General features: G+C 45.5%; 1 protein-coding gene across 3 annotated transcripts; it reads left to right on the top strand.

The window, feature by feature from the left end:
• The first annotated feature begins 44840 nt into the window (after nt 1–44840).
• Nucleotides 44841–128970, top strand: LOC146344506 (transmembrane protease serine 11A-like). Of its 3 annotated transcripts, XM_084860383.1 has the most exons (12): nt 44841–44948; nt 45119–45182; nt 81348–81567; nt 93932–94053; nt 95999–96117; nt 102071–102138; nt 107230–107393; nt 111489–111527; nt 117491–117659; nt 118493–118758; nt 120228–120370; nt 127568–128970. In XM_084860383.1, exons 4-12 carry the CDS (start codon nt 93933–93935, stop codon nt 127727–127729), a joined length of 1251 nt encoding a protein of 416 aa, XP_084716509.1. In that variant the 5' UTR covers nt 44841–44948; nt 45119–45182; nt 81348–81567; nt 93932; the 3' UTR covers nt 127730–128970. The 3 variants fall into 3 exon arrangements, with proteins under 3 accessions (XP_084716509.1, XP_084716510.1, XP_084716512.1); XM_084860384.1 differs by lacking the exons at nt 44841–44948; nt 45119–45182 and adding an exon at nt 63608–63710; XM_084860386.1 differs by lacking the exons at nt 44841–44948; nt 45119–45182; nt 127568–128970 and adding exons at nt 63608–63710; nt 122779–122938.
• Nucleotides 128971–142925: the final 13955 nt, after the last annotated feature.

Raw genomic sequence — 142925 nt, 5'->3', positions numbered from 1 at the left:
AACTTCCAAGCATGCCAAGTCAACCAAATTCACACATGACTGTATGGCAGGGATTCAGTGAACCACAAAACCCATGTTCTAATTAATACCCATTACAGGCTATAGTCCATATTCCAGAAAACAGCTCAGAACAGCAACTTCCAAGTGAGCCAAATCAACCAAATTTACCAGTCATGCATAACTGCATGTGAGTGATCCAATAGGCCACAAACATTTCTACAGAAATCACATTCCAATACCTGTTCTGGGCAATAGTCTGTATTCCAGAAAATGGCCTGGAATGGAAACTTCCAAGTAAGCCAAATCAACCAAATTCCCCAGTTGCATGTAACTGGTGGTGCAGTAAGCCACAAAACCTCCACAGAAACCATGTCTAAGTACCCCATTCCAGGCAATAATCCATATTCTGGAAAAATGGTCCAGAACAGCAACTTCCAAGTGATCCAAAACAACGAAGTTCTTCACTCACACATAACTGGTTGGAAGCAATGCAAAAAGCCCCCAAATTTCCACAAAACCCACATTCCAATACCTCTTCCAGGCAATAGTCCATATTCCAGAAAACAGCCCAGAATTTCAACTTCAAAGTAAGCCAAATCAACCAAATTCCCCAGCCACACATAACTGCATGGGAGTAATGCAATAAGCCACAAAACCTCCACAAAACCCATGTTCCAATACATGTTCTGGGCAATAGTCCATGTTCTGGAAAACTGCCTGTAATATAACTTTGAGGTGAGACAAATCAACTACATAAGACTAGCCACACATAACTAGAGGTGTTTTTGCTTCTAACTGAGTGCTACTGGGGAAAGGGCAGGTTCAGATATAACTAAGTTCAACTTAGCTGGAATCTGAGGTGTGTTTCATATATGTTGTCTTTCGCTCTGTTATGTTTTCAACAAGATGATTTGGGCTGATCTAGACTAGCTTTCCGCCATTTGGTGTCCTCCAGATGTGTTGCACTACAACTCCTTTCATCTGGCTGGGGGATGATGGGAGTTATAGTCCAAACACATCTGGTGGGCATCAGCCTGGGAAAGGCTGATCTAGGCACACAGGCGACACTACTGAAATGAACTTACCTGAAATATCTGTATATCCTATTATATGATTCTTGCATATTGTCTGTCTGCATCTTGGTAACATATAGCAATAGGGTACATTAGTATCAAGTCTTCCCCAATGCTGGGATAGTCATAGTCCAACACTTCTGTAGGGCACCAAATCAGAGAAGGTTGAAATAAAAGATCACTGTATCCTTTCTCTCCACCTAGGCCAGGCCTTCTCTAGTCTCCAAGGACTTATATGATTTGTAAAGGAAGGAAATGGCAGGAATGCCCTTTCTCTCTTTTCCTCGCTCCTCCCCACAGAATAGCTGCAGAACAGACCACAGAACAACGGACTGGTTTAAGATTGGGAAAGGAGTACGGCAGGGTTGTATACTCTCACCCTACCTATTCAACCTATATGCAGAACACATCATGTGATGTGCTGGGCTTGATGAATCCAAGGCTGGAGTTAAAATCACTGGAAGAAACATTAACAGTCTCAGATATGCAGATGATACCACTTTGATGGCTGAAAGCGAGGAGGAACCTTATGACGAAGGTGAAAGAAGAAAGTGCAAAAGCTGGGTTGCAATTAAATCTCAAAAAAACCAAGATTATGGCAACCAGCTTGATTGATAACTGGCAAATAGAGGGAGGAAACGTGGAGGCAGTGACAGACTTTGTCTTTCTAGGCGCAAAGATTCCTGCAGACGCTGACTGCAGCCAGGAAATCAGAAGACGTTTACTTCTTGGGAGGACAGCAATGACAAATCTTGATAAAATAGTGAAGAGCAGAGACATCACATTGACAACAAAGGTCCGCATAGTTCAAGCAATGGTATTCCCCGTAGTAACCTATGGATGCGAGAGCTGGACCGTAAGGAAGACTGAGCGAAGAAAGATAGATGCTTTTGAACTGTGGTGCTGGAGGAAAATTCTGAGAGTGCCTTGGACTGCAAGAAGATCAAACCAGTCCATACTCCAGGAAATAAAGCCATACTGCTCACTTGAGGGAATGATATTAAAGGCAAAACTGAAGTACTTTGGCCCCATAGTGAGAAGACAGGCTACCCTGGAGAGATGCTGATGCTAGGGAAAGTGGAAGGCAAAAGGAAGAGGGGCCGACCAAGGGCAGAATGGATGGATGATATTCTGGAGGTGACGGACTTGACCTTGGGGGAGTTGGGGGTGGCGACGGCCGACAGGAAGCTCTGGCGTGGGCTGGTCCATGAAGTCACGAAGAGTCGGAAGCGACTGAATGAATAAACAACAACAACTTGTTTCTGTATTTTTCTTGTTGAGCCACACAGATTGCAACCACTTTCCTGTTTGATTTGGAACATGTTTTATACCTTGATTTCCATTTCCAACCTGTGGTTGCAAATTTCATTTTCTATTATTTGTCACAGGTTTCTATATTTCTCTGTAGTAAGGTAATCTCTTCTGCAATGCTGCTAGATAGAGGTTGATGCGACATTATTCAAAACCACAATAATAGAAGCTCAGAGCATCTCTACACCAGCTTAAATTCCTGCATTTAAAATGTGGCTTTCTGCTTCCATTTTAAATGCAGGATCATGACGGACTCCCTTTACAAAAACTTCCTTCCCCCCTCCTTTTTCCCCTTATCTGAGTCTTCCATATGTTTCATTATACAGCTGCTAGATGGCGCTGTGGTCTAGCCCCTCTTATTGCATCTTTTCCTCTTTTCACAGAGGGAACTCAAGTGGAACTCAAGCGCTGTAAATTGATAGCTCATTATCTCCTGTTTTGTTAAAAAAAAAAAAAAATGGAATAAAGATTATTTAGTCCAGGAGACCTCCTGGAGGTTGACGACATCATTTAAAGGACCCGCAAACTTCCATGATTAACCAATCTCAATAGCAGGATAAATGCTCCATGTGAAGGAGCCCTCAGCTAGAATGTATACCACAGTTCAGGAAAGGTGCCACCTAGTCCTTAAGGTCACCAGCATGGTTAACAAGAAGTGTCAAGGAAGCTATTAGACAAAAAAAGGCTTCCTTCAAAAAATGACAGTTTTGACCAAATTAGAACAAAAAGGACACAAACATTCCACAAAATAAATGCAAGCAGACAATAAGGCATTCAAAGAAGGATTTTGAGGTGCATATCAATAATATGAGGACCAACAATGTAAAAATATTTAGATACATAGAAGCAGTAAACCAGCTAGAGAGGCAGTTGGATGACAACAGAGTTAAAGAAGCACTAAAGATGGATAAGGAGATTGTTCTTTACATCTGTCTTCACTGCAGAGGATGAAGGGCACATACCCATACCTGAACTGTCAATTTCAGGAAAGCAGTCTGAGTAATTGAGACAAATAGTAGTGACAAGACATGAAGTTCTAGACCTTACTGACAAGCTGAAAAACAAATCACAGAGTCCAGATGGTATCCATGTGAGAGTTCTTTAAGAACTCAAATGTGAAAATGCTGGTTTTCTAACAACAACAAAAAGTAAGATGTCCCTGGGATAATCCTCTGTGCCAGAGGACTGGAATTTGGACAATGTAATGCTAATTTTTAAAAAGTGATCCAGGAAATTACAGGTATTTTGCCTTCATGTTTGTTCCAGGTAAATTAGTGGAAAACATGAATACTCAACAAAAAGACACCAGGTGCAAGGGACATTACAGAACTGCACTTGATCAATATATTATATGAAATAAATTTATAGAAGTTTATAAACATGTATATAACAAATAAGGCACAGTTCATAGTGCTCACCAAATTACAGAGGAAGTGACTATTTCCAGTGCATATATACCATATCACATATATCAATCAATTCCAATGCATATACATCATAACAAACGTATCAGTCCAATGGAACCCTGGTGTATTACCATTTCAACTGAGAATAGTCTTCCTCAGGAGCTTCTATAGACCACTTTTTAAAACACAAAACTATGAAAAGTGATATCATAAGAACATTTTTCACTTCCTGAATTTATGAATTTTCAGTAGTATACTGGTCAATAAGGCAAAATACCCAAACATATTATAAATTGTGAGTGAGATAATTCCTCTGGAGAAAACATCAATACTGAAAGAAGAAATTCTGAATAGAGAAATATATTTTCAATATTAAATATTCCCCCAAATTTTACTAGCACAAAATTGTCATAAGCTACAATTAATTTTCACCTGGTTTTCTCCAACTCTTTCCCCAGAATGCATTTGCACTCCGAAAGCCAGTCACCAAACAAATGCCAGTAAGCACATCAGTAAATGGGCAAAAAAGCCCGTCTAGGAAAAAACCCAGGAGGACAGGGAAGCGAAGATCACCTCCGCCACTTTTCCTGCCCTGATGTGCCCAGCAGGGCATTAGATCATGGAATCATAGAATAGGGTTGGAAGGGGCCTATAAGACCATCAAGTCCAGCCCCTGCTCAATGCAGCAACCTAAGTCAAAGCATCCCTGACAGATGGCTGTCCAGCTTCATCTTGAATGCCTCCAGTGTGGGAGAGCCCACCACCTCCCTAGGTAATTGGTTCCATTGTCGTATTGCTCTAACAGTTTTTCCTGATGTTCAGCCAGAATCTGGCTTCCTGTAACTTGAGCCCATTCTTCCGTATCCTGCACTCTGGGAGGATCGAGAAGAGATCCTGGCCTTCCTCTCTGTGACAACCTTTCAAGTACTTGAAGAGCGCTATCATATCTCCACTCAGTCTTCTCAAGGCTAAACATGCCCAGTTCTTTCAGTCTCTCTTCACAGGGCTTTCTTTCCAGTCCCCTGATCATCTTTGTTGCCCTCCTCTGAACCCTCTCCAGTTTGTCTGCATCCTTCTTAAAGTGTGGCACCCAGAACTGGACACAGTACTCAAGATGAGGCCTAACCAGTGCTGAGTAGAGGGGAACTAGTACTTCCCAGGATTTGGAAGCTATACTTCTATTAATGCAGCCCAAAATAGCATTTGCCTTTTTTGCAGCCACATCACATTGTTGGCTCATGTTCAGTTTGTGATCAACAACAATTCCAAGATCCTTCTCACTTGTATTATTGAGCCAACTATCCCCCAAGGTGCAGAACTTGGCATTTATCCCTATTAAATTTCATTCTGTTGTTTTCTGCCCAGCGCTCCAGCCTATCAAGATTGCTTTGAATTCTCTTTCTGTCTTCTAAGGTATTTGCTATCCCACCCAATTTTGTGTCATCTGCAAATTTGATCAGCATTCCCTGCACCTCCTCCTCCAAGTCATTAATAAAAATGTTGAAGAGCACTGGGCCCAGGACTGAGCCCTGCGGTACCCTGCTCATTACCTCTTCCCAGTTTGAGAAGATCCCATTGATAAGCACTCCTTGAGTCTGATTCTGTAGCCAACTGTGGATCCACCAGATCGTTGTTTCATCTAGCCCACTTTGAGCTAGTTTGCTAATCAGGATATCATGGGGCAGTTTGTTGAAAGCTTTGCTGTAGACGAGGTATATTATGTCCACAGCATTCCCACAGTCCACAAAAAATGAGATCAGGTTAGTCTGGCAGGACTTATTCTTGACAAATCCATCTTGGCTTCGAGTAACCACTGCATTGTTTTCAAGGTGCTTATAGATGGATTGCTTTATAATCTGCTCCAGAATGTTCCCAGGGATTGATGTCAGACTGACTGGTCTGTAGTTCCCAGGTTCCTCCTTTTTGCCCCTTTTGAAGACAGGGACAACATTAGCTCTCCTCCAATCATCTGGCACTTCACAGATACACAGAAGCCTTCACGTTCAGGGGCTTCTGTCTTAATAATGGAGGATAATGTAAGCCACCTTGGGTTCCTTGCAAGAGGAAAAAAGGCGGGGTATAAATGCAATAAATAAATAAATAAATAAATAAATGTGCGCTAATGAGGTCTGAGCCGGCAATGACTGACCAGCAGGGGGACTGTGCTGTTGTAGTGGAACACTTGATAAAAGCATTGACGCAGGGTATGGTGGCTGTGAAAAAGGCAACCCCATTTTGGGATAACTAGGGAAAGTCTGGAGTTTTCCTCTTGGATATTGCTGCTGTTTAAGGTTTCAGGCCTAGGGCTTTGAAATGGAGGGTGCTGGCATGGGCCCTTGCCTCATAAGCCTTAAGGGTATCCTGTAAGGTCTGAGAGTCCCCTGGCTTAGGCTGAGTTGGATGTAAGGGGTGGTGGCAGCCTACCTTGCTGGGTTGGTGCTCGATCCAAGCAACCTTTTGTTCCTGCCTATACTGCTGGGAGTTAGGGTACCCCCCTCCTTTCTTCCCTTCACAGTGGCTTTGAAAGGGGATTAGACAAATTCATGTTGGATAAAGCTATCATTGGCTGCTAATCATGTTGGGTATTTATTACCTCCAGGATCACAGGGAGTATGCCTCAGAATACTGGCTGCTGAGAAACTCAAGCAGGAGGTTGCTGTAGCACTCCTGTTCTGCTTCTGGGGGGTCTCCGCAGGTACCTGGCTGGCCACTGTGGGAAGAGAATGCTGGGCTATATAGGCCTTTTGTCTGTTCCAGCTTGGCTGTTACATTCTTAGCTCAGTCTCTGAACTGCCACACCAGGTCTCATGATCCATGAAGCTGCCTCCACACAATCTATATGCCGCATATTATGGCCTGCCTGATGCTCAATTCTATGCCTGCCCTCAGAGCCAAGATGTATGCAAAAACTAGGAGGTTGGGCTTGGCGGGCCACAAATTGTGTAGGCCTGCTTGCTTACTTGAAAGTCCTGCTTTGTTGTGCCCTACTGCTACATAACCATGCATAGGACTACCACCTCAGTTAGGTGTATAAATGGTTGGTTGTTTTTAGTTGAACAGCGCATGGAAATGCCTAAGTTTCACACTGCACCAGAAATCAACTGAATTAGAGGGCAGAATCCAATGGGGCACTTTTGCCTCTGCCGATTCTCTTGCACGTGGCTGATTCTGTTGCATAAGTGGACAGTCGCGTAGATTCCGTTACACAAGCAGGACCTGCTGCTTGTGCAAAGGCTATTTAGCACTTCATAGAAGAGGCCCTGACACGAGTGGAAACGCTCATTTCTCGACTGGGGCAGGTCGGCGGAGCTCTCTTATGCAAGCTCCAGCAACATGCCCCATCCCAGAAACCCTAATCTTCCTAAAGAAAGATTTAAAAGCAGTGGGCCCCACTTGCCAACAGGAATTGGCGGGGCATAAGGGAATCAGCAGAGGTGTGAGTGCCCTGTTGGATCCTGCCCAGAGCCTTCAAATTAATATTTCTATGAAGAGTGGCAAGGTTTGTTTGTTGTTTTTTACTAGTTTTGCTCTTTTACCTTTAAGAACAACCTGACACAGAAATTTAGCAGGTGGTCAGTTGGATCATATAAATAGATGTCTTCCAGAGGGTGGCCTTGTTAATCTATTGCAGCCCAAACAATAAGTGGCACTGGCACCTGAGAGACATAGGCCCCATCCACACAGAGATGCTTTCTGAGATGATTCTATGAAAAACCAGATGTTCACTTCGGATTTGCTCCTTGTATGGCACATGTTTCCAGCTAATGCAGTGTATACTGGGGGAAAGCCGCTGTCTTGAGGCAAATGTCAGCAGTAGAAACTGCACTATTTTGTGCATATGAAGGTAGAGTCCTGTGACTGAATGACATGTCAACACATTTCCTCCCTTTGGGTTTTTTTTAATGTTCATTAAGCTTGGTGAGAAAGAGTGGTGATTTTTTTCATCCCAAAAGCAACCTGCTGACTTTCTCAGGAGTTGCCTCATTAAACAGAATGTGATTTATTTCTGGGCAGACATGGTCATTGCTGCTGTTTCAGCAGTTGTTCCTTGAGGCAAAGAAAGGAGAGAATGGGAAAGGCAGGGAGAAGGGGGAAGGGAAGAGCATTGCAGGGATGAGTGAAAAACTACTCTGTGCATGGGGGGTGGGGAGCATCAATGTTTCCTTCATTTTTTTATTTTTATGTTTTGCTGTTCAGTAAGCCTTTAGAGGTGCAATAGTACGATGCTGCGTGGAGATTTTTGTAGTTACAAAGGGAACCCAAAAGCAACCTGCTCACTTTCTCAGGAGTAAGCCTCATTGAACAGAATGTTGTTTATTTCTGGGCAGATATAATTATCCATGCCAGCTCATTGTTTCTTGAGGCAAAGAAATTAAAAAGGAGAAAGGAGAGAACTGGCCACACTCATATTTGAAGGCATGCAGATATGAAGATATGCATTTCCACCACCACCCCACCACCACCCGCATGGCCAAAGTAGGGAGAAGCCGAAGGTTACCTCTTTCCATTCCTTCGCTCTCCCTAAGAGTGGAGATACCCTGCCAAACACCACCAGCACCAAGGAGCCAGCCATGCCGAAGAGTGCCAGGAGCCCCACCATCAGGGAAGTGGTGGGGAGGGGAGGCGGCAGAATGGTGGCTCCTTACTGCGCCCCTTAGCCGCCCCCTTTGCTTGCTTTCTGGCTTCTGCTTCTTACATCTGAGTATGTTTACAAAGCAGCGATCACAACTTTCCCTTCCTCCTAACAGGGCTGTTCCACCTCATTGCAGTTATGGAAAAGGACGCCCACCCATTGTCTCAGCTTCCCTCTGCTCCTTATATATAAGAAGATGTGTTTACAAAGCTCCGATTGTTCACTCCTGCTCATGTCTGGAAAAGTGCTTATGAGTGCAACTTTCCTTCCTCCCCTCTGATCTTTTCATTTGTAAGCTGGGGAGAATGGCTTCCCACCCTTTCTCTCTACTCCTTACATCTGAGTAGACATGTTTAGCCAGCACCTCTTTCTCAGCTATTAGTGGCCAGCTACCTGGCCTGATCTGCCTTGCCACGAATGGATGTGGTGGGAAAAGAAACAAAAGGGGCAACCCACCTACTGTAATATAACATAAAAACACCCCCGAAAAACTTACGTAGTAAGCCGCATTTAATTTGGGAGTGTGGGGCACAGTCCACTGGAACAGTGCAGAAGCTGAGTTAAAGGGAAAATGCAGCACAAAATGCCTTTGTGAAAAATGCAGGGGTTTGGCTGGAAAAGACCAGCTTGCTGCTGAGTGGTAACAACATCATGCGTCATGAACAACCATGAGCTGCAGTAGCACTGGGATAAACTTTCTGTGTAGATGGGCCCTAACAAATTTCTTCTGGCTTATGTTTTCGTGGACCATGTAAGGAAAGGGGGAGGGGTAAGGAAACTTCTAGTAATACTCAACAAGAAAATCCTCCCACCTATGGAGAATTAATTCCTCTGAACATGGGGACAGGAGTCGAAGAAGAGCCAACTCTTAGCTGATCTGGGAGTCGAGGGGATGAACCTGTGTTCACCTGCCTCTCACTTGCAAGGCCATGTAGCTCCATGGCAGAGATGAGGATTATACCCAGATCCAAGCTGTACTCTATTTAGCTGGCCACAATGGTCTGTTCTTTTACCATAATACTGATGCTCTCTAATTAAAAGCACCACCGCATAGCTTTCGCATCCAAGTTGCCTAGAAAAGCCACACAATGAAGAATCTGGCACTAGATGGCGCAATTACCACAGGTCCAATGCCATTGTTTTTTGGAAGGCGAACCTAAGTGAACAGAAAGCAACAGGTATTTTATTTATTCAGTTAACAAAAAACCTTTCAGTTTAACGTGTTGTGTTAAGGGCTTTCCACGTTCACCCAAACGCCAAGATGCTGGGACATTGCAGCTGTTAAGGGCCACACCCCTAACAGCTGCATTACTGAGGCAATATGTTTATGGCATACCATCTTGGAGCTGGATGGCTGTCAGTGTCAAGAGTGGCGGACCAAGTCCCAGACCTGTCGGTTCACTGGAATATAGACACATGGAGTTTATGCAGCTCAAGCTATCCTACAACTAAAGCTACCATTCCACATTACAAGTATCCAGCTGGCAACCAAAACCATCCACATAGAATGATGGAATTGGAAGGGATGTGATTTTGCACATCCAAAATCAGCACCAGACCAAGGAACAGCTTAAGGCTGCAAACCTGCACGTTGATCAGGGAGTGCAACCACATCCAGTACAGGCGGTACATCTATCTTGCTGTTGGTCCATCCCCCAGCTAAAGTACTTCCATCGTATCTGGATTAAGTTTGTTTCTCCTCATCCTCAATTTGTTTCTCCTCATCCAGTTCCACCCTGTTGTCAGACATCCGGGTTCAGGGTTTTCACTGCCAACCTATTATCTGATCAAACAAGAGACAGAGCTAGGTATCATTACCATACTGATAACACCTCAGCTCATATCTCCAGCCAACTTCAGCAACCTGTTCATGTAGATCAGGAGCGGGCAAGCTTTTTTTTGGCCCTGAGGGCTGCATGAGGTCACACATGTGTGCATGCACATGCACACACGTGCATGCACACTCACACAAACTCTTTCCCTCCCACACACATCTCAATGGGCAGGGATGGGGAGATTTAAAACCACTCCATGCCCACTGAGATGGGATTCCTGGGAGGGAGAAGGTTAAAGCCTCCCCCAACCCACAGTGTCCCCCTCCTAGATTGCGCTTTGAACAGTGATCTCAGCAGTGCTGGGATTGTTTGGCACATCAGAGAGGCTTTGACCTCACACAGAGTCCCACAAACACACTCTCACATGCAGAGACCAGTAATCCTGACCAAGATTGTTGTTCCAATCTTTGTTCCAATTGTTTGCTCTGCTATTGGCAGCAAGCAAACAGTGAACTTGGCAGTGCCAAGGCTGCTGGGGCATGGGAGGTTAAAGTCTCTCCCACTCCCATAGCCCCTCTGAGATTTCTCTTTTCCACCACTAACAGGGGCAGGGAAACAGCAGTCTTGTCTGGTATTGCTGTGGGCTGGGAGGTTAAAGCCTCTTCCCCCCCCCCCCAGCAACTTGCTGTCCTGGCGCTGCTAATCGCAGTGCTGGAACAGTGGGGCACAGCAGGCCATGCAGAGAGCTGCGGAGGGCTGTGTCAGGGTACCCCTGTTGCCCACTGACTTCTCCAATAGCCAGAATCAACACTCAGACAAAAGGGCTGCTTTCCAAGGCTTTAATTCCATTTATCCTAATGAGGCATACAGATTCTAATCGCTCGAGACTCAGAGGAACTACAAAGGAACAGCCATCTAGGGGTTTCTAAGGGTTAGGACGTCAGTTGATCTCCATTTGGGAAAAACGCGGCAACTCTCTGAACTTAAGGGGTGGGAGGGGAAGATCTCCCCCTCTCCCGTGATGCTTCTGGTCGCAGCCTTTGACGTCAAGCCAATTGGGCTGAGCGCCGAAGCTCAGCCCCTGCAATCTCTCACTTGTGCCTGCATCTGCACCTCACGTCTAAAAGCTCAGGTTGTCCCTCCCTTTCCACATCTGGTTCACTGTCGCTCCCAGGGATGTGAGCAGGGGGGTGCTCCCCCTCCAGCTTCGCCTCTAAAGTTTGAGAGAGTTCCTCCCCCACGAATTGTATCTCCTCCTCAGAATCAGAGCTGCTTTGGGACTCTGTGGGCTCAGCTACAACCCTGACAGGCTGCATGTCTGAAGGTCATGAGCTGCCCACCCCTAATGTAAATGTTGAAAAACGGGGGACAAGATGGAACCTTGCGGCACCCCATGAGCAATAGCCCTGCTGTCACCTCCCCCCCCCTCTGGGATTTACCCTCCAGGAATGACCAGCACCCCCTAATTACACTGCCCCCCACAAAGTGCTCCAGAGGAATACCATGGTCAATGGTACTGAATGCTGCTAAGACATCCAGAATAATTAATGTAATCACACTTCCCGTGTCCATCTCCCAGAAGCCTTCCCCAACCTGGTGCCCTCCAGATGTTTTGGACCTCAATTCCCAGCAGGCTCAGCCAGCATAGCCAATGGTCAGGAATCCTGGAATCATAGAGCTGGAAGGGGCCATTTAGGTCATCAAGTCCAACTTCCTGCTCAGTGCAGGAATCCAGTTTAAAGCATCCCTGACAGATGGCTGTCCAGTCTTTGCTTGAATACCTCCAGTGATGGAGAACCACAATCTCCCTAGACAGTTGGTTCCATTGTCTGACTGCTCTGACCATTGTAGTTCAAAACATCTGGAGGGCACCAGGTTGGGGAAAGCTGCACTAGGGTAACCAAGCAGTTTCTGTCCTGAAGCCGGGCTGAAAAACAGACGGAAAAGGATCCAGATAATCATCCTCTCCCAGAAAAACATAGAGCAAGATTGCCATGACACCCTTGAATACCTCGCCTAAGACCTGATTCTTCTGAGATTGAATGGTAGTTATGTCAGGGGTGGGGGTGGTAGTCCAAGAGCATTTCTTCTTCTTGTTCAGTCGTTAAGTCGTGTCTGACTCTTCGTGACCCCATGGACCATAGCACGCCAGGCCTTCCTGTCCTCCACTCTCTCCGGAGTGTGCTCAAGTTCATATTCATTGCATCGGTGATGCTACCTAGCCATCTCATCCTCTGCCGTCCCCTTCTCCTTTTGCCTTCAGTCTTTCCCAGCATCAGGGTCTTTTCCAGGGAGTTTTCTCTCCGCATTAGGTGGCCAAAATATTTGAGCTTCAGCTTCAGTATCTGTCCTTCTAATGAGCAGTCAGGGTTGATTTCCTTTAGGATTGACTGATTTGACCTCCTTGCAGTCCAGGGGACTCGTAAGAGTCTTCTCCAGCACCACAGTTCGAAGGCATCAATTCTTCGGTGCTCAGCCTTCCTTATAGTCCAAAGAGCATTTCTACACCAGTCTAAAATCCCACATTTAAAACGGGGCTTTCTGCTTCTGTTTTAATTTCAGGATCATGCCAGACTCCCTTTACACACGCTTCCTCCCCCCCCTGCCGCCATTTCCCTTTATCTGAGTCTTCCATATGTTTCATTATACAGCTGCTAGATGGCGCTCTTATTGCTCCTCTTATTGCGGCTTTTCCTTTTTCACAAGGGAACGGAAGCGAAACTCAAGTGCTGTAAATTGATAGCTCACTATCTCCTATCTTTTACAAGATGGAATAAAGGTCATTTCGTGCAGGAGACCTCCTGGAGGTTGACGACATCATCTGCAAACTTCCGTGAGTAACCAATCTCAACAGCAGGATAAAAGTTCCACGTGAAGAAGCCCCAACGATGGTTTCTTCAATAAAGAACACACTACTGCCTCCTTTAGAAGAGCTGGAACATGCCTCTCTAAGTGAGGCATTAAGATCCTGTGTTGTCCAAACAGACAGTCTGAGCCTTCTTAATCAGCCAGAATGGGAAAAGGCTGAGTATGCACATGGTTGGCTGCACCTCTCCAGGAATCCTGACCACATTCTCAAGCTTAATCAACTTGCAATACTTCCAGACAGAGGGCTCCTAGTGCTAAATATCGAAAGGCATTGTGCATCTATTCCATCCTTTCTTCCTTAGTGTATGTTTTCTGGTAAGAAAAAAGACTAGGACGCAAATGGCGAAGCGGCCGCCATTTGCGTCCCTGCGGAGGCCATGATAGTCTACGTATATATTTACATAGCCTATCACGGCAAAAGGCAGGGACACAAATGGCGTAGTGGTTGCCATTTGCGTTCCTGCCTTTTGCCGTGATAGGCTACGTAAATATATATGTAGCTTATCACGGCCTCCGCAAGGATGCAAATGGCAGCCACTACGGCGGCCGCCATTTGCGGCCGGCACAGCCCATCAGCGGACAGAAGTCCAGCTGCAGGCAGCCCTGGCCAACAGCTCTGCGGCGTCGCCATGGAGCGGAGCTGGCTGGTGTGGATTCTGGGGGGAGGGACGGAGCGCCTCCCCCTCACCACGGACGCCCTGGATCGGAAAGGTAAGTACTTTTCGTACATCCCTAAAAAAGACAGAAGAAGTGGTGGGAAAACATGAGTGGGCTACAAATGAAAGACCTCCGGTAAAATTTCATGAATGAGGCAGGACAATTGCACAATCAAAGCCTTGTCTGGAAGCATCTCGAAAGGGCATACGTGTAGAAACCTGGTAAGAGAGAGCAATAGACATCTCCGGCGCAGCTTTGGAATAATGGGAATGGAATACAAATGATTATATCTGTGATTTTAGCCATCCCTTTTCATGTCTGGCTTACTTTCTTGTAGGTAAGCTGTCCGCAAAGGGGGTTGGCTGAGCTCCGCCTGCTTCCCTTTCTGTTAATGCCTCCCCAGAGCCAAGCTGACTGGACCGATATGGGATGCTTTTGACAAAAGTGGGTGCCTCCTCGCTGCGTAGCTTAGCCTGACCAATGAGGGACCGGCCTTGCCCTTTGGTCATGCCTATGGAAGAGGACAGGGAGCATCCAGGGATATGTAAAATAGGGCTTGTCAGTCTGACAGACGCTTTGTTAATTCCCTTACATATGTACTTGAAGGAGTAGTCACTTACAAACTGTATGGTAGGCAGGTGATAGTTAGCCATAGGCTGTCTTAATAATTTATAGCAGGTTTTTTGCTTTGCTTTTCATTGTTTGTCTTGTGCAATTCCACTGCCATGCATTCAAGCATTTCCCTTGCTTACTCGTCTTCCCCACCTACTACCCATCAATTAAAAGTCACCAATCAGGAAGTATAAGAAGGGAAGAAAGAGAGGTTTTGGTCACACTCCTTGGAAGCTCTCCTGTATGAGCCTATTAAGGTGTGCAGGAGGTGCAAAAGAGCACAACAATGTTCTCTTGCTGCTCCCATTCATTTTGATGGGATTTATGCTGGAAATCCTTTGGTCTGATTGTGCCCCCTGGGTCCGTTCTGTCTGTTTCCCACTGAATGGCATTCAGGTGAGATGGTTGCCTCTTCCTCATGGAGCACAGCATATCTGGAAATCCCACGTAGTAACATGATCTAGGTTGCACAACTTGGGTGTTCTTGGATGAATTACCTTTCCTCATTTGAGGTAGTAGGGCTGGGCTAGACAATTGTTTGATCACTTTGAACTCTGGTTGTAAGATTATCTAGCAAAGTGCCTATCGCTATGGAAGGCTGTGTATTTACTGTCTACCACAGAAGTCAGTGCATGGCTGGTCTGTCTCCAGAGATCAGTAAGAAGGGGCAGATGCCAAGGCCTTGTGCACACTGAGAAGATCTGTAGAAGAGCCTTCCATAACCGGATGCCCTCGAGATGTGTTGGACTACAACTCCCATAATCCCCCAGCCAGCTGAGGGATTATGGGAGTTGTAATCCAATATATCTAGAGGGCACCAGGTTGGAGAAGACTGCTGTAGAAGCTAGGCAAAACCTTCAAACAAAAGCACCGCGTTGTCTTCAATTTTCCTTTAATCTTAACTAGCACTGTGTGACTAAAGGGCAGCACTGGTATGGAGAATGGTGAATATGAGCTCGGTGGTAGTGACATTTTTAGAGATGTTAGTACGCGGCTTGGATTGTTTGATGAGTCTGATAGGTTGCATAAGACTCATAGACTCACTCTCAGTTTTCATGCCATGTCCTCATCTGCCCCTTGCTGGTCTCTTTCCAGCCCCCCACTCCATCCCAAAGTCAGCTCTGAGGTGATGGGACCCATTAACTTCTATGGGAGAAACTAAAGCAGCCACAATTAGGGACATGGCTAAGGTAGAAGCAAAACCTCCCCCCTGCCACAGTGGTCTATGTAAAAGGACCGACCCACCACAAATCTCAGCTGGCATCTGAAGCAGTATGCTCCCTACAGGAGAGGATGTGATACCACACCAGAAATATGAGCATCTTTGTATGAACATCTTTTCTTGCTGTTTCAGCATTTAGGCAGGTCCCAGGTTTGTATTACCTCTCCATCTTTGAAATACTAAAGAAACAAAGTTTGAGTGACAGAGACACCTAGGTTCATCAACAGTTTCTGTGCTAACAATAATAGTGTCATAGTTCCAGTCAGGTGATGTGAATCACTGTATTTATTATACTTATGGTGCACCTTGTTTGTGAGGCCTGACTAAGTAAGGAGCAGCCACTGAACAGAAGTTGACTGGTCAAACCAGTAAAACTGTTTTCTATTAGGTAACCAGTATTGGGGTTACCCATTTATTCTTAAACAGTCTTTTAAGCAGCGCTAACACACCTTTCTGGGGATACATACATACATACATAATAGTTGAAATATCACTTAAACGCTACTTAATATATATTTATATTATATCTATCTAACTGGAAAGGTGTTTTAGCAGTACTTAAAAGATAGTTTTTTTAAAGTGTTATACAAATGGTGCTCATTGCAAAGGTTATACTGCAGGGGTAGGCAATGTGGCACCAATATGTTCCCAGAGATCTTTCTTGTCACCCACCAAGCTGCCCCACCCCTCCCACTATTTATTTAATTCATGCATTTTCTTACCAGCAGCCGGGATTGCTATGAAATAGGTTTCTGTTGATGCTGAAAACTGTGACTTCAAAGGGGTTGTTTAGTGTGATGGGGCTCAGGTTACTCTCATGGCAGCCATTTTGTGATGGTGCCCAGAACAGTTTCACAAATTGCCAAATGTGCCCACATCCCCAAAAGTTTGCCTATCCCTGTAATAGTCTGTGTATGCTGAGCCAGGATATTGTCAGGGGGCCCTAGCCGGCCTCTTTCAGTCTACTCCAGTAGCCAACTCCAGACACAGACAAAGGATTCTTTTCAAGGCTTTATTCCTTTTACAACTTAATAACTCTATCACCAGTGACTAAGCTATGAACAGCAGAGTAACCTATGCCCCGGGTTGGATACAGTTGGTCCCCGTTTGAACGAGAATCACTTGCAGACCCTGAACTTAGGGGCTAGGGAGAGACCCTCCCCTTTTCCCTTGGGTCCTCTGGACGCGACCGTTGCTTGTGCACCCAACGGGCGCTATGCCTCCTTTCCGCACCCTCCATAGCTCGTCGCTCTTTGCATCTGCGTCGAGCATCCAGCCAGCCCTCCTCCCACGCTCTTTCACTCCCAGGACCGCTATCTATGTCTGGAATGCCAGCAGGAGGAATCTCTGCCAGCTGCAGGGCCTGGGAGGGATAAGCGCGCTCCTCTCCCACGGATGGCTGTTCCTCCTCAGAATTAGAACTGCTCTGAGGTTCTATGGGCTCAGTGTCCACCCTGACAGATATGCTCACCAATAAGCCTCTGCCCACATCAAAACCAAACCTCTTAGAAAAGATGGAAGAGTTGTGCTAACTGCATCTACACCTTTAGAGATTGCATCACTCTTCTGTCCTTCTCAAAAAGTCTGGATTTCTTTGGTAAGAAAACAGATGAAAGCCACACTGGGAAAACAGAGGAGGATTACTAATGGATGATGATATCATGCGGACCCCACAGTAAAATGTGAGTGAACAAGCCATGGTGATTCCAAATGAAATACTCATCTATAAGTTATTCTGAAGGTTTAGTTGGATGTGTTCATATTAATCTGCTTTAGTTTCAACAAGCCAGGAGGATTGTTTCTTGCCCATAGGAGGTTCTCAATAATGCATTTTGATCACCACTGTGTCTGTGTAGAAGGAACGAATGAGATGAACAATGAGCAGAAAGCTGTTGGACGGTTAACTGCAACCTTGTGACGATCTGAGTATCTAGTAAAAAATAAATAAAAATCAAGCAACCACTGTGCTACACACTAAAGGCTCTATATGTGCCCAGAAAACTCTAGCTCATGTGACACCACATCAGAAGTATCAACATCTTTGTTCATACATGCCAGGAGTTAAGTTTGTGTGAGCTGATACTGAAGGAGGAAGACATGAACAATGATGGTACTAACACATTTATTGTCCAAAGTTAAAGAACAAGTTCGACACACCAGCATTACACAGTGAATACAAATACAGAGATTTACCAGTTCCAGAGGGGTAGCAGCAGTAGTCTGTCACAAGAGAAACAATGAAGGGTGCTGTAGTGCCTTAAAGAATAACACATTTATTGTGGCATAAGCTTTCATAGATGAAATCCCACTTCACCAAATGCATGATGGTCAAGGTACTGCAGGGCATAAAAGCCACACAGATTTAACTGTCTCCATGAAGGACATATGTTGGAGATTCCCCCTTAAAAGTGTTGGATTCTGGAGGAACAGTGTGGCAAACAGTCAATGTATCAGCAGCAGTAGAACACAATACAAATTTGGGCTTGTTCAGCTCCCTTGGGCCAGTCATTTGTTAAAGCTACCTGAAGACCTCACTTGTGAAATAAAATAATAATGAAGTACCTCACAGGGTTGTTGTGAGAATGAATGTAACACTAACTGAAAGCATACAGGACATGGAAAGCACTATCTTGATTATTGAAGATGGCTCTTATTATACTCCTTTATTTAACTGTAGTGGTACATGACTCTCTCTCTCTCTCACACACACACGCACACACACCCCTCAGTGTGTTTACTAAATTGTAACATGCTGGTGGGGCCATGATGTCACTGAAGACGGTGATAGCACAAGCAATACATGATGATGGAGCATATCTGAGTATATTACCACAGGATGCAGGGCAGATATTATATTTAGGCTGGTGAATGTATTGCTGACTGCTATAGCAACAGTGGGGGTAGGGAGGGGATGGAAAGAAACTGTACCCCTAACATCTACTTCTCCGCTATGGATGTTACAAAATAGAGCAGTGGAGGTGAAGGAACAGAATCACTTATGGTCATTAGGTTCCTGGATCCCCACATGTATCACTCAGCACATTCAGTAAAAAGCCAGTTTACTTAAGAGTTTGCCAATGAAAACAAGTCTGACCTACCAGTAGGCAATGCATATCCTTATTGGCAACACAAGCATAAACACAGGCTCCAAAACTGACTAATGACGTAGGTGAACCTATGTCTTCAGCCACCAAACTATATCTTTCCGTTGAAAGCTGTTGGTTTCCATTACGAAGGTATGCCATTATTCCCCAAATAAATATGAAGCCAGTTCAGTTTTCATTTGAATGAGGGTATTCCAGTCCATCATTAATCACTGGGATAGATCTTTTCATAATTGAAGTGTTTTCCATTAGTATCTCTGTGAGGAAGCTGCTAGAAGTATAAGGGCCATATCATACAGTACATTACATAGGTTAATATAGGTCTCCCTCTGTGACAAATCCCTACTTCTGATGTAGCTCAGCAATGCCCATAACTCCCAGCCAGCATGTCCAACACATCTGGAGGGTACCAGGTTTCAGAAAGCTGCCCCAGAGCATCTGGTAAGGTGGCATCATGCTGGGACACCTGAATCAGCTATATCTCATTTCATTTATTATATTTCTATAGCGCCCCATAGCTGAAGCTGTCTGGGTGGTTCACAAAAATTTGTGAACCGCCCAGAGAGCAGTTCTCACATTTTGTTCCCCAATACACATCCAAAATGTAAGTTCTTTTGTACAATGGTTTTTCCAGTGAGAACTGAACTCAAATTCCCATAAAAGTGAGAATTTACTCACTCATCATCTTCCTGATAACATCTAATTGGAGGCCAACTAGTTCTGTCTTAGACCATGCTCTCTGCAATGAACTCTGCCTTTCATCTGAATCACAAGACTCTACCCAAGAAGGTAACATGTAACCAGCTAAGTTAGCCTGACTGTACTGATTTTATTTGGAATTATCTCTGTGTGTGATTGTTGCCTTCCCTTGTCCCCCCCCCCCAATTCCTGTTTTATATTTGGACATTTGGCTGTGTTTTAAATGGAAATTTCTCACTAAAAACACTTCCCCATACAAAGGACTGCATGGTTGCAAAGCCATTGACACATTAGTTATGATGGACTTAAATCCCGTTGATTTCAATGGGTCTACTATTCTAAGCATAACTAAGTCTATATCCAACCCAATATATTGGAGGCAAGCTGCACCTATTGTTTTTCCTGCACTTTTATTCCTAAAATTCATTCCCTTCTATCCAGCAGATAGACACTTGCAGGAAATTATAAAGATCTAAAAAACATTTTTTTACTATAGAACAAATCACAATCCTAAAACATGAACAGCAGGGAGTTCTAAAACAAGTCAATCTAACTTAAAATCAGCAACGAATAGCTGCTCCTCAAATCTCACCTGACCTTTCTTCACACAGAGCTTTTATCCTTTGATTGAGATTGCTCCCTCACGGAAGTTTGCAGACTCTTTACATGATGCCATGACCCTCCAGGACGTCTCCTGCACTAAATGCCCTTTGTTCCATTTTTAAATAGATTGCAGATAATGAGCTATCAAATTACCCGTTGTGTTCCACTTGAGTTCCCTCCATGCAAAGAGGAAAAGCGGCAAGAAGAGAAGTGAGATCAATGAAAGATATGGAAGACTCAGATACAGGGAGAAGGAGGGGGGAAGGGGAGGGGGGAAGGAAGCAGGTGAAAAAGGGAGTCGTTGTGATCCTGCATTTAAAACGGAAGCAGAAAGCTCCATTTCAAATGCAGGATTTTAGGCTGGTGTAGAGATGCCCACAGTAGAGATCTTGATTGTTTTCTAAACGACAGGAGTGACCTGATACAAGCTTCTCTGAGCAGAGAAATCCTCGTATCAGACACACCTGTTCAAGGCACAGCTCCTCTCTCTGGGGGTGGCCAGGTTTATTTCAGGTAAAGCTGATTGCTGCAGTACAGTGCTTCAATTATTCTACGTCATCTGTGGAGTACTGAGTCTATGCACTGGTAATACAATCCCCACAGGGGAAGGAGGACTGACCAGCACAATCAACATTTCTCAGGTGCTGATTCTCTTTTCCCTTGCACAGCCAGTTTTGAGGTGGAAAGGCCCTACATTCTTATCTGGGAAGAAGCCCCAGTAAACACAGTGAGGCTTACTTCTGGGCTACTTTTGTTAACTTATTGATGAGATATGTTGGGCTCCTTCATGCACAGCCATTCAGAAGAGGCCAATAAGGCAGAACACCATTGACGTTTACAACAGGAAGCCAGCTGGAACCTACGTTGTGAAGGAGATTTACTGTCTTTCTTTTTCTTCTTGCCTTTTAAAAAAAATAGTTTTGATGTGTTCAGGCGGTGACTCCCTATTTTACCTTGTCACCTGGACCAAAGAAACAAGTTGCTTTTTTCACCCATTCCTGCTTCTGACAGATGAGTAATAAACCAGAAAGGGCAACACCTAATGCGTCTAATCAGCAAGACATGTTAACAAAACACAAAATGACAAAAAGAGGGTGTTCCTGGGAGCTCTTTACCAACAATACTGCAATCAAAGGCTATTAGTTAATTTCAGGAGGAAAATATCAAGTGATGCCGAGGTGATTTATGATGGTGTAGTTTCTGGAAGCGTATTTTGTGTCCTTGTTCCATTACAAGAGTAAGTAACAGTTGACTCATCTAATTCCCCTATCATTCTTCCCAGTTCTTTTGCTGTGTTGAATCAAATTTGGTAACACTTTAAAAAAAACCTCTCTTGAAATATCAAAATCTAAAAGAAGATTATGAATTTGCAAATGCCTTTCCTTTTTGCTGAATTGTTACTTACGTGGCTGCATCAGTGTTGCTTCCAGAATGCAGCTTCCTGTACTGGAGGACCATTAAAGTAACTTCTGTGGTCCTATGGGTATGTTTCGTAAGCATCACACATACTGTCACAGGGATGTTTGGACGTTGCCACCTCCTCCAGCTGCCTTTGAAACTGGGCACTCAGAACGCTGTTGTATATGACAATATCTTTGTGCCTGACTGGGGTCATAGCTCAGTGGTAGTGCCCATCCATTGCGTTTATGTATGTGCTATGTTTCATATTCTGCAATTCCTTCTGCCACCAGTTTTTCCTTTTAAAAGGGACCTTAGGGCAGATCTACACTGGGCACCTTTCCGTTATGGGGGCATCACCGTGCTGCTATATTTTACTCATGCAGTTGTTACTTGGAGGGCACATTGTAGGAAATAACACGTGGTACGTGGTCTTCTTAAGCAACTCAGAGCCCTATGGCGTCAATTGCACGCAACATGGGCCAGGTAAGTTTGATCATGTGTGCGGGTTCTCTTCCCTAAAGTCACGCAACGGGACTTTCAAACTTTTTTAATGCTGCGAAGCACATGTGCAGATGCGCTGCAGCAAGTTCGGGTTAAGAAAACAGATGGCAAAGAAGATAAAATGCTCACCATTGACACCGCCAGTACACCAAATGGAGGACACGGTGCTTCCTCCATGCTGAATGCCCTCAGGGTCACTCCCCTCTCCCTGCCCCCTGCTGCCCACACCCAGCTGCAAAAGTTACAATACTGTGAAGGCAGCACATGCTTGAATATATACTGGAAGGCACCCATAAGAAAATAAAACAACATGATAAATACATCTCAAGAAATCTGGAACATAATGGTAGGAATAGTGGAGGGTGCATTGTGTGTTGAACAATTGAGTCAGACATTGCAATCATGAAATAAACCGCACATGTAGATTCCCCCACAGCTAGCAGACCTTTATAATATCTTTGCCTGAGACCTTGATGAGCCACTGCCAGTCACACCACACATCCTGGCTTTCTTCACACGGAGCTTTTATCGTGAGATTGAGATGGCTCCTTCATGGAAGTTTGTGGGCTCTTTATGTGACGCCCTGAACCTCCAAGGCATCTGCTGCAGTAAATGCCCTTTGTTCCGTTTTTAAATAGATCGCAGATAATGAGCTATCAAATTACCCTGTTGTGTTCCGCTTCAGTTCCCTCCGTGCAAAGAGGAAAAGCGGCAAGAAGAGGAGCGAGAACAATGAAAAATAATGGAAGGCTCAGATACTGGGAGAAGCGGGGGGAAGGGGAGGGGGGAAGGAAGTGGGTGAGAAAGGGAGACATTGTGATCCTGCATTTAAAATGGAAGTAGAGAGCCCTGTTTTCAATGCAGGATTTTAGGATGGTGTGGAGATGCCCCCTGTAGCAACAAATCCATAACTTTACTGCAATGGAGGCTGGTGGCTCCAATGTCCGTGAGTCCCCTCTGGGTTTCAGTCAGAACTCTAAAGGAGCTATCCAAGGTGCTTGGATAGCTCCTTTAGAGTTCTGACTGGTTCTCACTGAAACCCGAAGCTAATTCACCACCCCACTGACATTGGAGCCACCAGCCTCCACTGCTTCATTGTGTGTTGTGTGAAGAAACTTCTCTTTTTTTTGTCTACTGCCAGTCAATTTCAATGGGTGACCTCCCCCTCCCCAAACTCTACCCCCCCACTGTCCTCAGGACTAGTATTATGGGAGACAGAAACATGATATTCTCACATCAGAAGCTTCTTACACAAATATGTGGAATACTGCCCCCCGCCCATTTATTTATATTTATTACATCATTCCGCCATTCCTCCAAGGACCTCGGGGCAGCATCCATGGCATTTGTCTCTCTTCCCCCCATCCCCACCCCATGTGACTAATAGCTTCAAGAAGTGGTGGTGGTGGTGCTGAGGAATTTAAATCAGAACTGTTTAGAAATACCCTCCTCCAGCATTGAACCAAATCAAACCATTTCCACCCAACTGTGTGGATACAAAGAGATGCCAGGTGATCCAGTGTCACATCACTTTGGCTCTAGGAGATTGTACCGACCTAGCAACACCCAGCGAGCTTTGTGGCTGAACAGAGGTTGGAATCCAGGGCAAAATCACATACTTTAGTTGGCTGGGGGATGCTGGAAGTTGCAGTTCAACACATCTGCAGGGCACCAAATTAAGGAAGGATGCTTTAGCCACTGTGCCTCACTGGAGATGCCCTGAAAGGCTGGCTGAAGAAAGGGAGAGGAGAGGTCCATGAACATTCTCCTGACTTCACTATTTTGGTTATGCTTTTATTCTGTACAGAGGAGCAAAACTTTAAGACTACATTTACTTTCTCAGCCCCTGGTTTAAAGCCCTAAATGGTTGGGCTATGATACCTAAAGGACCAACTCCCCCAGTGTGAACCTGCCAGTCCTTTGAGTTCAGTTGCAGGGTATTCCACTGGTATGATAGGCATGTATGCCAGAAACATCAGAGGGACCCTTCTCTGTGGTTGCACCCAGATGATAAAACTCTCTGTCCTGAGAGAACCAGTTTATGCTCTCCTCCTTGGAGGTGTTTCCACCAGCGATTTACTCCAAGCTGGCTACGTGTTGCAGTCCTTAGGGATACATGATGTCGCGGCCATCCAGCAGCCACCCTGGGGCTTATCAGGGAAAAACCAGATTTCCTGACACTGCTTAAACTCCGATTCTTTTCCTTAAGTCGGGTTCTCCCCGGTATAGTTGTTGTGTGCCCCATCCCCCGCATTTAGCTCGGGTATGCTAGCCCTGCCCAGGGGTGTGCCTTTCACCACGACCCCAGTCAAGGGGTGTTTCCTCCCATTGTGCTGAATGAGGCTTGCCCTCTCAATGACCACAGAAACTACAGAGAAACCCCTCAATGGACACAGCACATTTTAAAGCCCAATTCCTTAAGTGCGATTAAGCATGATCTCAAGGCTTATCTGTTTTTGAAATTTTAATAGCATGGATGTTTATTTGTAATTATATTGTTAACTGCTTTGGGCACTCTTGGGTAGAGAAGTGGAGTATAAACTTTCTAAAATGAATACATATCCTCAGAAATGGGCTTACCTCCTGGCTGATTTCAAATCCAGTTCTAAAAAATATTCTGAAGACACTGTTTTCATACAAACCAGGTATGACACAGTGCTGGTTCGACACACTGATGTTGTCATCATTTGAACCTGGCAGCCAGACTCAGCTGGATCAATTTATGCTGGGGTGGACAACTTATTAGGGGTGGGGGTGGATGACCCCCCCCCCAGCCCTCTGCAGGCTCAGTAACATCAGGGCCACACAGCCTGGCATCATTTGGTCCCTGGCTTGAAGCGCTGGGTAGATCCTTCTTCACCTGGTGCTTCGGATGGGGACCAGGCTTTTCTGTGTGGACCAGGCTTTTCTGTGTGCAGGCTTTCCAAGGGGAGAGCAAAGCCAACTGAATTTAACTGCTCAGTCCCCTTCACTTGTTCAGAAAATAGATTAACAATAGACTGGTCAGTCCAGACCTGTCCAGTAATTTTGATAAACTGTAATTAGTCAACCCTTTCCTTGTCACAATCTCAGGGCTGGAAAGAACCTTGCAATAAACTGGCTCTAAGTCTCTCAGGTTTTAAAATCATTTATTGATGGGTGGATGTGTGTGTAAAAGGCACAAATCAGTTAGGAGAGGCAGCATTTCTGCACTGATTCTTGAAGGAGATGTCTTCAGTGCCCCATCCTCCAGCCCAGCATTGAGCCATTCAGTACCACTTGCCTTACTTGATAATTTCTGTAGAATCATGGCCCAGCTATTATGAAACAGGCTGTTTCGGAAGCCAGGAGATGTTTGGGGCACAGAGAGCCAGAATTCATTGCAGTCAATTAAGTTCCCTAAGCCAGCTACTTAAAATGTCTGAGGGTGGCAGAATAAACTTGAGTGAGTCATCAGGTCTCTCAGAGTTCAGTGCAATAACTGCTGTTATGATGACACCACAGAATGGTAATAGGCATTGTTAAATGCATTCTTCATTCCAATGGTTTGCAAGCCAGGACAGCTCCACACCTTGTACACTTCTCACTGGATGTTGACAGAAGAGCATCATGAGCCCAACATGTACAGTTAACTGCCAGTAGACACACAGGACAGAACTTGTCAAGAACATTCCCCCACATTGAGAATGGGAGCCTAGCTTGAGTATCTATTGCTCAATGGTTCCCTTTTATCTTGTAGAACAGAGAACTGATCAATGAAAACCAAAAAACAAATATCTTGTTTGTATTTTCTATGAACATTTCTCCTGTACTTCCCAGTCTGGGCACAGTTTACCAGTTGTACCAGTTTAACTAAAGATAGGTCATCTTAACCTTGCAGTTCATGTTGTTGCTAGCATGCAAGCCTCTTCATCAGATTAACCTTAAAATAGTGATTGTGTAGTAGAGGCTGTCGCTCAGTAGTAAAGCACATGCTTTGAATGCAGAAGTTCCAAGGTTCGACTTCTTGCATCTCCAGGTAAGGGCTGGAAAAACTCCTGCCTGAAACCCTGGAGAGCTGTTGCCAGACTGGGCTAGATGGACAACAGTCTGACTCGGTATAGCCAACAGGAGAAGGTTCCATGAGACAAAGGGAAAGCAAACAAGTGCATAAAGCACAAGAAAAGAACCCCAAAAGATATTATTGAAGAATTTCACAAAAATATAACAAGTATACCGATTAATAACTTGTTTCAAAACTTCTTCAGAAAAACATTCCTCAAACACTTCTTCAAATAAACATTCTTTACAGTTTTCTTCCTGTAAAGGAAGAAACTGGTATACTTGTTAACTGGTATATTTGCTATATTTTTGTGAAACTCTTCAATAATATCTTTTAGGGTTCTTTGTGCTTTATGCACTCCTTTGCTTCCCCCACCTCGACTCAGTATATGGCAGTTTCCTATGTTCCTAATGGCAAGGGCAAGCAACTTGTGGCCCTCCAGATGTTTTGGCCAACACCTCTCATCAGCCCTAGCCAACATAGCCAGTAGTGAGGGATAATGGGAGTTGTAGGCTAAAACATCTGGAAGGCTGCTTAACAAATTGCCCTTGTGTTGTGGTTTCCAAGTTCAAGACTGCTTAACCATAGTGAACGTTAAATTATTAGTTCAACTGAATCAGGTACCCAATGAACACACCAGGACAAAGTTTTAAATGCTATTGATTAGACTATGTTCTTGCTCTTCTTTCAGTGACCTTATGACAGCTTACATGGTTTCCCCTGATTGTATCCTCACAACAACCTTGTGAAGAAGGCTAGGCTGAGAAACAGTAACAGGCCCCAGGTCATCTTGTAAGTTCATGGTGGAACAGTATTTGAACCCAAATCTTCCAAGTCTCTATCCATTACCCCACTCATTTGCTGGAGAAAAGAGACTAGATACCAGATATCAAAAATCCCAGCGATCCAAAGGGGAGTGAGCTGAAGCAGAAAGCCTGAGCATAACACATGGAGCCAAGGCGGTGGGAGGGAGGAAGAGGAGGACCCGGAGTTGCTGCTCAGCACCATGGGCAGGAGCATGTGCTGCTGCAGTAGTGCAAGGAAGCGATGCACCTCCTCCATCCGCGCACACGCTGCTCCATCAGGACTTCCAGAGCAGCCTGTTTTTCCCATTCATAAAAGCGCAGTTACGCTGTTTCAATCAGTCAGAATACTGCAGTAGCAGCTTTACCCGTTCACAGAATGCAGCCTGTTTTTTCCATTCATATAAGCATCTTTCACAATATCCCAGTGGTGGATGAGAGGGGAGAGATGTGGGGTAAACTATAGGGGTTTAATTCAGGGCTTCCAGTAAACTTCCCTGAGCAGGGAAGCATGGACAGGGGCAGGGAACAACTCTCTCATTCGCTGACCTAAGTGGTTGATGACATTCAGTTCTTCTAGCTCTGACTCTGCCCACCCAACCCCAAAGTAAGTGCTGGGTGACCCGTGAAAGCGGGTTTTTAGGTACTGTATAATCTGGTTTTTTTGCTTCATGTGCCACTGACAGACCAAAGCCTATTTCGTGAAAATCCAGATAAAACCAGATAGTGCTTCTCATTCCATTTCCAGGTAAATCTGGCCCAGATTCGCCTCTTGCTCGGCTCTTCATGATGGGTATGTTCTACTGGCCATGATTTATCCTTCCCTCAAAATGACATTCCATGGTTATCCCATTCTGACACATAATTCAGTGAATCAGATCCCACATTGTAAGGACTTGTTGCCCAAGTGTTTTAACTGGAAAGCTAGGTGCAGCTCTAATTAAGACTCTGGCTGTAATCGCTGCTTAAGTCAAAGATTGACCTATGCCTTTAATAGCTACATGACAAGGGAGAGGTTCAATAGGCGCAGCTTCTCTTGTCACAGTCTGCAATGATGGGAGAAGCAGTTCCACCCACTGAACGGCTAGCTATATTATATTATCCCTTAAGGGACTTTGTGGTAGCAGTGGAGCTTATAGCAGCGATTGGCTGAGTTACTCTAATATCACAGACAGGGAGGCGGAAGGGTCACCCGGCTGCCATTAGCCCAGTTGCCCAGATTCAGGAGAAGGGGTGAGATGGCTGCAGAAGGGCGTAGGGGAGGAGATATAGACCAAGCAAGGATCTGGCTTCCTTCCAACCCAGTACTGCCAGCCCTCTAGCACACAAACCCTTCTCCCCACCCTTCCCTTTACATATCTGCAAACGGGCAGCAGCAGTAGCAACAGCAGGGAGAAGGACTTCCCCCCCATCCTTCCCTCTCTGTTATCCTGACATGCTCCTCAGCACAAGAAGTTTATTCTGCTTCTATACTCTAGCTATTCTTATGGACAGCATTTGTTGACACAGGACCTTCTTTCAGTTCTGAAGTATGCTGGAGGTATTCTTCTGTGTGTGTGTGCTCACACTGCCAGTGATGTCACTTCCAATTGGGAAGATGGGCATGGTCTAATAAACATGAACTTTATTCCATATCATAGTGTGTGTGATACTTAATGGAAAAACATGAATAAATGATATATATAAATTATTTTAATATGAATTTCCATTGTGGAACAAGAAGTGAAGAATAGATTAATGTTCCCATCAGGGTTATGGCATTACTGTTTTGTGTAATGATTTTTTTATAACTTTCAGGATCAAGCCGAATAAATATTAAAAGAAAAGTCTATTCTATAGAAGATGTTATCCTAACATTTATGACAATATATTCAAAGGTACCTGAGGTTCCTTCAACAATCACTTCCAAGTATTTTTATTATTTCCATTTTAACCTCTTTAGGGTGCAATCCTATGTGTGTTTAGACGGAAGAAAGTCCTACAACTCCCAGCGTGCCCCAGCATAGCATAGCTGGCTGGGGCATGCTGGGAGTTGTAGGATTTTCTTCCGTCTAAACATGCATAGGATTGCGCCCTTAATCTCTTTCAGTTCCAGCAAAAATGCACTGTGATCTTTGCACTGGTTTGCTGCTTTGCAATTCTGGTTGCACTAATATTTTCAGCCGTGGATATTGTGGGAGGATGGACTCTCAAAAAGAACAGTCAAAATAAAAATAGAACTGTCTTGGGATTTGGAGTCTTCCTGGTTAGTAAACTGACATTAAATCAGAGGTGCCCGTTTTGGATGTAATTGGGAATTCTGGCTTAAATAAGCCAGGACTTCAATGCCAAAGTCAGAGTATGAGGAGGGGAAGAGGCAAGGGAGGATCTTGCAGGGCCAGATGCTCATTTCCAGCTTCATAAACTGTGGGGTTGTTTTGTTTTTAAAACATTAAAATTAATTAATTTTAAAATGTCCATGTGGTTGAAGCCTGCAGTAACATTTTCAGTCACTAGGGGCAGACATCCCTAACCAGCTCATAGCTTTCCAGTCCACACCGTTTGAAGCTGGGGAAGATTAGTAGGAAGCCAGCGCAGCCCCCTCCCCACAGATAACCGGAGCAGACAGACACCCCCCCCCCCCGTCTGGGGGCTCCAGGGACGCACCATGGCAGGGTCCGTGCCTAGGGATACCAGTGGGTGAGTCTTCACTCAGACAGGGCAGGCACAACTGACAGCTGTGTATGTTTGCTTGAAGGTGGCCTTGTATCAGACTATGCACTATTCAAACTCATGCAAAGCTCGGTCCATTTCATATATACATATGAATATATATATATATATATATATATATACACACACACACACACACACACACATATATATGAAAGATAGAAAGACTAACAACAGAGTATTAAAATATATTTTAAGCTAAACATTTCAGCTTCTGCCCTCATCTGTTAACTGGGTATCAGTATCAGGAGATAAAAATTCCTTGGCAGAAAAAACAGAGGTATGACTGGTGTAATGCTTACAAATTGTCCTCCGGATTAAGGCCATTGGGACTAAGAGTTCTCAGTCTATACATCCAGAAATTTACCCTTTTGTCAAGCATATCAGAGTCTTTTGTTTGTTCTATTGGAACCAACTGTAAATCCGAGAGACTATGAGCATCTCTACACCAGCCTAAAATCCTGCATTTAAAACTGGGCTCTCTGCTTCCGTTTAAATGCAGGATCACAATGACTCCCTTTTTCACCTGCTTCCTTTCCCCCCTCCCCTTTCCCCCTCCTTCTCCCCGTATCTGAGTCTTCCATTGTCTTTCATGGATCTCGCTCCTCTTCTTGCCGCTTTTCTTCTTTTCACAGAGGAAACTCAAGGAACACAGCAACAGCGGGGTAATTTGATAGCTCATTATCTGCGATCTATTTAAAAATGGAACAAAGCGCATTTACTGCTGCAGACGCCTTGGAGGTTCGGGGTGGCACCATCTAAAGAGCCCACAAACTTCTGTGATTGAGCCATCTCAATCTCAGGATAAAAGGTCTGTATGAAGGAGCCCTATGTGCAGGAGGGCTGAAATGTCTTGCAGGTGGTTCCAACAGAACAACCAAAAGACCCTGATGTACTTGACAAAAGGGAAAATTTCTGGATTTCCAGAGCCAGAACTCTTAGTCCAACTTCGTAAGCATTACACCAATCATACCTGTTTGTTTCTCCTAAGGAACTTTCATCTCCCGGCACTCCAAAGTGCTACTCATGATATCCAATTAAGAGCACAGCTACTGATGAGGGCGGAAGGCAAAACATTTAGCATAAAATATATTTTGAACACTTTGTTGTTAGTCTTTCTATCTTTCTTATATATTTTATCTTAAGTCTGACAGCATCCACAGTGGATCCAGAGCCTCCTTGTTGCTCTGTTGTTATGCTGCTTTACATCAGCCCCCCACCCCCATATATGAGAAGGCAGAAATGCCAAGAAATCTTTTGATAATGCCCAAATATCTTTCTGCTCTTTTTGAGAACTGTAAATAAAACTGGTTTGTAATGTTCGAGATCACGTACGTTTTAATTTAAGTTTTTTTTAAAAATGCCAAACATAGCACAGTAAGGGTGCAATCCTATTGATTGCACCCTTGCTGCTTGGAAACCACCGAACTTGGAGGCTTCCAAGTTTCCTATGCCCTGCTGGACTGAAGCCGAGAGTGTGGGAGGAACGGCAAAGGCAGTCTTTGCCTCCCCGTTCTCCGATTTCCTGTAGTTTTGCTAGATGGGCTTTTCAACCCGTCTAGTGAGGGCGCTTCGGAGGGGGAGGGAAGGAGGCTGGAGGAGTCTCAGGACATCTCACATGTCAGATCTCCGACTCCCCCTTCCAAGCTCAGAGTGCTGTCTACAACCTCAGAGGGGTTTTACAATTCATTCCATAGTCCCTGGGACGCTCTCCCAGGGACCACAGGATTGCTCTCTAAGTGTAGCAGAAAGGGTTAAGCTTCTATCCAGCTGGATGCTGTCATCAGGAAGGAACAACTTTGTGAGTTAATCATAATAAAACACTTGGAAAAATCAGACATATTTCAGCTCTTGCTATGGTCTTATCTATAATAGGAAGCGGTCCTGACCAGGCTCTAGATAACTTTTGTTTATGTCCACTGGCTAATCCAAGGTTGCCTCCAGATTTGGGGGAGGGGGAGGCTCCTAGTGCTACCAGTCAAAAGACATTGTTCTGCTATTCCATCTTTTCCTCCCTAATGGATATTTTGTGGAAAGAAAAAAGACTGACGTGCTGGAAAAACACAGGAGGGTTAGAAGTGGGAAACCTCCATCATCTGCCCCCCTGTACAATTCCGTGAATGATGCAGGGAGATTGTACAATAAAAACCCCATCTGGAAGCACACCAGATGTGCTTTGCAACAAAGCACATCTCTGACATTAAATATAGGTTTGCTACTTAATTATTAATACTTCCCAGTGAGATCACAGGAAAAGAATGAGATGCCAAAGGGTTGTTGGTGTCCAAATGTGTACAGTAGGTTCGCTCAAGGGAACTGTAATTGCTATTGGAAATTGTTTGCGCTCAGAGCCACTATTTTAGGTTTCAGTTGAGGAGTTAAGATTTCAGGGGAGGGGAGTTCTGTGGCAGGTCAGGGGTGGGAAAGAAAGATTAAGCAACATTCAAAGCCCTTGGTCTTGAATAATTCAAGGTTAAATTGTGAACAAAGAGCATTTTAAGTGTATTTGTTTTGATTATTTTCATCTTAGCAAATTTAGCTATGTTATCAGCCGCAGAAAGCCTCCATTTTCAAAGCAAAGGGATTACCTACTACGTAGTCATATTGAACCTTTGATAACAATTGTCACCTTAGTATATTTACCAAAATTCCCAGTTCTATACAGGTGTTAGGGCCTGCCCTAGGCTCCCCTTTAATCTTTCTCTCCACCCTAGTACTCTCCGTGCTGGATGCCTAGTTGCCATTGGAATGCCGCCTGCCCCCATTTTAATTTTAAGGCTCCCAACATAGTGTCAGTTTAGGACAGCTTCCTCCAACCTGGTGCCCTCCAGATGTGTTGGACTGCAACTCCCATAATTCCCAGTGGCTAGACCCAGTTACCTAATCCTCGTCAGAGTGTTGCTGCTGGTGGCTACCACCTCTGCCAGGTGAGCAAACGTGACAGCGCTCTGCCAGGGTCCCATCAAACATGTTGGGAATGGTGAGAACGGTGAAGAGATCAGGCACCCTGTCCTCCTTTATATCTGATCATCCTAGTCTATCACCCTTGACTCTTCAGCCCTTCTCTATTCCTCTTCTAGGTCATCCTGAAGCCCCACCTGTAACATTTTCCCTTGACTCTCCCTATCCAGCTGCCTACTCTTTCTCTTGCCCAGTGTAAGTTCTGTAAGGATATATGGTAACTTGACTTTCATAAATGCTGGAATGTAGCAGATATTGGCCTAGATGTTTAAAATACAAAACAACTTGGTCAGAGGCACATCCACGTATTCCTCAGTGAAAAGGCAAAACATGACACTCAAAATAGTTCTTCTAATTGTTTTTTATAAGACTATTAAATATAAAGAGTACCATTTCTTGTTGGTGGTTAGGTTTATGGAAATGCACTGCTCATAATTAGCAAGAATTACGTATTCGATGTCTGTGAGGAGATTTTCTTTCTCCCCCCCTCCCCCGCCCGTAAATTGTACATTAAGAAGGAGATTGTCTTCTAACTCAGTGGTACAAGTTCTTCTGTCTATGGTCTGGAGACCATCACTAGGCCCTGATGGACTTTCACATAGAAGGCCCTAAGATTACAATGGAAATGAAGAAAAATGTGTAGTGTAGCCAGGTGCCTTACTTTATAGAGGATAGTCCTCTGTGTTGAGAGCTGCCAGAAGACAGTCTACTATTTGAAGGTATCTTCTATTTGTAGTGCTGTCCAGTCCAAGTCCAGTTTAAAGACAAAATACCATAAGAAAGGAGAGCAAGGGCAGCCTTGAAGTTGCCCATCAACAGTAAGCACCTGGGCAGCAGACTGAAAAGGCAGGTCACCTGGGGGCTGCCTTCATGGGGAATTTTCTGCAAATTGGGAGCATTTCGAGGTCATTGGTGGCAGATGACATCATGGTTAATCTGCAGCCACCCAAGAGATTTCCGATGAAAAAGCTGGATTTTCTGAGACTACTTTGACTCCGTTTGATTTCTTTAATTCGGGTTCTCCACGCTTCTGGTGCTGTGTACCCTTATCTTCCACATTTACTTTGGCATGATAGCCCTGCCCATGGGTGTGTCTTTCACCTGGCCGTGACCTCACTGAGCCTTTCCAGCCTTCAGAATCACCCAGCTCTCCCATTTTGCCAGTAATTAGTCTCTGTGATGATGCATATTTGCATTACTTCACTTCTCCATCGTTGTGTTAAATTGCATTTCCAATATTGTGTGAAGTTGCTTCTTTGATGTCATGTATGTCACTTCTCTGATCTGGCGAGGTCTCGGGAGCTTGCCACTGCAAGCAGGGAGAAAGTGCCCAGAAAAGGAGAAAGGCCGTGTGTGTGTATGTGTGCACGTGCGCGCGTGCAAGTGTGTAAGCAATAACTCTGCAACAGTTTTCTGGAATGGGGCAAAATGGGGGGCTGCTCTCAGGGGGAGCCTTCAAATGCTGCACTCAAGAACTGGGGATTTTGGCTTCTCAAGGCAAAAGTGTGCACATTGGGGAACAGGACAGAGAGGAATAACTCTGCAGCAGATTGCTGGAATGCAGCGAAATGGAGTGGGAGGATGCTCTCATAGGGAGCCTATTAGTTGCCCTCCATTCATAATAACAATGTAGTAGTAGGGGGGAGCCTGGACATGGGCTGGGAAACAAGCCTCTTTCATTGGTTGAGCAGCCTCTGCCTGGCTGATGATATTCAGTTCTATTCACCCCACCCAGAAGTATGTTCCTTTCAAGTGCTGTGTGACCCATGAAAACCAGATTTTAAAGGTATGGTACACTCGGCTTAGCTTGCCTTGCATGACCCTGATGGCCCAAATCCGATTCTATGAAAATCCGGGTAATACTCCAACGCACTTCTCATTCCGTTGTCGTGAAGATCTCCCCTGGTCACAGTCCTCTGTACTATGGTGAGATTTACTGTATTTCTATTCAAATAATAATCATATTTTCTAAATTTGCATCTATACATATGAATTAGAATGTGCAAATGTTATGCAAATTGGTATTTTCTTTTTCGGTGATATATTTCTGTTTCTTTGGCAATGCATAAGTGGCTACCCTACTGAGAAGCCAAAGGCATAACAGGTATGCCTTTATTATTTACTTACTAGGTTACTTACTTATGGTACTAAGTGCAAATGCTGTTTCTGTCCTTACTTTCTGGTACTTGTCCCTAATAAAATGCTCTCAACATTTTGCCCCTATTGCAAAATGGGCAATGGGTCATGCTAGGAATGCCTTTTAAAAAGATGAGTGCATGGTGGATGAAAGTCAGTGCATGCAAATGCACCGCAGACGCCAGTGCACTGCTTCCCCTTCATCTGCCCCTAACAGTCTCTATCCAGGTAGCAAATGTTGCTGACTTATTGGACTCAGTCCGTCCTGAGATTCAATATTTCACCACAGTGGGGAAGACTGTGATCGGGTGACCTGGGTGCCTGCTCAGTCTACTATCCAGTTGATGGGCCACATCATGGCCCCTTCTGGTCTCCTTTCATAGATTTCTTTGTCTTTCAACCAGACGTGGACTGGACAGTCCTTCAAAAAGAGCACACCTTCAATTAGAGGACTGTACTCTGACAGCCCTTCAAAGAGAGGACTGTCCTCCGTAAAGTAGGATACACTCCAAGTGGAACCAGGCTACGTTCCAGGCTGGATATGAGAATCCAAGCCGAGTAAGCTCCATTGTTGCTCCAGCAAAGATTTGGATCAAATAGGTTTGGACGTGGAGCAGTGGGAAAGAACACAATCTGCTGGGCTCTTGTGTTGCTTCTGTTCATTTCAATGTGACACTTGCACCATGTTGATGACTGGGAGAGGGGTTTTGCAATTGGAATGTCCACCTTGGACTGGGCCCGTGCATATCCTGTTGCTTTGAATTCGGAGTGCTGAAGAGAGGCCTTTGCTTTGGTACGTGATATCCTGGTGTGCGGCTGGGTGTTCCGGGAGGGACACCACACGGCTGTCTTCCATGCCTTACATCTTGCTCAGAGCTCTGACTCCCATATCCTTTTGTTTCCAGCATGGGCCGGACTGTGCCACAGGGAGCCCTGCCCAGCTTTAGGCAGGCTGCAACAGCCAAACTGCCCCACCTTGAGGGAGCTCAGGGAGGAATTCTACTTCAGGGTGTTCCTCCCCAGGCTCCCTGACAAAATGGAGCACACGCCCTCCTGCTGCTGCTGATATGCTCCTGTCAGCAGAGCCCAGCTATAGCCAGGAGTGGTTACAAATTGGGAGAAAGAGGCTTTGTTTTATCTACCTACAAAGTCACTGCCAGTTCAATCCAATGAAAAGGATGTTTCAGTGAGGCTCAGAAATACAAGACTTGGGTCCTATTCAGTCATTTAAAAAGTGCGACCCTGCTCACCTTCTACTTCACGATCATCCCAGAGTGCAAGACACGGACTCATGGGCTCAAGTGACAGGAAGCCAGATTCCGGCTGAACATCAGGAAAAACTTCCTGACTGTTAGAGCAATACGACAATGGAACCAATGACCTAGGGAGGTGGTGGGCTCTCCCACACTGGAGGCGTTCAAGACGAGGCTGGACAGCCATCTGTCAGGGATGCTCTGACTTGGATTCCTGCATCGAGCAGGGGGTTGGACTCGATGGTCTTGTAGGCCCCTTCCAACCCTACAATTCTATAATTCTACTTTTTGAATTACTGACTAGGGCAGGGGTCCCTGATGCAGTTCCCATGAGCGCTATCTCGCCTGCAGACATCTCCAAGGGTGCCCGTGAAGCTCTCCAGACCCTGCCCCTTAAAAATTTTTTTTTTTTTAATAAAAAACCTTGGAAAATATTAGGGCAGTCTTCTTTCTCTCCCTTTCTAGCCTCACTATTTCTATCCCCCCTTCATTAGTTCCCTCTTTCCCCTCCTCTTAGCCTCTAGCCTTGCTCTTTCCCTACCGCTTGGCCTTCCTGTTTTCCCCTCCCTCCCACCTCTTAGCTTTGTTATTTCTCTCTTCACCTTGCTGTTCCTCCCCTCTCCCAGCTTCTAGCCTTGCTCTTTCTCTCCCCTTCTCCCCTTTGCCTTGCTATTTCCTCCTCCCTTCTAGCCTCTAGCCTCACTGTTTCTCTCGCCCCCCCCCCCGTACCACCACTGCACACACACCTCTTTAGCTCACTTTTCACTATCCAGGCCCCTATGGCAGCCATTATGTGACTAGCCACATCCTCCATGAGAGCCATTTTGTGGTGATGCCCGCAGCAGTTTCTCAAATTCCCAGATGTGCCCATGAGTCCACAAAGGTTGCAGGGCCCTGGAATAGGGCTTCTATCTGGCTCCTACTTCAGCCTGGATGCTTGGGCACGTCTGTTGTCCCCATAGCACAGTTATTCCTTTTCATTTTTTTTATTTATTTTCAGTATATATATTTACCCCTGTTTTACAGCATCGAAGTGGAACACAGGGGGGTGCCTTATTCCAGGTCAGCCTATTTGTCTATCTCACCAGGCTCTGCTCTGACTGGCAGCAGCTTTCTGGGGTCTCTGGCGGAAAAGGGCCTTTCCCTTCATCGGCTACCTCATCCTTTTAACTGGAGAAGCCAGGGATTGAACCAGGAAACTTCTGTATGGAAAGCATGTGCTCCTCCACTGAGCTACAGCCCACCCCCTGCAAGCAGTTTGCAAGCTGAAAAGCAATACAGTACTACAAGATCAAATAAAATATAATCTACAACATGATACCAATAAAATATAATCTACAATAAAATATAATCTACAACCATGGAAGGCAGCGGGGACATGACAGAGGGGGCGGGGCCAGCTGGTGTAGTCCCACGGTCTCCCCTCACAGTTATGATCACATGAGGGGAAATGCCCAAATTTTCCCTTCAGGACTGTACCATCTTATTCCGCTGCATGTGTTGTCCAGGTTGTGCTTAGGCTACAATCTGCTTTATATCTGAGCTTTGTTCCCTCATTCTGCTCCAGCTGAATTCACTGGCAACTCTTTAGTTGATCTCTGTACTGCATCCATCCTCTAAGCAAGAGGGAGCAAAGCCATGAAGGCTGAACTCCAACTCATACTTCCATCATGAGCTGTCTCAGTCTCACTTCTCAGCATGCATGAACTGAAATCACCTCAGTGTAACAACTGCCTACTCGTCTGGCATCATCCCAATTGCTTGGCTCCTTTTTGCTAACATCAACAAAATCAGATGCAAAAAGACAACTAAGCTGATAATTGGGGCCAACAAGAAGCAACAGCAGAAAACACATGGAAATAAAAGGCAAATATGAGCTAGAGTGGCCACCATTTTGCTGGTCCAGCTGCAATACTTTTAACAGCTGTATGACAGGTAGAAATTCAGCAAGTGAAACTTTTCCTACCACCTGATGAATTTCTGCCTGCTATGCTGCTGTTAAAGGCATAACAGTGCTATCAAAAAATAAGCAAGAGCCCGAATTTCTGGGACAAATCCTTTCCTTAGCCCTCCACCATTTGTACTGCCTGTGAACTGAGCAGGAAAACTGGGCAGAATGTTAAGTCTTTAAGGGAGCAATCCTATGGCCGCTAGGCAGCAGCTAGACGGCCATAGGATATCTGGTTTTTCAGGAACTGACCTCCCCACACTTCCATGCTGCCTCAGAGGCAGCTCGGAACAGCCCCGTCCTCCGCACTCGCAAGAAGAGTGCGGAGTGGCCGAAAAAGGGTGTTCCCAGAGGGCGTTCCGGGGCAGGGAGGGCGGAAATGCCTGTACAACACATCCAATGTGTTGTACAGCAGCTTCCTCCCTCGCTCTGCCCTCCCATGGCTAGACAGCCGCAATCGGCTGTCTAGCCGAAAATGCAGAGCAGGAGAAGCACGAGGGAACGATTCCCTCCATGCTTCGCCTGCCCTGCATTGGATAGGCGGTCACCTCCAAGTTCAGAGGCGGCCGCCTATCTGAATAGGATTGCGCCCTTATATACACTTTGCACTCATTTAAATAATTTTGTAAAATTCAGGGACTAGGAACTTGGAATCTTGATATTATTCAATTATCAGTTTATGCCTATAGAGGATAGCAAAACAAATTATATTCTCACTTAAAATGGTGTAAGGAAAAGCAAAAACAAAGATTAAGAGTGTTCTCACATATGACACTAACACTGCCTCTGAATGTTGATACAGGATGGAAAGCAAAAGAGAGTCATTTTAAAACTCAGTCATAAATGTAGATTTTATATAATGAAAAGCAGTACTGTGCAGCTCCCATTAATTTCAGTGTTGCTTGTGTGTGCCTCAAGTCAGGGGTAGGAAACCTTTTTGGGCTGTGGGCACATTTGGTAATTTGAGAACCTGTCCTGAGCACCATCACAAAATGGTTGCTTTGGGAGGCATGGCAAAGGACCTGCCCAAAAGACAGTACAAAGCAGAGGTGGGGTCTGAGCCCCGACACACTAAACAACTCCTTTGAATCCACAGTGTTCAGCACCAACAGATACCTATTTCCCAACAGTCCCAGATGCTGGTAAGAAAATGTGTTAATGTGTTAATAAAAAAAAGAAGTGGGAGGGGTAGGGCACCTTGGTGGGTGCCAAGAAAATTTCCAGGAGCACCCGGAGCACCCATGGGCACCACGTTGCCTAACCCTGCCTTAGGTGCTTAGTGAACAAATAACCTCTCAGCTATCCATTTCAAGTCCCAGTTTCTGATGCAGGGAAACTGCTTGATCTCAGAACTCAACCTGCTATTTTGGGGGGTCCAGAACTTCTAGTTGTTCCATGACCAGGCTGTGTTTCCAAACTGAGGGTGTCATTTCCCTGCTGCAAAGTGGCATCAGAAAGAAGAGGTTTGCAGGGGAGAAGTGGCAGGTGGGATGAGGGAGAAGTGGCACTTTCTCCCCTGCAATGCCCTCCGCAGTCATTTTTCCTACAGTTTGGGTTCCAAAGTCATGGTTGTGATGCACCCTTCGTCTTGCCTGCCACCTGTCTCCTACTGTTTAGCAGTAGGGAGTGGCCATGGTTTATTAGTAGAGTACATGCCTTTCAGGTAGAAGTTCCCAGATTCAGTCCCTGGTACCTCCAGAGGAGCTAGGAACAGTAGGCAGTACTGGGCTAGAAGGACCAATGGTATGACGCAGGATGCTTCTGGATGGACAGCTCCTAATGCTACTAATCAAAAGGCATTGTGCACCTATTCCTTCTTTTCCTCCTTAATGGATCTTTTTCTAGTAAGAAAAAAAAAAAACAGAAGAAGAAATGGGAAACACAGGAGGGTTATAAATGAAAAACAGCATCATCTGGACCCCCCAAAAATTCTATGAACGAGGCAGGACAACTGCAAGATAAAAGGCTCATCTGGAAGCACCCTCAGTATAAGACAGTTTCATACGTGCATATAGAGGAGCCACACCTATTTAGAAATGTGACTTGTCCACATACCATGAAGTTCTGGCCTTTGTCTCTTGGAAAAAGCCATTTCCTTCCTCCTAGAAGTTATAACATCCTTTGCCATTTGGAGTGCTGCTGAGTACATTGTGATGGCATGATTAGTTTCAGTGACATCGCTGGTGATGGACCACACGCTCTCCTCCCACTATTCATGCCATTTGTAAAATGTGTGAAAATTTATTTTTTAAATTCATTTTTGGGTGTCTTGAGAGACCGAATGCTCCCTGATGTATCACCCATGTGTAGGACCACGCATAGACCAGGTTCACACGATCAATTTGAGCCATGCAGCTGCCCATTCTGTAACCCAACCCCTGCTTGTAGATTCTCATGTCATCTGAACCCAGGGATGGTGGGTTGTTGGCATGGTTAACAAACCACCCACAACCCGTGGGCTGGTTTAGGGTTGTGGGTAGTTTGTTATTTAAGCTATCATGGCTCAAATTGCTCATGTGAACCCAGCCACAGCGCATCAGTAAGGCAACATGCCTCCCCACCCCAAGAAAAGTTTTGCCAATTTTTATCCTGTCCCTGTCCTTAAAATTTGAGGTTGACACTTCATGCACCTGATGAAGTGGACAGTGTCCACTAAAGCTTATGCTGGGGGGTGGGGGGGGGGAGATGTAAACATTGCTGTCAGAGGGCACTGAAATGCAAAAAATTACAGACAGTAGTAATGACCTTAACACCGTCTGCACTTTTTCACATTTCAGTTGCCTCTGACAACACTGTTTACATCTCCCATACCCTGCCCCTGCATGAGTATATAGATCAGGAGTCCCCAAACATTTTTGGCTTGTGAGCTCATTGGGAATTCTGACAAAGTACCATGGGCACCAGTGACAAATGGCCACCATGTAGGCATGGTTATTTACAAAATGGCTGCCATGAAGGGGGGACATGGCTACTTACAAGATGGCCACCATGGGGGAGTCGGGTCACAAAGACGACAAGTTGCAAAATAGTCCAAATATGAAATACTTCACTAAAAATAGTTATAACAGAAATACAAACATCCAAATATTCTTGGTAGAAAAATACAAACAACAAACATCAAAACATTCCTGCCATAGAAATACAAACATCCAGATTTCCCAGCACAACCATAGCATGAATAGAAGGATGAGATGGATCATCATGATTTTTTAATGGAATCTCCCTCAAACCAACCTGAAATTGCAGATCACATTGCAGATCTGTGATTTTAAGGTGGTGTGTGGGGGAGATCACATGAAATCATGAGTGCCCATTTTTAATCCTGCTGGGACACTCATCATTAAAAACAACAATGAGGTTTGTGTGGAAAAGACAAATGTTAGTACTAACCGGCATAAGCTTTAATCAACTTCTATAACCAGCTTCAGTCACACACACACAGAGAAGCTATAACCAACTTCAGGCATACATACAGAGACACTCCATATCACATGAGCACACACATACAAATGTGTCATTGAGCAGTCTCTCCGAAAACATGATGGTGGAAGGACAGAGAAAGGAAGCCCCCTTAAGAAGGGGCAGCGGAAGGCCAGGAAAATTGGGGTGGTGGGGTGGATAGAAACAAAATTGAGGGAAGAGAGTGGGGAAATGACCTAGCTTTGCCCGTGCCACCTCCCCATCTCATGAAGTGCCAATCCTGGCAGCCTCCACCAACAGAAAAGAGTCAGGTGGGCAAGCAAGCAGGGGAAGGTTCTGGCTTCCCCCCTCCCCCATAAAAGGCCTCCACTGCCCCACACTCCAGAACAAACAAATGTGGCTTGGTGGAGCAGCCAGTGAGCCCAGAAATCTAGCACACACAATGGAGCAAAAACAGTGCAGGTGTGTGAGCAAGCACAGGGCAAAATCTTTAATTTTGCACAAGGTCCCCACGTGCACCCAACATCCAGAGTGCCACAGTAAACACAAGACAAATAGCCATGGGGGAGAATATAGAGCAACCAGGAAGTCTGCAGACAGACCTTGTATATATACAAATCACCTCAAAGGCACCATTACAGGCCTCTCCGGCGCACCTGCACCCTCGGGATCCCTCTTGGGGACCCCTGATATAGACTGGCTCATTTGAGGTTGACGCTTCATGCATCTGATGAACTGGACAGTGTCCACTAAAGCTTACGCCGACATAAATAAATTTGTTAGTCTTTCAGGTGTCACAAGACTCTTTGTGGGTTTTGCTACCCCTCTGGAAATCAGCAATATAAAACTAATAAACATGCCAACACAACTAAAATGACCATCAGATATAACATTTAAAACTACACTGCAGGGACTAAATAATAAAACTAAACACTAAAACCACTCTGTAGAAGAGAATAAATGGACATAAATCTGACATCAGAAATGCCAATATTCATGAACCAATGGCAGGACACTTCAGCCTCCCAGGGCACTTTGGTCCGGTTCACACATAACAAGAAGCCATCATTCTTGTTGGGGCTTCTCGCTGTGGTGGTTGCCACCATGTTGAATATTCAAGGTGTGGCGGGGGCATGCCGTAGCTTCTTGTTATACACAAAACCAGCGAGGGTGGGTTGTTGGGGTGGTTGACAAGCCATCCGCAGCCCTAAAACAGCCTATTGGTTCTGGGTGGCTTGTCAACCACCCGAACAACCCACCCTCGCTGGGTTCGCACATAATGAGAAGCTATGGCTGCGCCCTGAATATTCAAAATGGCGGCTGCTGCCACAACAAAAAGCCCCTCTGAGAAATTCACCCATGGTGGCTTCTCATTGCATGTGAACAAGGTCTCTGTTGCTTACCTTAAAGTGGCCATTGTGGAACAAAGAAATTCCAAAGGGAGATTAGAGCGAGAGACTGCTGACTTAGAATTCATCAACAGGTGAATCAGGATAAAGGGTTTTTATCACACTACCTGGCTTTACTGGCCAAGATGTGTATGTTATCAGCAACAACTGCACTGTGAATGATGACTGTTAATAAAGTGATTGTGACTTTCTGCATTTAATTTCCTTCTGACCTCACTGTTAACAATTCTTCCCCCAGCCCCCTTTATATGTCTTCAAGGTGCCACAAGATGCTTCGTCATTTTTTAAATACTTAAAAACACTTCAAAGGCCTGGGAGAACAGCAGCAACAACAAAAAGGCTTAGTCTAGCAGCTAGCAATTTTGTACAGAATATTGGGCTGGCATGTATGTGATCCAATATCATTCTGGAAACGCGGGACCAGTTAGTACAAAGAAGAAAAAACATGTATCAGTGAAGAAAAATATATTTTCATTGTAAGCAGAGATTTGGACCTCCAGAAATCTCATTGGAACCTGTTCTCAGTGCCAAGATGTCAGCCCTGGAACATGTGAAATAATCACCTAAAAGCTTTTCAAGAGTTCATTCACACATTCAGCTGCCAGCCATCACACGTTGAGCATATGTTTGTAAAGTGGCCCATGAAATGAAGTTAAAATACTGGTAGTACTCCAATAGTATTATAATTCCAACTTGAGTACTTGAGGCTTAACTCCATTGGCTTTGGTTCTGATATGTGTAGTCTCACTCCACTGAGCTGGAGAAATTAATTTGTCACCTCACTTCCTTGGGGTGGTTCACACATGCATGTACATTCCATCATTTCAAATAGTTTAATTACTCAACACTTGATAAACTTGCAGCTGGGGAATGGGGAAAAGCTGGCTGTAGAAGATGTTGATTGGCTAGCACCTGTGACATCCCCAACACACATCCCCAGGGAGCAAATTTTGCAATGTTTAAAAAAAATGTGTGTGAGAGGGGTTGTTAGGCGAAAGATATGCTGCTTTGGTGGGGGAAAAAAAGGCAGACAGCCTGCTTGAAGTATGTGGTGGAGGGAAAGATTGATGCCTAAACAAGCGTTTGTCTTTGTTCATACATACACGTGCAAGACAAGGTGCAAGGGTAAAATTGTACTCATATCGCCAGTGAAGAAACTGCTGTCACATCTGTTTATGGCCCAAAGTAGATATTATAGGGATATGTGGCTGCTGCTGACCAGTAATGCCTAGTTATGCCACCAGATTCAGAGTTAAATTGCCCTCTGCATTCCGCTGAGGTGGGGAAGGGAAACTCTGAGTATGATGACTTCACATCACATGTCACCTTTTCCTAGATGTTACTATGGTGGAGCAGGTTGGAGGCTCAGGTAGGCAGAATCAATGTGTTCCTTATAGTAACTAGTTTGGTCTGCAATGTTTTGTCTGTCTTCATTCAAGGACAGAACAGATTCTGTCTACAAGAGATAGATCTCATTTGCAGGATTTCATTTGCAGGATTTGAAATGTGTGGCAAAATGTGACACTTTTTAATGGGTACAGTTCCAGCATGGTGCAGAATCTGAAATGCTTACAGAGCAGACAAGAAAAATCACATTTCTTACATTGTTGCTATTGATCCCTGGTAAATACCTTGCATGTGCAAATGTTCAGTAAACATAATCCCACAGAGCTGGATGCATGCCACAGAGGTGGTCAGAATTCCAGTGAAACTGGTGGTCCAGATTCCCAGTGGTTATAAATCTGACTGGTTCCTTTGATACACATGTAAATACATTGAAACTAGATGTCCGTCATTTCTGGAGCCGGCCTACTGGGATCTCTTTGCAAGTTTCTTGTCTCACTGTGCTCTGCCAAGTTACTTCTTTATTTTATCTGAACTGGCCAACAGAAGGAAGCTTTCTTTTTCCTTGCAAAACTTTTCACGACTCCTCGGATTTGTATTTGCCAACCCCTCTGTGGTTATGTTGCAAGTGCAATTATTTATGCCTTGCTAAAGTCACTGAGATTCTTGAATCAAAGGCATTATGTATTAAGAGCATAAAACACTGTTATGATTATGATTCCTCCCTTGAAATCATACTACGGGGTGAAACTTTTGTCACCAAGACTCGTCCAACTTGTTTTATCTATCTTGTTGGTGGCTTCTTTTTTTATCCTAATCCAGCCCATAAAGAATCAAATCCACACAGTGATGCCACACAACCTACTGTGAGTGTAGCCCGGAGGAGGGAAGGGCTCCTCAGCCTCAGCTATCACCCAACAGGTAAGTGCTCTTTTACTTTTTCAAAAGGCAAGTCAGGAAGGCAGACCACTGCAGAGACACCCACTGGAGCAGTCGGCTTCCATGGCACAGTTTGAGAGACACTGTTCCTTCCCAAGCAGGCTGTGACTGGCTGTGCCATTTTTTTTTAACAAAAGGCAAGTACTAGGACAGTGGAAGCAGTCCAGAAAAGGCAAGAAGAACCATTGCCACAGATGGCTGACCAGGCTTTCTTGGTTTCCTCTGTCTGCCAGCTCAGTATGTTTACAAAGAATATGGAAGTGTGACAAACTGGTGAGATACAATGCCTCATCTTTCTCTCCTGCAGAGGCTGTTGTCTGTATGGATTTCAGGAGGAAGGAGCAGTAAGACCAAGAGGACTAGAAACTGAGGTGGCTATCTTGCTTCTGCACTCTCTTGAAACTGTTTCATTGAATTTGGTGTAAAAATGCTTAGGCTCACAATGCATGATAGGTTCAGTTTTGCATTTTACTAGAGGACTGAATAATTCCTAAATCTCCGGGCAGGATTTCCATTTAGGACCTTTCTTTCTTTCTTTCTTTCTTTCTTTCTTCCTTCCTTCCTTCCTTCCTTCCTTCCTTTCCTTCCTTCCTTCTTTCCTTCCTTCCTTCCAGACAAGGCTTTTATTGGGCAATCACCTTGCCTTATTAATGGGGTTTTACAGGTGGTCCTGATCAAGTAATCTTCCATTTGTAACCCTCCCATGTTTTCCCACCACTTCCCCCAACTTTTTCCTTTCCACAGAAAATCCGTTAAGAAGGGAAAGATGGAAATGGGTGTTTTTAATTGCACTTTTTTTTTTGGTAGCGCTAGGAGCCCTCTGTCTGGAAGCCCCCTTTCTTTCTTTCTTTCTTTCTTTCTTTCTCTCTCTCTCTCTCTCTCTCTCTCTCTCACACACACACACACACACACACACTACATGAGCAATGGTTTGTGATAACTACGCAGAAACTTTCATGTTCAGACTGTGTATCTCTTGAGTATGGGTTGCTTTATTTATTTAGAAGATTTATATATACTGCCCTTCAGCAAAGCTTCCAGAGTGGTTTACAAAAAACTAGAATACCCTTTGTGTGAGCTTTGAGAGGCATTTGGATAGCCTGAAACTGATGTTGCTATTGCTGCAGCTGTGATGAAATTCTATTGAAATGATGGCTGCACTGTATTTTTTTGTGTTATGCTGCACAACTATGAGCTTCTCCAAGTGTATGGAAAAGAGGAATTTTAACTGTTTTACACAGTTAGCAGAATGCTGAACTAGATAGATTTTGGGCTAATGATCATCCAGCAAGGCAATTCTTATGTTCTTAGGATTTGTCAAGTATAGGCTTGCCAGGTCTCTGGTCCTCACCCTGAGTCACCAGATGGGAGGGTGCACAGAAATCTCCAGGCAAGAGCTCTCTGCTGGCTGTGGGTCCTTCCCCGCCCCCACCAAGCAGGAGGAAGAGGAAGTGGATGTGATGGAAAGGAATGGGGGGAGGGCTGCATGAGACAAGTGGCGTCTCCTCTCCGTCCCCCTCCTTCTCCTGTATGGTTCCCTCAGACAGCATCCACAGTGCGCACTCCCTCTCGCCAGCCCGATCTCTGCAGCAGGGAGGGGGACCTGGGATTGCTGGGTTGGCCTGGCGGGTATTGTGACAGGACAGAGTGGGAAGGAAAGACAGAAAGGGAAAAGAAAAGAGCGGGAAAGGGGTGAAAGTGGGGAAAAGGGAGAAAAAGGCAAGAGTGGGAGGAAGAAAAGGGGGGAAGACATGACAAGAGAGAGAAAATAGTTGGGAGGAGGCCCAGGAAGGTGATCCTCCAGAGATCATTTTAAGAGACACCTGATCCCCAATGAGACTTCCTCCCTTGTAAGCGTGTGTGTGTGTGTGAGAGAGAGAAATAGGTCTTTTCCCTCTTCCTTCCCCGCATTTGCTTTCAGCTGGCTTTATCTGTGTTGTTACTTCGGGTACATTTGCGGAGGGGGTGGGGGTTGGTGGGTTGAACTGTTTGTACATTTGGGCCTGGAATCCATTTTGTTTTCCTGTATAATGTATTTGAGTCGCATTGTGAACATGTGCTTTTAAAAATCCTTTATTTCCTTTTGGTGGTACAAATTTACATATATTCCCAGCTAAATTCTTCCTCTTTAATGCTTGCTGGGCCACTAAAAAAACCCACTCTGATTATGTAACTGAAACTCTCTCACTTACAGTTATTGACTCTAAATTCCCTGCTGTCTCAGTTTGCCTGTGTGTGAATGGGTTTCCTGGTCTCCCATCTCCCTTTTATTTACATCTTGGAGAACTGGGCTTGTCTACAAATGCCTTTCTCTGTGTTGTGACATACTCTGGAGAAATTGGGCTGTGTATTTTTTAAGCCACTTTAAAAAAGGCTGCTCTCTGTTGGTTCTGTGAATTTAGTATGCTGCCAAACTCTCTCTCTCTTGCAGTCATTGATGTCAATTGCCTGCTGCCTCAGTTTGCCTGTGTGTGAAATGGGTTTCTCCCCCCCCCACACACACACACACAATTGCTTTCAGTAAGTGGTCTGTGCCCCAAATTGCTTTCTCTGTGTTGTTATTCTGGAGAAATGTCTAGGTGGGGGTGGGGGGTTGGTGGGTTGAACTGTGTAGCAAAAGGCTTGTGTATAGCAAAATAAGTGCCCTTGGGTCCACCTCTGGTGACCCCCCCACAACATCACCACAGCCTGCCCCAGTGACATCACCAGGGTGTGTCCATAGGTTTCAGGTCTGGGCCCTGAAATCTCAGGACCTGGGATGTTCCGGACCTGGCAACCCTAGTTAAGTAGAATCCAGAGGTCTTCCCTCAAGGAAAGACTTTTATTGCAGGAATTCCCATCATTCAAAGCACAATATTTTTTCACTGGTAAAAACAAAAACCTATTCTCTCTACTTGTGAATCCAGTGCTCCATATTTCTATTTCTAGTGCTCTTAAGATTATAGCTGTGTGCCTGTCGGACTGTAACATCAAGTGATGAACCACTCAGTTCTTCCTCCTCTTCTGCTAGCACCATTTCTGACTTTTAAAAAACTTTATGTTATTCAATTATTATCATTCCCTTTTTTAGCAAAGTAGGTCCCCTAGATGCAGATGTGCAGGGAGCCCAAACACATGGCAGAGAAGTTTAGGTAAGAAACTCCCTAGTTTTGCATGAAAATACTGGAAGACAGAAATAGCCACTCACTTCCCCTAAAACCAAAAGGGCCTCAGGACAGCACATAAGCTGCCCTTTGGATTAGAACACTGGCAGCAAAGAAGGGTACAAACCCACAGCTGCCCAGGATTGGCAGTTAAACTGAAGGGAAGCAACCAGCTTTCCAGTCTCAATCTCCTTTCCCCTTTTGGATCCTTTAAGTGGTGAGGCGCGGATGCATCATTGCAGCTAAAGGACTATGGATTTGTGGGAAGGGGATCCCCCCATTCACTAATTATTTTTCACTTGGCCCCACTTACTATTTTAGGCACCCCCCCTTCCCCCCAACCACGATCATTTGGTGATTTCCTGGCTTTTTCTGCAGCGTTTCCCCATTCCAAAGTTTGTTCTTCTCCTGAAGCTCAGTTACTGCAGTAAGAGCTCTAAGGTAAAATATGCTGGGGGAGGTGGGTGGGTTTGTCCCCACCTCCTTTGCCTTCAGCCTATCACTGGAATGCAGCCCCCAAGAAACAGTATCCAGCTCTTGGACTGGAAGAGGTTCCCCACCCCTGTTGTATGGCATGCAAGTCTTTTCCGGGATGGAGGAGAGACAGGTCTAGGGATCCAAGTCAGGATAGTGAGTATCCAAAATAAAGAGAGCACAGGAGGCTCGGTCTTGCTTTCTGTGTGGCTGGTGGGGCCGAGCCAGTCTTCTACTGATTGCAGCCTCTGATTGTGAGTCCTTGACAGTGGGGGTACTTCTCCAAATCCCGGAGGGTCTCTGAGGGTATTCGCTGTGGTGGTTGCTGGCATGTCTGGCCTATGTTGGCATGGAGGGGTTAAATATGCAAGCATGGTATATATAAAGGTTCTGAAAGCATAGTATTGCTGTTGCTCAGGGTCAGGGCTACCATGTATGTAGTTCTGGTTAGAATAAGAGGGTTTTTTTATTGTCAGGAAATGCCCTGATCAGAGTGCCATGCATGCTGCCTATTTAACACTGTCCTTGCACCAAAGTTCCTAGACTTTTAGCCCCTGTATTTCCACTGTGATGAGCAACATGGGCCTGCGCACTGATTGCTACAGCAGAGATGTTTGTGATGTGACGGGGCGAGTCACTTTGTCTCAGTTTTCCAATCTGTACAAATGTAGCTGAAAAAAGTCCCCTTCTTGGTGGTGCATTTTGAGGACCTTCCTTGCCAACTACACACTACATTCTAGCCTGTGTCCCCTACTGAGTTTTAATCAAGATATAATCAAATGTTTGGCCATAGTTTTGGCTAGTAAGGAAAAGTTGTAAGAAACAAAAATCTACAATTTACCATGACATCTTTCTTTGGGATTCGGTATGTGATGTTAAATGTGATCCTTTGTTACCATGCTTGCTTGGGACATATGTCTCTAAATGCATCTGCAGACTCAATGTTCAAAGAACAAGCCTGAACATGAAGGATTGGGAGAACTGGGAGAATTTAGGTGTGGTAGGGGAACTATTTCCCATTGTGATCCTGGCCCGATCTACATGGCCGATTTAGTGCCGCAGGAGAGCACATCAGGGTCATTCACGACAGATGACACTGTTGCCAATCCGCAGCTTCCCTCTGGAAAAGGCGCATTTTCGGAACATCCTTTTAGTGCATCTTTTTTCCTTAAATGCAGCTCCCATGTGGTTCTGCTGCAGTGTGCCCTGTCACCCCGCATTAAATCCTGGGCATGCCTTTGTGACCTGGCTGTGACTTGGTGAACGGGTGGGGCTGGCCCTCCCCCCCATTTCCTCTTTTTCCCCAGTCGCAGTAGGGTGCTTTTGGACACAGGCTTTAGGCTTTCTTTCCCACTTAGAAGTACTTTGCGCTGTTTCATCCTTTCACTATATTGCAGTAGTGCTGTTTTCCCATGCACGAAATGTAGCCTGGTGAGTAACTGCTTCACCCATTCACATTATGCAGCCTGTTTTCCCCATTCATAATAGCACAGTAGTGCTGTTTCAATCATTCACAATAGTGCAGTAGCTGCTTTACACATTCACAGTATATAGCTTGTTTTCCCCATTCATTATCACACAATAGCGCGGTTTTAACGATACACAATAGTGGAGTTGCACTTTTTTGTCATTCACAATAGCACACTAGTGCTGTTTTCACTAGTCACAATATCGCAGTAGTGCTGTTTTCCGTTAACAGTAGCAGAGTAGTCTGCTTTACCCATTCAGAATCTGTAGCCACGCTGTTTTAACCATTCACAATATCACAGTAGCACTCTTTTAATCTTTCACAATATCCTGATGGTGGATGAGAGGGGAGAGTTGTGGGGTAAACTACAGGAGCTTAATTCAGCACTTCCATTAAACTTCCCTGAGGGTTTCCCTTAACATGGCAGGAACAAGCCTCTCTCATTGGCTGAGCAGCACCAGTTCTACTCCCTAGACTCCACCCACCCAACCCCAAAGTATGGCACTCTCAAGTGCCATGTGATCAGAGAAAGCGTTTTTTTAGGTAGCGTATACTCTACTTTTCTTGCTTTGTGTGCCGCTGACGGACTAAAGCGATTTCATTAAAATCTGGATATAACCACAAAACACTTCAAAACCTTCACCATGTAGATTCCACCTCCCCCCGCCCCCCCCCGATTCTGTTCAGCTGAAGGATAGGCTGATGTCTGTCCAGTAGAACTGGCCCAGAAATTAGCACTCTAAGCAAGACACAAGGGTCCCAAGTGTATGCAAAAATGAAGTTTTATCAGAAAAATATAATAAAACAGCAATGAGCAGAGCAGTGCAACCTCCTTAGCCACCTGGGTGCATGTGTGGAGGGGTCTGCTGGGGGTGGGGGGTTGCATCCATGCTGGAGACCCCAGTTATGCACATAGGAAGTTCTGCAGGCGTAACTGTATCACCAATGATGTTCCTGTTGGCAGTTGGCCCAAAATTGGGCATTCCAGGGATAGGGTGGAGGTGGCCTTGGATCTGCTGGAGGATTGCCTGGGGCTGGTGTAATTAATCCCCCACCACTAGGGATGTCAGAGAAATCCGCCACGGATCTCGGTGAGGCCGAATACCAGTGCATTCGGCCCCCCGAAATCTGTGGCAGAACGAAACCCCCCGCCCCACCACCCTGCGAAAGGCACACAAAATGGGACACTTACCTGATGCTGTTTGTGCCGCTTTGAGAATGGCGGCCGCATCTGCGGCCGCCATTCACTTCTCTATTTTTACCATTTGCGTCCCTGCGGAGGCCGTGATAGGCCATGTTAATATTTACATAGCCTATCATGGCAAAAAAAAGGGAATGCAAATGGCGGCCACTGTAGCCGCTGCCATTTGCGTTCCCTTTTTTTTCTGTGATAGGCTACGTAAATATTTACATAGCCTATCACGGCCAAAAAACAGGAACGCAAATGGCGGCCGCTGTAGACGTCGCCATTTGCGTCCGCAGGCTCCACACGGCACCTGCGAATGCACCCGGCCGGCGGCTCTGCGGAGTTGCTGCAGAGCGGAGCCGGCCAGGTTAGGATTTTGGGGGGAGGTGCAGAGCACCTCCCCCCGACTGCAAATCACCCCGTCGAAAAGGTTAGTGACTTTCGTACATCCCTACCCACCCCACCCCCATTAGAACCAATGGGCAGGGAAATGAAGAAAAACAAAGACCTGCAGTGATGGCGGGGATGACGACAAGGTAGCTCTCACTCCCACAGCTCCTGCCACATCCACTGGTAGGGCTTCAAAAGTGGAAGATGATCAGCCATTTTGTACCCCCAACTGAGATTGCACTTTAAATAGTTAACTTTAAGACTTCCAAGGAATGGAGAAAGAAAGAGAAAGAGGGGTTAAGGGTGAATTTGTAGTGTGGTAGAGCAATGTAACTTTGGAGGAAGAGGGAGGGGGAATTCACAGTAGGTTTTAGAATAAGCCGGAAAAGAGATTTAAAGAGAGGGTGAGAGAGAGAATTTATTACTCATCCATCCTTGTGTTTTGTCTGACAAGAGGGAGTGATGGTGAGCCAGAGGTACAAGGGCAGATACTCAGCCAGGAGCTCACAAGCCTCCCAAGGAGGCTTGTGGAGAGAGGACATACAATGGATGTAGAAGCACTACCTTATGTCAGAAAGCTACTGACCACTACACACACTTACACACTTGCAGCTTCCACCCAAAACATACCACAACATCCACTGCTTGCAATACAATTGTATCTGTTCAGAATTGTCAGGCAGAGACTTGCAACTTAAGGATTCAAATCAAGCATTCTTCAGATTACAACACCAACTCAACAAAGCGAAAAAACAGATCCACAAGGCCTGACTGCTACCAACAGCAAGCCCCTACAGGACAGGCCGAGAAGAGAAAACAAGAGGATATCACTTGTTGTCACCTACAGTCCCCCAGCTAAAACCACTCAAATGTATCATCAGGCATCTACAGCCCATCCTGGACAATGAGATTTCCCTTCCACAGAATTTGGGTGGTAGGTCTATACTTGCTTACACACACACACCCTCCTGCCTGCCACACGCTCAATGAAAGCAGCTACCTACCAGCAACACAGAGATACAGGAATCAGACCTTCGGCAGACCCGGGTATCAACTCTGTTGCCATATCTACTCTGGCAGCACTATTCCACGACTCAGGAATGTCATGCACAACAGTAGGGGTTCATACATCTGCTCATCTTCCAATTTGTCACGTGCCATCATTCGCCAACTATGCCCAACTGCATTCTACATAGGACAAATAGGCCAATCTCTACTCCAAAGAAGAAATGGTCAGAAATCTGACATCAGAAATGTCAATATTTTAAAAACCCATGGGGGAACCTTTCAACTGCCCAGGACATTCTGTCACTAACCTTAAAATTACATTCCTGAACAAAGGGACTTCAAAGACAGATTTCATAGTGAAACAGCTAAGCTACAATTTATCAAGAGGTTAAACTCTACTTCCTGTCCTGTGGCTTGAACAGGAATAGAGCTTTTTTTTTTTAAGCACAGTACATGTGTTATTCAGCTCACCAAGATGTGTGTGTTAACTTCTGATAACAGTTTTGTGAGTGGTCACTGTTAATCCATTAATTACCACTGTCTGTAGTTTCTGCATTTCATTTCCCTCTGACCTCCCTGATTACAACCCCCCCCCCCACGTACACATGGGGAACTCAGTTTAACGCTTTGTGCATGTGGTGTAGCAGACTGCAGTCTACAAAAGCTTTAGCTTTATGCTACAATAAATTTGTCAGTCTTTATGCTACAAGACTGTTAGTTGAGTTGTTGCTGCAAGGGACTAGTACATTTACCTCTCTAGCATGTGTTACAGTGGCGAGATCAGCTTTTTCCGGGAAGGGACATAGCTGACACACTAGCTGAACCTGGACAAGGGCACTCCTACCTGGACATCTAGGAGCAATGCTGGGTCATGAAGCATTCCAAAGTGTGAACCTGGACCTTCAGAAGGAGTGCAGCCCCATACAGAACAGATTGTATTTCCAGTCCCATGTCAGCATTCCTACTGACCAATAGTACTTCTGTCTTCTCTGGATTAAAGGATCTCCACTGTGCTTGGCATCAGCCAGAAAGGAGAGATAGAGCTGGGTGCCATCAGCTTATTGATGGCATCCAGACCCTAGATGGCCCCTCCCAATGGCTTCATGTAGATATTAAATAGCATGAGGGACAGAATAAAAACCGAGGGACTTCGTATGCCAGTGGCCAAGGCATCAAACAGTAGTGCCCCAGCACCACCCGCTGGAAGCGCCCCACCAGATAGGACCAGAGCCACCATAAACTGCTACCTCCTAGATCTAGTCTGGCTTGGCACCCCAGAAGGATTCCATGGAAGATGATATCGAAGGTTACAGAGGGCTCCAGGAAAACCAACAGGAAGGCACTCCCACTGCCCGTTCTTAGTACGATAGATCATTAAACAAGGCAGCTAAGGCCGTTTCAGTCCTAAAACAGGGCCTGAACTGCAATGGGAAGGAATCCAAATCATCAGTCTCCTTCAAAAAGCCCAGAGCTGAGTTGCCAGCACTCACCTAACTCTTTATTCAAGAATGGTGAATTGGAGTCTGGCCCATCGTTATCGAGGATGGGCAATGCCCACAGAAGGCTTTTTCATAAAGCTGAAACCTCTTACAAATACTGATTTACCAGCTGAAACAGCCCAGCTCCAAGGCAGCATTCACATTCATATGTGTGGCCAGGCCCTCTCTGAGGTTTTGCACCACCAGGGCGGGCAAGGGTCAAGAAAGCAGGTGGCTGGCTGCAATCCACCAAGCAACACATTCGCTTAGGCTGCAGAAGCTGAAATTTATCCATCAGAATAGGCCAAGCAGACATCTCAGTCACAGCCAGAGGCTCTGCTGTCAATATGGAGTCCAAGTAGAAATGGATGAAAGCAGCTTTATCAGTAAAGTGTTTTGCAAACTGGCCACAGTGCGCTCGAGTGAAGCCCTACCCCCAAAATCCACCAGTCCAGTTGCACTTCTCTCCCTCAGTCATCCCACACCAGATAGAAACCCACTCACTCAGTTCCCACACTGCAGACCCATTAAAAATGCACAGAAAACACACAGAGACGCCTTCTCTCATGATCTCCTGGCCACCCACCCCCACTTGCTTCTCCATGCCTGGCTGGGGTCTCCTCGCTTTCTCCCTCAACCACGTCATGTCACCAGGCCTCTACAGCCTTCCCTAGCTCCAGTCCAACCTCCCCCCCCCAACTGTAATCCCAGCCTGGCTCTTCCTGCTTCCTCCTCCATCCCCTGCCCCCAATCCAGTCACCTCCCAGGCCTCCCTCATGGCTACTTCACATGGAGCTTTTATCCTGTGATTGAGATTGCTCCTTCACAGATCTTTGTGGGCTCTTTACATGACACCATGATCCTTCAAGTTGTCTCCTGCACTAAATGCCCTTTGTTCCGTTTTTAAATAGATTGCAGATAATGAGCTATCAAATTACCCTGTTGTGTTCCACTTCAGTTTCCTCCATGAAAAGAGGAAAACCAGCAAGAAGAGGGCGAGATCAGTGAAAGATAATGGAAGACTCAAATACCGGGAGAAGGAGGGGGGAAGGGGAGGGGGGAAAGGAAGCATGTGTAAAGGGAGTCAGTTGTGATCCTGCATTTAAAACAGAAGCAGAAAGCCCTGTTTTCAATGCAGGATTTAGGCTGGTGTAGAGATGCCCTTAGTGCTGCTTTTCAATCCCAGCATGAGCAAAAAGTCTTCCTCTGCAGGAAGAGACAGGAATTGCCTGTCTGCCAGAGCATGGGGGGGAGAGTAGGGGGGGGGAGTAGCAGCAGAGGCCCTGGGCAGTAGTGATCGGCCCAGAGTCCAGCTGACTAATCTGCCTGGAGCGCAGAGCTGGAGCTCTGCCTGGAGCTGACTAATCGGCTTGGGGTGAGCGGAAGAGGGCAGAGTGGAGGATCAGATGCAAAAGCTTGATTTTTTTAGAAGATTTTTTTTTTAAGTTTAAAAAGGCTGCTACTCAGGTGAATTGTACCCTTCTTTTCCTCAGCCACATGGCTACGTCATGCCTACTACTGTGGACAGAACATATTAGGGTGTTTTTGTATTTTCTTCTCAGTAAGGAAGATCCAGAAACAAGGCTGGGATGTAAACAGAACTTCACTTTATTTCTAAACCCTAAATTTCGATCTGTCATTTTCCCCTCACATTCTCCTTCCTCCCCTTTCTCTCCAATCCCTCCTCCCTCCTCCTGGGACCCTCTAGGGACACAATTCTTAGGGCACAATCCTATGCATGTTTAGACAGGAAAAAGTCCTACAATTCCCAGCATGCCCCAACCAGCTTGGCTGGCTGGGGAATGTTGGGAGTTGTAGGACTTTTTTCTGTCTAAACATGCATAGGATTTCACCTTTAATAACTCAAAACAAGGAAGCACATACAACTATTACAATACAACACATCTCTCTCCTTCAAAATAAAGGTACAATTAATAAAAGCTGGGTTCAAAAGTTAATTACAAAATCTTCAAACCTTCTAGGCAGTTTCTTTTGTCTTGTACTTCTTCTCACATTTGGAGAAACAGCTGAAGACCTGGAGGGCTGAATGCCCTCTGGAATCCTGTCCTGTCCGTCTTCCTCATCAATATTATCTAGGCTTTCTAATCTAAAAGAGAGACCACTGTCTTCTTCATTTGCTGTCTGTTGGTCCTTAACAAGTCTTGAGATGTTCCATTTCTTTTCAACCCTCAAGAACAATCGACTCTCCTCTGATGTCAACAATCTGTAAATACTTTGATTCTCCCTTCTGTGAGGGAATATAACTCATACAAAGTTTCCAGTTTCAAGTTTATGAGCTCTAGCGCCCTTCTTTTGATCTACATATTGTTTATATTTCTTTTGTTTATCTGGGATACGTTCATAAAGTGCCACATCAGGAGGTTTGCACACAGGTTGTGAGCTGGACATGTAGTTAATCTTGTGTTGGCTTTGCATCCTCTTAAAAGCTCGAAAGGTGATACCCCTGTTGTTGAATGTGGTAGTTCTACAGGCAAACAGTGTGTCTCATAAATGATCTTCCCACGGTACCCTTTGTTGATTGATTGGCCAGTTGTAGACTCTCCTTTACAAGTCTGTTCATTCTCTCAGCCAGCCCATTAGCACTTGGTATAAAGAAATGGTTTTGTGTTTGATGCCATTGCTCTGAAGATATGTCTGCATCTCTGTGGACGTTAACTGAATGCCATTGTCTGTTACAAGCTCCTTCTGGAACCCTTCACTGGCAAATATGGAAGTCATGAATTTAATCACCATATGTGTAGTTATTTTTGCAGCAAATGTAACTTCAGGCCACTTAGAATGATAGTCCACCATTACTATAGCATATCTTTGCCCTACTGGCTGATTCTCAAATGGTCCCATTATGTTCAGGGCTAGCTTCTCCCATGGGCAAGAAAGGTACTCCACTGGTGTTAAAGGGGTGCAGTTGGTCTTCAGTGATTTGTCACTGCTGGCACACAGTTCTTAATTATTTCCTCGACTTGTTTGTCCATCCCTGGCCACCAAAAGTCTTGTCTCAATTGTCTTTTGGTAAGACTCATCCCCAGATGTCCTTCATGGGACAAATAAATCAACCTTTCCTGCAAGTTTAATGGAACAACAAGGCGATTATTTCTCAGAACCCATTCATCTACCACTGACAAGTCCTGCAAAACATGTTGGAATGGTTGTAGGTGTTCAGGTAGTTTCTTCTTGAATGGTCATCCTTTAATTATGTGGGGTTTCAATTCATGTAATACTTGGTCTTCCTTTACAGATGCAGACCATTCTGAAGCTGAAATTATCCCCTGAGTGCCTTCAGTGATTTGTGTAATAATAACTTCTCTCTCATCCTCTGATTTCACTTCATCATTTAAGTAAGGGATAGACAGAGGCGATAAGCAGCAGTCACATTCTTGGCTCCAGGCAGATACACAGTTTCAAAATCAAAATCCATCATTCTCACTGCCCATTTAGCAATCCCTGGGGTAGTTCGACCTGAACCTCTTGTGGTAGAGACAGCTGCTAGAGGTTTATGGTCAGACCTTAGAATAAATTTTCTGCCCCATAGGTAGGTCCTAAAATGTCTCACTGAGTCACTGCCCAGAAGCATACTAAAGCCTCTTTTTCTATAACTGAGTAAAATTTCTCTGAGTCAGAGCTCAGAAGACAAAAGCAATGGTGACTTCTTGCCCATTTTTAAGATGAGTCAAAACAGCACATACTCCACACTCACAAGCATCTGTAGTGACTATTGTTTTCTTCTCGGAGTCAAAAGGACTTAGTGCTGGGCTAGTGGAAATAGAATGTTTAATTTCCATGAAACTTCTTTTGCATGCTGTGTCTCGTTCAGATTTTACATCTTTCTTTAGGAGATGGTGAAGAGGAGCTACCTTAGTAGCAAATTGCTTTACAAACTTTGAATAGTACTCACAAAGTCCTAGAAAAGATCGGAGTTTATTATTTATTTATTTGTTTGTTTCATTTTTATACTGCCCAGTAGCTGAAGCTCTCTGGGCAGTTCACAAAAATTAAAACCAAACGGCACAGAATAAAGCAATATAAAATATATAGGACATTAAAACCACAATATAACAATACAACCACAATAAAACCTAGCAGCAGTGCAGGAATTTAAAATACAGATTTAAAACAGCAGAGCTAAAAGTCTAGAAAGTTAAAATGCCTGGGAAAATAAAAAGGTCTTCACCTGGTGCCGAAAGGAAGGAATACAATATAGGTGCCAGGCGAACCTCACTAGGGAGCTCGTTCCACAGCCGGGGTGCCACAGCAGAAAAAGCCCTCCTCCTAGTAGCCACCCGCCTCACTTCCTTTGGCAGGGGCTCACGGAGAAGGGCTGCTGAGGATGATCTTAAGGTCCGGGCAGGCACATATGGAAGAAGGCGATCCTTCAGATAACCTGGCCCCAAGCCGTTAAGGGCTTTAAATGTTAATACCAGCACTTTGAATCGGGCCCGGAAATAGACTGGCAGCCAGTTCAGCTGAAAAAGTACTTGCATAATATGAGCTCGCTGGCCAGTCCCTGTTAACAATCTTGCTGCCCTATTTTGGACCACCTGAAGTTTCCAGACCGTTTTCAAAGGCAGCCCCACATATAACGCATTGCAGTAATCCAGACGAGAAGTTATCAGAGCATGGATCACTGTAGCTAGGCTATCTCTGTCCAGATAAGGGCGCAGTTGGTATACCAGCCTAAGCTGATAAAAAGTGCTCCGTGTCACTGAGTTCACCTGTGCCTCAAGTGACAGTTCTGGATCCAAGAGCACCCCCAAACTACAAACCTGATCCTTTAGGGGGAGAGCAACCCCCTCCAGAACAGGTTGAATATCACCTAGCTGGGCAGATGAACCACCCACTAACAGTACCTCCGTCTTGTCTGGATTGAGTTTCAGTTTATTGGCCCTCATCCAGTCCATTACCGTGCCCAGGCACTGATTCAGAACAGCCACTGCCTCACCTTGGTTTGATGAGAAAGAGAGGTAGAGCTGGGTGTCATCCGCATATTGATGGCACCTCAGCCCACACCTCTGGATAACCTCCCCCAGCGGTTTCATGTAGATGTTAAACAGCATGGGGGATAAAACAGAGCCCTGTGGAACCCCATGGCACAATTGCCATGGCACAGAGCAATAATCCCCCAGCACCACCTTCTGTAATCGGCCATCTAAGTAGGCGCAGAACCACTGCAGTGTAGTGCCTCCAACTCCCAACCCAGACAACCTATCCAGAAGGATACCACGGTCGATGGTTTCAAAAGCTGTTGAGAGGTCCAGGAGAATCAACAAGGTTGCACTCCCCCTGTCCCTCTCCCAGCAGAGGTCATCCCACAGGGCAACCAAGGCAGTTTCTGTTCCAAAACCCGGCCTGAAGCCTGATTGAAATGGATCTAGATAATCTGTTTCATTCAACAGTGCCTGGAGCTGTCCTGCTACCACCCACTCAAGCACCTTGCCCAGGAAGGTGACGTTGGCCACTGGCCTATAATTGTTACCATCCTCTGGGTCCAGGTTAGGCTTTTTGAGGAGTGGTCTGATTACCGCCTCTTTTAAAGCAGCCGGCACCACTCCCTCTCTCAAGGAGGAATTTACAGCCTCCTGGACCCAACCGGACATCCCCTCTTGTTTGATTTAATAAGCCATAAAGGGCAAGGGTCGAGCACACAAGTGGTCGATCGGACTTGGCCAAGCACCTTGTCCGCATCCTCAGGCCTCAGTAACTGAAACTCAGCCAATAAAACTGGACCAGACAGTGCTCTGAACGCCTCTACCAATGGAACTGCATTAATCGTGGTGTCCAATTCATGACGAATCTGAGTGACTTTATCTTCAAAGTGCCTTGCAAATTCATCACAGTGTGCCACCGAGGGTTCCACCATCTCTCTCCCTGGCCCATAATGTAACAGGCCATGAACCACTCAGAAAATCTCTGCTGGACAACACTGAGAAGATGCGATGCTGGTGGAAAATAACTGTCTCTTTGCCACCCTCACCGCCATAGAGAAGGCTCGATAGTGAGCTCTTACCTGTGTTCGGTCAGACTCAGCACAAGTTTTCCTCCACCTGTGTTCTAGCCGTCTCCCCTCTTGCTTCATTGCCCTCAGCTCAGGTGTACACCAAGGAGCTGGCCGAGCTCTGTTCAGAGGGAGAGAGCGCTTGGGTGCGATCGTGTCAACTGCCCCAGTCATCTCTGCATTCCATAGAGCAACCTGGGCTTCGACAGGAGCACCAGCCATACCAGCAGGAAAATCCCCCAGAGCCCCCTGGAATCCATCAGAATCCGTTAGCCTCCAGGGGCAGACCATTTTAATAGGTCCCCCACCCTTGTAGAGGGGGAAGGCTGCCAAAAGTCTAAACTTCAACAGGAAGTGATCTGACCATGACAAAGGGACAGATGTTAATTCCTCCGCTGTCAGATCACCATCCTTCTGCCCAGTCGAGAAAACCAGATCAAGCATGTGTCCTTTTATATGCGTTGGGCCGATGACATGTTGGGACAGCCCCATGGTTGTCATGGTGGCCATGAAGTCCTGAGCTGCCCTGGATACAGTGGCCTCGGCATGGAAGTTGAGAGCCCCCAGGACCATCATCCTAGGGGTCCTCAACACCAAGTCCGACACCACCTCCGTCAGCTCAGGCAGGGAGCCTGATGGGCAGCGGGGTGGGCGGTACACCAACAGAATCCCTAATCTGTCCCGGGTACCCAACACAAGGTGCAAGCACTCAAGATCTGCACTCAAATGAGCGGGAAGCCTAGAGAGGGAGACTGAATTCCTATAGACCATGGCAACGCCCCCTCCCCGACCCTTGAATTGGTGTTGGTGCTGCACTGAGAACCCAGGAGGGCACAGCTGGGAGACAGTGACCCCTCCCAGTTTCCCCACCCAGGTCTCAGTAATACATACCAGGTCAGCCCCCTCATCCACAATCAAATCATGGATGAGGGAGATTTTGTTTTGGACCGACCTGGCATTCAACAGCAGCAGCACCAGACCCGAGGGCAGACTGGTAAGGCCGCCAGGAACCATCAGTTTGAGGGAAGAATCAGAAGAGGGAATAGCAATAAGGTGTCTAGCCCCTCTTCTCCTCAGCTGGCTTGTTAATCCCCCAACACCATACTTCCCCCTGCCCGTGACCACAGTTATGGTGGCACCTCCCCGACCCCCTGAGTTGCTCAATCGTCCTCCCAGGCACATATTAAAATGTTAAGATAGAAAATATACAACAATATAAAAGGAGATAAAAGAGAGCAGCAGCTAAGAAGGAGCAAATAAAATCTACATTTGCCCCTTTCTCCCTGGTCTTTACAGCTGCTGCCCTCTGCTGCTGCTATTTGCTGATGGTATCTGTGGCTGCTGATGTTTCTGGGGAGGTGGTGGGTGGGTCTTCCTGTGCTCCTCCATGCATCTCCAAGTGCGACGCTGAGGCGCTGTCTCTGGCAGCCCTGCCTTAAGTACCTATTTGGCAGGGGTCCAAATACAGGCTCAGGGTCCACCTGGTGCAGCTGGTTTGTCTTTGCTGTCTGGTTCTGGAGCTTCCCAAATGGCTTTTACCAAGTCTTATTTTGGTAATATTCTTCTCTGAGAGATGGTACACCTTAGATAAGTCACTGAATCCATTTTAAATTGACATTTCTCCTTGCTGATGTTGGCATAGTTTGTCTAGGACATTTTTCAAAATGCTATCATGTTCATGCTCATGCTTACTGTAAATCAAAATGTCATCTTGGAAGTATGTAACACCTCTGGTTTCTCCAAATATCACCTGTATCATCCTTGGGAACACTGATGCTGCAGAAGCCAAACCAAATGGCATTCGTTTAAATTGGAATAAGCCCTCGGGGGTAATAAAGGCAGTGTACTTGCGAGATTCTTCTACTAAGGAGATCTGGTGATGAGCTGATGATAAATCAAGTGTGGAAAAAACATTTACTTCCTTAAGAGTTAAGAGCATTTTGTTGATGTTAGGCAGAGGATGACAGTCCACCACCATGTTTGAATTTACATCTCTCAGGTCTACACACATGTGGATGGTGCCATTAGCCTTCCTCGCTATGAGAATGGAAGAGACCCATTCTGAAGCATTAATAGGTTCTATGATATCAGCTTTGCAAAGTTTAAGAATCTCCTCTTTGAGCAGCTTCCTTAGCGCAATAGGTACATTCCAAACTTTGTGTTGTACTGGCTCAGCATTTGCTTTCATTTGAACCTTGTGTTTACATTCCCTGGCAATACCTGGAGTGTTTGTAAAAACATCAGGATATGCAGCACAAATTTCCATGTGGGACTTCAGTGTAGTGTGTAGAACTGGTTCCATGCAGTTAGGATTTAGTGTCATTTGGAGTTCTCTTTGATGGTTCCATCCCAGTATGGAGACACCTCTTTGGGCTACATACATTTTCCCTCATGTACTGCAATCTTTGTATTTCAAATGTGCCATGAAATAGCCTTCACTACTGATGAGAGACCCCACCATATCCTTCTGGGCATATATCTGGAAGATGCAAAGAAGTGGTGGCAGAAAATTATACAGAATACAAATCTGAAGAAATAATAGTATATGGTGAGCCTGAGTCTGCTAGCATCCTTATCTCGAGACCATTGACTTACACGAAGCAATGAGGCATAGAACGGTTTTGTGACACTGAGGATTGTGGCTGAAAGTTGTTCCACATGCTCTGCTTCATTCTCATCAGTAAGGCTTTCTGACACTCTATGAACTGCAGACCTACAGAATCTGGCAAAATGTCCCCTTTAGTGACATTTAGTGCATTTCTTGCATATTGCTGCCTTAGCAGAACAGCCCTAAAAGGCTGCCTTATGATTAGGATTTCCACAGCGGTAGCACTGGTAGTCAGTTTGTGGTTGCAAAGGTACAGAAGCAGTGTGCATTTGCTTGGCACTTTTTTTTGGCTAGCTGTCTTACGTTGTATGGCGTGTACCTCACCTGGGTCTGAGGCATCTAATCTAGCGGAGAATGATTTAGCACACTGGAAGGCACTTTCTATCCTCCCAGCAATTTCCATTGTTTTTTCCAGAGTTAGGTTCCTTTGTCATTAGAAGCTTTCCACAGATTTTAGGGCTGTTTGTTTTCATGACAATTTGATCCCTAATCATCTCCTCTGCAAAGGCTGCAAAAGCACAAGTAGCACTCAACTCACGCACAGCAGCTACATACTGGTCAATGGGCGCCTGAGGTAACTGAGATCAAGAACAGAACTTAAAGCATTCAGAACTTAAAGCATTTAATACATTCAACAATGGATTAAAATGGTCATCCAGGGCTCTTATGGCAGCATCATATGGAGTAGTATCTGGTGGCAAATCAAGGACTGGAGGTAGATATCGGAAGATCCTTTGGCCTTCATGGCCTAGACAATGTAAAAGCAGAGCTTTCTTTTATTCTGATGTAAGGGCACTGCTATCTATAGCCAGGACATAATTATTGAAATATGACTTCCATTGCTCCCATGGAAGTGGTGGATCCCCAGGAGTAGGCAGGAAGAATGCTGGAATCTGTGACATGGTGAAAATTTTCTAGAGTGGCCTGCATGCAAACACTTGAAGAGATGGGAAGTGTATAAGCAGCACGAAAGGAGGCACTGTGCCTTTAAATGTGTAATAGTGAAGGCCTGTAACAATGCCAGGCAAAAAGGAGAGTAAAAATTGCATGCCAGCTTGCAGGGTCTAATGTCTCGCCGCCAAATCGTTTTGTAATTTCTTCTCAGTAAGGAGGATCCAGAAACAAGGTTTGGATGTAAGAGAACTTCACTTTATTTCTAAACTCTAAATTTCTATCTGTCATTTTCCCCTCACATCCTCCTTCCCCCACTATCTCTCCCATCCCTCCTTCCTTCTCCCTCCTCCTGGGACTCTTTAGGGACAAACTTCTTAATAACTCAAAACAAGGAAGTGCATACAACTATTACAATACCACAGATGTTCACAACAAAAAGTGCAATAGGCCTGGGAGGATGGAAGTTCAATTGCAATTCCATATCTACTTTGCAGCAGGAGAACAATGGATGGGTAGCGTTAGGAGCTGTTGGCTTAGACTCCACCCTTATCCTCACCCAGTCCTTTTTTTTTACTTAGTTTATGGCGCAGCCCTATGGAAATAGACGTCAGCCTCCGAAGTCAGAGGCAGCCAAGTATCCAATGCAGGGCAGGCAGAGCACAGAGGGGTCCTCTCCTCCGCGCTCCGCCCACCCTGCTTTTGTGGCTAGACAGCCGATTTTGGCTGTCTAGCCAGGGCACATTGGAGCAGGAGGTGGGGGGCTGTGCAGCGCAAAGGAAGCCACATAAGTGGCTTCCGTAGTCTCCTCCCCTCCCCCGGGAATACCCCCTATTCACCTGTTCCATGCTCTGTGTCCGAGTGTTGAGACTGGTGAGCACTGCGCCAGCTATGAATGGGATGGGGAGGGGAGCACAGTTTCTGGGATCCGAGCTCAAAACTGAGAAATTCTATGGCCCTCTAGACAGTGCCTAGTGCCCATGGGATTGCTGTCTTTATTTATTTAAAACATTTATATACCATCTGTCATCACGTTGTCTTTCAGGGCAGTGTACAACAATACAATAAAGCACAAAGATAACAGCAGCAGACAAAATTCTTGCACAGGACTGACCCGGTTTTCTTCTGCAAAATATTCAGGGGTAGAACTTTACAGCCCAATCAGTATAGCTCCTGGGCCTTACAATCAGATTAGAAGTAATAAAAGGTTGTGCATACCTTTCCATTTTCACTCAGATGGCTTTGCAACTTAGGGCTTGTATATCTTGTCTGTTATTTACCAAAATTAGTAGTGATCATAAGGCTTTGTCATTATCAGTGTTGGGCCTTAGACAGCCACTGAGTGAGAGCCACAAATTAGGAAATACTGTTGTCACCCATATAGGCAAAATCCCAGCCTGACCTGGAAGCTTTTGTAGTCCTTCCAAGCCAGGGGAAGCCAATCACTGGCCTTGCTGGGGAGTGTTCTTCAGGAGCTTCACAGGTACCTTTCACTTCCAGGCTGCAGCCCCAGTGGGTTCCTGCTGGGAGCAGTAGCACATAGCTCTCTGCTGCAGTGGGAGCTTTTAAATAATCAAAACACTGTTCAGAGGCCCAGATTTATTTACAAAATCAGAACACAGGGCACATTAGGAAGAAACCTAAAAAGCATGTTACGTAGTAGTCTGACTTATCCATAATTATTAATTGCAAGGTGTGCTGCTCCCATTCATTTCAATTTGGCTTGTGTAGGAGATATTCCTCGTTGATTGTCCCATACACTGGGATTCGGTCTGAGCTCTGCATGCAGACAGAGTAGTGATGTCATCCAACCCAACAGGAGGAGCCCCCTGGAAGTATTTGTTTTGGGCTTTTGTCCCCTTTAATCTGGCTTTGCTGGAGAAAAACACTTTAGGCAATATTGCAATATGTGTGCTGCCCCCAAAAGAGAATTCCATAATCAGATTTGGATTGTTTTCTGTGGGAGCTTGCAAATGGTTGCTTAAGCATGAACATTCTTATTCAGGGGTCATCTACAATAAAAACATATAAAAGTTTTATACCAGTTTAACTGCTAAGGGTTCATCAAATAATTCTGGGAACTGTAGCTTGGAGAGGGCACTGAAAATTCTCAAGAGATCCTTAGCCTAACTTCACAGACCTACATTTTACAGAATTCCCTGGAGAGATGGTAGGACAAATAAGCCAATGTAAGGGCTTCTACACACAGAGGCTTTTTGTCCCACGATTTTACTGGGCCTTTGGCTTCCGGTTTCTTTCTGGGATTAAGATCGCCCTTTATATGTGCTTCCCTTCCCTCACCCCCTTTCCCCCTTTATCTGCGAGTTCTATATTTATACAGCGACTAGATGACGCTGTGGTCTAGCTCCTCTTATTGCGAAATTTCTTCTTCTTACAGAAAAATGGGAAATGGATTTTATTGTTATTATATTATTTCCATTTCAAATTAAGCCATGGAAATGCTTGAAAAGTATGAGAGAGGCGCTGGAGGTTGACGAGTCATGGAAAGGACCCACAAACCCATGGGGAGAAGCCCTAAGCCTGTGCTGTAGAGATGTCCCCAGTATAGTTCATGTATTATGTGGCATTTCAGGAGGGTATGGATCAAATGCCTGCCTGCATTCTATGTTGGTGCCTGGTCTAGCTATGAGAGAAACTCAGGAAAAGTTAATAAACAAGGTGCAAAGGGTATGAAGGGATAAAACTCTTCTCCCACAGATGAGGAAGCACATCGCAAAGATGCAGGGTGTCTTTCCATGCCCCTTCAGGGTGAGGAGACTGCACGTGCCTTGTGGGCCAACAGCTGCCTCTGACTCTTATCCACAACTGAGTCGGCCATTTCTGATTCACATTCCCAATGACTAAATGTCATCCTAAGAATAGATGGAGAACCCAGTTGTTAGGAAGAACCAGCAGGACTGGTGCCACCACTGATAGGTACTGGGGTCTCTCTTATATTTCAGGAGAGGAGAATCCTTCAGAATTTTAAAAATAAAACTTGGAAATACGGCAAGAGAGAGTTTGCCCTCATGATCTCTTAATGTGTTTTCCACATTTATACCCAGGCTTTCTTTCAGTGGGCTCTCCCATGGTACATAGGGCTTTCCCGTTACATCCTTGCAACAAATCCTATAACGTAGGCTTGGCTAAGAGGCAAAGACTTGCCTAAAGCCAGTCTGTAAGCTGCACAGCTGAGCATATATAAACCCACATCTTACTGCTTTAAGCCCAGATCCACAGAGAGAGAGAGAGAGAGAGAGAATGTGTCTCAAGATGCTGGAAAAGTTTATTTATAATAAAGCCCAGTGCATTTCAGCCCAGATACTTTCAGGAGGTATAAAAGACACAATACACATAATTAAATTTCTAAAATAAACAATAAATAACAACAGATAAATTCAGTACACATTGCATAAGCTTATGTATACTTAGTAGCTGTAAAATTGCCTTCAGAGAACTCTCTTCCATTCAATAACTAGCAGGTAAAATGGTTGATGAAGAGAACAAATTAAGTATGAGTGTTTGCAGTCCCTGGGTCTTGTGCTAGCAATTTCTGAGAGATAAGAAGCAAAGGGAGACAAAAATAGGTCCCCTAGCTGTTCATAGAAGTGAGCAAGCCTTACCTGGAAGTTTTATAGGGTCAGGGCATATCACCTGATCTGGACTGTTGCCAAGGAAGCCTCCTTGACTGCTGCCATTTGTCTCTCTGTAGTTCCCTCCCTAAGCTAGGCCTGGGTAGTGGTGATGTGCAGTTGTGAAGGCTGAGAGCCTTTCTACACGAGGCTTTTTATTGTGCACTCATGATTGCTCACTCATGGTAGTTTGCGGGGTCCTTTACACGAAGTCGTCATCCTCCAGGGCCTCTCCCGTACTTTTCAACCATTATCATGGTTTTTTTCCTAACAAGAAAAATGTAGTATTATTTAGAAATGGCAGAATGAGAGAGTCTTGTGAAATTGCACAATTCTGCTTTACCACAGTGCCATCTAGTGGTTGTATAATGAAACATAGAAAGGCAGAGAAAGACAAACACGCACACACACACATCCGGAAAAAAACACGTCTAAAGGCGGCGATCTTAATCCCGCAAAGAATCAGGAAACAGAAGCCTCAGTAAAGGTGTGGGATAAAAGCCTAATGTAGAAATGCCCTGAATCCCTGCCTCTCAGACTACGTCTCCAAGTCTCACTGTAGGCAAAACTCTAGATACACTCTGAAGGAAGGTGTGGCAGGCTAGGTTTCATTTTGTGTGATGCCTCATGCTGATTATTTTAAAATGGCGTCTGGAATCGCTTTGGCATCAAGGGCGGAACTTGGAGAGGCTAGGGCCTTGCTGTCTCCTCCCTTTCTTGCACTGTACTATTTAGTGCACTGCTGTGCAGAGGAAGCTCAGAATGCCTTTGCAGGGAGAATTCACTTGCCACTGAGTACATAGCTGCTCGTCAAGATGTGTCAGATCTCAGGACTTTTTTGGCAGCAGTAAAACTGTTGTGCAAGGATGACTCCAATGATGCCAAGGCTTGGTAGTAAGCACCCTAATTTCTGCACTGTATGAGACCAAGAGGAAGAAGGCAGGAGATTCTCTTTATAAAAAAAAGAATCTTTATTCTCTTTGTATTCTCTTTATAAAAAAAACCAACAAGGAAGCGTGGTTCCAACACACTCGTGCATTTAGACCTTTGCCACCTTGGAGACTGCGATGCCTTTCGAAAAGGGCTCAGGAAATATGCCATGGCATTACAAGGAAAACGAGTCACAGGCAATAAAAAGCTCCTCCCAGTCATTATTTTAATTGGCTTCTTCATACATTTTCCTGCACACAGGGCCAAACTACACAACACATGAATACTGATATTTAAATTTCCTTCCATGTTTTGTTTTTAAAAACAAAAAGTAGCCATAGGAGACTGTGAAGTTGATCAGAGGAGCAGTGGCAGAGGGAGAGGGTGCCCAGCCATTTCCCCTCTAGCTATTTTTCTACTCAAAATTGCATCCCTGCCCCCACCCCAGTTGCTTTTCCACTGTCGGATAAAAGAAATAGGTGCCTGTATCTTTTGCCCAGAGGGGGGAAAGCAGCTGGCGGGTGGGGATTCTGAGCAGAGAAACTTCAGGAAGGTTAAGCACCTCTGCTCTGCCAACCAACCCTCCAGTCCTCTCTAATGCTGCTTTTTCTTAAAAAAAAAAAGAAAGAAAGAAAAGTTCAGGGAAAGCTGTGTGCTACTGCATGTAAAACTTTGGCCTTGTGATAATTTCCATGAGAACAAGCAGGTTCACACTCACATATATAGGGTGCTTCCAGACAGAGGGCTCCCCACAGTAGCAGGCATAAGGCATAGTGCAGCTGTCCTGTTCTTTTCTCCTTAATGGATTTTTCACATGAAGTAAGAAAACACAGGAAGTAGAAGATATCATTTGCCTGGACCCTCGTCAGCTTCCTTGAACGAGGCAGGGTGACAGTGCCATAAAAGCCTCGTCTGGAAGCACCCACAGTTAGTAGCACTGTTTCTCCAACATCCAATATAGCCACTCCACACTTTTGCATTAAAATTGGATCCACACTTCACCCTTTCATTCAAAAAGGTTGACTTAGAGCATCTCTACACCAGCCTAAAATCCCGCATTTAAAACGGGGCTTTCTGCTTCTGTTTTAAATGCAGGCTCAGGACAGACTCCCTTTACACATGCTTCCTTCCGCCCCCCTTTCCTCCTCCTTTCCCCCTCCTTTATCTGAGTCTTCCATAAATTTCATTATACAGCTGCTAGATGGTGCTGTGGTCTAGCTCCTCTTATTGCTGCTTTTCCTCTTTTCACAGAGGGAACTCAAGCTGAACTCAAGCGCTGTAATTTGATAGCTCATTATTTCCGATCTTTTAAAAAATAGAATAGAGGTCATTTAGTGCGGGAGACACCCTGGAGGTTCACAACATCATCGAAAGGACCCACAAAAGTCCGTGAGGAATCATTCTCACTAGCAGGATAAAAGCTCCATGTGGAGAAGCCACACCGCTTAGGGTATTTAAGAGAAAGAACCTTTCTTCATGAGTTGCTATTCTGGGTCTGCCTCCTGACTGTAAGGAGGTGAGTCCAGAGCAATAGTTAATTAAGGGGCACAGTGACCAGACTCCTCTGAGGGCGGGTAAGTCTGCTGCATCTCTGCACCAAGCATCACCGCAAATACATAGGTCTCTTGATCAACATGTGCCGTGGCTTCCTGATCTGTGTACTACTCACAGGTTAATGAATGGCTGACGTGGAACAATGCTTTCTCAGCTTCTCTCCCAAAAACCTCTTCTCTACCTGAGATTGACTTATGACATTTGCATTATCTGGAGTCATGGACAGGAGGTTCCACCAGGACTTCAATAAGTTCCAACCCACCATCATCCGGGGACTAGAACAGTCCATGCAACAGGTTCATGTTCTGGATACAACAGTGCAACTACATATGGGACATAGAAGCATCAGCCTATATCAGAAACCTATAGACTGCTACACATATGTACCTGCTTCCAGCTTTTGCCTAGAATACAATACAACATCCATTGTCTACAGCCAAGCCCTGCAATGCTGCCACATCTGCTCAGACTTGTCTGACAGAGACTCACAGTTTAAGGATCTAAACCAGGCATGTCTCAGATTACAGTACCCACCCAACAAAGTGAAAAAAACAACAACAAATCAACAGGGCCAGGCTGGTACCCAGGAATAATCTATTTGTATTTATTAATTACATTTCTATGTAATAAATAGCTGAAGCTCTCTGGGTGGTTCACAACAATCAAAACCATAAAATACAATATACAAATTTAAAAGTTTAAAACTACAATATAAACATAAAAATAACAACCAAATAGTACAATACCAGCTTTAAAACAGAAACTGAAAAATTAAAATGCCTGGGAAAATAAAAAGGTCTTCACCTGGAGCTGAAAACAGCACAGTGTAGGTGCCAGGCAAGCCTCTCTGGGAAGTTCATTCCACAACCGGGGTGACACAGCAGAAAAGGCCCTCTTCCTTTTTTTTCTTTTTTTAATTGCTCTTTATTTCATTTCCATTTCCATTACAATACATATACATTATCTATCTGTACAACGTTGTTCAACAAATGCATAATAAATTGTACAACAATTTGCAAGTTATCCATGAATCATAGAATAGTAGGGTTGGAAGGGGCCTACAAGGCCATCGAGTCCAACCCCCACTCTTAAATGCTCTTAACAATTATAAGATATACATATTTTATTTTTAAGAACAAAAATATAAGCTAAACTAAACTTCTGCTATGATTTTTTATGTTTGAAAACATGCATTACAATTTGTTAATACATATACCTTCTTATTTGTTATTTTAATCATGTATAGTACCTTCTTGGGTTCTTATGATGAACAGAGTTTTGTAGTAGGAGGGAACGAAAAGGCACTCTTCTTAGTAGCCACCCCCCTCACTTCCTTTGGTGCAGGCTCCTGGAGAAGGACCTCTGACCAGGTATGTGGGAAGAGACAGCCCTTCAAATAACCTGGCCCCAACCCATTTAGGGCTTTAAATGTTACTACCAGCACTTTGAATTGATGCCTGAAAATGGACTGGCAGCCAGTGCAGATGGAAGAGCACTGGGATAATATGATTGTGTTGGCCAGTCCCCGTTAACAATCTCGCTGCGCAGTTTGTCTACATCCTGCAGCTTCCTCTTCCTCCGAGTTTTAAAGGCCCACCCTTTTGACACACCCTCATTCATCTGAATGTCAGATTAGATCGACCTAACCTGCTCCTTGATTGTTTCCCTCATGCCACAGGAAGATGGGTGAGGAGAGTAGTGGAGCAAATTTAAAAATGATCCGTCCCTTCCCCCACCCCGGAATCCTTGCCGGCCCTGGCCAGCTCCATTCCACGGTGAGTCCGCAGAGCTGCTGGCCGGCTCCAGCCGCTGGCAGACTTCCAGCCGCTGGGACACAAATGGCATCCGCTATGCCATTTACATCCCTGTTCTTTTCAGTAATTGGCTATGTAAAGATTTACGTAGCCTATTACTTGCATCCCAGTGGCCAGAAGTTTACCAGCGGAACCCCACCCCCCGGTCCGTGGAAAAATTGGACCGGTCCCTGGTGCCCAAAAGGTTGGGGACCGCTGCCCTAAAGGGTTTCCAAGCATTTGAATTCAATGCTCAAGGGCTGCGACTGATTTTTGGTGTGAGCATGAGGCATCTCTAGGTACAGGCAGGATCTCTTGGTTGCAGTCTGGCAACCCTAACTCTTCTCCTTCTGCCATTCTGCCCTTGCATAGATTTGGCTTTGCAAATTTTTGAATTTCAAAGAATACCTGTGAAGCAACAAAAAAGGACAAAGAGTGTTGTGACATCTTGACTAGTACATTTATGGTAGCACAATGTTTTTTGTTTTTGTGGGGAAGTGTTTACTTCATGCAGTGCATGGGTTAAAGCAGAGTTTCAGTCCATTACAGCTGTCCTGAGGCTGGACATTTAACTGGTCAAAAAAGATTTAGTCATTTGACCAGTCAAATATTGGCCAAGTATCTTGAAAGCATTAACATTCTGACAACAAATAAGATAATCATCAACAGGCTTGATACTCATGCTAATTACAAAAAGCAAAGTGGTTGTTATTGTGAAACAGTAGCTTAATTTCCCCCCAGTAAATTATTCATTTTATTACACACACAATTCCTGTACAGCCTTTGAAGCTCAGTGCTTCCTGCCCCAGGTGGCAAATGAAAGCTTAGAAGGATGTTCCTTGGCCTGGAACAGCCAATCAAGAGACAGGGGACTATATCTTAATGTTCTACTGTTAACGTTTTTATTATTATTACTTAGGAAACTTTTATACCCCTCTTCATAAAATCTATTCCAGAGTAGTTCACAAAATAAATTAAAATAACAATACAATATATAGTAACATTAGATCAATAAACAAACATAACCATTGATTTAAAACAATTCAGTCATAGGGAGAGAAAAATTCCAGTGTGTACCATTCTTTACAATCCCGTTCATTAAAATACCTACGAGAACAGAAATGCCTTAACCTGGCACCTAAATGATAACAAAGTAGAGGCCAAGCGAGCTTCCCTGAGAAGGGAGATCCACAATCAAGGAGCTACTGATGAAAAACAAAGGCTGCATTATGCTGGGTAAAATGCAACCAGTTGCTAGAAATGTTAGTTTTTAATTAAATTGAAAATTAATGTGAACTCTGGACATTGCTAGGACAGTGATTGCCCCGCCCCGCCCCACGGTGCAGGATACCAAACATCGGGGCTTCCTGAGCCAAATAGGCACAGCTGGAGTGTATGAAAATACTTTGAGAGCAACAAAGTGGAAAAGTTACTTATACGCAAGCTTGCAGTGAAACAAAGAAGAATGTAAATTCCATTTATATACTTAGAAAAGCAGCAAAGAACAGCTAATAGTAATGATGAAACCTTAGCAGAATTTATTGGTTCTTTAATAAGAAATTATGTGAGTCAGATCAACCTGAAAAAGGGAAAAGTATGGACTTTCCCAAATGTAATATCCTTCATTAGTGAAGAAGATAGATGAATGTGCCTTTTGGCACCCAGGGGATACAACAGATTATAGACTTAGACCTACAGTATTTGAGGATGGCAGTTGATAGGTCTTGTTCTCTATTACTCTTCAGTAACCCTTCAAATTACGAAATTACCAGCGTTTCATACCTGCATGCACTAACTGTTTTCAAGTACAGGAGACCTTACATGTTTCAGTGTGCTACCCTCTGTATTGTTAAGCAGACAATACAGCAAGATTCGGATTAACAAGCATCTGCGTTTGTGTGGAGCCAGAACTATACAATCTGTTGGATGTTCTTTTGTGCTGTAAATTGTATAGAGAGTGTAGAGAGAGATTGATTTTCCCTTTATTAAGATCTCTCCTGGAAAGATCAAGTGAAGGTCTGGTATTATTTTGTTCAAGGGATGATTCCTCCTGTATTACTAAAAGGGTGGCTAAATTCTTTCTGACTTCAGTACAAATTAGGAAGAATCTTTCTTGACCTCTCTGTAAAATATTTGTTTGCTCTGATTGATGGTTCTTAATTAGTTGCATTGGATTTATTATATAACATTTTATTGGACTGTGACTGAAATTTTAAAAATCATTCAGCCGTTTGAAACTGAATAGATCTGCAGAATCTAGATGGCTTCTCTTCTGAGTTCTTTAGGACATTTTTAACATTATTAAACCATTAATGAGCAAATTAAATGTATGCCTAACTTCCTCTGAATTGCCTGATATCTGGGATGATGCCAGAATCACTTTAGGGCGCAATCCTATGAGGATAGTCACCGCCCAACTATCCAATGCAGGGCAGGCAGAGCATGGAGGGGATCCTCTCCTCTGCACTCCAGCCTCCCTGCATTTGTGGCTAGACTGCCAATTTAGGTGCCTAGCCAGGGTGCATTGGAGCTGGGGGACTGGAGGCCAGATGGTGCGAAGTGCCGTAACGGCGCTTCCGTGGTCCTCTCCCTGCCCCCAGGAATGCCCTCTTTTCAGCCGCTCTGCACTGCTCTTACGAGCGCAGAGCCAGGGACGAACCATGGCGAGGGAGGAGGCAGGGAGTCAGGTTTCTGGGAACTGAAAAACCCTATGGCCATCTAGACACTGTCTAGCAGCCATAGGATTGCACCCTTAATTTATTAAAATGGATAGGACCCAGCATTGAACAGGTTAAACAGGTCCTTTGGAATCTGCTAACAGCTACAAAAATTCTGATAACAAAGACAGGGAACTGCTTTTCCTATTTAAAAAAAATAGTTAGTGAAGACTTGGAAATTAACTGGAATGTTGAGATTAAACTGAATTCCTTTAAGCAATGGTAAAAAGTACACAGAGGCCGTTGAAACAAGGGTCTCATTTTTATTTACCTATGAATGAAAAGTTTTATTTATTTATTTATTTACATTTCTATATCACCCCATAGTTGAAGCTGTCTAAGCGGTTTACAGAAGTTAAAACGTTAAAAGTATAATATACAACATTTAAATATAAGAAATACACAAACAGTATATACAAAGACAACATATATCTTAAAACAATTTTGAACAATCAGCCAAACCATAAAACAAATCCATGATCAATTAAAACTCCTCACATGCTGCCAGATGCCGGGGAAAAGAGAAAATTCTTGACCTGGCACTGGAAAGATAACATTGTTGGCACCAGGCAGGCCTCATTGGGGAAATCATTGCACAATTGGGGGACCACCACCGAGAAGGCCCTCTTCCTTGTTGCTGTCTTTCAAGCCTCCCTTGGAGTAGGCACCCAGAGGAGGACCTTAGATGTTGAGCATAGTGTACAGGTATGTTTTAGCTGGGAGAGGCGCTCCGTCAAGTATTGTGGTCCCAAGCCATGTAAGGCTTTATAGTTAGCCAGGCATCAATTTAGCACATCCACAGCCTCACCTGATGAAGATGAAAAGGCGAAGTAGAGCTGCGTGTCATCAGCATACTGATGACAATGCACTCGAAATCTCTGGATGACCGCACTCAGCAGTTTCATGTAGATGTTGAACAGAATTGGGGACAAAACAGACCCCTGTGGAACCCCATACTGGAGAATCCACAGGGCCGAGCAGTGTTCCCCAAGCACCACCTTCTGGAGCCGACCACCCAAGTAGGAGCAAAACCACGGCAATGCAGTGCCTCCCACTCCCAGCTTAGACAGTCGTCCCAGAAGGATGCCATGGTCAATGGTATCGAAAGCTGCAGAGAGATCAAGGAGAATCAACAAAGTCACACTCCCCCTGTCTCTCTCCCAACATAGATCACCATACAGGGCGACCAAAGCTGTTTCCGTGCCAAAAACAGGCCTGAACCCCGACTGAAATTTAGATATTAATAGTTATAAGAGATGTTATGAATTTTTCTCATTTGTAATTATGTTATATATTATGCATTGGGACCAGACTTAGTTATACTTCAAGTATGCCCACTGAAATAATGGCTAACCTAAATACCATTTATTTCAATGGGTCTTCTCTAAGTATGAGTAAATTTGGGTCCAACCCAATATATTTTGGGAAAATGTGCATTTGAATTAGGTTCTTGTTTATAAATGTTTAAAAGAGAATTTCTCAGAAATTACTCCAAAATTCATTTCCTGATGAGGAACATGAACATTGCTGTCGTTGTTAATCATTCTTGGCAAACACTAAGCCAAAACACTGTCTTTTGTCTTGTATACGTAGAAGTGTAAACTTGGGACAAGTAGCATATAATTGATGGAGACTGATTTTATAGGGCTGGATCTAGATTTATGCTAGATGAACTGTGCTGATGGAAGTGAACTTCCCCACCCCATCCTTTCCACAGCAGCCCCTCCAGACCCCTGAAAAATGCTATACAGGCAGTCAGGAGACTCTGACGAATGGTATATGGGCAGGAGGGGGGATCCCAAAAATCAGATGCGGTGACTTTCCACTAGTAGAGCCCTTCCTCTCATGGACAGCAGATCCTAGATCGAACCCATGATTTGATGGAGGGAACCCATGATTTGATGGAGGCAGTGGGGGGAATGTTGGGGGCCAGAACATACCAAGGCTGGGCGGCAGGTGCTGGCAGAGCGCTAAGGGCAGGCCATGCCAGGTAAGGGGAACAAGAGAGAGATGTGTAGTATCTGTCCCCTGCTCCAGGCCTGTCCAGAGCCAAAGGATGGCTGGGGGAGGCGTGACTCCATCTTCTGGCCTTCGTTTGCTGCTCTGCAATGTCAGGCCAGAAAACCTCCCTCATCCATGACATGATCCTGGATGGGGGTGCAGACCTGGCATGTATTACGGAGACCTGGCTGGCCAAGGTCGCTGCTCCAGCTCTTGCAGCCATGTGTCCAGCCAGATTTTCGTATGCACAGCAGTCGAGGGCTGGGGATCGGGGAGGGGAAGTGGCTGTTATCTACCGAGAGTCCTTGGCCTTCACCAGACCCCCTCTCTGGGAGACCAAGGTTGCTGAGTGCATGTACTGGAGGTTGGGCCCGAAGGGCGATCTGGGGATTCTGCTCGTGTACCGTCCACCCCGCTGCACAACTGACTCCTTGGCCGAGGTGCTTGAGGTGGTCTCTGATGTGTGTGTGCAGTCCCCTAACTTATTGGTGTTGGGGGACTTCAACATACATTCAGGTGCCGTCCTCACAGGGGCACCTCGGGACTTCATGGAGACCATGGCTTACTGGGAGCTGCATCATATTCCAGCTGGGCCCACCCATGTAGCCGGTCATGCACTAGACCTTGTGTTTGTTTCTGGAGAAGCGGGGAATGATCTGGAAGTCAGGGGTATATCCACCACCCCCTTGTCATGGTCAGATCACTATCTGGTGATGTTGGACTACTCGATTCCACAACCCCTCCGCAGGGGTGGAGGACCCATTAAAATGGTCTGCCCCAGGCGTCTTATGGATCCGAATGGATTCCTGAATGTGCTTGGGGATTCTCTGGAGCATGCCAACGGCCACTCGGTCGAGACCCTGGTGGGTGGCTGGAATGCTGCAATCACTGGGGCGTTAGATCAGGTGGCTCCGAAACGCCTTCTCCCCCTGAGTAGGGCTCGGACTGCACCATGGTTCAATCCACAGTTATGAGCTCTGAAACAGGAGGTGAGATAGCTAGAGCGCCAGTGGCAGAAGTCTCGCTCCAGAGGCGATCAGACACGGGCTAGAGCTGTATCTTCAGCCTATCACGTGGCAGTGAAGGCAGCAAAAAAGGAATATTATGCTGCCTCTATCACGTCTGCAGAGTGCTGTCCCAGGAGGCTGTTCCAAGTGGTCCGGAGCCTGGTCGGTCCAGTTGCTACGGAACTGCTTGAGCATTCTAAGGCCTTCTGTGAAGTCTTGGCAAGGCACTTTGCAGATAAAACTGATTAGATTAGGAGTGTTATTATGTGCGCTGTGGATGCAGTTAGTGAGCAGGAGGCGGTCTGTGGCACACCGGTTTTGTGGGATCAGTTCCAGCGTCTTCCTTCTGATGAAGTGGACAAGGCGCTTTCATCTGTAAGGCCGATCACCTGCTTACTTGATCCTTGCCCATCTTGGCTCGTTATGAGCTGCAGAGAGAGGCTGGTAGGGATGTACGAAAGTTCCGCCACAGATCTCGGGAAGGCTGAATGCCAGTGCATTCGGCCGCCCAAAATCGGTGGCGGAACAGCCCACCACCCCCCGCCACCACCCCGGGACGGGACTTACCTGGGGCAGAACTTCCTGGCGGCGGTGGCTCTGGCAGCGGTTTGGCGGCGGCGGCAGCGGCCGGTCTTCTGACCGGCTGCTGCCGCCGCCATTTCAAGGTTTAAAAAACAAAAAAACGTGATAGGCTACGTAAAGATTTACATAGCCTATCACAGCTAGATTTTTAAAAAACACCGTGATAGGCTACGTAAATCTTTACGTAGCCTATCACGGCCGACTTAAAAACAAAAAAACGCGCGTACACAAATGGCGGCGCCCATGGCCGCCGCCATTTGCGTTCCTTATTTAGGCACGTCTTAGTCTACGTAAACATTTACGTAGACTAAGATGGCGGAAATAAGGGGAACGCAAATAGCGTAGACACTACGCTATTTGCATTCCCCTTATTTTCGCCGTCTTAGTCTATGTAAGTGTTTACGTAGACTAAGACGTGCTAAAATAAGGAATGCAAATGGCGGCGGCCATAGGCGGCGCCATTTGCGTACGCGCTTTTTGGGTTTTTTTTTTAATCAGCCGTGATAGGCTACATAGAGATTTACGTAGCCTATTACGGCTGACTTCAGGGACGCAAACGGCGGCAGCTACGGCCGCCGCCATTTGCGTCCCTGCTAGCCAGCGGCTGGATGTCCAGCTACTGGCGGAGCCGGCCGGCGGCTCCGCAGAATCGCTGCGGAGCACAGCCGGCCGGCCAGGATTCCGTGGGGGGGAGGAACGGAGCGCCTCCCCCCCCGGCGAGGATTCTGGGGGGAGGGATGGAACGCCATCCCCCCGCACCATCAGCATAATCCCCGAAAGCTAAGTAACTTTCGTACATCCATAGAGGCTGGGTGAGGGGATCAAGGCGGTGGTGAAGGCCTCCCTTGAGGAGGGAGTGATGCCATCAGCCCTCAAGTAGGCAGTGATAAGACCACTCTTAAAGAAGCCCTCCTTGGATCCCCAAGTTCTGAACAACTTTCGCCCAGTCTCGAATCTGCCATTTTTGGGAAAGGTGATTGAGTGGGTGGTGGCGATGCAGTTGAAGGCACACTTGGAAGAAGCCGATTATCTAGATCCATTTCAGTCGGGCTTCAGGCCTGGGCATGGGACAGAAACGGCCTTGGTCGTCTTGGTGGATGATATGAGGAGGGCTCTGGATAGGGGCGAATGCTCCTTCCTTGTTCTCCTCGACCTCTCAGCGGCTTTTGATACTGTTGACCACGGTATCCTCCTGGACCTCCTGGAGGGGTTGGGCATTGGAGACACCGTATTACGGTGGCCGGCCCTTCCTTTCCAGCAGGTACCAGAGGGTAGCACTGGGAGAGGAGGTTTCAGACACATGGCCGCTCACTTGTGGGGTGCCACAGGGTTCCATCCTTCCCCCAAAGCTATTTAACATCTATGTGAAGCCTGATTCAGGTTGATATACACAGATATAATCAGGCGAGCTGCTGATATACACAGCAGCTCGCCTGATTAAAGGCAGCCACCGGCAAGATCACATCACTCCAGTGCTAAAAGAGCTGCACTGGCTACCAGTTGTTTTCTGGGCCAAATTCAAGGTGTTGGTTTTGACCTTTAAAACCCTATATGATTCCAACCCAGCCTATCTCAAGGAGCACCTCCAGCAACACCAGATAGGCCGCTCAACAAGATCAGCCTCGGATGGCCTTTTCTCTGTCCCATCAGCCAGGACAGCTAGGCTGGTGAGGACGAGGGAGAGGGCCTTCTCTGTGGTGGCCCCCACTCTGTGGAACTCCCTCCCTAGGGAACTCCACCTGGTGACCAGCCAGATGGGTGATTAATACAATCAATCATTCAATCAATCAATTTTGTAAACCACCTGTCTGAACACCTGTCATTTTTGTCTGTTATGTATTGCTTCTATCAGGAGTTCTAGCAAAAGGACAAAAGGTAGTGGGGAAAGAGGATACTAGATTTGAGACAACAACAAAGGAGTGAGGAATGTGTCAGTTAGCACCTCATTAAATACATCTAATAGAGGGCTATGAATTGTAAAAGCTTGTGATGTGTTCTGTTGTTTCTGGCTTAATTAGGAACAGTAGATTACAAGGCAACCCTGGAAGAGAGAGCTAACGAGGAACAGATGATCAGTTGTGGGCTGCACACTGATGCACTATTTATTGCACAATCTATAGCAGTCTATCAGATGACATACTGTAGTGCATTTGTGCCCTAACATTTCTTTATGTCACTGCTGTTTAAGGTATAGAAGTCAGGCCAGAAGAATTGTGTTCAGCCCTAGAGAAATAGTTGTAGTGAGGTTCTGTTAGTACTTCTCAGTAAGCAAAGAAAATAAAGTTGTTTTTTGAAGATTGGTTCTAAGATCCATTAATATATCCTTGATACTGAGATTAGCCACAGAATCCAGTACATTTTGTATTAGGCTCCCAAGTTGCCAAGTCAGTAAGTTCATAAATGTGGTCTGACCACAACAGGAGCCTCATTTTCAGACCTAATTCCCAGATATTAGTCTGATATATATCTTCAAGCATAATTCCTTCCCAAAGGGCTTGGTAGCATGACTCATGATTACCCTTAAGGTGTTTTGTAAAGTATTCTGATTCAAGGCGCTCTTTGAATCTTGCTTAATCGTTCTCTTAAATTATAATTTTGTAATGAGCGCCAGAGACTAATTACACTCTAGGTTTCTTTTGAGCACTCTTTGCATACTGAGACACCAGTGCCAAAAACACCTGTTGCTCTCTTCCATGAGTACATCTTTGCGGACTGACAATTAGGAAGGGTTCATTTTTGGGTGGTTTAAAAAGTAGTCTCTGAAGAATCCTTTAGTAACACACAAGGTTGCTAACTGTTTGTGTGACTCTGTCATATGCCTCTAACAGCATCCTAACGTGCAGAAATTAAGTATGAGGCGCTTTCCCCATCACTTTATCTCCATGCCAGGAAAAACATCCCCCTGCTAAATTTTCGGAGAGAAGGCAACTTGAGACAGGAAAAACCAAATAGGGGGCAATCTACATTACAACTTTAAACTGGTTTCAAACATGTTTTTAGTGATTACAGCTACCAAATACAGGAATTCTAGGAATTGTAGCTCTAGGAAGAGGGGCCGCTTGGGCAGGGGACAGGGGTCTCTAGCAAAGAATTCTCAGTACCCGCATGAAACTGCAGGATCCCTTTAGATAAACCGGTTTGAAACCAGTTTAAAGTTGTAATGTAGATTGGCTCCTGCGTTCTCATCAGCTACTTACAGGCAGTACCTTCCTAGGTGTCATTGCAATGTAGCTGTGGTACATTCACAGCATGCCATCTTTCTTTCCCATTATGCTGTAATGTCTGCATTAACTGCACTGGAGTATCATTAGGGAAATTACTTGCATTTATTACCATACTGTGTATTACTCTAGTTCTTCTAGGATTTGGGTTTGGATTTCTGAATGATCCTATGAATATAATTAATATTATGATTGCTCTGGCTGTTGAAAAATACCATATGAACTGATTAATTATAAATGAAACTGCATCTTAGTACCAGTTTTTTGTTTGGAAAATGTTGAGCATTTGCTTTGTGGTTTTAGGCCTTTGCGGTCAATGGTGTCCAGCAGGTGGTTTCTTCCCAGGGTCATGATTTACAAATGAGGAATGCTTTTGTGTTGTTACATTTCTCATGTTTTGATGCTGATTCCTGAAATGTTTCTTCCTCATCATGTTTCCCCAGATCTGGCACCTCCCTGAACAGGTCCTGTCACTGCAGACAGAGATCTTGAGCTGCAGGCTGTCTTGTCCTGGATGAGGGGAGGAGCAAGATACAAAGTGATAACTCAGCATATTGGGTCACGGCCTCTGTGTCAGATATCAGCAAGAATCTCGGGGTGATGCCAGGTCCAGAGGTAATTTCTTATTGAGGACGTGAATGCTGCAGTGGTCAATGCTATCCGGTAGGTGGTTTCTACCCAGGGTCATTGTTTATAAATGAGGAGTGGTCATATGGCCAAACTGGGCAATGTCTGGAGTTTTCTTAGGCTTTTTGGAGACTGTTCCAATTAGGGGGACAAGATATGATAGGAAGCAGCAAGAGGACTGTCTCTTTAATAATTGGGCAGAAGAGGAAGCTGCACCTGCTGAAATCTTCTCTTCCATGCTACTGTTAAAGGAACAGAAGCCCTACTGTGCGCCTTTATATTTGATTTCTCGGCCCAGGTCTGAGTTGGGTATTGTCTTGTGACCATACAGCTGAGCATCTGTTGATTACACTGAGGAGGAGATCCACCTAGGCTATTATTTGTGTTAACTGTGTTGACTTCTGCCACGAGCAACAAATAATTGAAGGGGGTATGTGGCTGGAGACAGGAGATGAAGAATCAAGTCAGGAGGAAAAGCCATTTGCACATTTGTGACATAAATCCCTTTTTCATAACTTGGTGATTGTACCTGAACCTTGTGATGGTTGTTCCTTTAACGTCATTTAAATTCTTAAGGGCAGCAAATCTTTCATTTGGTAATATTTTTGGAATGTCATGATTTTTGAACCATTTGTGTATTTTTGGAGATTGGGGCATGAATGCAGTCATGGGCAAATGCTCTTCAAGTACTTGACAGGTTGTCACAGAGAGGAAGGACAGGATCTCTTCTCAATAATCCCAGAATGCAGGACGGAATAATGGGTTCAAGTTACAGGAAGCCAGATTCCGGCTGAACATCAGGAAAAACTTCCTGACTGTTAGAACAATATGACAATGGAACCAATGGCCTAGGGAGGTGGTGGGCTCTCCCACACTGGAGGCATTCAAGACGAGGCTGGACAGCTATCTGTCAGGGATGCTCTGACTTGGATTCCTGCATTGAGCAGGGGGTTGGACTCGATGGCCTTGTAGGCCCCTTCCAACCCTACTATTCTATGATTCTAAGATGTTGCTAACAATGGGCAGAATCCACCACAGTATTTTCCTCTGCATGTCTCATTGAAGTAAACAGGTGCACTTTCCAGCCCCCTATTCACTTCAGTAGGGCTTGCACAGGAGAACTTTCCAGTGGACTGTGTCCAATTAGAGATTAAATGCTAGGGCATCCATAGACTTAAGAACATAATAATTGCCTTCTTGGTTCAGACTAAAGGGCCATCTAGTCCTGCAATCCGTCTCCATTAACGGATAGCCAGATGCCTTTCAGAAACTTACATGCAGAATGTGAAAGTGATGGCTTTTCCCTGTAGGTTTGTCCTCGTTATCTGCTATCTTTTCCAGGAGTGGGCCATCACTATGGGTGGCAGGGCAGAGCCCCTCCTGCCTGTTGGCCCCACAAATTTGTCCCATGATAGTTCTGGCACTAAATGCTTACTGAGCCTAGCAGAACATTGAGCCCACTCTGCCCAACACAGTCTCTGGCTCGTTGGTTGTTTAACCTTGCCTGCACATGCGCAGTGGGTTCCTATGTCAGGCCATCGTCTGCTTTGGGTGTGCACATTGCACGTGTGTCCAAAATCACTCAGAAAGCAATGGGCATGCAGACAGAGACCGGGCATTTGGGAGCACTGCTCTGGCCGGTTGCCATATATGGAGGTATTGTTTTCCAATGAGGAGTCAATGAAGAGGACCCAGCTGAATGGGGAAATGGGTGCTGCTGCACCACACCTTCAGCCAGTGGTGCTTGTCTTGCTTTACTTTAACTTGCCTCAATTTGCCCTTTCTGTTCAATGGGCTTCTTCTCTGGAGCAAACCCCTTGCTACTGTGATCCCTTAGGTCTGACTATCATTAGCTACCCTGGCTTCCACCCTACCAACCCCAAAAGGCACCAGCTGCCCCTGATCTTTTCGGCATCTGTTAATTTCCCATGCAGTCACTTTACCAAGAGATGTACAGAAGGATAGGAAGACCTTACTGACATTGCCACTGATACCAAAATACTTTTTGGTCATTTTTGTGGCGACAGAACACTGAGACATCAGTTGGGGAAAAGAAATGTGGAGAAGAATCAGCTGGCTTTTATAGTGCAACGCATCCTCAGGGCAACAAGTTTGGACGATAAAGTCTGGCTGTGCAGAGAAGAATACAATTTGCTTAAGGAAAACTGATGGCATATTTGGGAAGTGATTATTTCAAGTTACGGAAATGCAGTGTTTCTTAGTCAAAGAACATCTAGGATACTGGGAAGGGTTGTGACCACCTTAAGCCACACAGATATATGGAACCACCGTATCGGTTCCCAAAGGCTAATGCATGGGTGAGTCATAGCCAATCCTGTTCCCCTCTCCCCCTTACTGTGTCCAGTTTGCAGCCCTAACAACTGTTCATGGTATTGCTGTGCAACATTTAGTGGCTGCAAGTGCAGTTGCAGTGATGCAGTGTTGTGGCAGTGTGGCATAGTGGTTTATATGATGGTGGCAGGAAAATATTACATGCTGTGACATCACATTAATGGAACACTCATCATGCCTTATCATGTGTTTGCATAGCATCTGAATAAAGATTACAAAAACTGTTTTTTACTGTGTTGCATGTTTTTGCTTAATATTCTAGCACCCTACCGCAACATTCCAGGTTGATGAATACCACTCTTTAAAAAAAAAATTATCAGATCTACGGTTGAAGCAAGACTCAGTTTTCAGACTTGCAAATCAAACATGTAATATCTCGCAAGAATTCTGGCTCCAAGTAATTAATGTGTAAAGCTATTGACCGAAATCAAAGCAGGTAACTTTGTTTACCATTGTGACACATGCCAAGTAGGGCAAATAACTCAGGTTATTTAAGGTGTTTGGGCATAATGAGAAATGTGCATTACAAATTCACAAGCTGCGCATTATGAGGTCATGAGCAATGGACTGCAAATTAACAAACACTATGCTCAGTTAATTTAAATGTGAAGTTCATAATTGTTAGAAGAACATGAATGTCAGTTTTGTTCTGCCTTGTTCTTATATCACAAAGTGCAAAGTTATTTTCTTCTGCTCAGATGGGATGGCACGTAAGCCCTACTATACTATCTCACCCATTTATTTAGCTGTGAAGATTCTTTTCCTGGAGACACTTCTATTTTCTCATTGAACCAGACACCTTGCAAGGTGGTGTGGGCAGGCCCACATCTAGGATTTACTCACAGTTGCACAACACAGATGGCTTTGTGACTCCAGGTAGCTTTGTAATCCCTTGGATGGGTCAGAGTGGAAAGTCTGTTGCTCTCCATAAAGTTCAATCAAAGCCAGGTATGCAGGTGCTGTATTCCAACACCAAGTGTCATACACTCTGGCAACATGGGCATCAGGAATTTCCTTTGTGCAAGACTCATAGTCTTCATGGTGTGCAGTATCCTGACCATGATTTTAGGCTGGCAAGAAGGCATAAAGACACTTCTGTAGTTAGGATCACCACTTTCTTCAATGGGCTGGTTCGCACATGCCATGTTCATTACTTCATGTCTGCAGCCTCAACTGATGACTTATGTCTATGAATGAGCCATGACAGATCAAATGCCAAAATGGTCCACATGCAGCTCTCCATTCTCTCTCACTTAGAAGGGTATACCTGCTGCAACACGTGCATATATAATTTAAAAGGAAAGTATGCTTCTCTTCTTCAGAAAGTGTTTTTATTATAGTGCTAAGCTGAAAGCCCTCTGGAAACAACGCTAGGCTTGACTTTGGTGGAACAAAGGAATGAGCTTCCAAAATTGGGCAATATTTTGAGAGAGGGGTGTTAAAGGGTTTGTGGGATGAGTGGGCTTATTGCTGGCAGGACAGCAAATTCCCCCCCGCCCACCCTCTTTACATATATATACACATTTATATATCAATGACGACAACATGGAGTTTCTCTTAGGGCGCAATCCTGGACACAACATCACTCTGAGACTCTGTGGGGGGAAATGCCCACCCCCCACCCCCAGCCACTGAGAGGAGCTCCTTGTTTTGCTTTGTAAAAAAAGAAAGGAAAAAATCTCCCTCCTGCCAGTAATGGTAAGCCCTTTTTAAAATGTACCCCCAATTAAATAAAAATGAGTCAGCCAAACTCACCACCTGATAGTGGGACAGTGAATAGGAGAGGAGGTTTTTTTTTTAATTCAGAACTAGCTTTAACCAAAAAAATCATGTGCAAATGTAATCAATCCATTAAAACATATTAACACAATTGTCACCTCATTCTTTTAATGAGGTGACAATTCTAATCTGAAGCAGTTTGAATGTTTGAGAACACTGTATATATGTTAGGGGAAGGTGATGATCCCAAGGTGAGAGTTGAGTCAAAAGTTCCCAAAACTGCCAAGCTTTGTGGACTCCCCTGCCATTTGCTTCAGCCTGATTCATCTCTTGAAATGTAAACATATTAAGTTGAACTTAGTTCAGGGAGGTTATTCCAGGCTTTCCAGAGAGCCCATATTTTAAAGAATTGAGTAAAATCTGCAGTGGTGTTGCCTCACCTTAAATAATTGTTCCTCCTTCAAGAACAGAACATTGCTGTCAAATAAAAACACAATAGATATTAGACCATCATTGATTTCTAAGTGACATAGACCACAGCTTCAATATTCCATATTTTGGCAAATCATATAAGATAGTTGGGAAAGTTTCCATTTTTGGACAGGACTTCTTATTTATATTAGAAGCACAGTAGGGATGACTGATGTTTATTTTTCTGTTGGTTTGCTCTGCCTTAGCACAGGGGTGTCGAACCTTTTTCAGTTCTCAGGGGCCGCATTCCAGTATGGGTTGAGCAAAAGACAAAAGGGTCAGAGACAAAATATTAAACATACCAGGAACTCGAAGCAAGGGGCATGTGCCATCCTTGTATTTTCTGAGCACTGTGGCAAAGACTATGAAGGACTGGTTTATACATGCCTTGATTTTTCACCCTCAAAATGTGATGACCTCACTGAATGTGTGAACTGACTGCTTTGAAAAGTAATATGTTGGGATCAATGAGAAGTGACATGAAAGTACTTCTGTTGGAGTTGGATCTGTAATGGCACATTCATATCATGCAGGGGTGGGCAACGTGTGGTCTGAGGGTTGTGAGTGGCCCCTATCCCTTACGGCGGCCCCTGCCATCCCCAAATCGCTGCCATCATGCCGCTGAATTGCCATTGAATTTCTATAGTGTGTGGCGGTAGTGAGGGGAAAGTAGTATTTTCCCTTTAAAACAAGTGCATAGAGAGTGCACACCTTGTTTTCATGAAAAAACATGCTTCTGGGATTGTGATTTTGCATTAAAACAAGGTGCACGCTCCCAGCATACCTTGTTTTAAAGGGAAATGCAGCTTCTTCTTGCTGCTGAATTGCTGCTGAAATTCAGTAGCAATCGTGGCAGAGGGATGCAGCCCCCGGTGGGTTCCAGGGAGGCAAAAATTGGCCCCCAGACCCTCCGAAGCTGCCCACTCCTGATATAATGGAAAGAAGGGACACATGGTCACCTATGCTATTTGACATCTACTGAAACCATTGGGAGAGTCTGTCTGATGAGTTAGAGCAGTGGTCTCCAAGGTGGGGTGTGCAAGACGATCCATTGGGGTGCGTGAACTGCCTAATGATTGAGCAGCCTCCTGCTGCCCCGATGAGCTGCCCTTGTGTGCAGTGATGGTGGAGGCAGCAGGATGGGACGGGAGCCGAGGGGGAAGCTCCAGGGCATTTCTCTCTCGGCTCCAGTCCTATCCTGCTTCTATCACGGCCACCGAGAGCAACTGCGCCAATCTCTGCCAGGCGATGGCAATCTCTGCCATGGCAGAAGTAGGGATGTATGAAACACCTATTTGGCTCCGCACAGGGGCGTCCGCGGTGGGGGGAGGTGCTCCTTCCCTCCCCCCGGAATCCTGTCTGGCCGACTCCGCTCCGCGGCCAAGCCGCAGAGCCGCTGGCCAGCTCTGGCCGCCCACAGCCGGACATCTGGCCGCTGGGCAGCCCTGCAGGGACGCAAATGGCGGCTGTCATAGCTGCCGCCATTTGCATCCCTGTATTGAGCCGTGATAGGCTATGTAAATATTTATGTAGCCTATCACGGCAGGAGAAAAACCCCAGCATACGCAAATGGCGGTAGCCGCCACCATTTGCGTACGCTGGGGTTTTTCCCCTGCCATGATAGGCTACGTAAATATTTACGTAGCCTATCAAGGCTCAATTTTGTTGTTGTTCAGTCGTTCAGTTGTGTCCGACTCTTCGTGACCTCATGGACCATAGCACGCCAGGCCTTCCTGTCCTGTGCTCTCTCACGCAAATGGTGGCAGCTACGACAGCCGACATTTGTGTCCCTGCAGGGCTGCCCAGTGGCCGGATGTCCCTGTGTTAGCATCCCTGCGTTAGCCGTGATAGGCTACGTAAGTATTTACGTAGTTAAGTTAGCATCACTGCGTTAGGCGACCCTGCGTTAGCCGTGACAGGCTACGTAAGTATTTACATAGCCTATCACAGCTGAAGAGGAGGAAGCGAATGGTGGCCGCAGGACGGCCGCCAATCGCAAAGCAGCGCGGACAGGAGCAGGTAAGTGCTCCGTTTTGTGTGCCTTTTGTGGGGTGGGGGCGGCGGGGACTTCGTCCCGCATGCCTTTCATGAGGGGGGCGGGGGCTTCGTTCCGCGATGGATTTTGGGGGGCCGAATGCACTGGCATTCGGCCTCAACGAGATCCATCGCGGACTTCTCTGACATCCCTAGGCAGAAGAAGGCACAGTTGCTTGCTCAGCCGTGGCACTGGAGCAGCTGCCATCCTGCCAAAGGAGAGCAAATTTGTTCCAAATTTGCCAACCTTTTCTGTGATGACAAGCAGCTGTCAATAATATGCTACCTAGCAGATATTTTTGAAAAGATAAACACACTTGATCTGTCTCGTCAAAATAAGGGTGACATTTTAACAATGAGTGAGAAAGTAACTGCTTTTTGAAAGATCCTCATACTATGGAGAGAGCATTTTGAAAATGGATATTTGGAAATGTTTCCATTGGTATGTGATTTTGTTGCCGAAACGATGTAAGTATGTCACCTTTAATAACTCTCACATCCGCACATTTTAAAAACTTGGAAGAGGAATTTTCTAACCTGTTTAAAAATCTTCCAAATGAAGAGTTTCAGTGGGTTTTGAACCCATTTGTTAAAAATATAAAAATGCAACACCTTCCAAATAGTTTGCAAGAACAACTGATTGTCGTTAGGGAAGATGGAAATTTACTAGCTGAATTTCAACAAAAACTTTTGCATAATTGGTGGATGGGATTGAAAAATGGGTTTTACGATTTAGCTAGCGCAGTCAAATATGTACGTCTTCCATTTGGATCTACGTATCTTTGTGAGGTGTCTTTTTCAGCTATGACAGCCATTAAAACCAAGTATTGAAATAAACTGAACTTAGAACCAGACCTTCAAATTGCTGTATCTCAAAGTGTTAAACCAAGATTTTCAAAATAATGAAGCATATTCAATCACATTGCTCTCACTAAAAAATATTATTATTAATAATATTGGGCATAAATGAAATAAATAAATACAATAATTTTTAGTGAGAGCAAAAAGCTTTTTGTACCATTAATAAACAATATTTAAAAATAATTTATTGTATTTAATTCATCTTTATCTTATGCTTTTTAATTTCTATTGTTGTGTATGTTTCATAATGTACATAATATATTAGTACAGTAGTAGATGTATTTTCCTAAAGGAAATCAACCCTGAGTGCTCATTGGAAGGACAGATACTGAAGCTGAAGCTGAAATATTTTGGCCACCTAATGCGAAGAGAAAACTCTCTGGAAAAGACCCTGATTCTGGGAAAGACTGAAGGCAAAAGGAGAAGGGGACGGCAGAGGATGAGATGGCTAGATAGCATCACCGATGCAATGAATATGAACTTGAGCACGGTCCGGGAGACAGCGCAGGACAGGAAGGCCTGGCGTGCTATGGTCCATGGGGTCACGAAGAGTTGGACACGACTGAATGACTGAACAACAACAAGATGTATTTCATTTATAAATAAATATGCATATATTGGGGGTCCATGCTCAATTTCTTTTACTGATATGGGTGTGCAATCAAAAAAGTTTGGAGACCACTGATTTAGAGCACAATGTCGTCAATATGCTGATGACACTCAGCTCTCTCTCTCCTTTCCATTTGAGCCCAGAGAGAATGTGAAGTTCCTGAACTAATGCTTGAGTGGATGGATTGGAGGTGGGCTAATAAAGTGAGCCTCAATCAAGACAAGATGGAGGTGCTATTGATCAGTAGGAGAGCTGAACCAGCAAATCTGTTCTGGAGGCAAATGCACTCCCCTTGAAGGAACAAGTTTGTAGCTTGAGAGATGCTCCTGGATAATCAAGTAGCTATTGTAACCAGCAATGCTTTCATACTGCTCTGCCTCATGTGCCCAACTGCAGTCTTTCCTGAGGAAGATAGATCTCGCTGCTGTCACAAATGGCTTGGTTCCATCCAAGTAAAATTACAGCAACTCTATGTGGGGCTGCTTCTGAGAAATTTTAGCTGGTGCAAAATGTGACAGCCAGGGCTTTGTTCAATCTATATTGGCTTCCAGTTTGTTTCCAAACACAATTTGAAGTGCTGGCAATTACCTATGAAGCTTTAAATGGTTTGGGACCAGGGGGTGTCTCCACGCCAACGGAAGGAGAAGCCAATGGTGGCTTACCCGGATTTTTCAAGGAGCCAGCTTTGGTCCACGCAGGGCTCCATGAACAAGTGCACCGCATCATTCTAAGTCCCTTCACAGGAACATACTTCTGGGTGGGGTGGATTGGATTGATCGTCATCAGACTGGCAGGGGCTGATCAACGAATGCGAGATGCTCCCCCCCCCCAGCTCCAATGCAAGAGGCTTCCTCGTCCTTCCTTACAGCTGACAGAGCTGCAAACGATCAAAGCTTCTGAGCTTCACATTAATTACTCCACAGCAAACATTAAAGAAACACAGGTGCAGACTTCTTTCTCCCCTGAAGCTCCCGATGCTGTGAACAATCAAAGCTTTGAAGCTTTGTGTTAATTACTCCCTTACAGCTAAGAAAACAGCTTCGACATAGCACTTCATAGCCTTTAGGAGAGTTGAGTCTCTGAATACTCCAAGTACCATGGCTCCAACCAGTCCCCTGCTGAAGCTCCCGATGCTGCAAAGGATCAAAGCTGCAAATTAATTGCTTCCGAAAAGCAAGGAAACAAACATCAAAAATGCACAGCTTCAACATTAAGGCTCCTAAATGTGTTATTTTGATGTATGGCAATCTTGGGAACTTCCGGAGTGCGCATTTTGGGAACAAGCCTCATTGACCACAATGGGGGGTTACTTCTGAGTAGACACACATATGTTTGTGCTGGGAAAGACAGGGACAGGAAACCAGCCCCCTTTCTAACCCGATGCAGTGCAGGGTCGAAGGTGCAAATTAGTTACTTACGAATGGCAATAAAACAAACAATGGAGAATCGCAGCTTTGAGATAGCACTTTACAGCCTTTCAGGAATTAGTGCTTTAAAATGTATTATTTTGATTGAGGGGGATCTCTGTATATTCTGAAGTGCACATTCAGGGGACAAGCCTCATTGAACACAATGAGAGTTACGTCTAAGTAGACACTAATTGGTTTGTGCTGTGCTGGCAAACACAGGGACAGGAAACACCCCTTGAATGGGGTCATGGTGAAAGGCACACACCTGGGCTAGCATACCCGAGGTAAATGCGAGGGTAAGGGCCCACAACAACTATCCCACGGAGAACCAACTTAAGGAAAATAATTGGACTTGAAGTAGTCTCAAAAAATCCATTTTTTCTGCAAAAAGCTCCAAGGTAGCTGCAGGATGGCCATGATGTCATGTGCTCTGAATGACTGCAGAGCCCCCTCTCCAATTAGGCACTTCTTGCCTCAGCTCCCCCTCTCCTTTGCCTGTTTCCTCAAGCCTCCTTCTCCTCTACACAACTTTGCCTTCTGGATCCCTGCCCTGTACTTCCCCTACCTTCTGGGACCTCTTCCAATCTTCACTTTGTCCTACAAAGCTACTCCAAAAAGGGTTTAATCTCAGCCCAGCTGACCTGGATTGCAAACGGACAGTTTTGACCTGAGGAGTTGGAATGCTATGAGCATTCCTTTCTAACACATCTGCTCAACCAGTCAGTGGCAGAAGCTTCATTGTTACAAGGGCAATACAATAACTTAGCAGTTCCTATGATAGTTGTGTAATGGCTGAGAAGCTTCACTATGAACCAGGAGGTTCACGAACCAAATCTGGCTTCCTCCATGAACTCACTAGCTGGCCTTAGGAAAGATGCTCTCTTTCAGCTTCAGTTCTCCATTTGCAAAATGGTGATACATGGGGCTGGTTTGCACAACATGGCTGGCTCACCATGAGTTATTTAACCCACAATGAGCCACGGGATGTGCCGGGTGACATTTTTAATATGCTACCCCAAGTGAGGGTTGCTGTGTCGTGTGAACCCAGCCACTGGGGGTTATTTGAGGGTTAAGCAACGCTCACACAACCCTACAACAAACCGAGGGTTATGCAAGGGTTGTTTAACCCTCAAATAAACCTCAGTGGCCAGGTTCACATGACACGACAACCTCCAGTGAGCCTGTTGTGTCATGAGAACCTGGTCTAAAACGTGCATTCTATGCAGGGTTGTTATACTGATTAAACCCGCAACCTATGAAGTGATTTGAATATTTTGAAAGTACTATATAAGCGCCTGTTGTTATTATTATTACTGACAAGAATGGATGTTATTGTGATATAAAGCTACTCCCAATTTATCTCTCTGGAAAACAAGGTATTTTTTTCAATGATCATCAAAATATAGCTACAGAGTTAACATTCCTCATATAAGAGTACCAAAGGTTATAAACTGGAGGTCCCAGCAGGCAGACCTATCCATCTTACTCCCTGATTCACCTGCTTTCTATTTGCCTGACTCCAAGCAACCAGCCTTCCTACCCAGCTGTAAATTTGAAGATAAAAAATTACTCACAAACAATGGGTTGGATCAAGACGTAGTCCTACAAAATTTGAGTAGGCCCACTGAAATAAATTGGGGTTAAGTTAGTCATGACTAAACTAAGTCCCATTGATTTCAGTGGGTATACTTGAAGTATTACTAAGTCTGGATCCAACTGATAGTTGTGCAAAAACGCCTAATTTCAAGCAAAGGCCAACAGTATGAATTCCCTATCCATAGCAATTGAAATATTTGGATCATGACATGCCTTAACAAAATCTGTGTTGAACCTTTTGCAATTCTGTCAAAATACAGAAGGGTTCAGTTTTCATTCTCTGAATGTATAGAGTATATTACATTTAGAAAAAGCTATATCCAGTACTTTAATAAGCCTGGATGTAACTGATATCCATACTAATTTTCTAGGGTCAAGCTATCAACATTTTTGTTTTGCTAAAGCTAAAAGATTTTCAGTGACTGGGAATCCACATTCTTGATGGCAATTAATAGCACTTGTAGGAGGGCCAGATCTCCAACTGATATATATATTAGCATCACTCCTTAGAAACAATAAGCTAGCATTCGAATATAAACTGGCTTTCCCCGTTGATATGGGGGGAAACACTCCAGTTTTCAAGGATCAAAGAAAGACCCCCAAAATCTCATACAAAGGGAAAATATGGACAAAACAAGACCAGGGACATGTACCAGAAAAAAGGAACTGGCCTTGCAAAATAAAGACACTTCAGTCCTATTCAGGAGTTATTCCGCACGCAATTGACAGTCATGAGGTGGAAAATACAGCTGCCTCCACCATCCACATTTTGCAGGGCGGCACATCCATAGAGGGGTGCCTGCTGTCCATGTACAGGCTCCCACTGCGATGTGCAGCCCTGATCATACAGAGTTCTAAATAACAGGGGAGCCTGCATCTACGGAAGGGAGGGCCCCCGCAACGCACGGATGGCAGCGAGCAGGGCCAGCAGGCGTGACCCGGCTGTCCCCGTTACATGATAGTTAATTGCCTTAGGGCTAATGTCTGGATAGGGCTTTGAAGGAAATGGGATCTAAGTAAAAATCGTATCAATTTCCCTTAAGTATTATGGACAAATAATTAATTGACTGGAAGACCCTTTTAAATCTATTCCCTGAATTATGAGGCCTACATTTCCAAAGAAGCCCTTACAAAGAGAGCATGTGTTCACGGTGGGCAATTAAAATATGACTGGAAATGCATGTTTTAAATTTCTGATTATTTCACCAATAGTGAGTTTAATTGCCCAGTTAGGACACAATCTTATGCATGTTTAGGCAAAAAATGTCTGTCTAGACATGCATAGTATTGTGCCTTTAACAGATTTCTGTTGTCTTTCCTACAAAGTCTTTTTGCCTGTTCTTCTCAGAATGGCTAGGTCAGTAACAAGAACGAAATATCTGGAGCCATGGATGATTGCATTGATTGTCCTAGCGGTGCTGGTGGCTGTAGCCCTCGTCATCGGGTTGCTTGTATATTTTTTGATATATGGTGAGTGCATCAACTATTATCGGTCTGTTTGCCCTGAACTGTTCTCCATTTTCAAATCCTTTTACAATTAGATCTGTGCCATTCAGGTTTGTGCTAAATGTATTATTTATTTATTTATTTATTAGTTAATTAATTAATTTCTTAATTGCCCATCTGGCCGGTCACCCAGCCACTCTGGACGATGTACAATAATACAACAGTTTAAAACAATAAAATTCCACATTAAAATATCGTATTTCTAAAAAAACCCTAACCCATCCCAAATGCCTGCCTGAACAACCACATTTTTAATGTGTGGTGGAAGCTCATTAAAGAGGGGGCATGGTGGAGTTCCCTAGGGAGGGAGTTCCACAGAGTGGGGGCTACCACAGAAAAGGCCCTCTCCCTCGTCTTCACCAGCCTAGCTGTCCTGGCTGATGGAACAGAGAAAAGGCCATCCAAGGCTGATCTTGTTGAGCGGCCCGTCTGGTGTTGCTGGAGGTGCTCCTTGAGATAGGCTGGGTCGGAACCATATAGGGTTTTAAAGGTCAAAACCAACACCTTGATTTGGCCCAGAAAACAATTGGTAACCAGTGCAACTCCTTCAGCTCCAGAGTGATATGATCACGCCAGCGGTTGCCTTTAATCAGGCAAGCCGCCGCATTCTGCACCAGCTGCAGCTTCTGAACCGTCTTCAAGGGTAACCCCACATAGAGCACATTACAGTAGTGTAGACGAGAGGAGACCAGGCCATGTACTACTGATGGGAGTAGACAGTCGGGAAGGTAGGGATGCAGCCGCTGTATCAGATGGAGCTGGTACAGCACTGTTCAGCTCACAGCTGACGCCTGAGCCTCCATGGACACCTGGGAGCCTAAAATGACCCCCAGACTGCATACCTGGTCTTTCAAGGGTAGCCGTACCCCATTCAACACTAGGCCAGCATCCCCCAACCTCCAAACGCAGCCTTACCTCAGGATATACACTGTCCTAAGATTCAAAACGGCCCCAACTTGGGGAGATACTCTTTCCTCAAGGGCCACAAACAACTACTTCGTACCCAGTCTGCTTTTATGTATGGCCACCTACTCCAACTGAACTGTTGCAAGCAGAGATGTCCATGCAGCACTCATTTCAGCTAATGGGCTCCAGACTCATCTCTATTTTCCTGTCTCTAATCTCCATGTTTGTGAAACACCCAGGGCAGGGTCGTGCCATGCCGCCTGGAGCACCGTTAGGGCTGCCAGCTCTTCTGAGACTTAGACGCTGAGATGCAGGGGTAGAGCCTAAAAACTGGTGCTAGTGCCAGGCAGATTAAGGGCAGGCAGATTAAGGGCAGGGCCTAGTGGCACTGCTGGAAGCAGAGGGCGGCACCTGATGAGTCAAGAGGAGAACATGGCAGTGTCTGGTTCCTCAGGGCCAGAATCTGCTGGAAAAGTATGTGTGTATGCATGGCAAATGACAAAACTCTCAAGCCTAGCAAAAAATAGACCACCCTCTGATTTGGCCTTTCACCTTGTCATTTTAGTCCTTTTCCTGGAGATACTGAGAAGGAGGCTAAGCCTGGAACTTTGAAATCCAACAGTCCTAAGCACTGCTTGAGGGAAACATTTCTGATTTGTTCCTCATGGAAGGGGAAGTATTTGAACCTGCCTGATGGCTACAGAGTCCAGGAACTCCACCTATCTGGGGATCAGCTTGTAGCAATGCTTATGTTCCTGGACAGTATGGGGCAGCCATGCCTCCTTCAACTCTTCCTCCCTCATGCAGAAGCACCCTGCTTCAGGGTTAAAATGTGCCTTGATCCTAACACAGGATCCTCCAGAATGTAAGGTCTTCATAGAGAACCTCTGACAATGAATGTTCAATTGTGCTACATTCTTGCAGATTGAATTGCTACCATGACCAATGTCCAAAAGGAGAAGATGAAATTGCTAACTTGTTCCCCCCCTCTTTCCCTGTGCAGATCAGAGGTTGTTCTATTACAATGCTTCCTTTAGAATCAATAATGTGCAGTACACTCCTAATTTGGAGAAACAGACCTCAACAGAGTTCAGAGATCTGAGTGCAAACATTGAGACTGTGGTAAGTGAGAATGGTTTCTTTCTATTTGTGGAAGGTCTTCTAAGGCAGGGGTGGGCAAAAGGTAGATCTCCAGGTGTTTGGGACTTCAACACTAGAAACCCTTGCCAGCATAGCCAGTGGTCAGGAATGCTCGGAGTTGAGGTCCAAAACATCTGGAAATCTATTTTCTGCTCACCCCTGTTAAAAGACTCTCCATACAATGTGTGTTTGTATTTTGTTTTTATGTATTCGTACAGGATCTTACTTTAAGGAAGGAATTGTCTTGTGAGGATATTGCTTTAGTAAGCAATACCTCAAACTAAAAGCATAAGAATTGCCCTGCTGGATCAGACCAAAGGTCCATCAATGCCAGCATCCTTCTTTCAACCACCATCAACCAGATGGCTTTGGGCCCTGAGAAGCAGGCCAGGAGGGAGTCCCCACTCTCTCATGTTTGAAATTTGTTCCAACATACTTGTAGGTGCAGATGGCTTTATTTGCCATGGAGTAAACTATCTTTTATTTTTAAGTAGTAGATTTGAGGTGGGGGTGGGGTGGGGAAGAAGAACTAGAAAAGAGCTTTCTTTGGTGCTTAAAAGTAAAAGTTTGGATTCACATCATGCCTACTTATGGATTTTACATGTATTGTGGCTTTTTTTCTGGCCATGCAGCTCAACATCATGATGTACAGAGCAACATACCTTTGGATACCATTTCATCTGCCTAAAAATTAGAAAATACATTTCACATAAAACTAATTTCAAAACATTTAACTTCAGAACATTGCTGTGTACTTTCCCTAAAGGCCTAAAGCTCTGGATGTCAGCAATGGAATCAGATAACATAATTAACTATTTGGACATTTGAATGATAGTCTTTATTCTGTCATAAACTCTGTATAAAGTCCTTTAGCGGTTGGAAAAAAGGCAGGTAGGAAATTATGGACCAGGTGGGATCATGTGAACCCCTGCCGAGAAAGTTTTTTCTTATCAAAATCCCTTTTACTTCTCTTGACATTCTCTATATATTTCTTTCCAGCAGGACCTCCACATTTACCATGAAAATTCAGTTTAGATTGGTAACTGTACCAGAGAATGAGTACTCTAAAGTAGTAGTGACCCTCCTCCCAACACACATTTGAGAATTTGGACCCCTGTGGCTATATGTCTGTTTTCAGAGCCTGAAGGTGGTGTTGTGTATGATTCCATTAGAAGAGTCTGGGAAGGGTCCCTTCTGTCAGCACACTTGGGATAATTCAGAGCCAAAGCTCATCAAAGGACCTGGTGCATGGACCAGTAACTCCATCTAGCTGTTGCATGGCTCGCACAAGACTCAGAATGACCCACTCTTGCCCAGCCCATCTTCCCATCCAGCCACCTCCACACACACACCTTCAGTTTCATTCAGCTGATTGCTATTCGCTGCTGGTAGTTATCCCAGCAGGCAATATTTGTTGGTTCATTTAAAACATGTAGATCCCAACTTTCCTGAGCAGACCTCAAAGTGGCTAACAACAATTAATATTGATTTAGCCACCTTGAACTCTCGTCGGGAAAGAAACAGATGTTTTAAATGAATAACAAATGCTTCAAAACACTAAAGGACAGCAAACAGGGCCAGCCAAGACATTTTGCTGCCTCAGGTGAAGGACAAGATGGTCCCCCCTCCCCATTCCATATACAGAAGCCAGCTGGACTGGCAGCTGAATCTTCCTTCAACACTGGTGATAGGCTAGCGTCGGGAGCCCAAGGCATACATAGCTCTGTCCTCCAAGAGACAGGAACAGCTGGCAGGGCTGAGGCGGGAGAGCACGCGCACGCTGCTGTGTCTCCCCACGCCCTCACCATGCCTTGTTCTTGTTGCTGCTGTTGCCAATTGAGGCATTGGCATCTCCCCACCCCCGCTGCTGCCATTGCCACCAAATCTCCTCTGCCCCCCTCACCTCCACTGCTGCTGCTCTCCCTCAGAGCTAGAAAATGCATCCAGTGGGGCTCTCTAGAGAGACGGACAGGCCAAAATGCCTGGCTCTGAGGGGGTCCTTCCTCAGAGCCAGGCATTGTGGGGTGTCCCTGGAAATCACCTGTATCGTTTTTTCTGGCCAACGTGGCTCCAGAGACCCCACCCTCCCACTCTGAGTGAGCCAAAGGGCAGATGGCTGCTCTGGAGAGCCCCACTGGCCGCTCACCCACTGCATTGGCTGCAGTGGGAGAGCAGGGCCAGTGAGGTTCTCTGGAGCAACCTCTGTAGTGCTGCTGGGAGGCCGGCAGCTCTGGAGAGTTCCCCTGGCTCCGCTCTCCTGATGAGGCAAATGCCACAGTAGGAGAGCAGCTGGTGGGGCTCTCTGGAGCTCCCACCTGCCCAGCGGCACTGGCCCACGCGGCAGTAGTCACACACCTGCTTGCCTGGCAGTACCAGCGGGAGGCCCTCCTGGTGCGGGGGAGCAGGGGAGTGTGCAGTCCACCACTCCTCCCACTCTACTGCCTGAGGTGGGGGATCCATTCTGCCTCATGGAAGGGCTGGCCGTGACAGCTGGTGAGCCCAGGAGGAACAGCTGGCAGGCTGCCACCATTGCCTCCTAGCATTTTCCTCCTGAGGCGATTGCCTTGCTCTGCTTAATGCAGGGCCAGCCCTGACAGCAGAATTTTAAAAGTATGAGCTTGAAGAAGGACCTGAAGGTCTACTGGGGTAGCATAGAACCCAAGTGACCTGTGGCATCCTGTGACTCAATCTTTACATTGGGCCAGCATGGTGTAGTAGTGGTGAGAGTGCTGGGCTGGGAGCTGGGTGATCCGGGAGATCCGGGTTCTAGTCCTCACTCGGCCATGGAAGCTCACTGGGTGACTTTAGGTCAGTCACAGACTCTCAGCCCAACCTACCTCACAGGGTGGTTGTTGTGAGGATAAAATGAAGAGGAGGAGGGTAATGTAAGCTGCCTTGGGTTCCTTGCAAGAGGAAAAAATGCGGGATATAAATGCAATAAATAAATAAATGATACATTTTTGTAACATATCATAACATAGCTTTGATAGATGGCTAGCTGGGGTATCTTTTAGTTTTTGGAAAATGTCAGTGGCCATTGGCTGGAAGCAATAAAAACTTACTGACTGAAAAAAAAAGTAGAGAATAAAAGCAGCTACTAGAAGTTTAAAAAAAGTAATTGGAGGAGTTTAACACACGTGTGGCCTCAAGGCCTTCCTCAGAAGGTTTTAACAAGACCTTCTTCCAGGCCCTCCATCTGCACCTTCTCTGCTCTGCTTCATGCAGCCCAACTGCACAGCTTATCATACCAGCAGTAAGCAAGAGGAGGATGAGCGGTTAGAAAGCCCCTGGAGCTTAAGTGGCCACGGGGTGGATAAGACACAGATCCTGGATCCTGGTATGGTGTCCCTGGGCCCCCTCCCATTGACTCTCCCCACCCCTATTCTGAAGGCAGCTGAGGTGAGTAATAAGCTGGAGGAGAAAAGATCTTCCCCTGCTTTCATTTCCACAGAGAAACAGCAGTAAAACAGTCAAAGCTTGTATTGAAAAGGACAGTGATGGAATCAATTCTGGAAGAAAATCAGAGGAATAGAGTTGCTAACCCTCTCGCCTTTGAAAGCTGCATGACTAACAAAGGAAAAGCAGATGTAGCTTTCCACAGAGCTGCATGCTGATGCTAGCCACAACTTCCCCTGTCACAGAACTGTCTGTCAAGTAAGGATGGCAGAAAATTCCGCCATGGACCCCAATGAGGCCGGATTCTTTATCCACGGCCTCCTGGAGTCTATGAGGCTGGATTCTTTATACCACAGCCCTCCGGAGTCCGTGGCAGAATGGAGCACTTACCTCCGTCTCCCTGGAGAATCCTCTTCGGCCAGATCCTCCAGCTCCGGAGCACCAGCGATACAGCTGCCATGCCGTACCACTGGCTGAGGGGGATTGACTGCGGACATCCAGTACGCCATTTGCATCCGCAGTCAATCCCCCTCAGCCAGCGATACGGCATGGTGGCCGTATCACTGGCGCTTCAGAGCCGGCCGGCGGCTCAGTGGAATCGCCGCAGAGCGGAACTGGCCAAAGAGGATTCCGGGGGGAGGGACGGATCACCTTCCCCCGCAGGCAGATTCCCAAGCAGAAGAACAGGTAGGGAATCCGCCCATCCCTACTGTCAAGCAGTAGCTGAAGATACAGGAGCCCTGCTTGAGCATAAACATGGCAGCCCCATGTCAGAATAGCTGGATTCTTGCTGCTTATCAATGTTCTGGCCTTGATCGCTTGAGCTCTGCAGTGGGGATGAGGGTGGCCTGGGCCTGGGCCTGGGTCCCTTTCTCCCTGCAGGGGCGGGCGCAGTTCCGTGCCTCCTTCCAGCATGAACAAAAAAGGGGGTGGTGTCAGGAGGTGAGGCCACACCCCCTGATGTCAACTGGCCTGAGGTGTGCCTGGTGGGGGGCAATCCGTTCCCTCCCTAAACAGTTCTGCACCTCCACTTTAGTATTTATTTTATTTTATTTATTTCATTTCTATACCGCCCAATAGCCAAAGCTCTCTGGGTGGTTCAGAAAAATTAAAACTACACAGTGCAGCATAAAACAATATAAAATATAAAAGTTTAAAACCACAATATAACAGTACAACCAGACAACCTAGCAGCAATGCAGAGATTTAAAATACAGATTTAAAGCACCAGAGCTAAAAGATTAAGAAGCTAAAATGCTAAAATCCTGGAAGAATAAAAAGGTCTCCACCTGGTGCCAGAAGAAGAACAACATAGACGCCAGGCGAACCTTTCTAGGGAGCTCATTGTACAGCCAAAGGGCCACAGCAGAAAAGGCCCTCCTCCTGGTAGCCACCAGCCTCACTTCCTTTGGCAGGGGCTCCCGGAGAAGGACTCCTGAGGATGATCTATGGTCCAGGCAGGGACATATGGGAGGAGGCGATCCTTCAGATAACCTGGCCCCAAGCCGTTTAGGGCTCTGAATGTTAATACCAGCACTTTGAATTGGGCCCAGAACTGGATTAGCAGCCAGTGCAGCTGGAAAAGTATTGGCATAATGTGATCTTGTTGGCCAGGCCCTGTTAACAGTCTTGCTGCCCTGTTTTGGACTAGCTGAAGTTTCCGGACCATTTTCAAAGGCAGCCCCACATAAAACACATTGCAGTAATCCAGATGAGAGGTTATCAGAGCATGGATAACTGTAGCTAGGATATCTCTGTCCAGATAAGGATGTAGTTCGTATACCAGCCTAAGCTGATAAAAAGTGCTCTGTGCTACTGAGTTCACCTGTGCCTCAACTGACAGTTCTGGATCCAAGTGCACCCCCAAACTATGAACCTGATCCTGGGAGTGGAGCCCCCTCCAGAACAGGTTGAATATCACCTAGCCAGGCAGACGAACCAGCCACTAACAGTACCTCTGTCTTGTCTTGTCTGGACTGAGTTTCAGTTTATTGGACCTCATCCAGTTTATTACTATGCCCAGGCACTGATTCAGAACAGCTACAGCTTCACCTGGGTTTGATGAAAAACAGAGGTAGAGCTGGGTGTCATCCGCATATTGATGGCACCTCAGCCCACACCTGGATAACCTCCCCCAGTGGTTTTATGTAGATGTTGAACAGCATAGGAGATACAATAGAGCCCTGTGGAACTCTAATTGCCAAGGCACAGAGCAATAATCCCCCAGCACCACTTTCTGGAATCCGCCATACAAGTAGGAGCGGAACCACTGCAGTGCAGTGCCTCCAACTCCCAACCCAGACAACCTATCCAGAAGGATACCATGGTCGATGGTATCGAAAGGTGCTGAGAAGACTGGGAGAATCAACAGGGTCATAGTCTCCCTGTCCCTCTCCCGGTAGAGGTCATTCCACAGGGCAACCAGGGCAGTCTTTAGTGTGCTTTAGTGTGATCATGTAGTACGGTTTTCCTCTCTACTATTTTATTTAACAACAATTTTACTGAATAACATACTTGTACTTTTCCTTCCTTTCCACAGATTAGCCAGGCATTTCAAGCTACGCATTTAAAGAAAAAATTGATCAGATCACGTGTCGTAAGGCTGAGGTAGTAAAATGAAAATGCAGCTGGGGGACTTGGGAAGGGACTTGTTGGGTTGGGCCAAGATGACTTTAGGCACTGATTGGGCTTGACTTCATAGCATGGTTCACCCCTGGTCACTTGGATTCCCTGAGGTGAGCTACTGGACCCTCAGATTCCTGCTGGTTCTTGCTCTTTGAATGTATTGTGGAGGCATTAGCTACTGTAGGTCTTCTACTCTAGCATTCCCAATTTATTTATACACCTGGCATCTACAACAAAATCACAGTGGTTTTGCCTGACACGACAACCCATCATGGGTGACAAGCCACGGTAGGTTGTCATGTCATCCGAACCGAGACCAATTCCCACAGGGTGGCTTGTGCATGGGCAACTAGCCAACCTAACAGCCCATGGCTTGTTCTAGGAGTTGTTGTACCCACCATGGGTTGGCATGTCATCCAAACCCGGCACTACTGACTAGGGATGTGTGAACTCACCCCCGTCCAGGTTCTCTGGACGCCCGCCCAGCCCCTGCCCCTGCTTGCCAGTTCCCATACCGCACTCAAGCCCCAGCCCACACTCACCCCAGCAGCATCATCAAGCTCTACGGTCACCATTAAAAAAAAAAAGGCCAAATGTGCATGTTTTTGTATGGACAAAAATGCACATCTTTGCAGATGTGCATATTCTCATGTGCAAAATGCACATTTTTGCAAAGGCACACATTAGTTTGTGTGCGAAAATGTGCATTTGGGGGAAATGCACATTTTCATGAATACCCAAATATGTGCATTCACAAAATGCGCATTTTTGCATATGCAAATATGTGCATTCGCAAAATGCGCATTTTCACGTGTGCACAAATATGCACAATTTTGCGATTGCCATTTTATTTCTCAAAAAATGGCGACTGCGAAGCTTGAGGAGGCCGCCAGGGTGACTACAGGCCATTCCCCGAGCACGGACAAGGGCAAGCAGGGGCTTGGCAAGTGGGGCTTGGGGGTGCAGGCAGGACTGGGTCCACTGGATTCCAGACTGAATTGGGCACCCACACCATCCCTACTACTAACCCATCGTAGTGGGCATTGGCCAGTGAGCCACTCAACCAGAGCAGCAGAAACCCCTGTTGCTCTTCCCCAACGCAGCTGCGATTGCTCTTCACAAATGTGGCTGAGCCACTTCCTGTGCCCCTTGCCAGTGACAGCCCCTCCAACTGTGCCCAAACAGCACTTTGGAGGGACCGTCACTGGCACCCCCCGGCTCCCACCTGGCCACCCCCCCCCCGCTCTGATTGCAACCCTGGTTGTGGTTGGAGCCTTTAAAAAAATTTTTTTTTGCACAAAAACGGGGTGGGTTTTTTTGTAGCAAGTTTTCACAGTTGCACACTCGTCCAAAATATACAGGCTTGCCTTACTTGCAGCTGTCAAACTAGACACAGTTAGGATGTTTGGGAGCAAAAAAGGGGGTGGCATGCACTTTTCTATGAAAAACTGTTGCTGGGAACTTGGGGAAGTGGGGATTTGAAGCAGGGCACCCCCAAAATTCAGGGCAACCCTTTGAACCCTGGGGATCCCCTTGCTAAGGGGGTGATCTGCACCCCATTTCCCCATCTGTCAACTGTCAAAGGCTGTCAAACCAGCCTATATACAGTGCATCCTTGACTGTAACCTTGTATGTTTGACAGCTCAAACATACAAGGCTCCAGGCAAGGCAAGCCTGGGTATTTTGGACAGTCAGAGTTGCACAAGGGCACAACTCTAAAAACTCACTAAAAAAATATTTTCAAAAGGAAGGCTTTTGCACACATTCCCCGATGCTGGGAAAATGTGGGGAAAATTCCAGCCCCGTTTTTGCGCAAAAACAGAAGAAAATAAAAATAAAGTTTAAAAGGCCTTGACTGCAACCAGGGTCATGAGCAGAGTGGGGACAGAGGGCTTGGCAGCAGACAAGATGGGTTCTGCTGCCAAGTCCTTTGAGATACCGGGCAGAGCTGGCAGGAGGACCAAGGGGGAAGGAGGGGCAGAACAACCCACGGTGAGTCCTGTCATCGTCAGGCTCATCGTGAGTTGTTCGGACAACAACCCACACTGTGTGGCTTATTTCAGAGGGTGGGTTGTTGTGTTGTGCGAAACCAGCCAGTGTGGGGTGATCCTGTCCATTGTGCCAGCCAGCCATGCCTTCTCTCGGGATACTCCCTTCCATTTCCCTTCTCCCTGGCTTTCTGTTTCTGCTCCCCCCCCCCCCCGCTCCCTTGCAAACAGACATTAGGCATACTGTGGTCACTGAGTATGCTCAGCCCTCATTGGGCAGTTTGGGGGAGGGTCACCCCATATGTCCCCCCTCCAAATATGTTTTTGTACATTGCAGACTTTGGGAGTTCTCCAAAGCAGGCTGACACCCCCCTTTTTGAATCTCAGCAGCCTCATTTTGGCTTACATAGTCATCATAACCCAGCACCTGAGTTCACTATTAGCACATAAAATATGTATGATAGGATATTTGATATTCAATGTATACTTTGCTCTTCCTCCAGAGACAGCAGCTTACAGATAGTTCCTTCCTGGGCAAAATACCATGTAGGCTGCTTACAGCAGCCTTCCCCAGCTGGATGCCCTCCAGATGTGTTGGCTAGGAATTATGGGAGTTGCTGCCCAGTGCATCTGGAAGGCACCAGGATGAGGAAGGCTGTATTTTGCATATTTTGTTTTGGCCCACACTTCCTCCAAGGAACTTACTATGATCTGTGCGGTGGGCTAGTTGGGTCTTGTTCTTTCCTCTGCAGCAGCTGGGACTGGTTGCTGGCAACAGGCTAATTAACTTGATTGCTCTCTGGTGTGCTGTGACATCTGATTAAAAAAAAAAATCTTGCCTTGGGCTTTCCCCAATAGAGTAATTAAATACAAATACCACCCATCTCTCCTTAATAAAGCCTGCAGATGGATTTAAAAAGTAGGCGGGCTAATTTTAAAACCATTAATCATCCTATATCCATTAGCTGTTAATAAAGTTAATTGAAATTGACTCTCACTCTGGTGGGAACTGATGATGTCGGAGAATCGGGAATACGTTCTGATCTCCTTACCCTGAATATGTATGCTAGACTAGTGTACCTGGGGAAATGGCCATGGCAAGACCAGCGATCGGGCAAATGCTGGGGACCAAGGCCCCTTCCTCACGCCATGTTGCCAGAGCTCAGGCTGAGCTGCTTGGAAAATGTGTGGGATGGAAATGTAATTTAAAAAAACTGCTGAAGGTAAGCAGATTTATTTGTGTAACCCGTCTGGATGAGAGGCTGCCTAGGAATCATATGTATACCCCTACAAGCTTTTTGAATGAAAGGAGTGTAAAAAACAACAACAGTGCCTAAGATGACCCCAGGAGTTCATGGACCTTCCTGCAAGAATCCCTCTGTGCAAGTTACATCACAACTGGGGAAAGCAGATGTAGTTTTTCTTTTCTCATTTCTATGTAACCTCTGAACAGATCTGAACTGGAACAACTGGAAGTATATTCCACCAGGCATGCTGGATGGTGAATAATGACCTTAAAAGCCTCACTCTTATCTAACAGGGGTGTGCAGAAGCAACTACGTCATGATACTTAGCTGGGTGCCACTCAGTCCCCTGCCTGGATGTGGCTTTTGATTCAGATGAGAATATATATCAATATCAAAGCCACACCCTATCATTTCAGTGAGGCACAGGGAAACTAGCCATTGCATGTGATTAGCTGCCTGTGCTTTAGGGGAGCTAGATCAGGACCTGTGTGTGTTTGTTTGTTTGTTTGTCTGCATGATTTTTTAAATACAAATTAGTCTCATGATTTAATGTGAAGTCCTCCACAGGGCAATTTCTAATTCCAGTTTCCATAAGAGGAAACAGAAGCTGCAATTTGATTAATTAGTGCTGCAATCCTATACTTGTTTACCTGGGAGTTACCTACCTCTGAGCAGGCACGCATAGGATTGCACTTGAACAGTTCCTATTAGCTTAAGCTCTACTCTCTCTCTCTCTCTTTTGCTAAACTGCTATTTGGATTTTAATTTGTGCAATTGATTATATTAGCTGTCTTGACAATTCTGTTGAAGGGAGGGACATAAATACCAAAGATAAATCAATAAATAAAATGGACCAGGTGTGGGGAGAAAGGTTAATTAATTTGTATACCCCCTTTGAATGAAGATCACAATAGTTTGGGCTGAACCGTCATGGCTTACAATAGTTGTGGTTTTGTAAGCAAATGGAGAATTCACTTATTATTTCACCAGAGCTACAGTTCGCAGGGCTCCTTGAGCGAGAACCATGACTAAAAAGATGCCTCCAGTGGCATATTTAAGGTGTCGTTCAGGGCAGTGTAGGGGACAAACAGATATGATCCAAGGGATACAATACCCTGGGAAGTTCTGCTGAACAAGCCTCTTTGAAATGAATGAGATCTGTGCAACAGCATGGCAGTGGACTCAGAGCTAATTGAAAATGGCCTCTCCCCCCAGTTTGAAGCCCCATTCATTGGAGGACCATTTTCGTTATTTTTTTCAGGGGGAGGGGAGAGTTCTTACATTTTTTTGCGGGGGTGGGGACTTACTATTGGTGCCGTGGCCCTCGTTTCTGTCTCTTTAAACTTCCTTTTATCTCCTCTCAGAATAGAGCTTGTTTTGGCAGCTACCATTTTCCCTCCCGGAGTGCTCCAGGCGCAGCATTATTCCTGGACATTCTAGGAAAAACATGGCAGCCAAGAGCCAATGAAAGAAGCTCCATTCCAAAATTAAATTTAAAAGGGGAGGGGGAACCCCTGCACCACCAATGGTAAGACCCCTGAACTTTTCAAAGAACCTCCCACCCTCAAATCACCAATGGTTTGGGGGACACTGCCCAAACTGGAACCAAATGTTCTCATGCTCAGTCTTAGACCTTGCACAGCTCCCATTCATTTCAAAGAGGAACTGAATTCAGCAGGAGAGCATCCCGGTCGGTTATGTTGTTTACTGGCAAGTAGAGATTGTGTTTGGATTTTCCACCTCAGCTGCTCAAATGTCTTGAGCAGCCTGTGCAGAGGTTGTAGCAGAAAATATCCTGGCTTGCTGGATCAGCTGTTTGAGGCATCACTGTTTTTCAGGCCAGACCGTGGCGGAGTCCTGGCAGACGTGGTGCTGGTGTTCCGGTTCATTGGCACTGATAGTAGAGCGGCGCTCTGGACGAATATTAACACTGTTTTGCTGAGGAGGCTGAAGTTATCAACATGGCCCTTGAGTATTGATCTTTCGTCTTACAAGCTCTCAGGCAAGTGTCATAGATGACCTTTTTAACCTTGGTCAGATTTTTTGTAATGCTTTCTTTCTCTGCCTTGCACCCTGAAGTCTATGTTGTTGTCCTAAACCTATTCACCTCCCCGCCTTCTTGGCTGTTATGATGTTTATGGTCCACACCACTTTTCTTGCTAAATCAACCTTACCCTCTTGATATTCCTGGCTCTGCCACAACCCACGAGCTTCCACTCTGTCAGACTTTCATCAGCTCTGCCCCCTGGCTGAGGGCAATACATATGAAACCAAAGGAGGGCAACTGTGGAGACTAATGGGCTGGCTCCAGGTTTTGGAGGGCCCTTGGGCAAGACACCCTCAATTGGCCCCCTCCCCCTTTTCACCATGCCACCAGATGCTCATGCTCTTCATCCTCTTTCTCATCGTTGTGATCACTTGCTTGTTTGACAGGCAGAGAGCCAAGGAGCAAGGAGACAGTGGCATCTACTGCTCCTCCTTCTCACCAACACTCTTGTCTGGGCCAGAGTGACGGCCCAGTGAACAAGCAGGTTGCAGAGGTGAAAAAGAGAGGCAACTCCAGGGGGCTGTTGTTAGTCAGCCCCTGCTGGGGTGTGGGGCCTTGGTAGGTGCCCAGCCTTGCCTACCTTTGACACCAGCCCTGCTAATGGGGTACATCCCCAGAGAGTGCTGGGACAATTACACATATTTTAGACTGAGCCAGTGCTAGTAGCCATTACATTACTTGGATATTTTCTACAAAATCTATCACCCTTCTGTAACTCCAGTCAGCAAATGGGAGTATACATTGCTTGGCTAATTCCTTCCCAAAGCAAGTACTATGGAACAGAAAGGAATTTCTGAGACTGCAGATCTGTGATAGAGAGCAGTTCCCTAATTGATGTCTAGATTGTCTCAGCAGCATAATTTCATCTTGTTTTGCCTCTGATGACAGCAGTATTGAGGAGGTGCACAGATCCTCCAAATGGATAACTTCGTGTTTTTAATTGCCTAGAAAGTAATCCCAAAGAAAGGCAGCTAGGAATTAATCCTTCAAATCAAACGGTCAGGGTTCCCCTTATGACCTGGACCCCTTGAGCAACTCCTTAAGGATCTCTTGTCTCCTTAAGAGTCCCACCTTCCTTCTTTTACCTTCCCTTTTCCAATAACATGGGGTTTAGGCTGTAGGTGTGGGGTGATGGACACTCTAGACGTAGGGTTTAACCACAACAGTCTACTGGTAAATTAAAGCATGCAAATCACAACTAAAGGTATTTACATAATAGAGCTGAATGATACAAAAGGCATTAAGAAAAAATAAAAGTTGCAAAAAAAGCAAGTACCTCTACCCTAGCTGCACTTAGACTTCTTCAGGCTGCTTCTTCCTGCACCCACTTCATGTTCTGCTCTTCCTGACTTTGCTGTTACTGCTCTGGTCTTTCTGACTCTCTCTTTTTATACTCTCCTCCCCTAAAACTGAAAGTACTGCTTCAAACCCGAAGAAATGAAACTTAACTGGGGAAATGAAACTGAAACTTAACCGATGAAATGAAACTACTCCTCTCAAGGATACCCCCTCCCAACAAAAAACCCCAGACCTCTTAACCTGACCTTTTCCCCCTTTGCTTCTGTAGGCCTTAAATCTTCACACAAACTTTAAAGGTTTTCTGAAATAAATTTAAGACACTTTAATTGTACATACAGTCAGCTAATGCTTTCTGACACTTGGCAGTCATTAAGGGCAACACAGCTGGAGACAAACAGAGCTGACAATTGGGGCACTTCCTCCAGGACATTCTCTGGAGTTGCATGACTGTGCTCTTCCGCAGCTTCCATTTTGGGCACTGCCCTGATTGCTATATCATTTATATGGATATCAGAATGATAGGCAGCTGGTAAAATTTGGCAGTGTGTCTATGTAGCACCTCTTACAGAGGTTAATGGATGAAAATTTTGGCATAGATTTTACCACATCTCAAAAGAAGAGTTGGTGTACAAAGTTACATTGGAACCTGCAAAATTAATTACCTAATTCAGGGGTCCCTAACTTTTTTCAGCCTATGGATACATTTGGAATCCTGACAAAGTGCCTTGGGCTTTTGACAAAATGGCTGCCATGGAGGGGGCATGACCACTCACAAAATGGCCACCATGGAGTGTGGGGCTACTTACAAAAAGCCACTGTGCGGGTGTGGCTACTCACAAAATGGCCACAGTGGGCGGGGGGGGGGGGAGGTCATGTCAGAAAGGAGTCAGGTGGGCAAGCAAGCAGGAAAAGGCTCTGGCTCCCCCCCCCCCCAATAAAAGACCTCTGCCACCATGCACCACAAAAAACAAACTGGAGCTGTGCAGGGCAGCCAGCAAGCCCAGAAATCTCGCATGCACAATGAACAAAAATAGCGCAGGCATGTGACTTTTAATCCTTAACTTTGCACATGCTCCCCACATGCACTAAACAACATCCAGAGTGCCACAGCAAACACAAGGCAGGCGGCCACGGAGGAGAATGGGAAAAGCTCCCACATCACCACCACCCCAAACACAAAAGCCTGGAGGTAAAGTAATGCAGGCAGATGAGTGAACAGTCTGGAAATTCCATTGCTTTACCCACCCACCCTCAACGAACAAACAGAAGAGCAAAGAGGACAAGTACCACACCTCCCAACACACAAAAATAAAGGGTTGGAGACCAAGCACCACCACCCCACCTCCCAAAAAATGCAGATAGGGTGAGCAAGCAGGCAAGAAATGCCCTCCCTTTGCCTGTGCTCCCCTCTCAGATGGAAAAGACCCCAGCCCACTCAGTTCCATCCCCGTACTACTGGTTTGTATTCAAGGGGAACACTTATCTTTCCCTTCCAACACAGCCACCCACCACTCATGCCCACTCCTTGCAGGCACAGAATGGGAGTAAGGACACCGGTTTGTAACCTATTACTTTGGCCAATCAGAGAGCAAGGGAGCACGTCAAAACAGCAAGTAGAGGTACATAGACTTAAAATTATAGAGAAACCAGGTCCATAGACTTAAAACTATAGAGCAACCAGGAAGTTGGCAAACATGCATTGTAATTTGTGATTGTATACATAGAAATCATAATGAGGGCACAATGAAAGGCCTCAAGGGTGCACTTTCACCCTCGGAAGCCCTATTGGGGACCTCTGACTTAATTCATTTAGTCATTAACTCTGATTTACTTATTACTGTTTGTAATATAGCCTTTCCGGAAGAATCTTCGATTAATCAATTATATGGATAAAAATCTGTATGATTACAAATGCCTTCACCATTTTTTTAAACCCATGAGTTGCACTACTCAAATCACCAAACTGGGAATGTTTCTGTATAATATGATAATGGATTATAACTTCCTCCTGGCAAAAGAGACTAAATGGAAATGCAAACAAGATTGTCAGATTACTATTCCACACTATTATTAGTACAAGTTTATATTGACCAGGTTCAGATGACAGGCCGTCTCTCATCGTGGGCCCACGGGTACCAGATTGCATATCCCACCCCCAAGTGAGGGTTGTCATGTCGTGCAAACCTGGCAATATTGGATTATGTGAGGGCTAAACAACTCTCGCATAACCCATGGTCCATTCTAAGGTTATGCGAGGGTTGTTTAACCCTCGCATAATCCACTCTTGCTGGGTTTGCACGACATGACAACCCCTGAGCAGGGGTTGCATATTCAAAATGGTGGCCGCATGCACTGCAGCCTCACGATGGGATAAATAACCCATGGTGGGTTGTCGTGTCATGTGAACAGCCCAATTAGTTACATTAGGATGAGTGATGTGTGAAACTGCCACCACACTGCCCAAAGAAACAGAACAGGTCTTATGAAAATGCCTTTTATCTTCCATTGAAATTCCTCAGATGTTTTGCCTGAGGAAGACCCCCAAAGTTTGCTATGAACTTCACTTTGCAATAGGTCTGTCCAGCTGGTGACCTACAAGGCTGAAAGCACTCCAGCAGCCACATATGACAGCCAGCTAGAAGCTCAGTAACTCTCTTCTTTTTATAACAGTTTTGAAAATCCATCCATATAAACAGAAATAGGTCAAAGCGAAAGTGTTAAGATGACTGCCTTTTCTGTCTTTTTTTGCAGAGGTTAATGCAGAAAATGGTGAAAATCTTCTCTACAGTTGTAAGTACTAAAAAGGGGTTGTGTTCAGACAGAAGGTTGCTAGAAAGGACATTGCTTAGCACAGTGATTCGTAAATTGTGTTGTATTCTCCCAGCTTGCTTGTTCTTTGTACGCCACCATGTTCTTAACAGTCTGGATACCACATGGGAAGGCTTCATCATTAAAGCTTATTTCTTTCTACATTCTGATTCTGTACTGCTGAATGTGTGGCTAAGAGGGAAAGGTTATTAAGTGTCTTGCATCACTAAGATATTTATCAGTCAAGATACTACAGTTTTAACTTGATGTTCATGAGCCTTTGCTCTGGAAAAAGCCTTCAGTCTCTCCTTTATTGTTTTTGTCGTGGTCTCAATGACAGCAAGAAAAGACACCAGTAATTATCAGTGGTCTACAGACTACAATGTAAGAATAACTGGTTTAGAAAGTAAGATCAGTCTTCTGATCTTTAAAACTGCCCAAGCAGAGGTCCAGGGATGTGCTTACCATGGCAAGCATCCTTCTGCCCACTTCTGGCAAACATACTGAGCCCCAGTCTTCCTCTTGAGCCCCTTGCAACTAGTGAGGAAGGGCCATTGGAGGCACTCTGAGTATCTTGAAAGCATAGCAGGACTGCAAGGTTGATCCCCACTATTTTCTCTGCCTCTCAGCTTTTCTACATGAGGGATTTATTGTGCACTCATCATTCCCCACTCAGATTTGTTGACAAGTTAGGCCTTCTTGCACCGTTGATGGGGGTGCAGCACAGTCTAATCCCTTCTCCAACACTCATGAGCCTCCAACCAATCCCCTCTTCCCCTTATGCCTGCCTACTTTGCTGCTGCTGCTTTGGCACTGGTGGTGGTGGGAGGGAGGAAAGGTGGGAGCAACCTTCCTCCTAGTACCTGGTGGCGCTAGAACAACAGCGAGCCAGACGTATTTCCCACCACTCTTGATGCCTGGCTTGTGGCCTCAGAGAGAGGCCCCTGCCTTGCACTTGAGTGAAAGCAGCACCAAGGTAAGCAGATGGGCGGGAGAGAGAAGAGCTGCAGCCTCCCTCGTGGTGGGGAGAAAGAGACAGGTGTTCTGGAGACTGGTGGGTGGGTTGATGGGAGGGAGGAGCTGAGTTCTTCTCTGGCGTGAATTAACATCTGAGCCATGTAGAACTCCCGCAGGGGGAGGAGCAGGAATATCAGAATGCTCTGTTCATATTCTGTGCTAGGGAATCACGACGCTCAGTGATATTTCTCTCAGTGATGGCTCATTTGCACATGCAAGTCATAACCTGAAAGTCACAGCATGAAGCAATCAACATTTGTGAACTTGCTCTTAAAATTTGCTGTTGCCCAGTACTGACAGTTAAGTAACAGAAACAGCTTTCAGGTATGGTGGAGAAGAGGTGCCAGCGCAGGAGACGAAGACAAAGGAAACCTCTTTGTCAGAGAGTGTCAGTGCCTTTGAAGAAACTAATTCAGCTGTTCTTGAGGAAGAGTCTCTTGACTCGAAATGCAGCGGGACGTAATAAACGAACCTGTTCACAATGCATTTTTGAGTTTTCCTCTGTGTTTCCATTAACCGATTATAACCACGGTAAAATTTCCAGCACGAAGTAGGCAGCTAATTTATCACTGTTCAGTAGCAATTTTAAACCAAATCCTGCCAGTCTGTAGCACCTACATTAAAACCATCTGGGGATGGATGTAGGAATGGCTCCAGCCTGGACCAGCACACTTCAGATTGTGCCAAGAGCAGCGTTTCTTGTTGCAACTTAGCGCACCACAAACAAGCACACACACACGCACACACACACACACACACACACACAGTCCTAGTGCAGCCTCCCCCAACCTGGAGCCCTCCAGCGTTTCTGACCTTCACCATGTTAGCTGAGGCTGATGGGAAATGAAGCCGAAAACATCAGGAGGGCACCAGGTTGGGGAAGGCCAAGCTAGTGTAATGAAGCAAGATTTTGAAACCGGTAAGTAAGCGTCATCATGCTATGCCAGCACTGTGGGAAAGTGCATTTCTCTGAGAATTTTCTTTGCACAAATTAAGCTGGCCCATGAATCCCAGGAGAGAGCTAGCTCTGGGTGTAAAGAAAAGGCCATCTGGCAAAGGTATGGCAAAATGTACACACATCAAATGTGCAACTCATCTCCTTGGGGAGTGTCTGAACTTGCTGCTCTTGTGTGTTTATTCTAATTGATATACAGTGCCTAGTTAATGTAACTATTCTACTAATAAATGCATAAAATAAAGTGTTTCCTGTACATACTAGTGAAAATAGGGGGAAAGTTTGTTTTGATAGCTATGAGCATATTTTTCTTTTTTTTTTAAATGGGAGTAATAATTGCCTAGTGACATATCTGCCATATCTACTTACAAGTAAGCTTTCTTATGAGTAGGTATGGCACCTCACTGCTTGAAATGGCACATTATCCAAGGCTACTTGTACCTAGGGGGGAATCTTCACGGAAATGCATTGAGAATCACAGTTTTTCTCTGCTTTTTCCTGAAATTGACTTTAGTCCATCAGTGGCACACTAAGCTGAAAAAAAGCGGACTATACCCCTCCCAAACCAACAGTTTTCACAGTCATGCTACACTCTAATCCACCTTACTTTGGGGTGGGGTGGGCAAAGTTAACCACGTATGAGAGGCTTGGTCCCTGCCCCCCTCTTTCCCCTGCTCAGGGACAGAAAATGTATTGTAAGGGTCATCAGTCATCCAGAGAAAAGGCGCACAGCCTTTTGTTTGGCAGTTTCCCTACATCCCAGCAACAAGCGTGCTTGCCGGTTTTTCTCCACAAAAACAAGACTCCCATATCGCTAAGGCGTTAAACCTTAAAGCAGTGAATCTTTAACATATTCCAATGCTGAATGAGAGTCTCTGTAAAGCCCCCCCCATACATGTTTACTCAGAAGTAAGAAATAAATCTTGCTCCCCTGCAGTAAGTCTTTAACATATCGCAATGCATATGGAGCCACGGTATTAAACGCTTTAGTGTTTTAACACTTTAGTGATATACCATCGCTCCATATGCAGTGGGATACGTTAAGGATTCGCTGCAGGGGAGAAAGATTTATTCTTTACTTCTGAGTAAACATTCATAGAAGGTGGGGGGGGCCCTTTACAGAGACTCTCATCCACCATTGGGATATGTTAAAGATTCACTGCAGGGGAGCGAGATTTATTTCTTACTTCCAAGTAAACATGTACAGAAAGGGGAGATATGTTAAAGATTAAAAGTAGGCTAGCTAAGGTGAATGAGTGTATCCAGTACTGTGGTGTTGTGAGGAGTCACTGCTGCACTCCTGAGGATTTTCTCGATGGAAAAAAGCTACTTACATTGGGGAAACAAGAGGGAATGGGGTGTCCCATCCCCTTGACCCCGCCACTGCCAGATCACAGAGGCACACCCAGGATTTAATGTGGAGGGGGGGATGGCATACTGTGGAAAAACTGCGTGGGAGCTGCATTTTAGGAAAATGATGCAGTAAAAGCACTTTCAGAAATGGTGCTTTTTCCAGGGGGATTGCTGTAGACTGGCAATGACATGTGTCAGAAATAACCTCACGGTGCTCCCGCTCTGCAGTAACTTGCCCATGAAGATTGGCCCCTGATTTATCTGTAGTTAGGAGCTGTTTGACAGAAGAGGGACATTGCATCATCTTTCCTGGGTCAAAATCCAGATGTGGAACCTTTACCAGAGCCATAATGCTGGATATTGGTGCATATCCCCACCCCCACTACCAAAGGCTTGTGCAGACATATCATAACACCGAAAAAGTTTGCTTTTTTGCACCTTTAATAGTTAGGTCACAGCCAGCCTTGGTTGGCGATGGAAGCCATTTTGAGGGATGTTGGACTTCCACCTTTGGGCTGCCATTTCCTTGAAGCTGTGGCTCCTGTGTGGTATTTTGGCCAGTACTAATTTTAGACACTGCTTTGAGCTTTGACTTGCCTCATCCAGCCACAGAGTAAGAAATGACACAGCAGCATACATAACACAATGGTAGGGATGGAGCTGGTCCTAACTTGAGGCAAAATAGTGGCTTTTTCAGGTGATTGTTCGGTATCATTAAGGCTGGCCTAGTAAGAGGCAGACCAATCTGATCAATGGGGCACAATCCACGAGAACATTATCCTGCACAAGCCCCATTGAAATGGAGAGCCATTGTGGCATAAAGGACAGAATGTCAGATTTGGGTCAAAGGATTTAATTGCCCAATTGACTGTGACACTCACTGAGTAACCTTGGGCCAGTGAATTTCTCTCAGCCTAAGCTATTTCACAGGATTTCTGTGAGGAGAATACTGGGAAAAGCCTATGCATGCTGTTTTGGAGGAAGGCCAGGATGAAAACATAATAAATAGCTGTTTATTCTGATCAGGCTTTCACGGAAGAACATTCTGGAGGGTTGTGCCCTATGGTAAGCCACGTATGTGTGGGCATGCCAGTGGGATTTACTGCCTCAGCACCCAAGAGCTCGCTCTTCATTCTACTCATCAACCATCCCAAGTGCCCTGGTGGTTTGGATTTAATTCACTGACTCTTGGAGTTTATCAGGCGGAAGAGAGAGTGCATGTGACAATCCTAAGCTGAACCATTATTGGCGGGAGCAGGGCAGGGGGGAAGTTCACATGCTGTAGAGGAATTTAAGGGCATGTCTGCGCTACAAATTTAAAACGATTCCATGCTTGTTTAGCTGTCACAACTGATAACTCCCACCAAAGGAAGCTTTGTCAGAGAGCTGAAGGTGGTTTGAAAGAGGGATAGCTGCTCATGGTATATACAATTCCGCACCCTACTTTCACCTGGGATAGCAGGGGTTTATATTGTTTCAAAATCATGTCTGCTTAGAGATGACAGTGGGACAAAATAATTGTGCCTATATATATCATGCAGGGGTATCTGTCGCTGGGAATTCCAGCCCTTTTTGAAGAATTCCAGACTTCCACAGCATGCTCGACTTGGCTTGCATTTGCAAGCTGAGCTGCTGCTTTCCCCCAAACTCAGGGAGCTTTTGCGTATTTTTGTGTGTGTTGGCCATAATTTCTGCAAATAGAGATTTGCATAATTTGTGCAAATAACAGCTGAAAGTCGCAAAAATTGCGGCTGTAATTCGTGCAAACTGTGGCTGTAATTTGCGCAAATTAAAAACACAGTAAATACGCTAGCTGGCCGAGTCACTGCAGGGCCGAGTTGGGTCAGGTAGTGGAAAATGAACAGAAATCCTGGGGACCCAGCGGACGAGAGTTTGTTGAACTCCACCCTGCAACCAGCTTCCTCCAACATCCCTAATATCATGGCAAATGAAACACCTCTCAAACCACTTTCAACTCTCCTCTAGTCCAAAACACCATCCCATTACATTAAGTAAGGGCCAAACTGCATATTGTGTTATTCATGGGTTTATTCATGGGTTTTTAGCTGTGCTTAAACTGGCTACTTCTCTTTGGAAGGAGAAGCAGCCTTGGTGCTCCAATCCAGGATGTGGTCTCAGTTTGGATTGGGGCCCTGCACCAGTTTCCTGTTGAAAATTGCTCCTGCTCTGCTGCTGTTTCTGAAAACAGCAACTTCAGGAGGAAACAGCATCCAGGGAGGGGGCAATTTTCCAACAGGACACTGGCACGCTCTGGATCAGGGCACCATGGCCACTTTTTCTAAGGAATGGGAGAGTTCTACAAACCTCACTTTGGACTTAACTCACCAATTATCCAATTTTCCTGGGGTGGAGGTGGGAAAGATAATGTTTCCAAGCCAGAGAAGCCCTGCTGCTCTGATTCCAAAAGTGAGCTGGGCAGAGAGAAAATGCCCATTCAGAGCAGCAGTTCCTTTGTTTCGAAACAAACTCCAGGGCTTCCTGTTGCACTTGGTCGAAGAGGTTCAAAAAACAATGCGGAGAGGCTCGGAACAGAAAATAATAAAATAAACGTTTTTTACTTTCTGCGAAGACGTTGGGTTAAGAAGGTGTTCTTTGGCAGGTTGCGGAACACGAATGGACAGATCCGTGGAGAGAATCTTTGGAGGAAGCATCGCAGGGGAAGGGGAGTGGCCATGGCAAGCCAGTCTTCAGCTGAATGGCGTTCACCGCTGTGGGGCGACGCTGATCAGTAACACGTGGCTGGTAACTGCAGCTCATTGCTTCCGAGGGTGAGAAGACACAAGCCCCTCAATTCTAAAACTGTATCTGGCCAACACACTTCAGTTATCACATTTATTAAAAATGATAACATCCCATTTATGCATGCATGTCTACCTGCTGTCTCAGTCAGAGCTGCCTCAAAGGTCAGGCACCTGTCGAGAGCCCACACCCTAGTAGGGGCCCACTGACAAGAGCCCCCTAGACATGTTCCACCTCTTCACCATGGCAACCTCCTTGTTCTCCTACCTCTTGCTCTGGCCCAGCCAATGGAGGGGAGGGGGAGGAGGACTAGATGCCTCTGCCTGCTTGCTCGGTGCCTCTCTGCCTGTCGAGCAAGCAAGGGGTAGCAATGATGAGAAAGAGGATAAGGAACAACAGCAGCTGGTGCCAATGGCGGTGAGAAGGTAGTGTCACTGAGGGAGGGGCCCCATTATGGGTGTTTTGCCTAAGGGCCCTTGAAAACCTGGAGCTGGCACTGGCCCCAATTATATGTTGTTACATATGTTCAAAACATGAAATTGTGGGAGGGAGAGTGGTGCTTAACACAACCCCCCTGCCCACTGCTTCTCCTCAAGCTCCACCCCACAAGGCCTTTCCCCTGCCAAACTGGGCTTAAGTCTGATCTCAGAGCTGGCTGGGGTTGTAGGCTTGTGGGGAGGAACTCCTGGGCCAAATCAATAGGCAAAGGAAGAATTGTCTCCTACAAATATCCCCTTCTGCCTTACTGTTAACTTACTATGATGTTCTGTCCTAAAAAAGGCTGAAGTAAAACAAAATGCTATATAAATGCTAAGTCAAACAAACTTTTATTATATTACCTATAATCTCAAATGTCTTTCAGAGTCAGGAATATCAATGGCTGGACGAGTAGTTTTGGGGCCCGTTTAAGGCCTTCATTGATGAGAAGGAACCTTCGCCAGATCATCGTTCATGAACATTATGCCAATAACGTCATGAGCCATGAATACGACATCGCTGTCGTGCAGATCTCGTCCCCAGTGGAGTTTACAACTGCCGTGCGTCGTATTTGTCTTCCAGAGGCTACACATTACTTTCCAGACAACACCACCTGCTTTGTCACAGGATACGGCGCATTGAGAGATGACGGTTAGTAGTGATCTCTTCAGAGTTAGAATATAGAGCTTGGCTTTTAAGAGCAGCCCCAGTGGGATCTTCACCATGACAGGCCTAGTTGCAGGTTATGACGAGGCTGGGGCAGGCTTGGTTACATCCCCTTGGTGAGCCATCCCTCAGCAGGTTCAATCCCAATCACCAGACACCCAAGGACCTCACACATGTGAGTGAGATGGAGTGTCAGGGTTGGATAGGAGCCCAGAGAGCCCCAAAGCAGTTCTGATTCTGAGGAAGAGATAGAAACCATGGGAGAGGAACCCGCACGCTGTTCAGAGGCGCAGCCGGGGGGAGAGCCCCTCCCGGTACACATTCCTGAGAGTGATAGTGACCCTGGCAGGGAGAAGGAGGCGCAACAGCAGCTTCTGGATGCTAGGCGCCGGCGCAGCATCAAGCGGGAGATGGCGGGCACTGAGAGGAGGCGCTCAGCCTGCTTGGCGCAACGGCAACAGCAGTGCCCCGATCCCGCACGGGAAAGGGGTGGACTCTCTCCTCCTAGCCCATAAGTTCAGAGGTTTCCCGCCTTACCCTCCAAACGGAGGTCAACTGATTCTTAAGGCTAGAACTCCCGAGTAGGCAGCTGTCTTAAGTCTCACTCATAGGAGCAAGGATTTGCATCTGTAAGCGTCATTAGGTTGAATGGAAATAAAGCCTTGGAAAAGAGCCCTATTGTCTGCATGTTGATTCTGGCTACCTGAGGATTTCAGAAGGCAGCAGGGGCAACCTCCTGACATGGAGCTGTTGCCATTGCATGGCATACAGGAGTGGGGGAAGCCCCTGCAAGGGCCCAGACTTCCAGGTAGGGATGGCGGAGAATTCCGCCATGGACCCCAATGAGGCTGGATTCTAAAGAATCTGGCCCCCTGGAGGCCGTGGCAGAATGGAGCACTTACCTCCGCCTCCCTGCGGAATCCTCTTCATCCAGATCCTCCTGCTCTGGAGCGCCAGCGATACAGCCGCCATGCCATATTGCTGGCTGAGGGGGATTGACTGCGGACGCAAATGGCGTACTGGACGCCATTTGCAGCCGTAAAGGTCTTAGTTTAAGGTAAATGCAGCCGTAAATGGTTGATCATCTTCAGAGGTCCTTGCAGAGGGCGATGTTGCAAACCACCTGTTTTTGTTGAAGGAGGCTCTCAGGCCGTAGCACACACTAGCCTAGATCCAAGCGTCAGACCTCGCAGTTCCTGGCTCACATCTGGTGTCTCTTCCAATACCTCACCCCCTGGATGGTGATGAAGAGCTGTGTAGGCATTAGTGACTGGACAGAGTGGGGTGCTTTTGTGAATGAATGAGCACTATGTGGTTGAGACTTAAATAGGGACAACTGGTGTTGTCTGTGGCGCAGGGGAGGGGCTTCTGGTGTTTGTGTCTATGTTACATTATAGCCTTCCTGTGAGATTTCATGGGTCTCATTTATAATTCCATTATTATTTCGAAATCAGGTCCCAGTGTCAGTGAGCTCCGTCAAACAGAAGTGAAAATTATAGGTAACGACATTTGTAATAGAAGAGGAGTGTACAATGGAGCCATTTCACCTGGGATGCTGTGTGCTGGATACCTGGAAGGAGGGAGTGACGCTTGCCAAGTAGGTGCAATAACACAGAGTAGCACTGAATGAGCACTAAATGTGAGGGGGTTAAACACCTCCAGAGAAGGCTTCTGCACACATTATGATTTTACAGCATTTATGCTGGGGCAATTGCCGTCTGCCGCAACGCACGTTGAGCTGTGTGTCTATCCAGGCAGCTACACTCACATCTACTCCACTTCTGTATAACTCAAATCTTCAGCTTTATTTAACACAACATAAACAGTAAACAATGGATAAATATAAGATCAGTACTTAGTAGTAGAAGGATGAGGTTAAATGGATGGATGATACAAGAGGCTGAAATGGCTCGATGAGGTGAAAAGACATTGCAAGGCCAAGCTGTTGGGTTGTGAAGCAAGGCAGTAGCAGGGAACTATGCCTGATGGTGGATTCTTCCAGACTGAGGAAGAGTTGGTGCAAACTTGATATGGTTTCTCTCTAGGGTCAGCTAATCGATGCATGGCATCAGGCTGCTAACGGGCAAATAGAAGGCTGGCTAGAGCAACTGCAACTGCAAGGCCAAGGGGGCGACATAACAAACAACATAATGCCCACTTGGGGCAGAACGCCACCTACTTACCCACCTATGTTTTTCTAGAACAGGAATGAGCATCTTGCCACCCTCAGCCTAATTTCAAAATCCCTCTGCATGCAATCAGTTTAGACCTCTGGCAAGAGCAATCTCTCCTTCCCTTGGGAAGGAATGGCAGCAGGGGGGTGGGGGGTGGGGGGGAGAAAGAGCAAAGGGAATGGCAGAAAGGAAAAAGGGGGTGACTTACCCACTTTTGGCTGGGACCCACCACTGACTTTAGCCCCACTCACCACCGGCATGCAGCCCCCAACAGATTACCTATGAGGGAATGTGGCCCTGGAGAAAAGAGAGGCTGTTCTCCCCCCCCCCCCAGTCTAGAAGTAGGGAGTAGCTACTCTCAACTACTTCCTACGACAGGGAACATAAGAAGAGCCCTGCTCTTCTTAGACCAAGGATCCATCTAGTTCAGCATTCTGGTCACACAGTGGCCAGCCAGCTGTCGACCAGGAACCCAGAAGCAGGACACAAACGCAACAGCACCCTCCCAACCATGTTCCCCAGCAACTGGTGTACCTAGGCTCACTGCCTCTGGTACTGGAGGTAGCACATAGCCATCAGGACTGGTAGCCACTGATACCCTTATCCTCCATGAATTTGTCCAACCCCCTTTTAAAGCCATCCAAACTGGTGGCCACCACTACATCCTGTGGTAGCGAATTCCATAGTTTAACTATGCGCTGTGTGAAGAAGGACTTCCTTTTATCTGTCCTGACTCTCCCACCAATCAGCGTCATCGGATGACCCCAGGTTGTATTTTGAGAGAGGGAGAAAAAGGTCTCCCTACCCACATTCTAAACAAGGGTAGGGAACCTCTTTCAGCCCAAGGGCCATTTTGCAGAAGCTCTTGGGGGCCACATTCCAGTGGTGGGTGGGGCTGAAGGCAAAAGGGGCAGGGCCAGAAATATAAAAAATGACGGCACATTGTAGCTTGAAGCTCCTACTGCCAATGGAGCCTTTGGAGAGGCATTTTGACCATTTAGAATGGTGTGGGGGGGGAAACAGCAAATGATTGGCAGCTGGGGGAAAGGGGGAGGGGGCGTGGCCTTGTGGGGAACCCCGGAGGGCCAAGTTGGGACCCCAGGAGGTTTTGGCCCAGAGCCAGCTGAGGCAGCAGAATTTTTAGAAGACAAGCAGCACGTGAAGCAGGCTTCAGCCGGGAGCCAGTGTTTTCACCAATCCCTGTCCACAGCAGAGGTCTCAGATGTGGGCAGGGGGCCTCAGGTAGTCCAAGGGCCTCCCCAAGCATGTACTTGAGGGCCTCCAGCACAGCACGGAACTGGTGAAAAGAAAACACTGCCTCCTTGTTATGCTGAAACCCTTCAGGCATGCAAGAAAGCAGCTTTGCACGTTCTGGAAACATCCCTGGCCTACGTCAGATCCCTGCCTTGCATTCTTTAAGGCAGGAGTCTCTAACTCAGTACCAGCAAGGCCAAGCTGAGGCACTCACCAAGCTCTTTTCCCCCAGGGCCAACATACAGAAACACCAGCATTTTGTAGCTTGAAGGTCTTACTGCCGTTAACGAAGTCGTAGAAAAGGCTTTTCAACCTTTTAGAATGGGGGGGAAATGCGCAAAAGCCAGGAAACCCTGAAGTGATCAGCGGTCGAGGGAAAGGGGTGCACCAGGGAAAGGGTGTGTGGCCATCTGGGGAACCCCAACAGAACAGACTGGGACTCCAGGAGGGCCAGACTGGGACCCCAGACCTGAGATTCCCCACCCCTGCAACAGATGGTGAAAACAGATGGTGATTTAATGAAGATTCCAGCCATGCAATGAGCCTTTTATACTATGTCTACTTGTTTTTCCTGCAGTTGTGAGAAAGCAGAAAGGCAATGAGGAAGTGTGTGTGCGCATATTTGTGTAAAAAGAGAGGATCTCTCTCTTTCAAATAGCAAGGTCTGATTGTGAAACCGCAATGATTAACATTACATTAATCAAAAAAGCCAAACATTACATTAATCAAGTGATTAGACCTTCTGTGTACTTGTTTTTTCTTCACAACATTGCAGTTGTGGGGGGCCCCAATCCAGATCAGGAACATGGTTGGAGTGCTGCAGGGGCATTGCTAGATGATTCTGGGCCCAGGCCCATTAGATGAAAATCTACATAACATTTGCATATGCTAATTTATATCTAGATATACAAATTAAAAATAATTTAATAAGTACCATGTAAATTTTTATCATCCAAATCACCTCAGATAAAATAAATTCTTCCATTAATTTGCACACCATACCAGATCATCTTAATTCCGTAATTCTTCAGTTACAATTAATTTGGAATGGTGTGAAAAGATGGAAAAAAGAGGGTAGCTCCTAGGTTTTTCTAGCTTCTAATGTCCCCATTCCCATCCAGATCCTTCTCCAAAATTTAATCAAGTCCCTTTCAGTTAATTACCCTATTCATCAGTCACCATTACTGCCATAAATTAAATTCAAAATAAAATAAAGTGGTGCATAATCCCATGGGCGGGGGAGGGGTTCAAAATGGTGGGTGGGTGGGTGGGTGGTAGGAGGAATGAGGGTTGGAGAGGGGCACCAATAGAAAGATTTTTTTTTCTAATCTTAATTACCAAGCCGGGTAGGGGTGGGGATATTTGCAATCCCCTTGCATGGCAATTAAGCTGAGAGAAAACCTTTCATGCCACCAGTGGGTATTTAAGGCTCTGAGTAATAGATCTGGGTACTTGGGAAATAGATTCAGGGCTGGCACCCCATGCACCCAGCTGTAGCAATGCCCCTGTGTGGGGGAAGGAGGGCTTTAACCTTCCTCCCCGCTCCCAAGCTATGTGCTTTAGGGCACAATCCTATGCATGTTTAGACAAAAAAGTCCTACAACTGGCTGGGGCATGCTGGGAGTTGTAGGACTTTTTTCTGTCTAAACATGCATAGGATTGCACTCTTAGGAGGAAAGCTCCCATTACTGCCAGCAGCAGCTTCCATCCCAATGCAAATTGCAGCTGCAGCAGAGGGGGGTGATCCAGATCAGGGCCATGGTGGAGACAGAGGATTAAAGATCCACTCTCCCTGCCCTACAGTTCTGACCTGGATTGGCGTCCCTTCTGGTAGCTCTTTAGTAGGGATGTCAGAGAATTCTGCCACGGACTCCAGCAAGGCTACATAAGTATTCTAAAGAATCCGACCCCCCGGAATCCATGGTGGAATGGCCTCCCGCCCCCCGTGGAATCCCCCCAGGACGGAGCTTACCTGGGGTGGATGTGGTGGTGGCAGCTCCAGATGGTCTCCCAGACGGCCGCTGCCAGGCTGCTGCGGCCGCAAATGGCGGCCGTCATAGCAGCTGCCATTTGCGTCCTTGCAGGCAGCCGTGATAGGCTACTTAAGTATTTAATACTTACGTAAGCTACGTAAGTATTTACGTAGCCTATCACGGTAAAGGTAGTCATGCAAATGGCGTAGCTGTCGCCATTTGCGTGGCTGCCTTTACCATGATAGGCTACATAAATACTTATATAGCCTATCACGGCTGCCTGCGAGGATGCAAATGGCGGCCACTATGATGGCCGCCATTTGCGGCTGTAGCAGCCCGGCCGCGGCCGGAACTCTGGCTGCGGCTGGCCCTGGCCGGTGGCTCCGCAGAGCCGGCCAGGGAGGATTCTGGGGGGATGGACGGAGCACCTCCCCCCCCACGGATGCCCCGGCGCGGAATAAGGTGTTTTGTACATCCCTACTCTTTAGTAAAGAGAAGCTGTGCACACAAGGGCCAGTCACGTGACTGCACCTAGTTTGGCCTTTGGTGGCAGTAGTGGGTAGGACCCAACAGTGCTCCATCACTGGTGGCAAGCACTGCGGGTTCCCGGCACGCACGTGGCCAGCCCCGGCAGCGGCGGCAGCACCCAGTCCCTGCCACCAGCTGCGGGGCAGCAGTGCTCCCAGGGCAAGCTCCCAAATGACCAGCAATGCACGGTTTGTCGAAGAAAACTGCACAGCTTATTCTGAGTGTTCACATCTTTATTCAGAGAAAAGAAAAGACAGAAAAGAAAGCATCCGCCTGTGGAGATGCCTACAAAATTCTTGCAAGGAGGTTCTCCCCGTTTACATTTCAAAGACAGCTTTTATACAATGAAAAGACACAGCAGAGTTTTGGTGAATGCTGATTGGTTCAGAACACTACAGAGGTGGGATGAGTTGCATAATACTTCTGATTGGTTAGTAGCTGCCGCATAGCAAAACAATTAGTATTAGTTGCCAGTTTGATAAGCAGTTTTTACTGTTCTGGTTTTATCTATCTTTTCAGGTGGCATTGAAACTTGGGGCTTGGAGTTTTCCCCTTTTACCCCGACACTTCCTTTCACTCAGGCACTTAGTCTGCTTGCTTTTGTTTACTGTACTTTGGTACATGCAAGGATAGTGAAGAGCAAACATGGGCCAGATTAATGGCTCATGGAATTTTCTTCCACAGTTTCTGGAAGGGGCAGGTCACGTGCATTTCTGGTCATTTGGGGGCTTGCCCTGGAAGCACTACATCACCGCAAACTGGTTGTTGGGGCCGTGCGCACACTGCTGCCGCCGCCAGGGCTAGCCACGTGCGCACCAGGACCCGGTGGTGCTTGTCAGCATCGACAGGGCACTGTTGGATTCTACCCAGTAGAATCTGAATTTTCCCCCTGCATTTCTGTATTCTTTGAGCTTTTCAAAGTGCTGATGAAAATCAGATCTCCCTTTTCTTCTCCTGTCCTTATCACAAGGGCTGTGAGTATGCTGCAATTATGTGCAAACACAGGGTGTGATGCTGGACACAGAATTCACCTTCCTCAGAATTCCTTCCTCCCTTCCTTCCAAAACAAATTTCTAGCCCTAGAGTTGCAACGATATGCTTTGAAATGTGGGTGACCCCTCGTAAAATCCCCAGCCTGATTTAACCATGATATTCAACATGACACAAAAACCAACTCATGACGCATTCCTAGCACCTGGCGTCATGTTTAAATTGGACCCTCCATCACTACACATGCTGCATTAGCACATGAAAGTGGCACTCACTGAGGCCACACGTTTCTGGCATGCCATAACAGTGCATTGCAGATGAAATGACCCAGTTTGCACAGGATGCTGGGCAGACAAAATGCTTTTGTTGCACACCTGGGCCCCATCTACATGAGCCTTTTATTCTGGGGCAGCTGCGAATTGAGGTCCTTCGGGACAGACAACACAGTCGCCACTTCGCAGCCATCCATAGTTTTCTCCCAGAAAATGCGGATTTCCATGGAGGCATTTTGCTGTGATGTTTTTGGTTTGCTGTGGGTTTCCCGTGGTTGCGAGCCATCTGTCCCTTTCCCAAACCGACTGCATTTTGCAGTGGGCATGCTGTAGGCATGTGTAGTCCTTGCATCACTCTGTGATGCCCCTTTACTCCCCCGTCCCTTCGCAGCTGCGCAATTACAGAGGCACAGAGAGATGTTTTCATTTATTTACTCACACTTTTGCACATTTGTGCAGCTTCATATCTTCGCAATAGTTGTTTTTGGGCTCAGTGCCCAAGGGCTGGGGCGGGGGGGGCCTTGGGGGAGGACCAACTTTGCTCCAGCCACCATTTTGGAGCAATGGGTAGGCACGTACTGCTCATGCCTTCAGACTGAGGAACTGATAAACAGATGGCGTGGAAATGAAGGAGCACAGAACACCCACATTTTACCTAACGAGGGACAGACAGATACAACAGAACCCCTAAAATACAAAACAGCCACTGAAGTGTCACACCCCCACCCTCACGGGCCTGCACAGCTGCACATTACAATATAATGGCAAAAAAAGGGCACGGCGGAGTCTGTTAGGGAAGCCCACAGTAAATCGCGACTGTATCGCGGCAGAAGCTAATTCGAATGCTGCACAGTTGTGACAGAACGAAGGGTGAAAGCGGTGCCATGTAGATGAGGCCCTGGTGTCACATTTAAATGGAGCCCAAGAGGGCAGACTGAGAAAGATTTCCAGTCCTTCAGAGCCCCACATACGTCCTTGTGCACCCCATGACTAGCAAACAGACTACATTGTGCAAAATAAAATGTTATGCAAATTTGCTTAATTCTATAGGTTGCAGTAGTTTAATTTAATTTAATGCCGCTTTTCCACAGTGGACTATGCCAAAAGCAATAAACATCAAACACAGCATCCATAAAAAATTACAAAATTATTAAATATATTTAAATAGAATTTGAAGTCAACAACAAGACAAATGCAAAGTTACAATGAAATTATACAATCAAATACAAAAGCAAGGTCAAAATTAACTATAAAAAACAGGTAGCGAACACCCCACCCATCCCCATACACCACTAGTGCTGGTCTTGCTAGACGCCAAGGGGTAGCAGGAGTCCCATTTAAATAAGAGCTTTGCATTGAGCAGGGGTTGGACTCGATGGTCTTGTAGGCCCCTTCCAACCCTGCCATTCTATGGTTCTGTGATCTGGAGGGCAGGATCTCCAGCTGGCTCCTTCATCTCTCTTCTGAGCAGGCACTAGCAGGGGAGGTCAGCTTTGCTTGGCACAAGTGTTGGTAGACATAGCCCTGCTTATCATATGGCTTTTTGCAGAGGATGTTATTTCCCTTTCTGCCTATCTAAAAATGATCGTCTTTCCTCTTCTAGGGTGACTCTGGCGGACCATTGGTGACTCCTGATTCTAGAGGAATATGGTACCTTGTTGGCATCGTGAGCTGGGGTGATGAATGTGCCAAGCCAAACAAGCCTGGTGTCTACACACGAGTGACTTACTATCGAGACTGGATTGCTGACCGTACTGGAGTCTGAAATTATAGGAAGGATTAACTTCACAGGCAATATATGAGCTTGGAACACAAGACATTTGGACTATAAATATATACATATATTTTTCATACAGATAGTTCTGTTGTTTTGGTCAGTTCTGGTTTCAGAGCAAGCGCCAGCATCTCTGTCAGAGTCATCACTTTCATTTCTTGCCAATTATGCCTTGTCCTCATTTTATGATAACCCTGCTGCTCTCTCATACAAAGAAAGGAATTGGCTGAGGCAAACAGTCCCAACCAGCAAAAGGCTTTTGATTGTTGTATTTAAGATACCAACCCTTAAAACCATTGCACTATTAGGACACTGTTTGATTACAGTGGATCTCCTACTGTTTTACCTGTTCTGATAATCTGGCTGACAATATTTTAAAGTCTGCTATTTCATACAAGGGGAGTTACTGCACATCCCCTTTCAGGAACTGGGAAAAGCCCAATGTATTACCTCGAAAAAGACTAAATATCATAGTTGCCAATATCCATCCAGTATCTTGGGGTGGGGGGCTTGAACAAGGAGCCATCAGTGGTCCTCCTTAACTCAGGAACAGTGGAGTGGGCAGAGGCATACGAAAACACACACCGGAAGAAGACAGAGCCCTTTGTGGTGTTCTGTTTCTTTGTATTGCCCCAGCTGTCATATTTCCCCTGTGATCCTCTGTCTATGCAACCAAAAGAGTCACAAACATTTCTAGGCGAACATCATCTTTCATGTTGCATGGTGGTGCACCTGTGAAGATCAAAGCAGCGCAGTACTTTTGCTGATCTTTCTCAAGCAAGTTTGCGTGGGGGTGCTACAGTCTTGGTGGGATGCCTTACAGTCTTTGGGGCCTCGACATGTTGGTGCCAGGCCAGCCCTAACCAACGGGGGCTTCAGAGCACAGGCTGTGTCCAACTCTTCAGTGAATGGGATGGGATGTAGGCAGGCAAACCATTTCCCTTTGTGGGCCAATGATATCGATTCCTCCAGCAGAGAAGGAGCCAGGGCCCAGTTCCTGGCAATGTAATGTGAATGGCATTACCATTCATCGTCAACTGCAGGTGTGGCATGCTGGATCTTCAGGATCTGCAGAAGGATGTTGTGTTGTGTCTACATTCACACTCCATTCTTTAAACTCCCCAAAGCCTAGAGCAGGCTTCCCAAACCTGGAGCCCTCCAGATATGTTGGACCACAGCTCCCATAACCCCACAGCCAGCCTATCTATAAATAAACTTGTATATCTTTGCTGAAGCTTTTGGGAACAAGGCAAACTTTTTATGGGGGCTGTAAGCAGGTCAAAAGGGGAATTAACAGTCTTCTCCTGTTTCTTATTTATAATTTGTCTTATTTGTATTTAGCATGCACACACACTAAATTGTCTTATTTTCAGTTTTTGCAGTTGAGGTCCCTCTAGAAGAGACCCTCACAGTGTTGTCCTTTTTTTCTCCCCTGCATCTACTTTTGCCTGGAGCAAAGCAGACTCAGGATATGTAAGCAGGCAGAAATATACTTTTTCATATATCTCCTTCCTTGCCATTGAAATAGTTTGGAAATGTGCATCTTGAAATCTTATTCCCACTTCCCTAGAAGTAAACCCCATTGAACCCAGTGATGCTTACTTCTGAGCAGACATGCATAGGATTGCACTGTAAATCCCACTGAACTAAGAGTGTTTGCACACATAAGATTTAATGTGGTTCTTGCTCCCATTAGGTTTGCAGAGTGAATGAAGGTTCCATTGGTTAGAACGTTCATCTCCACAATGCTTCGGCTTTCTATTCAACATTAACAATGATCACATTAATAGGAGCGTGGCTAGCTCAGAGGCAGAGTTAAGCCTTGGGTCCCTTTCTAATGGCTTTCAGTGGGTGCTTGTTTGCTGGATTATATACCTAAGATCTTTTGTCTTGCTTGTTTTCCTCCTATTCTCCAACCCTGACTTAAAATTTGAGTTGCATATTGTCCTCACATGATGCAAGAAAATTAAGGTTGAACAGGCTAGCTTAATTCATCTGCTGTATGTGTGCTTTTCACGATATGTGCCTCTCAGCCTGCTGAAAACTGTGCCATATATTTGGGGAATGTAATACATGTTAATGGTCAGGAAGCTTGAATGCAGTAGGCTGCAGTTTAACAGCAAGAAGGAATCAAGAAAGCTGGATTACTGAAATTGCATTCCATTCCAGTGCAAACATGGTGGCCCAAACCAGCCTAACCCCAGGAGTTCAGTCTCATCTTGATCTAGTTCAGAGTTGAGGTTACAACTTAATTAATCTCCCTAGCCTCATCAGCTAAGAATTCATCATCCTTCATAATCAGAATTAGATGTCCCCGCAATGAATTTTTTGCTTGTCAGATGTTCTACAGAAGCCCTTTCCACAACAAGACAAACTAGAGCGGCTAAATGCACTTCTACAGGGACTCTCCTGTTGCTGAAATGAAGGAAAAGTAGACCTCAACAAAGAACTAACCAAAGAAGAACTTGACTTAGGAGACAAAAACCAGCTTTGGATGCCTCTGGATCTTTCTGTATGTGTTTATGGGCTTACATATATGGAATCATGGAATTGTCCACCCACAATCCTCTGCCCACTGCAGACCGAAATGAAGGATCAGGACCTGCTGTTGCACTGTAATTCTGACTTTATATTCTAGGAATAAGACACTGTCACTTTGATGCTTTCCTTTCATGACTTCCTTTGTACAACAAAACATTCACTTGGTACTCAGCTGTAATGAATGATGATCAGATAATGTTTAGTGACAATGGTGTGTAGTTTGCTTTGAAAAGTGACTAGCAAGATGGTGCTGTTATGACTTCTTGGGGAAACCATCTGCATCCTTATATACCATCATTTCAGTGGGACAGGGAAGAAATATTGAAATATATCCTTTAAAATTAGTATCTGTATCTTTAAAATTAGTAAACTGTATCCTTTAAAATTAGGGAGCCCCTAGCTAGGTCCCCCAAAAAGTTAAACCTCCAAAAGTGCTCTGCAGCTGCAACAGACTTGCATAGAGCCTTCACAGGAATAGTTGTTTTGGCTTAGTAACCCCCTGAACTTAACCTTGCAGTTGATCCCATGACAAGCAAAGAGAAATGCATTTTTAATTTGGTCACACTTTCCTATTAGGACTCTGTCCATAATTTATCAGCTAGACCAAGGGTAGGCAAACTTTTTGGGCCATGGGCACATTTGACAATTTGAGAAACTATCCTGGGCACCAGGCACAAATTGGCTGCCATGGGAGGTGTAGCAAAGGACAAGTAACCTGCCTAAAGGCACAATCCTATGCATGTTTAGACAGAAAAAAGTCCTACCACTCCCAGCATGCCCCAGCCTCCATGGCTGGGGCATGCTGGGAGTGGTGGAACTTTTTCTGTCTAAACATGCATAGGATTGCACCTGAAAAGACTGAGTGCAAGGCAAAGATGGGGGTCTGGGGCCAATACACTGAACAACTCCATTGAACCAACAGTTTTCCACACCAACAAAAACTAATTTCACAAAAATCGCTGTTTCCAGCAAGAAAATGGGTAATGTGACAGGCACCAAGAAAGATGCCGGGATGTATATTGGCGACCACAGGTACCACATTGCCTACCCCTGATCTAGACATTACTCTGCAATCACATTCCCAGAGTAATCTGGTCAGATGCTTAATTTCAGTGAGGGCACAGATTCAGAACATGCTTTGAAACCCTAGGCTTAATCCTGGGACATGTAGACTAATATCTACTGGTAGGTCTCTGCATGATTCACAGTAGCTTGGCAAGGGTTTCTGATTCTCAAGTGTTTAATGATAGCAAGAACAATATGACTTTTACCATCTAAATCTGGCTGCTGAAATGAAGGAAGTTTGGGGCAATCAGGACTGGACTTTTGTGTTAAAGGATTGTGAGCTCGGTCCAGTTCCTAGGCTCAGAATGTGCTCAGAGGCACCCTGTTCCTTAATTCTAAGTGTATGTCTATTGCATCTGACTCTGGTTGGTGGATCTTGGGGTTCTGGTAAAAAAAATAAACAGCAAAGTAGATCCAACAAGCCTGAAGTCAGCCCACCCCTGCACTAGGAAGTCTCCCATTCAAATCTTATTTTGGCCTCAAAACTCAAAGGTGACCTTAAACTACAATAGTCTCAGCTGCAACTGTCCACCTGCACTATGAGGAGAATAATCCTGAACTGACAAGGCTCTTGTAAGGAATGTTGAGACACAATAGATGAAACTCTTTGAATACTCTAAAGTGCCATCTAAGTGTTTCGAGTTATTGTTGTTACTTTATTCTCTGAGCAGATTGAATAGTAAAAGTTATATAGCAAATTCTCCTGCCCTTCATTCATGCCTCTTGTCCGTAGATAGAGTGACTGGGAAAATCATTAGTTTCCTTCTTGATATATTTTGAACTTTATGCGCTATAACCCATAATATTGCTTCCTGTATCAGGTGTCATTATCTCTGCCTTTGTTATCACCTCCTTTGTTATCTCCTATCCACTCAATCAAATGCTGCCTTGGCATTCACGTTTCTAGTGGAAGACAGGAATTTCCTACAGCTGTGAGGGAAATTAAGTCAGAGAATTTTGCAGAAATCCAGTTTGACCTGCATTTTAGTAGGGTGTTTTCTTAACCTCAAGGCAAAGACTCTCTCTGTTATCTTTTGTTATCAGGCTAATTATGGAAATGGGTCTGTATGAGAAGCACCATATGAGTTGTTTTCCAAGTGTAGGAATAACTATTAAAATATTCCAGTGAGGCAGCCATCTTTAAAAAAAAAAAATCAAGAATACTCCTGGCAATGATGCTATGCTACGTCATGATGTAGTGTTGTCCCCGCCGAGCCATTCTGGTGCAGAGGAGAAATGCTGCGAGCATGCTGCTTATTGCACCTCCATTGCTACTTGAAGTGGCAGCAAAATAAAAGGAAGATGGGAAACCTTCTACTGCCCCATTTAAAAGGATAAGCCCAGCCCCAAATATCAGAATTTCTCCCAAGCCATAAGGCTACAATCCTATGCATGTTTAGACAGAAGAAAGTCCTACAACTCGCTGGCTGGGGAATGCTGGGAGTTGTACGACTTTCTTCTGTCTAAACATACATAGGATTGTGCCCTAAAGGTACTTTTAAAATTTCGGGGGTGTTTTTGTGTCGTCATCCCGCCCCCCGACCCCGGTGACAAAATGTCTGGGCTGAATACTTTTGTCACAGCACTGTCACAAATAGCCTTTCACTTTCTGGCATGGGAAACCAGACATACCCTACGCCCTGCCATGTTCTCCAGCTCTCCCCAGTTTTTACTTTATTGATTTCTTATTTCACACTTTAGCTTTAAGTTAAGGTTATAAGAACGGCTTTGGCTGGGTTCGCGTGAGGGATGCCTCTGTCCAGTCCATAAAGACTCATGCAGTCTTAAAAAAAAACAAAACTGGTAACTTCATGTTTAACACACTCTCCCCCTGCAGAGATGACCTGCCCCCCCTTTTTGTTTATTCTTAGAGTGAAACTATCATGTAGTTTTCCTTTGTTTTTTTAAAAAATGTCTGTGGACGCTGCACACTCCCTCTCTTCTACACCAGAATGCACATCTAACCAAACCCTTTGATTTTTTTAAAAAAGGATAATATCAACATGGTTATTCCTTCTTACTCACACTTTAAGATGTCTGTTCCTCCTCATCTATTACATTTGAATGGAAAATCATGGTATTGGCATCAAAAAGGGATCTGCAGGAAGTATTGCTAAATGGCTAAGGGCACAATCCTATGCATGCTTAGATGTGGGGGGAATCCTACAACTCCCAGCATGCCTCAGCAAGCCACACTGAGGACTGCTGGGAGTTGTAGGACATATCTATGCATAGGCTTGCGGCCTAAGAAATGTTTACATTTTTAGGTTGATAATGGAGAAAGGCTATATATGAAGACAGCAGAGTCTGGCTACAGCACCACTTTGCCACACAGCTTAGCACTCAGAAAAACTATCACAGGATTTTACTGCCACCAAGTGGCACTGAATTGTTCATTATCGCATTCCAAAATAGTATTTCTATCAGCCCCATGGACTGTAGTGCACTAGTGCCAAAGACATTAAGGGCATCTCTACACCAGCCTAAAATCCTGCATTTAAAATGGGGCTTTCTGCTTCCGTTTTAAATGCAGGATCCCAACTGACCCCCTTTACATGCGCTTCCTTTCCACCCACCATTTCCCCCTCCCTGCCTTATCTGAGTCTTCCATTATCTGTCATTGATCTCACTCCTCTTCTTGCTGCTTTTCCTCTTTTCACGGAGGAAACTGAAGTGGAACACAGCAGGGTAATTTGAGAGTTCATTATCTGCAATCTATTTAAAAACGGAGCAAAGGGCATTTAATGCTGGAGAGGCCCTGGAGGGTCACACTAGGGTCACCGCATCATGTAAAGAGCCCGCAAACCTCCGTGAAGGAGCAATCTCAATCACAAGATAAAAGCTCAATGTGAAGGAGCCCTTAGATGAATGAGTGCTAACTACTGGAACATCATTTGTTTGTATGAGAGACCACCAGACTTAGCAACAGCTTAGGAACAGGTGCAGATTTCACAGTGAGACCCACCAAATTAGAGGAGAAATGGATGCAGGCTAAGGAGTCTGTGATAAGAACAAGTCGTTTGATACTATCTAGTACAGCTGTCCCTAACCTGGTGCCCTCAGACGTGCTGGGCTACAACTTCCATCATTCCCAGGCAGTATGGCAAATGGCCACATCCGGGGGGGCGGGGGACCAGGTTGGGAAGGCTGATCTAGTATAAATACACAGTGTAGCTTTTAACTTTCACCCAAGAAGCCTCAGAAATTTGCTCTCGGTGTCTTGACCATTTTTCTTCTTCTTCTGATGCAGCGCAAGCCACATTCAGTATTGTGCTTATTCACTGGTCATACTGGGTGACCAAGATGCAAAGGAGGATGGGGTTCCTTTACTTTTAATCACTCTGTAGAAGAATAAAATGTTGATGGGTGCAACATATCATGTAGGCTGAAAAACCCTCCTGAAACTCCTTCATGTATACAACTATTAAAGCTGCAGGACACCATCTTATTTTCTATATGATCATGCATCTACTTGTTTAGAGTTAGAATAACACAGTGAGGAACCTATGTTCCTTGAGTGCCATTTTTTTGGTAGAAAAAGATTCCCTGATCTTGACACAGAGACTGTAGCTGATGATGGCTAATAGTCCAAGCTTAACTAATTTTTCCTCTAAAATTTCTACAATCATAAATATACTTCAGCAGAAATAGGTTCTACGGAAATCAGTGGACTCAGGTCCAAATTGTGTTCCAGGCTGGGCTGCCAAAGAAAATGGGAAACCAAAGCAAAAAAGAACAATCACCAAAACCAGAAATCATCTAAACAACTAGCGGTTCACAGGCTACATCCAGCCCACAAAATTGGGTTTGGCCACACGTGGTGCTACCAAATGTGAATCAAGGTATGATAAAATTGCCTACGATTTCATCGTTAATAAAAGAAAATTGGCACCAAAAGTTGTGAAAGATAGAGGTATTCCAGATTTTAATGTTCTAGCATATATATTTGGCTTATGAATATAATTGCATGATATGCTAGCTATATCCAAACACACTGAGAGCCAGTGTGGTTTAGTGGCTAGACTGTTAAGACTTAGACTGTGGAAATACTGCTTCTAATTCCTGCTCACTGGGTAACTTTGGGGCAATCACTCTCATAAGGTTGTCATGAGGGGGCATAGTTCAGTGGTAGAGCACATGGTTTACAAAAGGTCCCAGGTTCAATCCCTGGCATGTCTGGGTAGGACTGGGAACAGTTCCTATCGGAAGCCTTGTAGTGCTGCTCCCAGACAGTCAGTCATTGTTGCACTGCATGACCACTGGCCTGGCTTGGTATACGGCAGCTTCCTGGGTTCCCTGTGTAAGAAACAAAGCAGGGGGATGGTTACGCGTGCCACTTCGAGCTACCCGAAGAACGGTGAGCTAAATAAGTAATGAACGATGAGCTCCACAGCTGTGAAGCCCTGGGTGCTAGCTTGTACCCGCTTGTGAAAGGGTCAGCCCCAACAGCATGGTCTGGAGAACAGGTTGACCATTCCTAACCTTAAACAATGTGCTCACTATCTTTAAATAGCACATAGAACAGGAGGGAGGGGCAGTCTTTTATCTCACTACTCTCCTGGATGCCAAAATTATTTGCCATTTTTAAAAAGAAAAAAAAAATCTCTAATGAGAAATTGTTTGATCAAAATAAAGAAGAGACATTTCTTATTTGCAAAATTATTTCTCATTCCTCTGCTGGAACCACAGTCCTGGCTAAAGCTTGATCGCAGAGGCTTTGATCAAACATGGATCACATGTTCAGTTCCTTTTATTTTTGTATGCTAATGCAATCCATAGAACCACTAATCTCTTCCCAGTGCCGCATCACAGGTTGTTAGCCACCAGAACATTATGTGAGTAGAACAGGAGAACCCTCAACCTCACATTCAGCTGTCATCAAGAAGCGTAAATTCCATTCAAAGTTTATTAGCTCAGTGGTTTGTTTGTGCAGCATGGAACAGATTCTTTTAAAGAGTCTCCAAGAATGGATTCACATGACTTGGGACTTCTCTTTCTGGCCAAGGATGCCATTAATATTATGGAGCAACGTTGCAGCATGGCTTAATTCAAGCTATGTAGGGTCTCACATGAGCTCTCTAATAGTGAGCCCACATAGGTGGCCAATGACCTCAACGTAAGATCTCTCATTCAAAGTAGCTTGGTTGTGTTTCTCATCCTGCCATATATTTTGAATATAGTACACCTGCCAATATAAGATTGGACTTACATCTCATGTGAGAAGCCATAAAATTTAAGTAAGAGTGTGTCCGGGGGGGGGGGGGGGAGGCTGCTTCCACTCTAGTGAAATCACCATGCCTCATTCACTCACATTTTACAGGGGGTCCATACAACAGCATCATTCATTTATATGTTTTTCCATTGCTTCAGGTTTTTTTTTCAGACCACAGTAAGTCTGACTTTTTTTTTAGAAGTATGGAAGAGTATTGCAGTCTCCACAGCGGTGGATGCCCTTAGCACTACTTTCCCTTTCATATTTTCTAGAGAGGCATACGGTTGGCTCACTGCCCATGTAGCAATGTATTTTTTCCATCATTAAGCACCTTATTAAATACTTCCAATCTACACTTCTGACCCAAAACAAATGTTATTCACTTTGGATTCTTTTGACATTTCATGGTTAATAATAGAGCAATCCCACTTAAATTAATAAGTGCTTAGTGCTAAATAAAAAAAAAATTTGGATTGCTTGGTATCCCCACCTCAGCCCCCAATAGTCACTCAGGTGAATTGGACCTTCCACTTCCCCACCCACACTAGCTACTTCATGCCCACTGGAGTGGACACAACATAGCAGGATGACCATTCAGAAAATAAGAAATATCCCTGATAGTGTGGAAAGTCAATTGCAATTCCACTTGTAGCTTACAGAGGAAGATCTGTAATGATTAGCACTAGAAGCCACCTGTCTGGAAGCAGCAAGAAAGAACACAATGTGCATTTATCCAACTCTGCAATGTGGTATCCCTTCAACAATCTTCGTTGTTCTGTACTAAGGGCCTTTTATATTATAGCATGAGTGACATCCAACCATATTCCCCTTGAACAATAGTAATACAGCTTATGATAAAGACACAAGCTTGTTTGATTGTGTTGTTGTTGTTGTTGTTTTTGATTTAAAATATTTCTGTGTCACCTGCCATGTATCTAGGTGGTGCGCAGCAATAAAAGGGCATTATAAATATTCAGATATAAATATACAATATAACTAAAACATACTACAACATAACCAATGGCCATGAGAAAACAAACAAAGAAGGAAGCAAGGAAATCAAAATGGGAGGCATCACAAACCATAAAATGTCGAGGCAAATTTTTAAAAGTCTTCAACTTTATTTATTTATTTATTTATTTAAACATTTCTATCCCACCCTATATCATTAACATCTCAGGGCGGCATACAGATAAAACATGCGCCTGAAGTGCATCAAAGTTGCCATTCTCCATATACGCCTGTAGGAAAGAGATGTTTTCTGAAATGGCATTGCTAAGGCAAGCACATAAACCAGCATAGTTCTCTTTTAAGCAGACTGTAACTTCTTTCATGAAAATTATTCCAGAAGAATTGCAGTTTATTTGCTCACACTTATGATGTTACTTATAATTTAGCACTTGCAATCTTCTTGCATTTAATACTTTTGATTGAAATAACAGTGAAGGGTGCAAACCTATACCCCCTTACTTGGGAGCAAACTCCGTTGAACTCAGTGGAACTTACTTCTGAGTAGACATGTATACAATGTGTCATTAGAATTTAAAATAAGGTATTCCTATCTCCTTGGGGCCGCGGTGGCTTAGTGGTTAAGACGCTGAACTGCAGACTGGAAGGTCGGCAGGACAGCAGTTGGAGACCCGAGTGCCGCATGACGGAGTGAGCTCCCGTCTTCAGTCCCAGCTCCTGCCAACCTAGCAGTTCGAAAGCAAGAAAAGAAATTGCAAGTAGATAAATAGGTACCGCTTCGGCGGGAAAGGTAACAGCGTTCTGTGCACCTCGGTGTTCAGTCATGCTGGCCACATGACCACGGAAGCGTCTTCGGACAGCACTGGCTCTTCGGCTTAGAAATGGAGATGAGCACCACACCCTAGAGTCGGACATGACTGGTTGGGGACACCTTTACCTTTATTCCTATCTCCATTGATTTTAACTGATCATCAGAATAAGCCAGTGCCATTTTGTTTTCTATTGCACTAAGATATACATAACAGTTTACCTTAATGGGTGTCATGTACTGGCTATGAGACTAAGCTATGAATTAGGGTGTTTATAAGTTAAATCTCATCTCTCATGACCTCAGTGAATGGGCTTAAGCAAGCCACCATCTCTCAGTCAACCCCCCCACCCCCATCTGCAATATGGGATTATAACAATCTGTATTTTACATAAAGTATGTGAAGCTAAATCCACACTCACATGGATTCTATTCCGGATTTTGGGTAAGAAATCTTAGTTGAGTAAGGAGATATTCCATTAAGTTCATAAACCAGCTGATGGATATATTCAAGATTAAATTACAAAAAAGCTGTATAGTTCCGCTGAGTTCATTAGGGTTTACTCCCAGGTAAGTGGCCCAAGAGGGCTACCAATTTAATTTAAAATGAAAATATGACCAACCAAGAGCCATAAAAGAGCTAAAAATTGCAGCAAATATCCTGCAACTAGCAAGAAATTTCATAGAATCATAGGGTAGTAGGGTTGGAAGGGGCCTACAAGACCATCGAGTCCAACCCCCTGATTAATGCAGGAATCCAAGTCAGAGCATCCCCAACAGCTGGCTGTCCAGCCTCATCTTGAATGCTTCCAGTGTGGGAGAGCCCACCACCTCCCTAGGTCACTGGTTCCATTGTCATATTGCTCTAACAGTCAGGAAATTTTTCCTGATGTTCAGCCGGTAAAGCTTTGCCATTGCATTAATTACAACAGGGCTTGTTGTCATTGGCAGGCAGGCAGACTGGCTATAACTGGTCTAAATGAGCATTTTATGCTGCCGTGCAGGGTTGCAGATTTTCTACTGCTGATCTTGGATGCTTATCGGAAGCTTATCCATTTGTTTTCAGTTCATCCTCCCTCTAGCACATCCTCCAGAGTTAACCACAACTGTGGCAAAACTCTCTTCAATAGTCTGAATAGCTACTGCTGTTGGCTTTTAAACCAACAAGACCAAACTGCAGACTAAATGCTGTCTTTCTTACAATGGAACTAGCATGTTTTTGGCTTTCTTCACATGGAGCTTTTAAACCTGTGATTGAGATTGCTCATTCAAGGAAGTCTGCAGGCTCCTTACATGACACCGTGAACTTCCAAGGCGTCTCCTGCACGAAATGACCTTTGTTCCATTTTATCTTTTTTGATATAATAATTTTTATTTTTTAAAAAAACAACACACACACAACAACAATATAAACACGCAATACACATACACTAAAATATCTCTTAAGATTGTAAGATATCTACCTTTGGCTCCTCTTACACAACAAATGCTTATTATTATTCTCTACTTCTTATCTTAGTTGTATATCATACATTGAGTTCACAGACATTATCTAATTTCTCTCCTAATTGTTAACAACAACAACAGAGAGCCAACCATCTCAAAGTTCAATATCCACATACATAGATATCTATTTCTCTATTTCTTGTACGAATTCTATAAAAGTTTTCCAATCTAACCTAAATTTAGTTGTTGTTGTTGTTCAGTCGTTCAGTCGTGTCCAACTCTTCGTGACCCCATGGACCATAGCACACCAGGCCTTCCTGTCCTGCGCTCTCTCCCGAAGTGTGCTCAATTCCACATTCATTGCATCGGTGATGCTATCTAGCCATCTCATCCTCTGCCGTCCCCTTCTCCTTTTGCCTTCAATCTTTCCCAGCATCAGGGTCTTTTCCAGTGACTTTTCTCTTCGCATTAGGTGGCCAAAATATTGGAGCTTCAGCTTCATTATCTGTCCTTCCAATGAGCACTCAGGGTTGATTTCCTTTAGGATTGACTGCTTTGACCTCCTAGCAGTCCAGGGGGCTTGTAAGAGTCTTCTCCAGCACCACAGTTCGAAAGCATTGATTCTTTGGCGCTCAACCTTCTTTATAGTCCAACTCTCACAGCCATACGTTGCTACTGGGAAAACCATAGCTTTGATTATACGGACCTTTGTCGGCAAGGTGATGTCTCTGCTTCTTACTATGCTGTCTAGGTTTGCCATAGCTTTCCTCCCAAGGAGCAAGCATCTTTTAATTTCATGGCTACAGTCACCATCTGCAGTGATCTTAGAGCCCAAGAAAATAAAATCTGTCACTGCTTCCAATTGCGAGTGGACAGGGGGAGAAATGACGAGACGACACCAATCAATTTGGGATAAACAGGGCCACATTTATTGATAGATTACAATCTGCGAAGAAAGCACCGGCGGGCTCACCACCAACAAGACCAACATGACAGGTGTAGAGTGAGGCATTTGTTGTCTGTGGCGAGGCGTCCACCCTCGCCCACCAATCAGACATACCCAGTTCTGGGCTGGGAGACCTTCCCCTGTCACCCCCCCTCAAGCCACAGAACCCGAGTGGGTGAGGAGGGTTGGCCTCGAAGGTAAGCCATATCTCCCAACTGGGGCCACAAAACCCTGAGCCGGAAGCCTCAGGCCTTACCAGTCACCTGAAACGGTGCCTACGAATGCTTACCTGTCCACTCCCGCAGTGGAGAGCCCGCCCAGAGCCACCAGTGCAGCTATGTGACCAGAAGTTCGTATCGTTGGGTGCTAGCTTAACGTATGCAGCTCAATATCGGAACTGCAGTGCAAAGTAGGCAAAAAATCCCAGAGCCTGATCAATGCGGCTAGGAGCCAAAATTCCTACTCAGCCCCCAAAATAGGGCAACCAGTAAAACCCGCACTGCAGTAAGGGCGGGAGGGAGGGAGCTGGAATAGCTGGAATGAGGAGGCGGCGGGGCAGCGCAGCCTAAATACTGGCCGGCTTGACCTGCCCCTTGGTGACACCAGGGGCGAAGGCCAATGGCCTTTGCCCTTGTCCCGTCCTCCCGCCGCCACCCGCAAAAGCCCCCCCCATGGCCAGGCAAGCCGGGCGCGGGGTGAGGGCACTTCTTCCCCTTCTATATGCCAGGAAGTGATGGGGCCAGATGCCATGATTTTAGTTTTTTTAATGTTGAGTTTCAAACCAGTAGGGGTGCACGAAAGTCCCTTACCTGTCCTTGAAGCTTTTCGCGGTGGGGGGGAGGCGCTTCGCTGCTCCCCCCGCGAAGTTCAAGCCGGAGGGGGGAGGCTTCCCGCCTCGCCCGGCCGAAATTCAGGCTGGGGGGGGAGGCTTCCCGCCTCACCCAGCCAAAATTCAGGCCGGGGAGGAGGCGCCTCGCCTTGCCCGGCCGCGAACGAAAAAGTAAAAAAAAAAAACGCCCCCGTGATAGGCTACGTGACGATTAACGTAGCCTATCACGGCTAGATCTGCAAAGTCAGCCATGATAGGCTACGTAAATCGTCACGTAGCCTATCATGGGTGACTTTAAAAAAAAAAAGCGCGTACGCAAATGGCGGCCCCTATAGGGAGCCGCCATTCGCGTTCCTTATTTGGTCGCTGTAGTCTACGTAAATCTTTACGTAGACTACGGCAAAAATAAGGGCAACGCAAATAGCGTTGCCCTTATTTTCGCCGTAGTCTACGTAAAGATTTACGTAGACTACAGCGACCAAATAAGGAACGGGAATGGCGGCTCCCTATGGGGGCCGCCATTATCCGTACGCGCTTTTTTTTTTCCTTTTAAAGTCACCCGTGATAGGCTACGTGACGATTTACGTAGCCTATCACGGCTGACTTTGCAAATCTAGCCGTGATAGGCTACGTTAATCGTCACGTAGCCTATCACGGGGGCGTTTTTTTTTTCTTTTATTGGAATGGCGGCGGCAGCAGCCGGTCGAAAGACCAGCTGCCCCTCCCGCCCTGGACGAATACCCGCCGAACCGCCGGCTGGACCCGCCGCCGGGAGGGACATTCGGCAAAGGTAAGTCCCGTCCCGGGGGGGGTGCGGGGTGCGGGGGGTGCGGAGAATTTCTCCCCGAAACTTGTTCGGGGGGCCGAACACGTTGGCGCTCGGCCCCCCGAAGTTTCCGGGAGAAATTCTCCGCCAACCCTACAAACCAGCTTTTGTACTCTCCATTTTCACCCTCAACAAGAGGCTCTTTAGATCCATTTCTCTTTCTGCCATTAGGGTGGTATCATCTGCGTATTTGAGGTTGTTGATAATTCTCCCAGCAACCTTAATTCCGACCTGTGATTCATCCAACCCGGCATTTCTCATGATGTACTCTGCATATAAGTTAAATAAGCAGGGCGACAATATACAGCCTTGTCGTACTCCTTTCCCAATTTTGAACCAATTGGTTGTTCCGTGTCCGGTTCTTACTGTTGCTTCTTGACCCTCGTACAGGTTTCTCAGGAGACAGGTAAGGTGGTCTGGTACTCCCATCTCTTTAAGAATTTGCCAGAGTTTATTGTGATCCACACAATCAAAGGCTTTAGCGTAGTCAATGAAGCAGAATTAGATGTTTTTCTGGAATTCTCTTGCTTTCTCCATGATCCAGC

The sequence above is a fragment of the Heloderma suspectum genome, chromosome 5, assembly GCF_057233095.1.
Source record: "Heloderma suspectum isolate Gila_16-S chromosome 5, 16-S_ref, whole genome shotgun sequence".
In the NCBI taxonomy this organism is placed as follows: domain Eukaryota; kingdom Metazoa; phylum Chordata; class Lepidosauria; order Squamata; family Helodermatidae; genus Heloderma; species Heloderma suspectum.
The sequence above is the reverse complement of the archived record's forward strand: the minus strand, read 5'-3'. Positions and strand labels throughout refer to the sequence as shown.

What these genes read in the sequence shown, in the direction of transcription:
- LOC146344506 (XM_084860383.1), top strand. Translation starts at nt 93,933, where the DNA reads ATGGCTAGGTCAGTAACAAGAACGAAATATCTGGAGCCATGGATGATT. An exon ending in TCACGTGTCGTAAGGCTGAG is followed by an intron (nt 102,139 to 107,229) that starts GTAGTAAAATGA and finishes ACTGTTTTTCAG; the next exon opens with GCCAGACCGTGGCGGAGTCC. An exon ending in CGGCGCATTGAGAGATGACG is followed by an intron (nt 118,759 to 120,227) that starts GTTAGTAGTGAT and finishes TTTCGAAATCAG; the next exon opens with GTCCCAGTGTCAGTGAGCTC.